General features: G+C 43.9%; 2 protein-coding genes across 5 annotated transcripts; one reads left to right on the top strand and one right to left on the bottom strand.

The window, feature by feature from the left end:
* Positions 1-1294: 1294 nt before the first annotated feature.
* On the top strand, positions 1295-95406 carry LOC147906335 (kinesin-like protein KIN-8B). Of its 3 annotated transcripts, XR_015541417.1 has the most exons (16): positions 1295-1692; positions 1804-1881; positions 1959-2075; positions 51848-51936; positions 52114-52258; positions 52345-52440; positions 71068-71159; positions 71293-71394; positions 71586-71732; positions 74562-74712; positions 74844-74906; positions 75275-75511; positions 93597-93698; positions 93880-93993; positions 94087-95131; positions 95388-95406. XR_015541417.1 is itself a non-coding variant. In XM_087378134.1 (15 exons), the coding sequence occupies exons 1-15, from the start codon at positions 1645-1647 to the stop codon at positions 95047-95049; spliced, it is 2544 nt and encodes an 847-aa protein (XP_087234260.1). In that variant the 5' UTR covers positions 1295-1644; the 3' UTR covers positions 95050-95345. The 3 variants fall into 3 exon arrangements, 2 of the variants coding, with proteins under 2 accessions (XP_087234260.1, XP_087234270.1); XM_087378134.1 differs by lacking the exon at positions 95388-95406 and having other exon boundaries at positions 94087-95345; XM_087378144.1 differs by lacking the exons at positions 1295-1692; positions 1804-1881; positions 95388-95406 and having other exon boundaries at positions 1988-2075; positions 51870-51936; positions 94087-95344.
* Positions 95407-127332: 31926 nt separating this feature from the next.
* Positions 127333-129132, bottom strand: LOC147906336 (protein translation factor SUI1 homolog). Of its 2 annotated transcripts, none has more exons than XM_087384251.1 (5): positions 129003-129132; positions 128652-128731; positions 128206-128411; positions 128066-128119; positions 127333-127570 (listed from the first exon to the last, which is right to left on the bottom strand). In XM_087384251.1, the coding sequence occupies exons 2-5, from the start codon at positions 128686-128688 to the stop codon at positions 127526-127528; spliced, it is 342 nt and encodes a 113-aa protein (XP_087240377.1). In that variant the 5' UTR covers positions 128689-128731; positions 129003-129132; the 3' UTR covers positions 127333-127525. The 2 variants fall into 2 exon arrangements, with proteins under 2 accessions (XP_087240377.1, XP_087240384.1); XM_087384258.1 differs by having other exon boundaries at positions 128652-128719; positions 129003-129082.
* Positions 129133-142300: the final 13168 nt, after the last annotated feature.

Here is a 142300-nt window from a genome sequence, read left to right on the forward strand (position 1 = left end):
TATGATGTACTCGCACGTCACAATCAAGGATGAATCTAGAATCTCATTGGAAGATGAGCCGCGGGTCAACATCCAAGCCTGAAGATGAACGGAATGCTGATGTGCCACTTAGAAATTGAGTCTCCCATCACCATCGTCCTTCCCTCCCACTTGCCCTCGACATACGAGAAAAGCATGAGGTTAGCTTTTCCTCAAAATGAAAGTGGCGAGCGGCGCACTTTCATTTTTAGGAAAAGCCTCCTTCAAGCTTTTCCCTTATACTGCAAAGTCTTAGTGCACATGAAGCTCCCTAGCATGAAAGGATTAGTAAAGCCTCACAATGTGTAACCCTTGATTACATACGTGGGGCCCACTTCCAATGCTACATTAATCCATCCATCACAGCAAGAATTTGGTGTCATTCACGAAAGTGTCAAACTTTGTAGCTCAGCATTGAAGATGTTGATGCTAAGCGTTTAGGTGGTTAGAGAGGGATGCTTGAGAGAGAGCACTTCCATCGAATGTGAGTCGAGCCACTTTTGCCCTATTACATTGGTGGGGAATCTGTTGATACTACACATACATACTTTTTTTTGGAGTGAAAGTATCCCGTACATATAGAGAGATGGGGTTTTTATATTTTTTACTTGGCCAGCACTAGAGCGTTTTTTGAGATCTTACAAAACCATGCGGCATGTTTGACGCCGTTAGATCAATTAATGCATATACTTAGCAACGGGCCCATTATTAGTGGTAACAAAGGTGCTTTTTATTACATCGATGCTCAAATCGCTCGTTTGATTAATTTGTACTCAAATCTTAGGTTGATTGGGCCTATTGCTCCCCTTAACTAATAGTAATACCTGAATTAAACTTATGGGGGGCGCCTGGCGGCACAGGGCGATTACATCCAAGTCATTGATCATCTTCCTCTAGTCGGCTTTCCCTTCGCCTAAGTCTTGGTTTCATGATCTTCCCAGCGCCACACTTGAGGTGGCACGGAATGAAAAAGGTGGGTGCAAGTGCTCTCAAAACAAAACAAAACAAAACACGCAGACAGGCAATCGAACGGAGAGACAAGAGAGTTTTGGTTAAGGCGATGGAGAAGCCCGTCGCTTTCTGTTCCCTTTGAAGCCTCTGTTTCCTGCCGCCATGGCATGTGCACAGTCACAGTGCCCTTTCGTCGACCTCCCCTTCTCTCCCATCCACCAGCCTGTCCTGCCTGCCTTCCCTGGTTCCTGGCGTTACGGAGCACACAACCACACAAATGGAGCTTCCCATCCTTCGCTCCAATCATCCACGTGCTCTTCTCGTATCTCCTTATCGCTCTAGCTCTCGCCTTTGTAGGTCACGTTGTGGAATCAGAATGACGGCCCTCACGGCCCTGTTTGAGCCGCCCCTTCATCCAAATGCAATCCACGATTCGCGAGTCGCGCGCATGGCCTTCGGTTTCCGGGAGCATCCGTCAGCAGCTACAGTCTGACAGCTCCTCCTTGAATTGACGGGCGTCCGACCCAGGCGGGAGTTTCCGAAACCTCCGAATTTCGACGACGAACCTCTGCTAAGTGATGCTTGCTACTCAGCGGATCACAAATTCCGAAATTAGTTTCGCAATGCCCCTCACTTTCCCAAGAAATTCCGCTCATCCGGCAATCTTTTAAGAGGATGCGCACAATACGACCTCCAGAATGTAAACAGGCGACTAAATTACTGGTGCGGTTAACAACAGCGACCCGCAGGATTCTGGAGGTGCTATTTTTCGGCTACCACGTTAGCCCCTACGAGCACGAGTTTTGAAACGGAAATTATGCTTTCATTGTGCAGGTAGCGGTGAGATGTCGCCCTTTAACCCGCGCGGAACGGTCTAGGCGCAAAGAAATCCTTCGCATTGTAGACGAAAAGGTAACGAGGCCAGTTTCAGCTTGTTGCGCATTACAGTCGCAATTCCAGACCATAGAGCTATAATGCGTTATTTCCAGGTGGTGGTGGTCTCAGATGCTGATGCGACCAAGGATATATCGGATCGAGCCCAGAATAGAAACCGGGAGAAAAGTTATGCATTTGATTTTGCCCTTGGTCCGGAATTCAGTAATAAGGTAATCGACTTTTGTCTCCTCCTCCTGTTCTTGTCGATGGGCGCACAAACGACAGAAATTACAAACCTGAGGGATATGGCGGCAGAAAATGCCCAAATCAACAGCTAGAAATCGCTGGCGGATCTATGTTGCAACTCTTTTGTACGTTAAGTCGGCACCGGAAGATTCCATTCCGCCAAAGTTCGCAGTAATTCGCATGCGTGAGCACCAAGTGGTTCACTCAGTACATGGGCTTTGACACGAGCGAGACTTTGGGCGTCACTTTGTGCATATCTAAAAGGACACTAAGAATCGCTAATGTCAGATAATATACTGTCAATGCGCTTTCTTTTAGGATGTGTCCAGTGAGAGCTGAAAAGGCGGCAATGAAATCAAGATCACAGCACGTCAATATCAGCTTATCAGTTAGCATTGAACGAGCCTCCCTTCTCCTTTTCGAGTCCTTGACATTCTCAGATGCTCCAGATGTTGAATCGTGTGTCTTGGATGGTATGTTCTGAAAGGCAGGGGTGAGTCGGTTCTCTCCCATGCACGTCTGTCCTGCATATGGGAAGCAGGCCTGTAATCTCGTCATCATCATGAGTTGACTCTGGAACGAACCTGCACCAAAATTTTATAGGATACACACACGGCCGGATTTGCAGCAGGAAATAGTCTTCGGGTGCTACTCTCTTTCACACACAGGCGGAAGTTGCAGCAGCTTCTACAAAGGTGATTGGAGGAAAACGAGATGAGGCCGTCAACCTTGAGAATAAAATGAGCGGATGGGCGAGCAATTTTTCAACCACAAATGGGATCTTACCACAGCCTCTGTAGTGCTCACTCGCCCAAGACTTGTGGGTATCCTGCCTGAGATGTGGCTCTTGGTAGATTGTAGAAGACTGGGACCAATTGGTTGCACTTTTATTCCCAGCTTTGCCCACTTCATTTTGGCTGGAGCGGTTGGCCCTCCATTACCTCTTCCTTGCTAAGTTCACATTGGGCAAGAATACTCAGCTTGCCAAGTTTAGATGGTCGTGTGTGCCTGCTAATGTTGATTATGCAAGCCAAGCAAATGACCACTCTTAGGAGGCCACAACATGTCTACGCACTCTCTCTTACTCTCACATATTGACCGACGTCATGGGTTGCATGCTGCCCCGCAGCACCAACCACCACCGGAGCCTCTCTCTGGACTTAGTTTCTTAGACATACAAAGAACCACCACAGTGATGCCACATCTCTCGATGGGCTCAGATACTTTTGTACTAGTGTTTGTGTGTGTACTCGCTTAGAGGCTCTACCCTTTTAGATCATTGTCCTTGGTTGTTTTAGTCTCATAGACCCTTTAGGAGAGAACGGGAGGAGGAAGAGGAGGGGGAGGAGAAGAAGAAGAGGAAGAGGAGCAAGAGGGAGGCGAGGGGGAGGTGAAGGCTGGGAGTGGAGAAATGGCAGGAGGAAGCTATTTTGGGCAATGCTTGTAATATCCACTCTTGTAGCAACAGGGAATATAGAGAAGGAGCTACAAGCTTTGTACAAGTAAGAGCTCACAAGGGAGTGGCTCTTTAAGAGTGAAGAAGATGAAGAAGGTTGATTTTAAAAGAGCACAAGGGACTGGCTCTTTAAGGATACGGTCTTTGGTTTTTAGGTTGTGTGTGTTTAAACAGTTGAGGTGCAATAGAGCTTGAACGAGAGAGAGAGAGAGAGAGAGAGAGAGAGAGAGAGAGTAACATGTGTACAAAAGAAAGCGATTAGGAGGGTTGGGAAATTCCCAACCCTCTTAATCGCTTTCTTTTGTACACTGTATATGGTGTGTAGAGAGAGAGAGAGAGAGAGAGAGAGAGAGAGAGAGAGGTGAAAGACAGGGATAGGGGGAGATGCAGAGACGGAGAGAGAGAAAGGGAGGGAAGGAAACACACACTTTTTTTTGTGAGAAGAAATATTTTATTGCTGTGAAATAATTACATTCATAGTTACTTCCAAAGTGGAGTAACTACTACTCAACTGAAAATCTCAGTATAAGCTAGATATACATCATGATCAATCAAACGAGTCTGAAAGCAATCATAGAACGATTGCCGCAGAGATCATTTGAAAAAAACAAAAGATGGAAAAGTAGGATCACCAAAGACTTTATGATTTCTGTCTATCCATAGAGTCCACAGTGCCCAGTAGCGCACCCAAACAAAAAATAAATCAAAACCCTGTCTAGCTGGATGAAAACCAAATAACCAGAAGAACTTGCCAAAAGTAACAGTAGGAAATCTTGCTCGAAGCCCCTGTTGGATGAGAGCGAGGAAATCACAAGTGTGTGGACAGTGCCAGAAGATGTGAAGCACAGATTCGGCAGAATGTAGACATCTGTGGCAAATAGCCGGAGCAATATGTCTATGTGCGAGTAAATGCCCAGATGGAAAAATGCCAAGTAGGACTCGCCAAAGGAAAAGCTGTTGCCGAAGAGGAACTTTATAATGCCAAAGGAGACGCAGCCGCTTTCTCCATCACTTTAGTGGGCGATCCATATGCCAAACAGAATTTGCTCTATCAGAAATCCAAGGCAGAAGTAATAACACTTTATATAGAGAAGGCACTGTGATATGTGAGAGCTTCAAATGACGGGTTGAAGAGGAAGAAGAATGTGGAGTCCAATCCTCAAGCCTATTCTGAAGTTCCAACCGAGGTACCGGCAAGAATGGTTGAAGCATTTCTGAAATTTGATGCCATAAAGGACGATAATGAGCTCCCAAACCATATTTGCTAGCAGCCATCGAAAAAGATAAAAGAGTGCCATCATCTTGAAGTACATCCGCCACATGGGAAACGCCTTTGAAAGATAGAAAGAACGCATGGGTTCTTGTATAGCCAAAGGAGGGTGAAATACTTTGGACCAATAAATATTCTCAGCCCTCAAGGAATTTCCCGACAAAGAATCTCTACCATTCCATTCCAAGTGGGATAAAATATGCTTCCAATTAAGAAGCAAACGAGAGACAAAAGGGCAGCCTTTGATCTTGCCTTGAATAGAGCCAAATAGGAAATCCCACTTTGTAGGCTGCCAATGCCCAAAAGCAGAAGTAAGAGAGCGGATCATGAAAGCCCAAGGCTGATCCCCTTGCATGAACTGCAACATCATTTTCCCCCTGTGAGCAAGTATATGCATTTGAATATTGAGTATGTTCAGACCCCCGTGCATCTTTGGAGAGCAGAGACGATGCATAGAGAGTAATCTGAACCTTTTCTTGCCATTTTTTGAACACCAGAAAATCTCCATGATAGCAGACATAAAGGAAACCAGATCTGCCTTAGTGAACATGATGAGAGGCACATAGAATTGTATGTATGCTATCAAAATGGATTGTGTTATTTGCAAACGAACATGTAATGGCCAAGTTGCAAGCTTCCAATATTCAAGTTTTGCCCTGAACTTTGTAAGCACCCAATCAATTTGTTGAGAACGAGTAAGCCCCCAACCTAGAGGATAGCCAAGACGTCGAATCAGTTGAGAAGTTGGAACAATTTCCCGAGGCCACAAAAGACTATGCCAGTCTTTAGCATGCAATAGCAATAATTTTGATCTCTGGAAATTGACACGAAGACCAGCAGCCAAACCATATGTAGAAAGAGCCTGCATAATCATGGAGAGATCGCTCCGAGTATTTTTTGGGGTAAAGAAGGAATCATCAGCATATGCTTGGGCGATCATGCTACGGCTGCCTGGAATTTCCAATCCATGTAACATGCTAGTATCCAAAAGGTGGTCCACATATTGAAGCATTGGATGAGTGGCTATGGCAAAAAGTAAAGCACTGAGGGGACATCCTTGCCGAACAGAACAACCAAGAGTCCAGGTTGTAGAAATATCCCCTGAAAGTATGTAGGCAGCTTTACTATCTTGATATAACCAATTGATAACTTGCTGCATTTTTGGGCCAAATCCCAAGGCCTGCATAGTTGATGAAATAAAATCCCACTTAACAGTATCAAAAGCTTTGGCAATATCAACTTGCAATCGCAAAACATCCTGCTGCATATATTTGGCATATTCGATTCCAACCTAAGCATTAGCAATGTTATCTGTGATATGCCTACGAGGAACAAAACCATATTGCGTGGGATCCAACCCATCATGTAAATAGCCTTTCAACCAATCAACAATCATTTTGGTAGTAAATTTGTAAATGACCGGCATAAGCGTGATAGGTCTCCAATCAACCAAGGATTCACAAATTTACTTTTTTGGAAGGAGTTTAAGAAGACCTCGCTTCCATGTGTCTGACATTTTCTGATTTTTTCAAAAAAAACTCCTATGTGAGACTATGGCTAACTGGAGGCCCATCACTTTGATGCCTGTTATATATAAACTTATTGCTAAAATGTTGGTTCACCGGATAAAGGATATTCTTCATGATGGTCTTCATCCCAGGCAATATGGTTTTGTTGCAAGAAGGAATATACATGATAATATCTCCAATACTCTCATGCAATGGAATATGCTAAATATTCAGCACAAGATGTTTTGGTCATGCAGGTGAATGTGGCAAAGGCATTTGATACCGTACAGTGGGATTATGTCTCTCAAACCATGTCTAGACTTGGTTTTGGGCCAAAGCTAGTTAATGTCATTTATTGGCTTTACTCAGATTCCACTGCTCAATGCTTTATAGGGAATTATTTGTCTGAGTCTCGGACTCTAGGATGGTCAGTTCAACAGGGATGCCCTCTCAGTGCTTTCCTCTATGCTATTGCTTCTCATCCTTTGCTTCTTTATATGGATCATCTAGTTGATACTGGACAGCTAGTGGGGCTTCAAATTCCTGGCTCACGGCCTTTCATTGCACAGGCTTATGCAGATGATTCTTTCTTCATGCCAAAGAATTGTCCTCTGGAGCTTCGCTTATTCATGGATACCCTTTCTCATTTTGGGTTGGCAGCTGGTCTAAATATTAATTTTCAGAAATCAAAACTCTTGCCTCTCAAGCATTGTGACTAGCATGCTCTCCTTTGGCCAGTTCAGATTATTCATCCTGAGAACATAGTAAGACATTTGGGTTATCCAATTGGCTGGAAAATCAGAAATAAGCAACAAATGTCTCGGGTATTCAACAAAATTCAGGACACATTAGAATATTGGAAGATCTCCACTTGGCCTTTGCATGTTCGGCTTCGAATTGTCCAGTCCATTGTTTTAGCTTATGTCCAGTTTTACCTGCCTTTACTACATTGATCATCTCGAGATCTCTCTTCTTTTATGTCTCAAGCCATGGAGATTTTTTGGAAAACTAAGCTTCATAAAAAAGCTTTAAGGTTGCTCAAAATGGACCTGCTTTGCTCTCCAAGAATGCATGGAGGTTTGAATATTCTAAACATCAAATTTCATGGGTTGGCAAGAAAGGTCACTATGCTCAAGATTTTTTTTCAGCAAGAGCAGCCATGGTCTATTATGTGGGCATTTTTGTGTGGCCAGATGCGCACAAATGCTTATGGGCATTGGCTCGTTGATCCATGGGAAGTAGTACTTGGCAAGTTTCAAGGTAAAATACCTGGTTGTCCATTTTCTACTGCCCTGATTCAAGATTGGAAGCAGGTGCTCTCTTGCATCAAATGGTCTCCCCATCCTGCTTCTATAGCTTCATCTCTTCGACTCGAAAGCCTTCACTGGAGTGCTGTCTTTTACTCTCCTCTTGCTGTACAACAACCAATCAGGGCTTACAATCTCATGAAGTTGGGCATCAAGTTCATTGATGATGTGGTAGATACTCAGGGGCATATTCTCTCTTTTCCGGCAGCTTGTCAACAATACAATCTTGGGATGCATCATAGACCCATATGGAAAGTTATTGCAGATCTCTTACTTCCTTTTGTTCCGATTCCATCATTGGAAGTAAGAGACAGGCTTCAAGACTGGCATCTTCAGTCTTCAAGTCCAGAGTTATCCTCTCAACCTTTGCATTTATTGACTTCCATACAGGCTTATAGATTGATTTTACCTCCTCCATAGATTGCTCATCATGCAAATTCTCTTTGGCATCTAAATAAGTCTTTATCTTGGTGGAAAGGAAAATTGAAACTGATATGGAAGTTGAAAATGCCATTAAAGCAGAGACTCTTTTTTTGGTGATGTATTGTTGGTATTTTTCCAATGAGAGTGAAATTGGCTCAAAGAAGTATTGCCTCTCCTCTTTGTCCAAGATGTCATCATGCTCCTGAGAGTATTCAGCACTTATTGTGGTTTTGTTCATATTCCAGAGACCTTCTGGACAAGATCTCCTATTTTTTCTCTCTCAGATTTCCAGCACACAGGTTCTCGAGGTTTTTCTAGATGTTTGGCAGATTATCAGCTTCTTTGTCCCAGTATTCACTTTTCTTCCATTGGATCAGGTACTGGGCCTTATGGACCCTCTGGCTTCAGCGAAATCATGCATTTCTGAATTCATTTCTTCAGCACCCTTATGAGTTCTTCCGGGCCTCATTGCAGCAATCCTTATATGATGCCTTGCATGAGGACGATTTCGATGTCTCTTGCATTGAGCTTTTCTTTTACTGTTTCTGATGGATAGGGCATTGGCTCTTTTCTCAAGCACTGCCGCCCTGTCGTAAAATGGATGTTTCATAATATAATGTTCTTAGTTTCCACAAAAAAAAAATGTGTGTGTGTGTGTTTCCTTCTTTTTTTCCTTTTTTTTTCCACTACTCAAGCTTTGGAATTGGAGGAACCTTTTACTGAGAGGGAATTGTCAGATGCAATCAAATCCTGTGGTAGATGGAAATCTCCAAGATGGGATGGTCTTACAGTTGAGTTTTTTCTAGAATATTTGCCTCTATTGAAGCATACATTGCTGCATATGGTGAACTCTAAGCTTGACTAGACCATGCTTCCAAGCTGAAGGAAGATGTTGATGCTGCCAAGCTACATTAATGAGCTTCAAGATTGGACCCTTCAATTCAGCCCAGAAGGCTACAAAAAATTCAACCGTCAAACCATCCTAGCCAGGGGATTTATGTTTACCTAAACATTTTAGAGCATCATCCAATTCAATATCTGAAAAAGACACTTCCAGCAGTGAAGCTTTGGCAAAGAAACAATAGGAGAGACAAGATCAATAAATTTGCTCCGAGCCAATTCAACCTGAGGAGTAGAAGAAGATGGCTGAGAAAAAAGAAGCTGAAAATGATCGAGACATTGTTTTTCTAGTTGAGATAAAGTCTGGGTCCAAATACCATCTGATTTTCTGACTCTCATGATAGATTGACTTTGTCTATATGCATGTAAATTCTGAAAAATAGATTTTAAGGAACAGCCCTTATCTAGCATAGGCTTAACTGTAGCCCTTGTAATCCATTTGGAAAGCTTGCGTTTATCATTGGCATCAATTATGGAAGAAGCACAAGACAATGAACTTTGTTCAGAAGCAGAAAGGGACCTTTGATGGCTAATTTGTAACAAGGACTGCTTTTGTGATTTTGCCCACTGGATATGATGCCTGGTTTCTGCCATGTACCATCTTCCATATTCCTTAATGACATTTTGAATGCGATGCACAAAAGAGTTCCAAGCAAAGTCAATATCCTCCCAAGCATGTGATAACAATGGCCTGCAAGCCAATCGAATCATTTGCTGGAATTTTTCATGAGAAAGATATAATCGATTGACCTGTAAGTGTCTGACTGGAGAGAGCTGCATATCATCCAAAGGCATACCAAATGAAAAGTTTAGCCAAAGAGGAGTGTGATCAAACAGTTGTTGAGAATGGTCAGTCCACATTTGACATGTATAATCATCATATTGCTGAGCATGAATAAGATACAATCTATCAAGCTTGGCCCAATATTCTGTAAAAGCATTATGATGATATGTAAAGCCCAAAACTGAAGGGTGAGTTGCTGTCCATAAATTTGCGGTACGAAGTGATGAAATCATAAGTTCCCATTGCTGAATTTCAGAGGGTAGCATATGGGATTTATGAGTGGTATTGTCCTTCCAGTGAGGAGAATTATTGAAAATACCACAAAGTATAGCATTAGTGAACCGAGGATATTGCTTTATGGAATCCCACATTCGAGCTCTACAAGCTGAAGTTTGAGAGGCATACAAGGAACCATCTGTTGGGGTAAAGGGCAGTGTGACCACCCACTTGTACAGTGCCCATGTATACTCATATATATATGATAGAGGAATAAGCTGGAGTAGCTTTTGCTCCACCACTTTTGGTGTCTCCCTATCCCTTTGTGTGTGCTCTCCTCTCCCACAATTGGTATCAGAGCAGGTCGTGGTGTTCGATCTGCGGGGATCTTCGCGAGGGCTTGTGGTGTGTGCGGATCGAGCATTGAAGGAGCTTTGGATAGATGTCTCTCGTGGAGAAGATGGGGCAGCCATAGCTATGCTCATCTACTGATCTGAGCTCCGGGGGCTCGAGGAGAAGAGCCTGAGGAGAGAGTTCAATGCAGCCATCGAGGGAGCCCAGGCTATTGAGGCACCCATGAGCGTGTGTTGCAGGACACTGTTGTAGAGCCGTGAGTAGGAGTGGTTGGAGAAGAGATCGTTTGGGAGCTTCATTGCCTCGTTGATGGAAGCATTGCTTCGTAGATACTTGCTGGAGATCGTTGACATTGGTGTTTCGTAACTCACGAGTGGATATTGTTGGAGCTGCCCGTATGGCGGAGGAGCTGTGGTTGAAGCGTATGTGCTTGGAGCTTTGAGCGATGCACTCTTGAGGCTGAGCCTTCATTGGAGAGCGTTGTTTGGAGAGGGCTGTAGGGAAGCTCTTTGTAGATGCAGCGGTTGCAGATGGCTCGTGAGCCACTGCGAGCTCTTAGATGGAGTAGATAGGAGTCTCTTTCTCTCCATACCCTTCTCCTTCCCGTGAGCAAAGGAAGAGCAGCCAAGTGATAGCAACAACATCCACTTTGGAGAAAAAGAGTGAGTTCTTTGTTTTTAGTCTGGAAATCTGACAGTATTTCAGACAGTAAAAGTGAGCGGAATGCCATTTTCGACAGCAAGTATTTGCAAATCCATAAGGATTTAGGCTCAGTGCCCAACAGAGGAGTCGGAGAACTTTGGAAGGGCTACGTTTTCTCTGTTGATAGCTCGGTCATCCGAGTTTACAGTACAGAGTTATTTACTGTCCAAAATAGGGACAGTTCGTGATCAGTGTGCAGACAGCCATTTTGCAGACTGTATATCTTTTCACCTGTGCAGAATCTGCCACTGCGTTCAATTAGAGAGTTGTAGATCCTTCAAAACACTACAACTTTGCTGTTGGATGCAAGTTGATCCAACTTTTGGATCAAAAGATATTGCTGTTTAAAAACAGTGACAGCACAAGTACAGTGCCATTTTTCTATTTGCAGATGTCACAAGGGTACAACGGATGCATGATATTGTTGCTTACTTGGATGCACAAATGATATAGTGGTACATGCCATTTGGATGCAATTTTGGTTGTCAATTGACACATTTTGGATGCATCATTCCTCACATGTTGTGAGAGGTCTCAAGGTTGAGCAAAAAATACAGCCTTGGTAACATTTGTGAGGTGTCTTGATGCCGAGTTCAGTGACATTGATAGTCACTTTGCATTGATTTGTTGGGTTTATTTACATCTTTTGGACAACTTTGGTCCTTCAGTTTTATACTGACTTTTCATAGGGGAGACTCTGACAGATTTATGACAGGCATTTGGTACGCTTTTATGCATGAAAGTGGATACATGTTTGAACTGGTTTGTGCTCATTGACTTGCAGGATACTTGATGTATGTCCATAGTATTTCTCATGATGTCACTTGGCAGCAAACATTCAAGGAAGCTGCTGTTGCTGTTTTTATGACAAAACAGTCATTTTCAGGACTGAATATCTCTTTCCTGGTGCGGAATTGCACTTTGTGCCGAACTGGAAAGTTGTAGTTCACAGAACATACTACAACTTTGCTTTTGGAAGCAAGTTGATCCGGTATAAGCTGCAGGAGTTACAGCCTCTGCAAAACCACAAAAAGTTGCAGTCTACTGTCTATTTGTGACTAATGTGCAGGAAGCTGTTTTTCAGGTGAGAATATCTGAGAATCCACAAAGGATTTGGCTCTTGAGGTCAGCCGACAACTTGTAGATCTTTCTACCAGCTACAACTTTGCTGCTTATAGCTTTGGCATCCGGTCTTTCAGTGAAAAGATATCGCTGTTTAAAAACAGGGACAGCGTGTTATTTTGCCCAAAGTGGCTGTGAGGTATTGTTGTAGGGATTTCTCTTGCACAACAGTGAATTGGGAGCTCACAGTAAATTATATAAAGTGATTGGGATCTCACTTCAGTCCAAGGGCATTATTGGCATTTTGGCAAGTCACTTTGGCATATTTGGCAAGTGGTGAATGCTTGATTTTGTTGCCAAAGGATTGCGCGCTTGAGGTGATGCATTGGTGATGCAGTAAATGCCATTTCGATGCATTATGGATTTGCACTGGTGGATGCTGCACTGATGTTTATGGATAGTTGAGCTGGGCTCCTATTGCCATTGGGTGAGCAGGCAGGGTGAGCAGGCATTGCTCATTTGGTTCAGTGCATTTCTTACTTGGATTGCCAGGCATTAGCAGGTTACTGGGCTGCATATATTCTTGTTTATGCCTCTTTATGGCTGAGTGCTTTTGAGCATTGGATCAGCCAATTTATTTGGAGACCTGATTGGTCTGGACAACACTATATTTTTTGGTCATTTGGGTTGCCTATTGCACTATATTGCTCTTTGGTTGTGACCTATTGTGCCACAGATATGGCATCTACAGCTGGTAGTGCCCTCTTTGATATTGAGAGGTTGGATGGATCAAACTTTCAGTATTGGAAAGAGCAGATTTATGATGTGTTAGTGCAGAAGAGGCAGCATAAGCCCATTCAATGCAAAGGTGTCAAGCCTAATAGCATTAAATAGAGTGATTGGGATGACATGGATGAGCAAGCATGCTCTATCATTCAGTCATCACTCTCGAAGTCAGTCTACTTGCAGGTACAGGATGGTGTACAGGGTGTAGACTACCATGCATATGAATTTTATACTCGTATATGCCGGATGTATGACCATGATAGTGTTATGTTACAGCATCATGGGCTGAAATGTCCTGATGGGCTGAAATACAGCCTTGATATGCACTCCAAAGGTCGATTAATTGGTAGAAACAGGTCATGTTCAAGGGGGAATTCCAGGAGCAAGTCTAGCTCTCGGACTTGTGTTAGATGTTTCTATTGTGGAAAGTATGGCCACATGAAAAAGTATTGCTGGAAATGGCTGAGAAAATACGAGAAGAAGAGCAAGGTTAAGAATGACAGGAAGAAGGAGAAGAAGCATGTTGAGCTTCAAGGCATGGATGCCAGGGTTTCCACTGACAGTAGCAGTGATGAAGGCATTCTTTTGTCTATGTCTGACACCTCCTTCTTGGCCACTGATGTACCCATTCTCGGCGATTGGATGTTAGATCCATGTGCTTCATGTCATATGACCCCTCATAGGTCATGGTTCAGTGCATACATTGTGGAGAGTGGTTTGATGGGCATTGATCATTCTATGGATGTCTATGGTTATGGGGATATCCACCTTGTTATGCCTAGTGGCTCTATTCTTGTTCTACAGAGGGTTAGACATATACCAGGACTTGCTACGAGCAAGATCAGTACTGGACAGTTGGTTGAGGCAGGTTATCATGTCTCTTTGGGTGATCATGCATGGAAGATTGCTAGAGGCAATCTGGTTATGGCTAGGGGATCACGGGTTGGATTCTCTTATGCATTGCATGTATCAGGTGTCCAGGATAAGATGCTTATGATTAGTAAGCAGCCATCAGCTAGTTTATGGTATGCTAGACTTGGACATATGTCTACTGCAGGTATGGAAGCCCTTACAACATTGAGATACATTCCTGTTATGGATGTCTCTCAAATTTTATGTCATGATTGTGATGATGGTCAGCAGTCAGGATCCTCCTTTGTGAGGAAGACAGTCAGTGAGAGGTATCTTGAGCCATTGCAGTTGGTTCATAGTGCAGTTTGTGGGCCTATGCCTACCGTTTCACTAGGTGGTGCCTCTTACTTTGTGACATTTATTGATGCTGCTACAAAGTACATATGGCTCTATCCGATTCGGCAGAAGCATGATGTATATGATACATTTCAGCGCTTCTTGGGTAATGCTGAAAATCAGTCAAGAAAGAAGCTATTGAGCTTGATGACTGATGGTGATGTAGAGTTTATCTCTTCTAGATTTCAGCATCTATGTGATACACTTGGTATCAGGAGGGTGTTGACCACTCCTCATCTTTCTGCTCACGATGCCTTGGCAGAAGGCATAAATCGGATTCTATTGGACAAGATTGGTAGCATGCTACGGTATGCAGGTCTTACCGAATGCTATTGGGCTGAGGCATGTAAGACAGCTGCATACTTGCTTAACAGGTCACCCAGGAGATCTCTGAATGGTAGAGTGCCATTTGACTTCTTGTTTGCACATTGTAAAGTGCCGATGGGCATAGGATGATGGTGTGGTCATCTTGTTTTTTAGCCTATGGCTGATTGTATTATATGTGTACTATACTCCCTTAAAGGCACACTGCCTTTAAGTGGGAGGTTGTTGGGGTAAAGGGCAGTGTGCCCACCCACTTGTACAGTGCCCATGTATACTCATATATATATGATAGAGGAATAAGCTGGAGTAGCTTTTGCTCCACCACTTTTGGTGTCTCCCTATCCCTTTGTGTGTGCTCTCCTCTCCCACACCATCGGCCACAAAGATCATTATATGCTACACAGGGCTGCAAATCATGTCGGGTTAGAATGCACACCCTTGAGAATTGATCAGAGCCTGCATGAAATATATCATATCCTGAAAAGAACCCATGCTGGCCAGCAAAAGAATGCTGATTATGCTCTTGCAGACACAACATCTGGATGAGTTGTATTTATATAGTGCCAAAGGAGCCTCCATTTATTCGGGTTGCAGAGGCCCTGTATATTGTAACAAACACATTTAAGAGAAGCACGCATGAAAATATGTAAAAGAAATGAGTAGTTCTCAAAAAGAAAAGGAGGCATCAGGCCTCTGCCATTGCTTCAGGGTCTTGCTGACCCTCAGAATCCAATTCCCTGACAAAATCATCTTCTTCACAAAGCGGAATACCCTTTTTGACTGCATTGACCCATGCCTTTGAGATGGGGCTATTAGAAGAGGTAGATGGTTGACTAGGAGAAGGAGCAGAAGCATCCCAATTACGAGATTGGAGAGGTCTTTGTTTGAGAGGCACTGTCTTCTTTGCAGTCTGCCAACCCTCATGAGAAGATGAATTATTTTCCACTTGCTTGCCCTTTCCTTTATCTTTGTTTTGAGCTGAAATGACTTGACTTCTTGTATGAACTGAAGGCTTTGCCCCTTTGGCTTTTGTCTTTTCCACATAAGTCTTTTGACCTCCTTTATTAGATGGCTGGGGAATGGCAGCTGGAGGAACACACACACACACACACACACACAAATTTCTTGGTGGTGGTGTAGTGCGTGCTTTTGTGACTTGGTGCTCTGGAGAAGCTTGGCCGCCCAAATAGCCGAGCTCTCTAGTGGTCACCCCCACACAACCATATATTTATGTAATTACCTCCTTTGTCTCCTTTTCCGAAAAGATCCATATGGTGCATGATTGTTTTTCCAGAGGGATGCTTGCTATGATAGTCATTGAGCCTCCTCTCTCATGGCCCACTTGTGCAGAAACCAAAAGAGAATTTGAAGGGCACCACCTCTAGTCCTCATGACCTCAAATTCTCGCAGTGAGTCACAACCTTTAATGGAGAAAATAATAATTTCCTAGTTGCCAAGCTTTGGGTGTGTGTTCCAATTTTTCTGCCATAAACTGTAGGTTTGTTTGCAGCCCGCTCAATGGTTTGAGGCTTGTGGGCTCTCCCTTAGATGCCAAATAAGGCTTGTGGGCTCTCCATGAATGAAATACAGCAATTTCCCCATCTGATAAGGGGGGGTGGAGAGATGGAGAGAGAGAGAGAGAGAGAGAGAGAGAGAGAGAGAGAGAGAGAGAGAGAGAGAGATGATAGATTGTATTAAAGTCCTTTTGAGACCCTTCAGGATCTATGGGATTGGTGATCACTATCAACAAATAGTGATCTTTTACATCCGGTGAAATAGAATACTCTCGACTGCTATTTACGTAGTCCTTGTTGGGCTAGTTTTTGTGCTAGCCCAAGTACTTGGTTTACAACTTCTTCTAGATAGCTCCCTAGCTTTGTAGCTGGCTGTTGCAATAGATTTTTCAGGCTGCCTCTGTTGTCATCGTATCTTTCTTTGATGTATGCATAGGTCCAACATCTCAGGAGTACATGCTGCTCATTTTCCGTCTGTCTTGTGGGGCGGATTTTGCGTATTCTTTCTTCTCTTGGGACCCTCAGTCTTGTCCACCTTCCCTTCTCCTTTTTGATGTGGTTCTCATTTTGCATATTAGATGCCTTTTGAACATGGATATGTCTTCCCCAAGGTGTTTTTGCATCTCATAGCTATCCATTGGATTTAATGTCCTGTTTATAAAACTGTTTTTTGCACCTAGATCTTGCCATAATTTCTGTATCATCCTCTGGGTCAGTAGTTCTTTGATCTCACATGTATCCTCTAGTGTATCAGCGGCTGTTCTACCCCATAATTCCATCCATTTCATCCCTTTTCGGTACCATGCAATGGTTTGAGCTTCCAATGCCTTGTGAGGTATCCTGCTGGCATCCATCTTCTCGAACTTTGTTGAGATAAGACATGAATTGGCATAATGCTTCTCGCTCGAGAGATATCATGCCTGTCTTAGCCAGTAGGATGGGGTCGGGTGTTTGAGACTTAACCCCTGATTCCCCTATGAGAAATCTTTTATGTAAAGCTGTTCCAGTAGGTCCTAGAGAGTGCGGAGCCCATGCTGGACACCCATAAAGTATCAGTGTTTGTACAAGCATGCTATATAGAAACTTTCTCATTTCCCAATTTTACAGGTGTGCTTTCTTGCACTTCCTTTAAATGTTGTACAAAGCTTTCAAGCCTCCTAGGATCTTCTTCTATTCTTCCATCCATATGGGGTCCCTCCCTCCTTTGTAACGACACCTTGTATTGAGCCCATTCTCGCATTAAAATCTCCTGCCAGGATAATTGCATACTTGTTAGAAAATCTGGCTATGTCCTCCCCCAAATGTATAAAAGGGTCTTCCTGGGATAGATGACTGTTGTGCATGTAGATCGGTGATTGTGGGGGTGTAAATTGGCAGGCTGCTAGCCTGACATTTCCTTCCTTTGCTGCGATTTCTAACCACTTATATTGCTTATGTGGGCCTTCTTTTATGACCTTGGCTGTATTTTGAAATGCCATGCTGATATAGCATACTATCCCACCAAACCCTCTCCCTCCTACTTGTTTTTGCGTTCCATATTGAAGTTTTCAGAAATCCCTTAATTTCTGGGGACTAATTTCCTTCATGTTTCCAAGATTATAAGTATATCTGTCTCCGATATTTCATCTTCCACTTCCAACCTCCCACATTCCATACTTAGATCCTGAGGGTTTCGAATCTCTATTTATGCTTTCCTCCCGCCTTGCTCTTTGCTGCAACAACCCCTTTTCCATGAGATGGCCAAAGTCTATTCGATAAAGCATCATCCAAGTGCAGCTGTCCACATTAGCCATACACTTCTGAGGCATGGTATCTCACATATAAGGCATATAAAAAATGTGCTTGTGTGTGTGGTGCAGATTCCAGAAGTAAATCTGCATGCAGTGGGTCAGAAGCATAAGAATATGGGTGAACAGGTTTCCCAATGCATCCATATGCAGAAAGCACTTACTAGATGGCTGCCTTGATGCATGGCCTGTTAGAAAACAGAGGTGTAGGTTCTTGCTACAGCCAACATTCCCTGCAGGAGCCAAAGATTATGGAAGCGTTTGCCCACAAACCACACAGTGCTATTTCAAATCGCACTCCTTTCCTTAATGTGTACACAAGTGCAGAGAGAGAGAGAGAGAGAGAGAGAGAGATGGACACAGACTTATGAAAGAAAGAAAGTTTATTAAAGTATTCGGAAGACTGATGGGTCTCTGAGACTATCAGAAACCTGATACAAAACAATCTGAAAGGGCGGAGCTACTAAAACAAGCATCAACACCCATACAAACTAAAATGCCACATAATTATAATAACATCAGTGATAACATCATGTCAATATCAATATCCAGATGGTCATCTCCATCCTTACTACTACCACATGTCATCAGAATACAAGACAAGATCCAGTCCAGTATCACAGCTGATAGAAAAGGGTGTGTTCAGTGTGCCATCATCTAGCAGCCAAGGTACTGCCTAGATGGGGACCCCTGACCACTCAAAAACTGTTGTCTATCTCCTCTTAGCACCTTTCACTCTCTGTCAGCCTGCATGCTCTCCTAGAGCTTCAATGGGTGCGTGATGATGAGCTTTTGGACATCCCTTGCTGCTTCTCTTCTTGATGAAGACCTGCAGGCTGAGTGATACACCAATGTTGATCCTGTAAACCCTAAGTGTGTGGTGTACTGCGCGTCACCCTGTAGGTGATTGCCAGGCTGTACTGCATGTACACTGTACAGTGTAGAATGTGTCTTTGGACATCCTTGCTGCTGGATGTGCAGCCCAAAGTAAGGCATCAAAAGATCCAAACATGGAATGAATGGTCTTCCCCCGGAGGGCCTTTATATAGGGCTTGGAAGCCCCTGAAACAGGGGGACCCAGTCAGCAGACCGTACACATCTGTGCCTATTTCTGGCCCTGTTTTGACCCCGACTTGCTGGCTTTACTGTTCCTCCTCTTATCTTCCTCCAAAGCATCTAATGTAAATTATTATTTTTGGGCCGAAGTACCTTTTTTTGACACTTCCTTCCATTCTAGCATCTCCGGTGAGCCCTTCATTTCTTTAAGTTCTTGCAGCTGCGCTGGTCCATTTCAGCTCCCACTCAGCCTTCTCTTTTTCCGATTCTTCTCTCCTTCTCTGTTATACTCCTCTTTCCTCTGCTCCTCTTGTATCTTCCCTCCTTGCTTGTTCATTTCAATGAGGGCTTGTCCACATGCATCTTCTCACCCATCAATGCCACATTTGTGGCTTCTAGGCTGTCGATTTGAGAAAAGAAAGAAAGATCTATTAACTTCTTTGGGAGGCCTGACGGGCCTATGAGACAAAATACACACCAAAAAAGAGTAGCTACTACATCTCCAAGTATGAGAGAGTCGAGGAGTGTACATGGCATCTCAGCTCAAAGTTTATTATAGCACACAACTATATTTCTAGTTCTATCATAGAGTGCCTTCATTACATCAGTTTAAGACTGAGAGTCTTTGGGTTTGGATTTGAAATCCTTAATTAATGCTTGCCCATCTTGATAGACCACTCATTTGCCCGCTTTACGCGTCACCAAGGCAGCCACTTTGCAATCCCTTAATGCCTAGGATGTATTTTGTATTATGGCTTCCTGTTCTTTTACTTCAATATAGAGATGCGGTTATTGAATTTGCTGTCGGCATCACTAGACATCTCTTGCTTCGCTGTACTCACTTAATTGGTAATCATCTCCTTGATGGTGGAGACAAGCATTGGTGCTAGTGGAGATCTACTGCATTTGTTTATGACCTCTTCAATGATTTCCTTCTTTCAATTACTCCCCATATCTTGCACTCTTCTCCTAAGGGCTGCAAGCTGAAGCCTGAGCTCTCTTAATTCTTGCTGCCAGTAGTAAATTTGTCCTATGGGTCTGAGATGATCTTCCGTGTGTGTGCCTTTGCATAGGGGTGGGTGTCCGTAGAGCTGGGATGGCTGATTTCGAAGGCTTGCTTACTGGGGCCGAAGTGGCAAACATCTTTAGCTGTTAGAAGGTCACTGCCTCACCTGTGAGCCCCCGATTTGAGGGGACAAGGGGGCAGGAGACCATAGAGGGTAGGGAAGGTGAAAAGGAAGAAGACCTACCTGTCAGGGAACCCGCGCTGCAGCATCAAGGCGGCACGACATCCTAGGCGCTCCTGGACCTGCGCATGGGCAGAGTTGGCAGCTGCAACAGCAGCCCATAAGCAGGGCTTATGGGCCCTTAAATAGGGCTGGCCTAAGCCGGCCTGACCAGCCAGCAAAGGCCGACCAATCAGGTCGGTTGGTGGGCTGGCAGGTCGGTGTCTTGGGCAGGGAGCTGACTCCCTGGTCGGCCAAAATGAGGGGGCCTAGCCCCTCCTATAAAAGCCCCCCTACCCCCTCATTCCACATCACTTGCACTTACAGCCTTGCACACAGGCAAGCGTACAGGGAGAGGAAGAGGCTCAGCATCATTGACAGCACACGGGCTGTTTGTACACGCTCACTCTTGAGCTTTTGTTGCTTGCGATTGTGGAGGAAGATATCTGAGTTTTGTCGTATCTCTCTTTCAGTTTTCTGAGTGTTGTATGAGCTAGAGAGGAAGTGAGGTGTGAGTGATTTTATCCTCTATTTCCAACATGGTATCAGAGCTACATTCGTAGCTCTAGATTGGAGTACCTCTGCTAGAAGGCGACTCGAATTGACACTCAGGTTTGCTGCGTGGCCAAGTTCTCCGCTGTATATTCAGTTTACTATTCTTTATTACAGCAAGGATGGAGGACAAAGATTCTGCTGTTGCCTCTTCAGCCCCTTCTCTTCCTTCCTCCTCCTCCAGATTCCTCTCATTTACAATCTGGAACTTCGGAGAGTCAGCGAAGCTAGATGGGTCGAACTACCCGATTTGGAAAATGAAGATCCGGAGCCATCTTGTGGCCCGGAAGTTGTGGAAGCTAACGACGGGGGTGGAGGCAAAACTGGAAGACTTGTTGGACAACAAGGGGAGGATTCTCATTCCAATGGATGGTGAAGAGCTTGAGAATTGGGAAGAGAGAGCTGCCCACTCCCTAGCATTAATCATTGGGACCACGGCGGACTCTATTCTTCCACACATCCAAGTTGCCGAGACGTTTGTAGAGGTGTGGGCTATCTTGAAGGATTTGTATGAAACGGACAATACATCTCGGATTCTGATGCTCCAACACTAATTGTACAACCTGGACATGAATGAGGGAGACAATGTTCATGACCATCTAACAAAAGTCAAGATGGTGAGGGACCAACAGCTCGAGGCAGTTGGTCAGAAGGTAGAGTCAAGTCAACTGGCACTGTTGACCTTGCACAAGCTATCTAGAAGCTTTAAGAGTTTCGTGACTACGGTCATTGTAGGATAGAGAACCAAGCCTCTCACCTTCGAGGAGCTTGGGCCTTTACTATTGCAGGAAGAGGCTCGAGAAAAGCTATTTACGCGATCAGACGAGAAGGCTCTCATGGCAAGCGACAAGCCCGGCAAAGGTAAGTTCAAAGACTCCAAGAACAAAAACAAGACCGAGGATGCAGAGAAAAAGAGGCAGATGAAGTGCTTTTACTGTGAGAAGCTTGGTCATTCCGCTAAAGAGTGCCGCAAGAAGAAGGCGGACCTCAAGAAGGAGTCCAAGACCAAGGAGGAGCCAAAGATCGGCAAACATCACGATCGGCGCTCTCTTCATCATCACTGAGTACTGCTCCGCTTATGCAGTCAGTGAGGGACAGGAAGGTTGGTATGTGGACAGTGGAGCTTCAAAGCACATGTCCAACAAGAAGGAATGGTTTAAAACCACGGAAGGTACGCATCCCGATTCCAAGGTCACTATTGGGGATAACCGGTCATGCCCTATGAAGGGTGTCAATAGTATTCCGTTCATTACGACTGCAGGAAATGAGGAGCTGATTTCTGGTGTACTGTATGTACCGAATTTGTGCAAGAACCTATTGTCAGTCAGTCAGATGGACAAGCACAATATGTCCGTATTATTCGACAACAGAAAGGTCACTTTCACATCCAAGGCAAACAGACAGGTGGTGGCTCAAGGTATCGAGGAGCATGGGCTATATCGGCTCAACGCTCTGTTGGTCCACAGGGACCATGGAAGATCTAGATTATGGCACGAGCGGTTCGGTCACGTCAAATATGGCACTCTCTTCGAGATGCAGAAGACAAATATGGTGGATGGACTTCCACCGATTGCAGGCAATGATTGTGTTTGCAGGGCTTGCATGGAAGGCAAGCAACACATGGACAAGTTCCCACAGGAGGCCTCATCACGGGCCAAGAAGTTGCTTGAGTTGGTTCACATCGACATATATGGCCCAATGTTGACAAATTCATTCGCAGGTTTGCAGTATTGTCTCTTACTTGTTGATGATTTTAGTCGCATTGCATGGGTATTCTGCCTGGCCAAGAAATCTCAGGCTTTTGAGAAATTCAAAGTCTGGAAGGCCCAAGTAGAGAAGGAGAGCGGGGAGGTAATCAAGGCCTTCTGCACGGACAGAGGGGGAGAGTTCACTTCTATCGAGTTCAATGGATTCTGTAAGAAGCAAGGGATTAAGAGATAGCTCACGACAGCTCGCACATCTCAGCAGAATGGAGTTGTTGAGAGGAAGCACATGACCGTCATAGAGACATGTTGCGAGGGAGGAATCTCTCAAAAGCCTACTGGGGTGAAGCTGTGAACACTGCCGTTCACATCCTCAACAGAATCAAGACCAAGACTATTGATCGCAAGACTCCATACGAAGCTTATTATGGTAAGAAGCCCATCATTTCTCATTTGAGGGTTTTTGGTTCTAAAGCATTTGTGCATGTATACAAAGATGAGTGAACAAAGCTGGATCTCCATAGCCGGAATTGTATCTTTGTGGGATATAGCGAAGAGTCCAAGGCCTACCGCCTATTCGACCGAGACAAGAAGAAGATCCTTATCAGCAGGGATGTGATCTTTGAAGAGACCGAGCCACAGCCTGCTAAGGAGGTTCCAAAACTTCCAGCGTTACCCTCACCCAAAGTCACCATCCGCAAGTTGGAGCAGACTGAAGACTCCGAGGAGGAGGAGGAGGAGGAGGAGCATGCCATTCTAGAGCAAGCTCCCAAGTCAACTTCATCCAAAGTACCTCCATCTGAGAAGAAGCTATCTCAATGGTATTTGAAGACATCAGCAGACTCACGGGTCATGGACATACCCGAGAGTAGTTCTGGAGCATGGTGGTTTCAAAGAAACATGAAGACTCCCTCCGTGAACTTCGCTTTGGTAGCTCAACTTGCGGAGCCTCGTTCCTTCCAGGAAGCGAAGGATATACCAGAATGGCAAGAAGCCATGAAGGCAGAGATGGGTGCCATTTTGAAAAATGACATCTGGGATTTAGTGCCCCTGTGCCCAAACCAACCAGGCGGAAGGTCATTGGGACTAAATGGGTGTACAAGCTTAAGTTCAAGTCAAATGGGAGCTTGGACAAGTACAAAGCAAGATTGGTGGTAAAAGGCTATGCACACTCAGAAGGACTTGACTTCGATGAGACCTTTGCCCCCACAGATAGGATGGTGACTATTATGACAGTCATTGCCTTGGCTGCTTATTACAGTTGGCCTATTTTTCAGATGGACGTCAAGTCTGCATTTTTGAATGGTAACCTGGAGGAGGAGGTATATGTGGCATAGTCACCAGGATTTCAGATTCCAGGATCCCCATCAAAAGTCTGCAAGCTGAAGAAGGCCATATACGGGCTGAAATAGGCCCTAGAGCTTGGTACCAGCAGATAGATGTTTTCTTTCAGAAGATAGGGCTTGAGCAGAGTCCATCAGAGGCAAATCTCTATCTCGACACAGAGGGGGATTTGTGGTTGGTATTGATTCTATATGTGGATGATCTCATCATTACTGGGGATCATATGAAGAAGATTCCTCAGGTCAAGAGACTTCTTATGGAGGAGTTCGAGATGACTGACTTACTTTCTTGGGATTGAGGTGAAACAGGGAAAGAGCAATATCTTTATTTCACAGGAGAAGTATTGCAGGAAATTGCTCAAACGCTTCAAAGCTGTAGTGACTCCCATGGAAACTAGTCTAAAGCTGAGTGTGCGTGATCCATCTTAGCCAGTTGATTCATCACTATATCGACGCTTGGTGGGGAGTTTGCTTTACCTCACTAATACTTGACCAGACATTTCCTTCGCAATTGGATTGCTCTGTCAGTTCTCCACCACACCCAAGAATGCTCATTGGGATGCAGGTATGAGGGTGCTAAGGTACTTGAAGGGTACCTACACCTACGGCATCACTTATACCAGAGGCATCGAGTTGGGACGTTTTTGTGATAATGATTGGGCAGGTGACATTCATACCTGGAGATCGACCTTTGGATATTGTTTCTTACTCTCATCAGGAGCCGTGTCATGGCTGAGTAAGAAACACCCTAGTGTCGCTCTGCCATCTATAGAGACGGAGTATAGGGCTACCTGTACAGCGGCATGTGAAGCATTGTGGCTTAGGTGGATCTTGGAGGACATGAATGTGGCCCAAGAAGATGCGACTGCAGTTATGTGCAACAACTAGAGTTGCATAGCAATCGCCAACAACCTCGTGTTTCATGCACGGATGAAGCACATCGAGGTCCACTACGACTTTGTTCGAGAACTCATCAACGAAGAAGTCATAGAGTTGATATACTCCCCAACCAATGACAACATCTCAGATGTCTTCACGAAGGCGCTTCCCAGGGAGCAATTGGAGCACCTCATTCGACGCATGGGGATCGGCCCACAGTTGTGACATTGAGAGGGGGTGTTAGAAGGTCACTGCCCCACCTGTGAGTCCCCGATTTAAGGGGACAAGGGGGCAAGAGACCATAGGGGGTAGGGGAGGTGAAAAGGCAAAAGACCTACCTGTCAGGGAACCCGCGCTGCAGCGTGAAGGTGGCGCGACATCCTAGGCGCTCCTGGACCTGCACATGGGCAGAGTTGGCAGCTGCAACAGCAGCCCATAAGCAGGGCTTATGGGCCCTTAAAGAGGGCTGGCCTAACCCGGCCTGACATGGCCGCAAAGGCCGACCAATTAGGTCGGTGCCTTGGGCAGGAGCCGACTCCCTGGTCGGCCAAAATGAGGGGGCCTAGCCCCTCCTATTAAAAGCCCCCCTTCCCCCCTCATTCCTCATCACCCGCACTTACAGCCTTGCACATAGGCAAGCGCACAGGGAGAGGAAGAGGCTCAGCATCATTGAGTGCACTTACAGCTCAAGAGCGAGTGCATAGGAAGATATCTGAGTTTTGTCCTATCTCTCTTTCATTTTTCTGAGTGTTGTATGAGCAGGAAGTGAGGTGTGAGCGATTCTATCCTCTGTTTCCAACATTAGCTTGGGAGACTCCATGGTGGCTTGCATAAATTTGAATGCCCCCTTTGCTAGAACTAACTCCCAAGCTGGGCCAGGAGTTTGAGCCCAACCTGGGTTGGTTTATTTGCAAGCTGAAAGCTTGGAGCAAGGAACAAAGAGCTGCAGGTGAGCTAAATTGAGGGCATGAGAGCTAGCGGCACGACCTAACTTGGGCGTTGGAGTGGCGGGAATATCCTGACTTGCTAACTGACTTCCCACGATGCGACTACTGTTTAAGGTGCGATATGTGAGTTGGTAGCTACTGCTGGACATGTGACTTGACGGGGCTTCTGCTGGGAGTGACTAGATGCTTCTCCTAGCGACACGACTAAGCTGTTGTTGCTGTAGAGCCACTAGGTGAGAAGGAGGAGGCGGGTGTGTGTGAGAGAGAGAGAGAGAGAGAGAGGTACTGGCAAAAATTCGTATGATTTTGTCCGTACAGCCAGGAAAATTCGTATAGTCTGTACAGTCGGGGAAAATCCGTACAGTTTTGTTGTCAGAAAATTCGGGGGGGGGGGGGGGGGGAAATAAAAATAAAATCGTAATGTCAAAAATCCGTACGATTTTGTCCATACAGCAAGTTGTCCGGACAGTTCGTATAGTTTTGTCCGTATAGTTTTGCTGTCAGAAAATTTTGAAATTTTTTTTTCGTATTGTAAAAAATCCATGCGATTTTGTCCGTATAGCTCGGAAAAAGCAGTACAGTTTTGTACCTGCTGTGCTTTCCTTCTTGTAAAGCGTTGTTGCTTCCAAGCGTTTTCCTTAACTCAAATGGCGGATTATTCCTATGAGAAAACCTTTCACAAAGACAAGTCGGTTTCCAACAAGAAACAAAAATAGGTGATGGATTCAGATGATTCCCTTCATGACTCTGCTGAGGCTAAGCTTGTTTATGAGGTTATGCATGAAGGGTTTGAAGACACCCGCAAAGGTTGGAAAGATCCACTTCCCACCATTGGCATTATGGTGGAAGTGGATGATATATTTGATCTAGTTAAGGAGTATGCAAAGCATGCCATTATAATTTTCTTTCTAGGACGGATGCCTGTTGCAGCAGATGTTGGTTGACTCGAACCTTGGGTAGTTGTTATGTCAAAAAAGTTCATTATGCAGTGAGGGGCTTTTTTGAGATCATCATGGCTGATAAGGAGCATCGTCAGGTTTTACTGGAGCACTCTCCTCTCTTCTATGGTCAGCAGATGGTCCATGTTTTGCGCTGGTCTCCCACCCGGGATTATCAGGCATTGATTCGGCATCGTTGCCCTGTTTGGGTAGAAGTTGTGGATTTTCCTCAATGCTTGTCTTCTCTTCTACCTAAAATTGCAGCTTCACTCGGTAAGGTGGTATGTCCATCGCGACCCAATGGAAATTCGAATTGATTCTGCATTTTGTGGGATACGGATCATCCCACTCGAGCTTCATATTCGGTTACTGTGAATAATGTTTCCATGGGGAGTGCCTTTTACAAGCTCAAGTGGGGGATGTTTGCAAGTGCTTGCTTTGAATGCAAGCAATTTGGGCACATGGCTTCACAATGCCCTTCCCGAGCTCCATGGATGCGAGTGCAAGCTGAAATGGTTCAGCCTTTGACTAAGAATGCAAATGCCTCTTCTGTGGTTAAAAACAAAAGGGTCAAATAGTTTTTCTCTGTTCAAGACAAAGGCAAAGCCCCGGCTGTCTCAAATGGTAATGCTTCTTTTCCTGTGCCTTTGTCCTCTCCACCTCAAGGGAAGGGGGAAAAAAATTTGATTGATGGACGGCAAACTCCTCGCAAAGTGATCTCCCCCAGGTGACCTTTGCCTTCTCAGACTTGGAGTGGTGCATCCTCTCATGGGAAAACACCTGCTGAAAACTCTGGTGTTGGCTTGACCTGGGCTGCTGTGACTGCAAATCGGACCTTGTTTCTTGAAGATGAAGTTGCTGTACTTTTATCCTCTCCTCAAGCTGATGCTTCATCCCAGGATAGAGGCCCAGACATTGAGGTGGAAATGCAGACGTAGACAGCCCGTTAGTTGCTGTACAAACCTGTCCCATAACTGTAAATATGCTTGATCATCTGAAGTGTGTTACTCTCAATGTACAGGAAATGTGTGATGGTCGCAAATGGAAACTAGTCTGGATGTATATTAGGCAATTGCAGCCTGATATACTTGCTTTGCAAGAGCATAATTGGCATATGTATGCTGGTCAGATAGGCCATTTTGCTAGTTATGATATCTTCTATGCTTGAGAGCACTCCTTTTCTGGTGTGGCTTTTTTGGTAAAGCACGACGTTCAACCTGTTGTGGCTCTCGATGATCGCCATGGTAGATGGATTATTGTTCAATACCTTGTTCAAGGAAATGTTTTTAATTTGCATCAGTTTATGCCCCCCAATCCTCTCGTGATAGAGCTTTGATCTGGGCTGCCATGCATACTTTTCCATGGTGACAACATGCCTTCATTTGTGGTGACTTTAATAATGCCTCTCAATCGGGTGACAACACCTCAGGCCACACTCATATGTTGGCTTCTGAAACACAGGCATGGTCTGATTTTTTGCTTTAGTTCCGCCTGGTTGATCTCTGGAAGGAATTACAGCCCATGCTTCTGGGCTATACCTATCAGCATAATGTTCAATCTTCTTATTGGGCACGCTTGGACAAATGGTATCAGGTTGATCCATAGCATTGTGATGCCTTTACTTGTCAAATTTGGGTTGATCATGCTTTCACACATTCGGATCATGCTCCTCTTTAGTTGAGGCTTTCCTTACATGAATTCCCCATTGACAGATTGCCTTGCTGAAGGCTTTTGCTGATTAATAATAGTTATCAGGAGCATGCTGACTTTAAAGCCTTGGTCTCTGATGCTATTCAGCCTCTCTCTCGTCAGACACACATTGGTTTGGATTATGCCTGGCAGGCTTTTGTAGCTTGGATGCAAGCAGTTATTCGAGATTATGGCAAATCCTATATGCAAGCCACAAGGGAGACTGTAGCACATGCCAAATTTACTTGTCAGAGTTTGACTGAGCTTGCTCATCTTCGCCCTTTGTCTTCAGAGGAAAGCATGCTCTTATGTCAAGTTCAAATTTCTCTTCAGTCCAATGATCAGAGAAAGCTTGCTAAATGGGAAACCCGATCTAGACAATGGGCTTTTTTGGATAAAGGCTGCTCTTCCAAGCAATTTTTTAAGAGTTTACACTACAAAAGACAGGCTGTCAATATTTGTCGGATCCAGATCCCTGATGGTTCTTGGTCAACATCTCGTTCAGAGCTTGCTGATTTATGTGTGCAGCACTTCTCCACTCATTTTGGGCATGTGGATACTCTTTCTCCTTGAGTCGTGTCTGCACGTTAGCTTCTTTTGCAGCATATTCATCCAATTTTATCTGATGCTTAGGCTTTGGAACTTGAACATCCCTTCACTGAAAGGGAATTGTCTGATGCACTGAGATCCTGTGGCAAATGAAAATCTCCAGGATGGGATGGTCTCACTGTCGAATTCTTTCTTGCATTCTGGGATCTTCTTAAATTCACATTGCTGCAAATGGTAAATATAGCATGGCAAAATCAGCAGATGCCTATGTCATGGAAAAAGGGTCTTCTCAAGCTAATTCCAAAGAAGCAGCTATGTGATTCACTTGGTGATTGGAGCCAATCACACTCATGCCAATCATTTACAAGATCATTGCCAAAATGGTGGTTGATCAGATTAAAGGTTATTTGCATGATGGGTTGCATCCCTCCCAATATGTCTTTGTTCCAGGTTGCCATATCACATATAACATTGCCAATGCTTATATTGGGATTAAATATGCCAAATACACGTAACAGGATGTTCTACTCTTGCAGGTAGATATTGCAAAAGCTTTTGACACAGTTCAATGGGATTTCATCTCGCAAACTATGCGAGCTTTGGGGTTTGGACAAAAAATGCAGTAGGTTAGTTACTGGCTTTATAGAGATAGCAATGCGGCTTGCATTCTTTCTGGGGATATCTCTAATGAGTGGACTCTTCGTTTTTCGGTTCACCAGGGATGCCCTCTCAGTGCTTTACTGTATGCCATTGCTACTCATCCTATGCTGCAATATATTGATCATCTTGTGGCTACAGGATCACTTCATGGCTTGGAATTGGATGCGAATTGCAGCATGGTTGCTCAAGCTTATGTTGATGATTCTTTCTTTACCCGGAAGAATACGCCCCATGATCTTGGTGCCTTGATGCAGGCCCTCTCTGTTTATGGTTTGGCAACTGGTCTTCATGTTAATTTTCAGAAGTCTAAGCTGCTTTCTTTGCATTCCAAAGACTGGCATAGTCTATTATGGCCCGGGGATATCATTCCACCCACTCAGTTTGTTCGTCATCTTGGTTACCCTTGGGGTGGGAACTCACTCGCCGACAACAAACTGATTGGGTTTTGGTTAAGCTTCGAAAAAAGCTTGAGTATTGGAAACTGGCAACCTGGCCTTTGCACATTCGTCTTCGAATAGTGCAGTCCATCCTTGTGGCATACGTTCAATTTTACTTGCTATTGATCATGTTCACTAAGGCAGATCTTACATCTTTCATGTCTGGCTTTATGGAAATCTTCTGGTGATTCAAACATGGCAAAAAAAGTCTCAGGCTACTTTCGATGCATCACATTTGTTCTCCCAAGATGCATGGTGGATTGAACATCACGGATATTCATGTGCATATTCTTGCCCACAGGGGGAAAATGTTGCTGCAATTTTTGCAAGGTGATCAGCCTTGGGCTCTACGATTAGGACTCTGGTCACTCATATCAGTATTTTTGTGTTTGGTCATTGGCAACTCGATCAATGGGATTTCTTTTTTGGCTGCACTGATGGCACTTTGCCTGGCTGCCCTTTTGTCTCCCACTTGCTTCTTGACTGGAAGCATGTTCTTTCTCATCTGGAATGGAATGGAGGGCAATCTTTGCTTGGGAATTCTTTGAGAGCTGAAAGCATTCACTGGTCGAAAGTCTTTCAGCCTTCCTTGGCTTTACAGGAATCTCGACATTCCTACTTTGTCTTGTTTAAAGGCATCACCTCGGTTGCTGATGTTATAGATGATGCTGGTACTGTGCTCCCCTTTTCTCTAGTAGCCACTACATATGGAGTGGGCTCTCATTATCGTCCTTTGTGGCGACAAATTACTTCTATGCTTTCGCCTTTTGTTCCGATTCCTCCTTTGGAACTCCAGGATCGGCTAGAAGATTGGACTTTGACTTCTCCAGGGTCCTCTTCTCGTCCTTTGAGGCTATCTCAGATTACTATACCTGCATTGTATAAAATCCTTTTGCCTCAACCTTGGGTTTTAGAGAGAGGTGATTCTGTTTGGCGAATGCATCGCCCAACCAAGTGGTGGAGGAAAAGATTACAACAACTTTGGGCCTATAAAGTACCGCTCGGTAACAGGTTTTCTTTTGGCGAGTTCTTTTGGGAGTGTTTCCATCTGGACAACTATTAGCTCATCAACACATTGCTCCTGCACTTTGCCACAGATGTTCTGTTTCTTCGGAGACTATGCCTCACTTGTTTTGGCATTGTCCGTGCTCTCATGAGTTTTTTTATCTGCTTTGACAGCGCCTGCGAGTGAGATTCCCATCTGTTTTGTTTGGGAAGTTCTTCTCGCTATTTGGGTTTCATTCATCCAGACCGGAGTTTCATCTTTTCTTAGTTTGGGTTCGCTACTGGGCACTATGGACTCTATGGACGTATAGGAATTGCAAAGTCTTTGGTGATCCTACTTCCTCTCTGTTTGGCTTTTTTAGGCGTTCTTTGTAGCAATCTTTCTTTGATTACTTGCAGACTCGCTGCATCGATCATGAGGTCTTTTTGGCATATACTGAAATTTTCAGTTGATGTAATTATAGCACCTTATAATCAATCAAAGATTTCACTCAAAAAAGAGAGAGAGAGAGAGAGAGAGAGAGAGAGAGAGAGAGAGAGAAAGAAATTTTATTAGAGTCTTCGGAAGACCGATGGGTCTATGAGACTGAAAGAAAACTTGATACAAATCACAGTAAGGGTGGAGCTACTGAAACGAGCATCATCACCCGTGCTGAATCGTAAGTTTGATCATACATAATCAATTACATTTGGATGTAACAATGAAAAGAAAAGGACTGGAGCGGAGCGGAATCCTCCGTATGTCATGTCGCCCTGGCTGGTGCATAGCCGGTGATGGGATGTTGGCACCCGTCAAGGAGTGCCGTGCGTCTCGGTCTCCTAGACGAGGCTCAACGCAAGACGAGAGCCATCGTGACTCTCGTGGGACGTATCCTGGGTCTAAACAATGATGGGAGGTCCCCCAGAGTGATCTGTGTGTGATGTCTCGTGTGTCGTGCTGCGATCGTTGGGTCGGGGTCTCTATCACGTCTGTGGCTAGAGACTGGACGATCAATGTCACTCGATTGGAAGATCTCTATGATCTTGCTCTGAGAGGTGTCTGATGATGTGGCCAAGCCCCATCACCTAAGTAAGTACTCTCTGTGTCGGACCCCCTCTTGAATGAAGGCCGCGAGGCATCTCTGATTTGGGTAGGCGAGGAATTTGGAAAGGAGCCCGGAGCTTTCTGTGAAGAGGCAGTGGTAGTGACCTCGGATCTCGTAGTACATTGGGCATCTGAAAATAAAATGCTCCTCTGACTCAACCTCCTGACGATCGCACAATATGCATAAGCGATGCTCCCTAGGAATCCCCTCTGCTCTGCCGCTCTCTATGCGGAGGCGGTGTGATGATACCCGAAACTGTTTGATGGAGATCTGTAGTGAGTGAGGCATATGAAGCTCAGTGTACCTTGGTGATGTGATGAATCTCTCCTCCGAAATACGAAGACAGTAATATCTGTAGAAACTCAGCTTCACTGGAAGCTCCCTCGGCTCCAACCAAGTCCTAAAGGTGTGTAGCTGGAGGAGATCCTCTCGAATGACCTGGTTGATGTGTGGCCCGATCGGGATGGTGGGTGGGAGTACTAGAGGGGCAACTAAACTGTACTGAAAAGGAGGTATCCTATCGATGTGGAACCCTAGTCTCACAAACCATCTGTGAGTCCGTGCATACCAGCATCGCTCATCTCCCTTTGCTGCCAACCTCATGGAGGAATCGAGAGCCAACCATGGCAACCTTTGTCTCCCTGATGTGCAGTCCCAATATGATCTAACCCGGTTAGATATGTGATGGTATGAAAGGCTGCATCTAGTTGGAGTGGAGAAGCACTGAACTCGGCCTGAATGATGTGATGTGGTACAGACTGTTTCCCCCGGATCATCCGTGAGAGCATGAGGATCTGCAGGCACTCCACCCGTGTCCACTCTATCTCTGACATGTCAGGTTCCCAACAAGGGCTGCCATACATACGGGCTGGTTGGACCAAGGAGTCGAAGAGAAGAGCCTTGGTCCGAGGATCCTGGAAGTGGGAGTGGAAGCATTGTCTCTCTAGCTGAGCCAGTGAGACGTATCCCCTGCTCAGTCTGGCCTGCATCGCTGGTCTCATCGTGAAGATCGGGCCGGAGAAGATGACCCCCAGGTAAGTGTATGAGGATACGATCTCAACTGGTGACCCATCGAAAGTAAAAGTAAACTGCTTCCGTTGCATGTTTGCTCGAGAGGTGTTAAAGATCATGACCTTGGTCTTGCCAAGGTTGACCTCCAAATCATGGGATAAATAAAAAGCCTGCAGTGCATCCAGGTGTCGCTGGAGCCCCTCAGGTGTGGACGACAAGGGTGCCACGTCATCTACATAAAGAAGAATCCTAATGATGATCCCGGCAAGTGAGCAAACGGTCCCTCCGAATGCCCCCTTGAAAGTCTCAAGCTCATCGATGTAGAGGTCAAACAGGGTCGGTGATAAGGGACAACCCTGTTTGATCCCTATGGTACTCATGATCTCATCTGTCCACTTGCGCCTGTCCGAACTCGGCTTGAGACTCTCTCATACAGTGCCATAACTGCCCATATGATCTCCTGATCAAATCCCGGTGTCTGTAGGCGTGTGATGAGATGAGCTCGAGGTACTGTGTCAAAGGCTTTGCGGAAATCCACAAAGCAGCAATATAACCTCTCCTTCCGTGATCTGGCCTCCTCAATGACACTCCTCAGTGTGAGTATGTGATCCATAGTCCCATGGTCTCGCCTAAAACCAGCCCGACCCTCTGCTTTGAGCCCTCTCATGTCTGCGAATAGGTTGACCGACGCATCTAATACAGCTGCATAGATCTTGGACATCACATGTCCAATCATGATAGTCCTGTAGTTACTCGGGTCCATGGGATCCCCTGCCTTGTGGATGGGGGTGATGGTGTTGAGTGTCCAAGTGCGGGGGAAGCCAAGGCAAACGGCATCATTGAATAGCTTTTATAGGATTGGTGTAAGATATTCTTTCTCTAATTTGCGAAGCTCTACTTCAAGCGTGGATACAAGTCACGAGCGATGGCAGACGATTATTCATCCCAGCCAACTCTCAGGGACCTGATGCGTGATATTTTCGTTAATTCCTTCATCCTTATCCCTGAGACCCTCAATTCCCTAGATAGTTCCTGGCCACATGTCTTCATTTTAGGCCCCTTCTTAGATGCATCCTTTTTCACCCCTCTCTTGGAGTTCCTTTAAAACAAATTGCCCCTTGGCAATTTACACATTTAGATGCACCTAGGCCCTAGCCCTATTAGAACTACCTAGTCAATGCCATTACGCCCTCACCTAGGACCTTGGCAGTTACTTCTCTTGACCATTTAATTACGCACATTAACTATTACAAAAGTTGGTCATCTAAGAGAAAATGGCCACCGATCTATCCGAGGTCATGCTATCTCGGCTAGAGCATAACATTCCTTCCCTCTTCAAGCATCAGCGTCCTCGATGATGAAATCTGGGAACGCTCTCCGTAACTGGTATACGGATTCCCAGGTAGCTTCCGATAGAGGCTGACCATGCCATGCAACCAACACCGTGGGTATCTTCCGATTTCGTATTTGCATTGTTCCTCGGTCCAGGATTCTCGTTGGCTTGCGCCTTGCAATATCCTCTATCTCCTGAAACAAAACCACACCTTCGATTAGTGAGTCACCTGTATGCAAAAATTTCTTTAAGCGCGAAACATGAAAAACCGGGTGCACCTTACACCCCTGTGGCAATTCTAATTTATAGGCTACACTGCCTATTCTCTTTAGAATTAACCACGGCCCACAGTATCGAGGTGATAACTTAGCACACTCTCCTGAAGTCAACGACTTCGAGTGCGAAGGAATTCTGAGAAAAACTTTTTCTCCTTCTTCAAATACTCTTATAAACCGATTTTCATCCGCATACACCTTGGCTCTATCCATAGCCTGGCGGATATTAGCTCTCGCAAGTGCTAGCATCTCCCGCATCTGAACTACAAAGTTCGCGGCACTAGGCACTTTCTGAGGTACTCCAACTATAGTCGGATTGGCTGGTCTATAACCATAGTTCAATTCAAACGGACTGAACCCAGTAGATGAATGTTTCCTATCATTGTAGGCAAACTCCAACAATGGCAACCACTTGTCCCATGTATGTTGCCTCAATGACACATATGCCCTCAGCATGTCCTCTAAAGTCTGGTTGACTCTCTCCGTCTGACCATCCGTCTCAGGATGATCCCCACTACTCATTCCCAACTCAGTCCTTAGTGTCTCAAATACCGCTGTCCAAAAGTGACCGGTAAATCTGACATCTCTGTCTGACACTATGGATCTAGGCAATCCATGCAGACGAAATATATGTCTAATGAACAAATCCGCCACTTGCGGGGCACTAACAGACTCTCTAGTCGGAATGAAGTGAGCCATCTTGGTTAGACGATCAACCACCACAAGGATAGAATTATACCCTCCTTGTGTTGCAGGTAGCCCTACAATAAAGTCCATGGAAATGCTCTCCCACTTACTTAGTGGTATTTCCAAGGGCTGTAAAAGTCCGGGTGGCTTCACCCGCTCGGCCTTACTTACCTGACACGAGAAACACCGTGTCACATATTCATGAATATGCTTTTTCATATTTGGCCAAAAGAAATCTCGCTTCACGAGATCATAGGTCTTCTCGACACCTGGATGTCCCGCACACGGGCTATCATGGCATTGTCGAATGACTCTCTGCCTGAGATCATTCTGACCAGGTACTACAACCTTGCCATTTCTAACTAGCATACCATCCCTTATGGTATATCTTGCATAAGTTTGGCCTTTTCTGGATGCCAGGTCATCCTTTTCACTTTCCCCGGGTTTTAACACATGAGCCTTAGGCCATAAGCTCTGGACAAACTCGTCCACTTTTTGAGTTTCTCTGATCTCGATCATTAGAGCACTCTCTAATACCGTGAAACTCAGGTTGTGCATAATGCGAGACAACGCATCAGCTACCTTATTGTCTTTTCCTCTTCGGTACCGAATCGTTAGATTAAACTCCTGCATGAGCTCTGCCCACCTAGCTTGGCGGCTTCTCAAGTCAGGCTGTTTACAGAAATGTTTCAGAGTATCATGATCTACATCCACATAAAACTCTGAACCATACAGATAATGCCTCCATGTTTTCAAAGCATGGATAACAGCATACAACTCTAATTCATGAGTTGGCCAATTCCTTTGAGAGGGAGAAAGCTTCTTGCTTTCAAAGGCTACTGGCCTTCCCTCTTGAAGGAGGACTGCTCCTACCGCAATGCCACTTGCATCGGTTTCTAGGAACAACAGTTTCTGGGGATCAACTATTTTTAACACCGGTCCTGAGACCACAGCTTGTTTTATGGTGTTAAAACTTTCTTGTTGATTCTGTCCCCAAATAAAAGGTACTTTATCTGAGGTCAGATCAGTCAATGGCGATACTATTCCGGAATATCCTTTGATATGCCTTCTATAAAACTGGACAAATCCCAAGAATGATCGCAACGCGGTCAGACTCTGAGGGATTGGCCAAGTTAGTATCGCAGCCACTTTCTTCGGATCCATTTCTACCCCCTGTGGAGTAATTATGAACCCTAAATACTCAAGCCTAACCATACACAGTATAGTTTTCTTTTTATTCACATAAAGACTGGCTTTCCTCAAAGTACGGAACACTATCCTTAAGTGTTCACGATGTTCAGTAACACTTTTACTGAATATCAGGATGTCGTCAATAAAATGTACTACGAACTTTCCGATATACGGACGTAGTAAATCGTTCATAAGCATGACGAAGGTCGCTGGAGCATTGGTAAGTCCGAAGGGCATTACCAAAAACTCATAATGACCAAACCTGCTCCTGAAAGCGGTTTTATGCACATCCTCGGCTCTAATCCGGATTTGATGGTAGCCGCACTTAAGATCTATCTTGCTGAAAATCACGGCTCCATGTAATGCATCTAGCAAATCATCAATCCGAGCCATCGGATACCTGTGCTTAACAGTGATATTATTCAATGCTCTGTAATCTATACAGAGGCGAAACGTATCATCCTTTTTCTTCTTTAATATCACTGGTGAAGCAAAAGGTGAGAAACTTGGTTGAATCTGCCCCAACTTGAGGTATTCTTCCAGTTGCCTACGCACCTCCGCTTCTTCAGTAAAACTCATTCTATAGGGAGGTCTATTTACAGGTTCTGCCCCCGGGATCAGTTCAATCTTATGCTGAACTTTCCGCTCTGGAGGTAACCCATAAGGTAGTTCATCCCTAAAACATTCAGAGAACTCCTCTGTTATAAGATTAGCCAGCTTGGCCATCTGACCACTTTGCGTAACATCAGTGCTAGTCGAAGACTCATCCACCGACTCTACCGATGCTGTGCAAAGGTACAAAAACTCTACTTGAGCCTTTCTGATTTCCATCACGGAAACCAACGGTCCCTGAGGTATATCTTTTTCACCTCGTAAGACATAAAGCACATCATTCATCTTGAATTGATATACGTGCTTTTTCCAATCAATGGCTGGATTCTTCCTAGAATGCCACGCCATTCCCAGGGCTATATCTGCATGAGCAAGCTTGGTCATTTCAAAATCAAGCTTCTCAGCATAGTCCTGAATCCGAAGCTCCAACTGGGTAACCCTTTGGTCCCATACTTCAGTTGAACTTCCATCTGCCATCCTGACTGTATACGCATAGTCAGATGGACTTGTCTTTAATTTCAGCCTCTTCACGAGCTTGGAGTTAATCACATTGTGAGTTGACGCCGAGTCAAACAACACAATGACATCATGACTGGCCACTTGCCCTTTCATTTTAATTAACTCCGTATCATTAAAGGCCGTATACCCCGTTGCTGCGGGCTTAGATAGGATGTTATCAGGTGCACTCGTCACTAACTTAGCAACAGATACACATAACAAACAAGGTACTAATCTCTGAGAAGGTCCCGCCAGTTGCATCTGCATATGTTCCGCATTGGGACTCTCTTGCATTTCCACGTCGCATTCAGATATTATCATACTAGCCGTGCGACGATCTTTATTCAGTGGACAATCCTTCCACTGATGTCGCTGAAGGCAGCCGAAGCACAATCCTTCTTTTCTAGCTTTCTCTTTTTGTTTAGGGGTCAACGAGGACTTTGACCAAGCCCGGGCTGCCATTGGAGTTATTTTCCTTTTCACCCCAACGGTGGTACTTGTCTTTACTGGTCCCTCAACCGGCTTCACCAGCTTGGTTTGGCCACTTGGCTGCGAGACACTTGTCTTTGAAACCCATTTCCTCTGAAATCCCCCTTTTCTCGGGTGCTCATACTGAGTCCCTGCCTGCACAAATCCACCAGATCTGCCTCTGGCATCCTCATAGTTCAGGGCTACTGCTATAGATTCATCTAGTGTAGTCACATATTTAGCCCGAACTTCCATTTTGATCTTGTCGTTCAGTCCATAGATATAGTCCTTTAACTGAACCGACATAGGGAGAGGGTCTGTTATCTTCATGACACATTCCCTGAATTTGTCAGTGTACTCTGCCACTGACAAGCTCCTCTGACGAAGATTTCTATAAGCATCTTAAGCTCGGGATTCTTCATCAGGTGGGAGAAAGTGTTTCTTGAACTCAGCTTTAAACCCTTCCCAGGTGGTTGGAGCAACTTGATCATTCTATTGCTTTATCCACCATCTGTCCGCTGCCTCAATAAACAGGTGTGTGGCCTCGCGGATTTTCTTTAGATCGGATTTAATCTCACAAATGGCGAAGGCTTCTTCCCACTTGTGCAACCAAACCTCGATCACATCAGAGCTGCGCTCGGTCATCCGACCAGCGTACTTCTCCGGTCTATAATTAGCGATATTGGGCACTTTGATCCTTGCGCGCTCTAAGGAATGTATACTGGGCTCTGGCTCTGCTGGAGCTTTGCCCTTATCAATCCTAGACGGTCTAGCCGACAAGGCTTGCACCATCTCCCTAATCCCATTTTGACCAGCATTCACTTGAAGCTGCTGGTTCATAATCTGCTGTAAAGCATCCTCTAATATCGAAATCCTACCAATTAAAGTAGGTGCTGCCTGATGTGACATCTGTTGTGTAGACTGTACTCTAGACTCGCTAGGATTCACTCTTGAATTCTGTCCTTCTGCTTCCATAGGTTCACAGTGGAAGAGGGGTTTTTTTTTTTTTTTCTTTCTTTGTTGTGGGGTTTTTTTTTAAAAAAAAAAAAATGGTGGATTTTCCCCTTATAAAAAAAAAAAAAAAAATACAGAAAAGATAAACGACAATCCCTGCTGTATAGAACGAATTAACTGCAACTCAGAATTTTTTTTTCGAAATAAAATGCTCCCTGGAATCTCCACGTTAAAGGTACCAACGCCCGATGTAACTCCGATGCAAACAAAGCGCTAGCTAGCGGGATATCCTTCTCTTATTGCGGTGAGTATTTCGGACCACACGGTCTCCAGCCTCCGAACTGCTGCTATCCGTCGTCACGGCAACCCTCTAGGTCCAGCCACAATTTCAGAAGTCCCGTCTGACCCGCGAACCACCACGCTATCCAAAGCCCAACAGTTCGTTGTTGGCTGCGGGCGAGTAATTTTTTTTTACGTTAAATTACCCCTGGCTATCGCTTTCCAAATCCTTGTATCGGCGCTCAGAGTATACGCCACACGATGAAGCACCCAACTGCTGTAGCCATGGACAAGTCACTTCTCACGCTACTACTAGTTGCACGAAGTCTCGAATTAAACTACAGTCACGACTTAGTTCTCCCAGTCGCTTGAAATCGCGATCAACTTTGCCCCTTCTCGATTGGTTCTAACCGCAACCCGTATGATCGACAATTCTATCATTCGTCGATTCTCTTCTACCAAGCCACCGCGCAACGCCTCACGGTGATCAGCAAATCACCCACACCGGTCGTCTACTGTCCGTCCACGCACAGCCTTCCGTCAGCTTTCCGTAAAATTCCTAGGTGAGGTTGAGCCCGTTGAACTCTTCCTTGCCTCGGCTCTGATACCAAAATGTAAGATATTCTTTCTCTAATTTGCGAAGCTCTACTTCAAGCGTGGATACAAGTCACGAGCGATGGCAGACGATTATTCCTCCCAGCCAACTCTCAGGGACCTGATGCGTGATATTTTCGTTAATTCCTTCATCCTTATCCCTGAGACCCTCAATTCCCTAGATAGTTCCTGGCCACATGTCTTCATTTTAGGCCCCTTCTTAGATGCATCCTTTTTCACCCCTCTCTTGGAGTTCCTTTAAAACAAATTGCCCCTTGGCAATTTGCACATTTAGATGCACCTAGGCCCTAGCCCTATTAGAACTACCTAGTCAATGCCATTACGCCCTCACCTAGGACCTTGGCAGTTACTTCTCTTGACCATTTAATTACGCACATTAACTATTACAAAAGTTGGTCATCTAAGAGAAAATGCCCACCGATCTATCCGAGGTCATGCTATCTCGGCTAGAGCATAACAATTGGGGCTAACGTGTCGATCCCATATGCGATAAACTGAGTGCATAGCCCCTCGTGATCCTTAGCTCGGCCATTGTGCAATTTCAATGTCCCGTCCTTGACTCCCCCTCTGGTGAACAACGTGCAAGTGGTGGGGCGAGGTGTGTGTATGAGACCTGGAGTGGGCTGGTGTGGGACTTCATAAAGATGGTGTGCATAGGTGTGCCAGACTCTCGTGTCGGTGAGGGGTGATGGAGACCTACGCTCAAGGAATCTCCACCAAAAATCCTTAGAGTTGTTGCTGTACAAGATGTGCAACAGCTCCTCATTTCGACGAAGAAATGCCTGCTTCTTCCGACGTACGAGACGTCGGTACTTGTGTACCGTGTCTGGTGTGTTCGGGAGGTGACATTTAGTTTCAAGTTGGAGCTATCGGTGATAAGCCTTGCACTCCACATCATACCAATTGTTGCAGGGTATAGAACCAAAAGATGGTGGTCTAGTGGACCGTGTGGTGTGGGGAAAGATTTGGAGGGCAGCCTCGTGGAGTGTGCGACTAATCAAGGCAGCACGGTCCTCTATGAGTGGTATGTGATCGATGTAGGTTAGGAGTCTGTTTAGGCATCAAGAGTAGGCCGGTGAGAGGCTGTGATCAAAGTGTATGTCGTGGTAGGTGTCGTGCTTCCTATGTGGTGTGTGTGGTGTGGCTAAGCGTGGGGTGGTGATAGTGAAGAATAGGTATGTGTGATTAGCTCTTGGAGGGAGTGGTGCTACGGTGAAGTCGGTGATACATGAAGTGAAGGTAGGGGATCCCATGATGTAATCTACTACACTAGTGCCCCCCCCCCCGTGTGGGAAGCAAGTAAAACCACCTGAGGAGGGCCATAGGTCAAGCCCGTTGTAGATGATGAGATCATGCATCCTGCCCAGATCAAGGAGCGTGTGTCCATATGGTGTAACAGGTGTCGGTCCGATGAGGTCTTGGTCATACCTGCTCCGTCTAGGTTCATGTCTGGTAGCATGATAGAGTTGCTCGGAAGTCCAGGAGTGGTGCCTGGCGTGTGCTCGTCCTGGCATTGAAGTCCCCAACAAGGAGAACTTCACTTTGGGCTGAAAGGTCTGGGATATCGTGATGTAAGGGTGCATATGGCAATGTCTCACCCTCCTCTCGTGCCACTCTGGCGAAGTGGGATGTGTCTGGCGGGAAGTAGCATATTGCTATGAAAAGGTTACGGGTGTCTGTGCGTCGTATCCGGATCCACATGAATCGGGAGTGTACGTCCTTCTCTCAATGGAGATGGCTCCAGCAAGGGAAGACCTGTACAATACTGCGACCCTGCTTGATCCTCGGACGACTCCTGTATCCCTCGTCTCATCCTTGAAGGCTGACTCCCATGTGTAGCCACTGACTATCGGTAGTGGATGCTCTAGGCTCTGGTGTGTCTCTGTGTAAAAGACTATGTCTCGTCCTGTATAAGACTCCGAGAAGTTCCCTGGGTCTGACCATAAGGTGCCATTACAGTTCCAAATGGTGCAGTCTAGGGTCTCGAAAACCTGAGTCTCATAGGCCCCGTATCCCTAGGGGGTACGGGTGGGAGCACGACAGGTGCCGGTCAACAACCTACCATCTCGGACCACGGCCGATTCCCCTCCTTGCGAGAAACATCCCGCTGCTGTAGAAGAACTCATCGCTCCTCAATCTATAGTGGTGTCAAATCCTCGTCCATGGACAGGGTGGGATGCTCTCGTAGAGCGGCTCGGCGTCGGAGTGTCGCTAGTCGAGCATGTGAATCTTTGAAGCGAATGACTAGGGGCTGCTCTCGGTTGGGATCTCTCCCAACACGCCATGCTCCCTCTATGCCATGGTCGGGGACCCCCATGGTGGTGGTCACAAAGGTGATCGCCTCCTCCATGGGCGCTGTAGTGGTGCTAGTGTTGTCTCGCTCGATCCCTCATATCTGGATGTTGAGGGCCTTCGAAGCCCTCTGCTATTGCTCCTGTATGGCGGCTGAAACGGTTGCCTTTGCGGGCTCCCGTTTCGCCACGTCCATCTAGTCGTCTCTGCTATAGTCGACTGTATCATGGCTATTTGTGCCTCCATCTATGTGACTGGGATCCCTCCAGGCGCTGCTCTGAGGGTCCCGAGCTCCTCTCGAAGTTGTGTGATGTCGTGTCTGAGTCCTTGGATAAGGGTGCCCTGCTCGTGTATAATGCGGGCCTGCTCCTGGGTGTAATGTGTCAGCTCTACTTGACGGGCCCGGATGGTGTGTATCTTAGCCAATAGGGAGTCCCAAGCATCTGGTGGGGGCCTAAGATGTCCTGGTCCAGGTGGGAACTGGATCTCGAGAGGGGTTGGAATGAAGGTGGGCTGTTGAGGTTGTACTAAGGGTGGGGACAGCATGATCTGGGCGGGGGAGTGGTATGTAGGAGTAGCGAGGCTGGTCGAGGTGATGAAGGGTGGCTGACTGAGAGATAGAGGTGATATGAGGGGAAAGTACTATGGAGCCGTGGCCGGTGGGGCCAGTGTTGAGGCTATTGGAGAGGAGACCTGTGATGATGATGCAGGAGAGGGGGAGGAGAGAGGTGGCATAGATGATGAGGTGGATGATGGTGGTGAAATAGTGGTGGTAACCATAGAGGTCGAGGATGTGGGTCGGAGTATGGTCTCGTCATCAGACCTTAGTATCTCAAGGATAGGAGAGTCTCACATTCAGTGAGGATCACCATCAGACAGTTGTGAGTCTCGTCACATCAGTTGAGGATTGAGGCAGGGAGAGCTGCAAGCATACCCAGAGAGCAGAAAATCTACAGACTATGCCTAATGAGGGAGGTTGAGACAGAGGAACACTTTCTATGTGTCTGCTAGAGCGATATCATTGTCTCTTTTAGGAGGGGCTTGGCTTTGGTCCGCTTACACGGCTGATTCATTTTCCCAACCAAGTTTGTGTTGGGCTCTATCTAATTGAGATGCGACGACACATGTATATACTGATGCGACAGACCAGAGAGTAGAGGCAAAGCCATAGGTCACCGAGATCGACCGAGCACAGACACGTGTCACAAGCTTCTATACATTTGAGTCAGCTCTTGGGGAGGCTGAGGGAGAGAAGCTTAACGAGATGAGAGCATCATGGATTAGCAGTGAGAGTCACCGCCACGATGCTACCAAGCGAGAAGCGAGCACTCCACATGGCACGGAGAGTGACCAGAGCACATGATCAAGGTCGGGTCTATTTCAGCCCTCCTCAAAGGAGACCGCCAGAGATGAGCCGTCACCCTTGACATGGCCCATCGGATACAGAGATTGAGGAGACCACACGCTCTGACACCTCGAGAGACAACTCGACAGACACAAATACAAGAGCTCCTCACATCCCATCAGAGAACCACCATGGCAATTGGATATGTGGAGCCTATATGTGTTACTGGAGCGTTAGCTCTGAACACCTGATACTATTTTGCTATTTGCCATTTTGCTCACTAGTTTAGCACTTAGCTTTCAGCAAGGGCCTTAGTGAGCCCTTTGCTTCAGCTCATAGCGGCTTGTATCAGTTACTTTTGATTTTGTACCTTTGTCTCATAGGCTAGCAAGGCCTCGCTACCCCCTCGTTACCTCCCCACTACCCCTCGCTACCCCCCCGCTACCCCTCGCTACCCCCCTGCTATCCCCTCTACTACCCCCGCTACCCCCTTGCTACCCCCTCCGCTACTCCTCTGCTACCCGCTCGTTACCCCCCCCCCCCCGCTACCCCTCTGCCACCCCCTCCGCTACCCCCGCTACCCCTCTACTACCCCCTCCGCTACCCCCTCCGCTACCCCTCCACTACTTCCTCGCTGCTACCCCTCGCTACCCATCTGTACCCCCTCGCTACCCCTCCGCTACCCCCCTGCTACCCCCCGCTCAGCCCCCCCCCCCCCCCCCCAAAACCCTCTCGCTTTTGCTTTTTCTTTTTTTTAAAACCCCGCTCGCAGCTTTGACCTTTTTTCTTTTTTTTTAATGTCTTCTTCTTCTTCTTCTTCTTCTTCTTCTTCAACAGTTGCAATCCCTTCTTTGCCTGCTGCTGGCAGCTGCCTCTCCCATAATGAAGGGAACAGGGGGATGAGGACAGGAGACTAGGCGGGAGACCCTTCGCTCCAAATTTGCATACGCGTGGAGATGGGGAAGGGGAATGGTGACAAGGCGAAAACACAAAAGCAACTCAATCTGGAGGACTTCAACAAACGCAGCAACCGGAGCAGTTTGACAATGGACAGCACCGCGGCCCAGAAGAAAGGGGCCCACCCAAAGCCCATGCCGCCTCAGGAAGTGGTCATGGTAGAAGTGGATCTTGGTGGGGAACTCTTGGTGTCCCCCCAAAGCTTGATACGTATGGAGCTGGAGGAGGTTCAACCGTATGATGCGGTTGACCTCATCTCGTGGGATCACACCTCGAGTGGTGCATTTATGCTAAACTGAAAGGGGGTAAGTTTGTCCATCTGAATGCGGTGGCTACCAAACCATGTGGATACCCATGCGTACCATGCTGTATCAACATCGCTCTCTGCCAGCTGCCTGGAAGACTCCAATGCTAGCCTCGATAATCTCCACTGGGGTAAGGCCCAGACTCTGTGGAGGAATGTCACTGTTTGAATGATGGCATCAATCACTCCAAAGGTGCTCTCAACCCAATCTGATAGACCACCCGAGACATGTACTCTCCCTCTGACGGACTCATATAGACTCATCAGCCCCCTAATCATGATCTCTGGGAGGTGCAACTCTTGTAACCTCTTGATCAAGCAAGAACGTGGGACAATATCAAATGCCTTACAAAAGTCTACGAAGCAAGTGTATACTTTCTGGTGCCTCGACTTTGCCTCCTCAATGATATCACCTTGATGTGGTCCAAGGTGGAGTGCTGTCTCCGAAAACTTCCCTGTCCAAGAGCTCCCTACCCGTGACCCTTTGTGTGGCTGCTGATCTCTCTCTCTAGTACCGACCCATATATCTTAGCCAAAGTGTGGCCAATCATGAGAGTACGGTAATTCCCAATATCCATGGGGTCACCTGCCTTGTGTACCGGTACTATGGTGGCAGTGCTCTAGGTAGCCAGGAAGCCATGGCATACATCATGATTGAATAGCTGCGCTAAGACTAGGGTCAAGACCTCTTGCCCATGTGCAAAGTGCTCAGTGCATAGCCCCTCATGATCTGGTGATCTCCGGTTATGAAGCCGGAGAAGGGCAGCCTATACATTTTGTGCAGTAAATGGGTGGCACATAGTGGGCTTGGGCATAGAGGTCATATCAGGTGGTGTCTGACCTGGGACATCATAGAGGGAGCATGCATTTGTGTGCCAAACATCTAGATTTGTGATAAGGATGGGCGGCTTTCCCTCCGATAGGAGCCCCTAACCCGTAGTAGGATCCCCACACCATTGGTGGGACTATGGATCTATCTCTTTTGTATTGTGTCCATAGCTTTGGACGGAAATATATTATTTTGGTGGTTTCTCTATCTGGCTGGCTCATTGTCTATTGATGAGTCTGCACATCTATTCTATGCACATAAGTTTAAGAAGTTTGTGATTCCACACCCCACACCACACTGTGTGAGCTCCTGGGCAATTCTACCAGTCTTCCGCTGTGCGTACCCTCTGTTGGGTCATTTCTAACATGGAATCAGAGCCCAAGTAGGAGGCTCATAGGTGTGGGAGCCTGAAGGTAGGGACCTTGCCGAAGGATGACCGTGATTCAGAAGCTCTTGGGAATCGACTTCCACGACTGGAGGACATTGCCCTTGCGAGAAGGAGGTGACTCAGGTTTAGTTAGGTGCATTCAGAGTTCTGGTCTACTGAAGATTGAGTGTGGTTGACTTTGCTGTGTGGTTTAGCAGCAGAGATATTGACCTCTACAGCCTCTTCAGCCCCTATTGTCAAGCCTCTTACCAGGACATTTAATGCTTTGCTAGCCTTCGTTTTCTCTTCTTCAAGAGTTTCTGAAATTAATTTCTTCTTAGGAGCCGTTGCTCCCTTTTTAACCACAGCTGTCCATTCAAGCATCTCTTCTTTCCTTTTAGTGAGCTGTTGTGTAATTTCAGCATGTTTGCCATTCATTGTAGCCTCCTTGGCAGCCATGTCCCTCTTGAGGGTTGCATTTTCTCCTTGTGAGGTCCCTTGCATATCTCTCATTTGCTGTAGTTCAGTCCCTAGTGCATGTATCTTGTCATTGAGGCTGGTTCTTTCGGTTGCCCATCGTACTTTCTCTTTCTCTCACTCTTCATGCTTTGCCTTTTCTTTCCTCCATTCCTCCTGTATTTTTCCTCCTCCTTGAATTCATTAAGTGTCTTGTCCACATGAGCCTTCTCAGCCATTAGAGCCACATTTAAGGCTTCCAAACTATCAGTCCTCTCAATAAGTGCAAGGCATATTTTGTTGAGGCAGGCCAATACATCTTTTGTTGTTTTGTGAGCTGTCCCTGACGATGAGAGGGCTGCCACGGCATTATTCAGAGCTTGTTTGCCCCATGTGTCTTCTATGAATCCTTGTGTAGGCATTATGAAATCTCTGTAATTTCAAGAAAGCATCAAGATTTTTTACCCCTTTGTTGATCTATGCTGATGGCTGTTCTGTGTTTGCAGGTACGGTCAGTTGGAGAGGCATGTAGCAGATTCGGGGGAGTGTGTCAAGGGTAGGTCGGTGTTGAGGTAGTCGTGGGAGGCAGTGTGCCTAATCGCGCACTGTTGTGGAGCAAGCGGGGGCAGCCAAGGCCCCCAAGAGAGCCCTAGAGGGCTGTGGGGGCTGCTCCTAGCAGTCAAGGGGGCTGCAGGGTTGTCGCCCAGCCCAAGGCAGCTCCACGCCAAGGCGCAGCAGCACCAACAACATGGTGGGGCTGCAGCGCACAACCAGCAGCAGGGGGGCGCACAAAAGACGCGCAACCAGCAGCAGGGGGGGCACAAATTTCATGCCATGCGGGAGCAGGGAGGTGTGCTCCACGCGGGAGGGGGGCACCAGCAGCCAGTTGATCGAGGCGAGAGAGAGAGAGAGAGAGAGAGAGAGAGAGAGAGAGAGAGAGAGAGTTTATTAAAGTCTTCGGAAAACCGATGGGTCTATGAGACTATGAAAAACTTGGTACAAACGAGCTATGGTTGTGGAGCTACTAAACGAGCATCCACACCAATGCAAAATGCAAAAAATGCAGAATGGCACTAAGTCCTAAGTACAGCAGTCATGTTGATGGTCAACAATATATCAATCTCAGCATCATCATCATTAGCAGCAGGACATCAGGGTGGATGAGGCAATGGAGGCATGAAGTCGCCAATAGAGTGCTGTTGGCCTCTCAAAGGTGCAGTCTTGGCACGTCTCTTGGTCGTGGCTCCGCGTCTAACCAGAGCTACTGTGACCCCCGTCGGTCAGGCTCTGACTCTAAACAAGGAGGGGATGTCCCCAAGTGTGATCTGTGTGTCAACCCTCTGTCTAAGCTGTGAGGTCATAGGCTCTGGGCCACAGTCATGTCGAGGCCTCATCTCCTGGGGGTCCATGTGATCTGGTTGGAAGAACTCCGTGATAGAGCTTTGAGAGGGATCAACCGAGGAAGAAGTATGCTCCTGTCTCTGTGCTCGGAGTATCCTCTTGCGGTGTCTACGTACCTCATGAAGGAAACCTGCCAAACACCGCTGGTCTAGGTAGGAGAGGAAACGAGCCCAAATCCCATAGTTATCTTTGAAGAGGCAGTAGAAATGCCCTCGGATCTCATAGTAAATAGGACACCTGAAGATGAAATGCTCCTCTGTCTCAACCTCGTGCATGTCACACAGTGTGCATATGCGCCTCTCCTTGGGTAGTCGCTCTGCTCTGCCGCTCTTGATACGAAGTCTATGTGAAGAGACCTGGAACTGCCCAAGAGAGATCCTCAGCGAGTGGGGTAGGTGAATCTACATGTATCGTGGTGGGTCAATGAAACCCTCCGCTGTGATATGTAAGAAGTGATCTCTGTAGAAGCTAAGCTTCACTGGGAGTTCACTCGGTCCCAACTAGGTCCAAAATGTGTGTTGCTGTAGTAGGTCAAGGTGTCTATGGAGCCCCTCTGAGAGAGAGAGAGAGAAAGAAAAAAAAAGATATATTAACGTCCATGGGAGACCTCAAAGTGCACAGAAAAGCGAACTCATACAAGCCTCAGTGGGCTGAAGCAAAGGGTAAGCTACGACTCTTGCTGAGTATTAGTCTATGCTAACAGAATCATAATCATAATCATAGACAAAAAAAAGTCAACTACGGCTGTAGAGTGGGCCATATCAATCAATCTATCCAGGCGTTGGGATGAAACCGAAGCCTGGGTGATGGCTCTCTGGTGGGCTGCAAAGATGTCTTGTATCTGCGTCTGTTGAGCTGTCTCGCGCTGCGGTGGGGGACGTGGTCTCCTCGCTCTCTGGACTCTCTGGGCTAATAGGTCGGACCTCAATAGAGTGTACTCTGGGGCTTCTCTGTCGCACATGTGGCTTCTGCGCCCCTCTCTCAGTGGTTCTGTGCTGGCTGCTCATCTAGATTGCTCTTATATCGGCTAGCTCCTCTTCCTCCACTCCACTGTGCCCGGGGGCTGACTCAAATGTATAGAAGTCTGTGACGTGCCGCTGTGCCTGATCACCCTCTATGTCCTGTAGTGGTCTGACCATCCCCTTTTGCTCTCTGATTTGTAGAGAGAGAGAGAAAGAAAGAAAGAAAGAAATTTTATTAAAGGTCCACGGAAGGCCATACATGGCCTATGGGACACAAAATCATCCGAAAGGAAAATACATCATCAACGATGCGCCAACTAGGTGGCCTCATCGTAATACCGCTAAGATGCCAAAAATGGCTACAAAAATCCTGGATACAAAATGAAATGAAATAGAGTACCAAAAATGCCTAGATACAAAATGTAAAATATGAAATATGAGGAACATCGTCTTCCCTAAGGGGTCTGTGATCCAAAGAAATGATGGAAGTCATGGCCATCGACCATGCCTCCTGCCATGAGTGTGAAGATCTGGGCAAGTGTCAAATGGGCTGCTGGCGGTGCCAAGTCTCCATGGAGCAATCTCCTCCAAAAATCTGCCATCATCCTCCGTCGTCTAGAAATAAAGCGACGGGTACGGCCTCTGTGTAAGATCATCCTGCGGTGCTGCCGGATCATGTCATATGTACATCCTCGGGGTGGAACCATCGGTGCTCTCTGGCAAGATGGGCTATCTCTGTGCTCATGGTCCTGCGCCTCGTCCTGCTCCTCATGAATAACTAGGTCTCTGGCAGGGATGCGACGGTGCTCTCTGAGGAATCTCTCTCTGTATCTGGTGATCTCGTTGATGAACAACGCTAAGCAATACTGATCCTCATACTCCATAATCCGAGAGAGAGGTCCAAATCCGTGCCCAAATAAACAGTGAAATCTGCCACGGATCTCATAATATAAAGGGCATCTGCAAACAAAGTGCTCCTCAGTCTCCACCTCCCCCATAGTGCAACAAGGGCATATCCTAGTCTCTCGCCTGGGTCTATGTCCGGTAGCTGTACGACGCATCCTGCCGGCCTCAACGTCTAATCTGTGGGAAGATACCCTGAGCTGGCCCAAGGCAATTCTGAGTGAGTGCGACATATGAATGCCGATATATCCTGGGGATATGATGAAGCCATCCTCTGAAATCTTGAGAAAATGGTCACGATATGTGGCCATCTTCGTAGGAAGCTCCGTGGGATGAACCCAAGTGCGAAACGTGTGTAGCTGCAACAAATCTGCCCTGATAACCTGGCTGAGCTCATGTCGAGTGAGAGGGAGGCGAGGGGCATCTATGCTGTATCGAAATGGTGGCAGCCTATCCATATCCAAGCCCAGCGAGGTGAGCCATTTGGAGAGTGTGTGGTACCAACAAAAAGTATGACCTCTCTCCGCTAACATCTGCGAGGATGTCAGTGCTAGCCACGGTAATCGTGCTCTGCCTGCTGCTGAGTCTCCGAGCGCCCTGATCCTATGCAAGTATGTAACTGACTGAAATGCTGCATCTAGCGCTAGGGGTGTAGCTCCGAACTCTGCGAACGTAATCTGATGCGGTACTGTGGGCTTCGCTCTGATCAATCTGGAGAACATGATGATCTGTAACCTCTCTACTCGTCTCCAATCTGCAACACTGAGATCTCCTGCCCAAAAGGGGCTAGCATACATGACTGCAGGTCTCACCAGCGTATCGAAAAGTAAGGACTTCGTGTCGGGATGCTGAAAATGTGACTGTGCACACTGCCTCTCGAGAAGAGCCAAGGCGGCATGCCCTCTACTGATCCTATCTCGTGCTGCATGCGTCATGGTGAAGACTGGACCTCTAAATGTGGCACCCAAATATGTATACTCCCTGACTAGCTCCACCTCCTGCCCATCAAATGTGAAAGAGAACTCGCCTCTCCTATAAACCTGGTATGACGTGTTGAAGACCATGACTTTGGTCTTCCCAAGGTTTACAGACAACCCTCTGTCCTGACAAAAGCTGTGGAGTGCATGGAGATGTGCCTGTAAACCCTGCTGGGAGGAAGAAATAAGAACCACGTCATCTGCATAGAGGAGAATCGGTATCGTGGATCCTGCCAGTAAAGAACCTGTACCACCCATCGTCTGTATGTACATCTCTAACTCATCGATATAGAGACCGAAGAGTGTCGGAGACAAAGGACACCCCTGCTTCACCCCTATCGTACTGCGTACTTTCCCCGACAGCCCCGCCCGTGTCCTGACTCTACCTGTGACTCTCTCATACAAGGCCATGATCGCCCATTGAATCTCCCCATTGAATCCCAAGTCACGAAGTCGCTGGAAGAGTCTGAAACGCGGCACAGTGTCAAATGCCTTTCTGAAGTCCACGAAGCAACAATAGAGCCGTTGCTTACGTGACTTCGCCTCCTCAATCAAAGCCCTGAGTGTGAAGATATGATCTAGAGTCGAGTGCTCTGCACGAAATCCTGCCTGCCCTCTAGCTCTCATGCCTGTCGCCTCGGCATGGTCATTTATATGTCCTTCTAGAATGGTCACATAAATCTTGGCCATGACATGGCCAATCATAATGGTCCTGTAGTTCGACGCCTCCAAAGGATCCCCCGACTTGTGTATACTATAGTATTTTTCTAGCCAACTAGGTGGAAGACCTGTACAAATGGACTCGTTAAAAAGACGGGAGAGGACTGTAGCTAAGGCATCAATCCCATGGATTACATACTCCGTTTGCAATCCATCATGGTCCTTAGCTCTCCCAGTCTTCAAACGATGAGCTGCTGCTCGGACACTATTGGATGAGAATAAGGCAGAGGAGGTGGGTCTAGGCACATGGGATAAGTCGATCTGTGCCTGGTCTGGAATATCATATAAAGTGGAAGTATAGGCAAGCCAAACCTGCGGGTCTGTAAGAGGAGTTTGAGATTTCAAGCGAAGGAATTTCTTCCAGAATTCCTTGGAATCACAACTGAAAAGTAAACTTCTCAGCTCCTCCTCATTCCGGGCTAGAAAGAGAGAGAGAGAGAGAAAGAGAGAGCACAGCATGAGGGAGGCGGGGGGGGGGGAGAGAGAGAGAGAGAGAGAGCTTCACATTTGCATTTTCTTTCACATTTTGGGAGGGACATAGATTGGAGATTTTCATTAGTATGTACTTGTCTTCAATTCTTTGTAGTCCTGACTATATTTTTTCTCAAAGGATGTGTACAACCGCACAGCAGCATCGATAATAAGAGGTGTTGTACAAGGTTTAAATGCTACAATTTTTGCTTATGGGGCAACCGGGAGGTATGTGAACCCTTACATTCACTATGAAGCATTTTCTTGAATCTTCTTTTTGGGGTCATTCTGAAATTGCTATCATTATTTTCTTCAAACATGCGGTAGGCAATTTATTTCTAGGCCATTGCCTTGATTTCAAAATATAAGCAGTCCTATTTATCATTTGTGATTGTGATCTCCAAGTGGAAAGACATATACAATGGCGGGAACGTCAGATGATCCGGGTCTTATGGTTCTCACTTTGCAAGACATCTTCCATCTGGTTTCCAAGGAAGAAATGGAGCATGATTTTGAGGTTACATGCTCGTACTTGGAAGTTTACAACGAGGTACATATACTGTGAATTGTCAAGAGTTTGAGTTTTCAAAATTGTTGAAGTTATTCCATCTTATTTATCATTAATCTGCTTTGCAGGTTATATATGATTTATTGGAGAAATCATCAGGACATTTAGAGTTACGAGAAGATCCTGACCAAGGGATCATTTTGCCAGGCTTGAAACGTATTCAAGTAAGCTCTGACAATTTACCTTAATGTTTAGACACACATTACTGTATCATTATGAAGCTGAAGACGATTGTGCTTTTATCATCTCATCTACTATATTTTTATGGAGCTGCAAGAGATTGTTGTTTGATGGCTTCTATATACATTTCACAGATTACTAAGTTGCTTATAATCAGACATTTTCAACATATGACTCTTATTGTGCAATGTTTATGGAGTGTCACTCATGCATTCTAATACATGCTGCAGCTTAGGTATTCAACAGTACTGCTTGCTGTTTTATAATTGATCAAGGGACTTCAAGTGTAATTTGCGTCATTGTTGTTATTACATGTTCTTCATAAGGAACATGCGGTGTCAGGCAGCTGTGCTTTGGCCTGCAACCTCAATGACACCTTTTTAGGACTTGTATGAAACACAAGGAGGCATCCATCCAGCTGATTCTATGACATTCGTCTCATTTTCGATGTAACAGGTACACAGCTGTGTTGTTACGACCACTATCATGCTTCATGATTAACAGTAGATGTTAAAATTGTAGCAGGGAGTAGTAAACTTATGTGTCCATACTCAAATACTACGATTCACTCTGGAGGCAACCTCAACACACAATAAGAGAATCTGTATGATTATTGTGAGACAAAAATCTAAGTCTTTATATTTCAGCTACAAAGTAGCACATCACCAAAAGCAAAATGGTAAGGTTGCCATTCTTTAGTGGAAATATTAAATGGGGAGGATGATAATATTGCCCTAGAAATTGTTGGATATAGTGAATGCTGAACACATAAACAATCGTATCGAACAAGTGTGTGTTATGGAGAGAGAGATCAACAGGAGGAGGATAATCCTAATACTGACCCTAGGGAGAAAAACCTCTTATTTAGAGGGGAAAGTTCCCCAAGGGTAGGTTCACACCATAGTAATTATAATCTAACAGATCCCCCTTGTAGTGTGAACATGTGCATAGAAATGGACCAATCACCAGAAGGAAATAAGCTCAAACCTTTGCGGAAAGCTTCAAACTTTACTCTGGGAGTGCCTTGGTGAAAAGATCTGCTACGTTTTGGTGTGTAGGACAATAGATCGAGCTGATCTCTCCTATGGGCAATCTCTCTCTAGCATAATGATAATGTACCTGGGTTTCAAGTGGGCATGAAACACAGGATCCCAATGCCTACTGCAATAGCACGCTGAGTGTTGGTGAGAATAGGAGTACGTGGTTGCATAAAGCCATGAAGGTCGGCCATCAATCTCCTGAGCCATACACACCAGCTGTAGCTGTGAAGTCTGCTCTGTACTCAGTTACACATGAAGAATTGGCTACAGTGGGTTGTTTCTTGCTCAACCAAGATATGCATGAGCTACCAAGACAGAAACACTTCCCATTGGGGGACTATCTAGTATCATAGTTATTAGTCCAATCTATCATTGAATGCAATAGCATGCTGAGTGTCAGTGAGAATAGGAGTACGTGGTTGCATAAAGCCATGAAGGTCGGCCATCAATCTCCTGAGCTATACACACCAGCTGTAGCTGTCAAGTCTCCCATGTACTCAGTTTCACATGAAGAAGTGGCTACAGTGGGCGTTTCTTGCTCAACCAAGATATGCATGAACTACCAAGAAAGAAACAGCTCCCACTGGTGGACTATCTAGTATCATAGCCATTAGTCCAATGTAAATCATTGAATGCAAGAAACTGAAAGTCACACCCCCTAGCATAGAACAATCCAAGATGCTGGGTGCCTTTCAAGTATCTGAAAATGCGTTTTTCTGAATTCTAGTGAATGGGCTTCGAACTATGCAGATAGCTGCTCACTTGTGACTTCTCACACTGAATGTTAAGACGTCTGTTGCATAGGTGAATCAGGCTGCCAACAGCCTGTGGCTGTAAAGAGTGGCACTACTGCAATACATGGAGAGCTTTTTTTTTTGCAAAGAAAGGAACCTTCTATTAATGCTTGAAAGACTCCACACCAAACAGCAGCTCCGAAGGTGCTGAGTATGGGAAAAACTGGAAAAGGATGAAAGAAGAAAAAACCGGCCTGTTCCAGAGAAACCCAACTCACTGCTAGGGGATCTCTGGTACAAGGGGCCTAACAGCCAGGTGGGGGGACTATACAACCAGCAAATCCCTCACGGAGTGAATATGTAAAAAAATCCTGCAGGCCAAGCCTTGTAGAAACGAGCACGCCTAGCAACAGTTGCCCTAGAGCTTGGGGTCCCACGCTCCTAGGTGGAGTGGAGGGTGTAGATGATATCCTGCTAGATGACAACCAAGGTAGCGGAGGGTGGAACTGGATGCTCACCCATCACCAGACTGCAGCAAGCAACCCAAATGTTCCACACCGTGATATTGGCTACTACCTCCCATGCGCTGTCCTCCGGAGGAGAATGAGGAGCGAGGCTATCAGGAGGGACCGCCTGATGGAGCTCTATCCTCTGAATGCTTTGACCCTATATCCGGTATGCTAGGGAGACCTCATCAATCTGGAACGCGTGCCCTCCCTCAGTCAACTAGGCCACCATCCCAGCCATCCTTGCCAGGACACTTCTGGGTCGGGAGAGCCTTGAGGGCTTCCCAAAGCTCCTCATCCGTGAAAGGCTCCTCTAGAATCTTGCACAAATCCCGCGAGACTACCGCTGGAACGTGGTCCCAAACTAAGTCACGGGCCACAAGACAAGCTGGAGTCATCCTGTCCGTTTGAAAGAGCTGTCACAGGACCATATCCTCGAGTGGCCGGCAACACTCTATCGTCGATGTCCTGCCTCTAGTGTCTCATCCAACTCTCATGTCCTGATGAGGATGATGATGATGATGTGACTCATTTGTAGTTCGATCACCAACATGACTATGTTGGCTTAGAACTATCATTCTGCATTATTTTTACATTGTGCATTGGTGTGGATGCTCGTTTAGTAGCTCCACCCTCACAGCTTGATTGTACCAGGGTTTCACAGTCTCATAGACCCATGGGTCTTCCAAAGAATTTAATAAACGTTCTTTCTTTATTTCTTTCTACAATGCATGTGGCTGGAGCTTATCACTACTGCTCTAGATTGCTGCTATTGCCCAACTAGTTTAATGTCTTGGGGAGGTAGGGGCAGCTGTTGTCAAATCTCTACTATGGACTGTTGCACCTCCGCTCGTAGCAAGGCATATTCGGGAGTTCATGACGGGGCTGTTCTACTATTGGGGAATGATCTGACATCGTTGTCCTAGCTAAGATACATGTGGCTCCTCCTTTGTGCATTTCATCATCCCCAACATAAAATCTATTAGAATGCTCGAGTAAGCCGTCATGCTACCTATGGTTGAAAGAGTGGGACTTTGGAGAACTCTACCTCTCGCCATGGACCTCCACCAATAATCACGAAGATAAGTTGCTCCCAGATACAATGCTCTTAGGAGGCATCTTGGGTATAGCGCTCTAAGGGGGGGCATCTCTGCTTGTCCTCCTCAAACTCTAGATTGTTGACGTCTCCTCCAACAATCCATAATTCTATGTTCAGGGAGGTACTCTTTGAGTTGTCTTCAAAAAGATGGCCTCTGTTACACAAATAATGTTCAAAATCCCAATCTTGGATTCTCCCATCCTCCAGCCAATCTAGACCATTTGTTCACCGATGAGCTCACCCCGATCAAAAACGTCAGTGGCCTAGGATTAGGAAATTGAGGTGCATATCCCCCCACTCTTCTACTGCTAGGGACTGATCTCCATCCCTCTCCTGGGAGAAGGCGATGCCATCATCTACTAATGTGAAAAAATGTGCTCTAAATCATGAGAATGTTAGTAGAACGACCCACCAAATCTCGTTGCAACTCGTGGCAAAGGATGAGCTAGTGCGGCTGCTGTTGACGTGCTCGATTATGAAGGCCTTGCACATGCCAACTCACCATGGTCCAGTTCATGTGGAGGAGGTTGGGGTTAGGGGCAAACAAGGCCCTCCTATGAGTGGAAACTTGTGTGACGATTGTGGAATTTGTGACTTCGGTGGGGGTTTGGATGGGGAGTAGTCCATATATGTGCGAAGGCACGCCAAAGGCATGAATGGCTAGGAAGGACCGAGGGACCACTTCATTAGGAAGGAGGTCTCCACTCCTAGTCGGCTGGTTTATTGGTGTAGCACCTAGTGTGACATGTTGAAGCTAAATCTCCGGCCCAAGGAGATCACAGCTACTGCAAGGCGTAGGCCATGTCTACCTCGCAAGAAGGCCGGCTGAAAATTGGCCGTGGCAGATCCACAACCCCCTTTCTTGGTAACCTAGCCACTTGTACATCATGTGGAACCTCTGCTCCCGCATCATAAGATCAAAGGGAAGGGGGCTCCACTTCTCCTCTCTTGTGGATGCAAAGGTGAAACCCCAAAAGGGATGGGAGGGGCTACCAATGGCTCCAATGGAGCCCCCCTTTCGGGGCTGCAGGATCATGATTGACATCTCCATTGCCAGGTGGTAATCATTCATGATATTGAGATAGTTCTAGGGCCCAAGCCTCTAGAACTTGCTCGGAGGGGCTGTCCTGGATGGGGATTCGGTCTCGGTGTCTAAGAGAAAGGGGAGGATGCCTCTGTTGGCTCCATAGAAGCTATGTTCTGAATCACGAAGGGGCTAGGCTGGGAGTGAGAGAAAGAGGTTAAAGCTGTGCCCATGCGAAAGATTTAGGCACAGAGGGGTACTGGGAGACTGGGTAGGCTGGGCTGTCAGAGGGAGTAGGAGACTTTGCTGAAGTAGTGGGGGGTTGAGGGGGGAGGTCTGCGGGTGGAGGCATTGGGGAGACAGAATGGTGAGGGTGATCACGGATTCCGCTATGGCGGCAGGGGGGGGGTTCCCCTTTATTGCAAGTGAGGTGAATGAGAGAGCCCCGTGATCCTTATGTTAAAGGCTTCTTGCACATGGGCTTTAGTGTTTGGCCTCTTCTTCTCACCGGAGTCGTCATATGACATCATAGTTGACAAGCATGAGCGGCAAGGACATTTCAAGCAAGAAACTTCAGGGGCCACTGTTGGTACCATATGGCTTATCCTTTGCTGCTAGGATTGGGGGATCAAGTTTAGCCTTGGAAGTGGTTCTTTAGTGAAGCTAGCCTTTATGGGCTTAGTTTGCATTTTAATCATTTATATGACAAGAAGCAGATAAGGATTCACCAATTAAGAAGAAAGAGGACGTGACCTTAAAAGACACAATGAACAGATATCCTATGAATGAATGGATATGCTAAAATACACAATGAACAGATACGCTATGATGAAAGGATGCATTACATGCAGCAATAATACAAAAGGTACCTCCTTGCAGAATATACCAATATGCAAAGTTTAGGGGCACAAGCAAAAAGTTAGGGTTGAGAGATTAGGGCTTGCATGTGCAAAGAACCATAAAATTGCAGTAAGAGTGCTGCTGCTGGCTCCCATGGCTAATGCTCCACATCAGTGTGCAAAGCTTAAGATGTGTTTTAGAATTTTGAAATTTGGTTTGTTTGCGGTCAGAAAAATTTCTGCACTTACACATGTGTATGCTGAACAATTGTACATTGTACGAGATTGCAGTAAAAAGTGCTGCTGCCTGCTTCCATGTCTAACTCACACATGTGTGCAAAGTTCAAGATGGTGTTTTTAATTCTTTAAAATTTGGCTGCAACTAAGTATGTGTGCTCCATGAGTTTGGTTTGTAACAGCGTTTTTTTGCCTTCTTTTCATGTCCTAATATGCACACAACAATTTCAGGAGTACTTGCATATCTCACATGGAAAAATTACAGCAAGAAGTAAAATACAACTTATCTGCTAGCTCGTTGGGCTTGCCTAACCCTGGTTAGGAAGACTTCGCTTCGGCCAAGATGGTTAACCACGGTTAACCAAAGAACCAAACTTCTAACTTCGGTCAGAGAGTGTTGACTTTGGTCAATGGGACTTGGCTTACGCCAAGAGGGTTAACTTAAGTTAACCAAGATGTCCCAACCTCGGTTGGAGAGACTTGTCCATAATTAAGGCGCTTCAATTGATGGTCTAGCCCCTTAACTACGACCAAGAGGGTTGACCTCGATCGACCAAAGAATTTGTTATATTTTATGTGCACATGTTTGCTTGGTGGGGACGCCCACAAAGACAAGGATTAGTCTAGAATTGATTTGCATGCAAAAGCGCTAACGAGATTAATGGGTGCCATGGTTACGTGCGCTTTGATTAATTGTTAAAGGTGTTAAGCGAGGTTTAACGTCCAAGCAATAGGAGCCTAGTAAGCATTCGGGAGACCCCATAATTTGTCCTTTGAGACATGTAATAGGAGTTAGTCTAGGATTTGGACAAGTGGCATGTTACCAAGAAAGAATGAGTTTGTGAGCTCTTTGTAAAATGATTCATGATTCATGTATGATTTTCTGTAAGCAGCCCGTGAGCTGAACTCTTGTATTCAGTTTTCATTGAATGAATAAAGACCTTCGGGGGGGTCCAGCCCGACTATTGTCCTGGGTCCTAGTGCTGTGTGAAAGCAGAGAGAGATAGAGGGTGTGACTTGAACACAAAGACATTCTGAACAGCCAGCTTGCCAGAAAAAATCGAGGCTGTTTTAGAGAGAGAGAGGTTTTGCTTGTTTTACATTGGTACCAGAGGCATGGATTTGTTGCCTTCTGAGGTGGTAGTGATTCTAAGCTCTGAAGCGATACATAGAAGCGCCAAACTAATTGGCCATCGGTTCTTTACCGATGGATTTTGATGGTGCAATGTGTCGTTGCTTTGTCTAGGTGAGGTAAAGAATCAAGATTTGCTGTAGATGTCACGCTGGTCGAGGGTATATCTTTTTGCCTGTGCAATTTAACCGAATTCGTACGGGACGTTACGCCTTAGTTGTGGGAGCTCATTGTTTCGGTGCTTCCTGGGCATAAAGTCACGTCGCGTGGGCAACAAAGGGAATCTTCAAGCGGCAGATGAAATGTTTGGGGTAGTCGAGGGTGAATTCGCTCACACGAATAGGTCCGGGAAATTCATAGAGAAGGCCATTGTAGTGTACGATCTTAACAGAACTGGCGGCCTGAATCGATTTTTTTTGAGAGCAACTATACCGTGATGCAAACCACGGGAAGAATCGATGCCTCCAGCCCCAATAAGCAAAGTGAACGATAACCTTGCAGATTGACTCAGTTGATGCCCGACGCCGCACGATCGTTGCTCTCGATCTGACCAACCAATTGATGACGTGAGCACCTCCGTCGTGTGGCCGGTGATGTTGGTTCAGCAAGGCGTCATGAAGGCGTAGAGAAGCGTATACGTAGGCGCGACTCGTGAGGCCTTCCGTTTCATTTCGGAGACACTGACACAGGCGAGATGACGTGGCGTACACGTGGCAGACATGTAGTACACATGTGAAGGCTGACGTGGCCACATGTGCATGCTGGCGTGGCACACGGGTGGACATGGCAGTCGAACCAAATCATATTGGTCCAGTTAACCAGACTGTAGTTTGGTTCACTTACTCCGGTTAGAGGCTTAGTTACAGACCAACTAGTCTGTTCACCTAACCAGACTAGAGAAAGTCACTCTGGTTAGTCTAACGAACTATTTAGCCAGTAAATTACCCCAGCCAGTTACTAGGGGGAAAAAAAAAAGAAAAAGAAAGAAAAAGGACAATTGCAGAGACAGTTTTGGCCACCAGTTTCTACCTATCTGCCAGCTATTTTCTTGTCAAAAAATCAACAGAATACACAACAAAATTAAAGATTTGTCGAAAGGGAAATGCATGCCTTTGAACAGACAAAAAGGGGAAAACAAAAGCATTCTTAGTGCTTTTTGCAGCAGCCAGAAAAGGGGTTTATACTTTTGGTTTATGCTTTAAGTTGACAGCCTGTTACTGGGGCACAAGTTGTGAATGCATTACGCCTCTTGTTGAGGTGTTTCCATTCTGAAAAAGACAGGTTGAGTGCGTTGGTTGCATATACTCTGTGAAAGAGTTGGCAAATCTTAGATAAGTTGCAGTGATGGCTTCACAGCAGGATGCCATACCCTCCCGTGAGGAGAGTGCTAGGAATGATCAAGCTATGCAAGAGCAGAGTCAAAAGATTGAGGCAAGATGCATACATTACTGGCACAGATCATGGAAGCCAGAAGGGATCTATTGTATCGTAGGCTCGTAAATCCTCATGCAGAGGAAGAGCAGCTGAGAGCTGAGAGTTTCCATTGGGGCAACTCAGAGGGTGACAGCCAAAAAGAGATCCCTGGACGCAGTTCCTGTTCTTCCTGTAGATGATGTTTCCAGGAAGAGCAAGAAACCTCGAAAGGAAGACAACAAAAAGAGGAAAGCACGTAGTCAAGAAGGGAGTACGCCTTCCAGAGTGGCCTTGGTTGGGCTGTCAAAAATGCATGTATCTTCGCATACCATGCCCGGGGTGCCTGCTTCAAGCCATAAAGGGCTTTTCTGAGCCGGCAAACCATATTTTCAAATCCTAATTGTTCAAAACCAGGTGGCTGAGTGACATAGACCTCTTCCGGAAGATCAGCATGAAGGAAGTTAGTCTTGATGTCTAGTTGATCAACCTCCCAATGCTGCTGAGATGCCATAGCAATAACACACCTAATAGTAGTAATGCGTGAGGTGGGAGCGAAGGTCTCCTCAAGTCAATGCCGTGCTGCTGTGCATATCCCTTTGCAACCAAGCGGGCTTTGAGGCGGTCAACGCTGCCATCAGCTTTCCTTTTCACCTTGTAGATCCACTTTGTGCCAATGGCATGCTTGCCTGCTGGCAAGTAACACAACTCCCAAGTGTTATTGGCATGAATGGATTCAAGCTCAGCCTTCATGGCATCCATCCATTCCTTGCTGTCAAAGGCATCCTTGTGACATAAAGGTTCCTCATTGCAAGCAGTAGCAACAAAAGCTACAGACAAATAGTTGCCATGCATCTGTTTATGTGAACCTCTAGTGCGGGCTGGCAAAGGCTCAGCTTGTTTGCTTTCCCTGAGTGCGTCCAAAAGCTGTCTCGGGACTGATTTTTGCTGTTTAATGACAGCACTCTCCTTTGCAACTGCCTGCTCAATAGCATGATCATCAACTAAAGGCATATCAGGCTGAGTAGGAACTATTGGAGGAGGATCTGCACTGGTAGAAGTGTATTGCACAACACTCTGCAATGGCTGCTTTGGATCTACGGGCAACTGAGAGAGGCAACAATGTATCAAAGACATCTGAGGAATGAGCAGCAGGCTGTTTTTTGCATTCCAGCCAAGGTAAAGGCACATTTTCAGCGAATACAACATCCCTATTGACAATGACCTTGCCCGTTGATACTATCTCTATCCCTTGCTCTCTGCGGTATAACCAATGAATATGCATTTTACAGCTTTGTCTTCAAGCTTGTGCCTCAGCTGAGATGGCACATGAGCATAAGCCAATGACCCGAAAACCCGCATATGAGAAATTTCAGGTTTGCGACTGTGCCATGCCTCATAAGGTGCGATAGTCTTCAATGCCTTTGTGGGTGCCCGATTGAGCACATAGTTGGAGCACATGACATCATCCAACCAAAACTTATTTGGCAAAGACTTTCCTTTGAGCATGCACCTGCCCATTTCCATCTCTGACCGATTTTTCCTCTCTGCCAACCCATTCTGATGTGGAGTATAAGGCATTGTACATTGATGAATAATACCCCGAGCTGCCAAACAATCAGAGAATTCAGGAGACATGTACTCTCCCCCCCTATCAGTGCATAGAGTAAGGAGCTTGTTCCCTGAGTCAATGTCTGAAGCATGGGAACACATCAGATTTGGCCTTCATGCCAGTTCCTGGTATGCACCAACTGTCCCATCCTTTGGAAATGAGAAACGGTGCATTTTGCCCAACAAGCATCCCTCACAAACATGTTTAACCGGTGCATGCATGGGTGGGAGAGCAACCACCATGTTTTGTGAATGCATTTTAACCAAGCTTCTGTAGTTGAGGTGACCCAACCTTGCATGCCATAAGTGGGAATCTGAAATTACAGATTCAGCCACCAAATTTGCCTCTATAGGAAGCTATTTGTCATAAACATCAAGATGATATAGCCCAGAAGAAAGTGACCTAGTAAGTACTATGATGTCATCATACCGGTTGTCATACACGACACATTGATAACCATCAAAGAGAACCCGAAAGCCATTCAAGGATATGGCTGCAATGGAGATGAGGCTCTTTTTGATACCTAGGACAAACAAAGCATCCATGAGCGTGATCGTATCACGTGAAACTGAAGTGACCTCTACCTGGCCGCTCCCTTTCATGGGATATGATGCCTTGTTGGCACGTGTCACTATGGCACCATGTGGAGCAGCCCCCGATGTCTAAAAGAGAGATCTACAAGAAGTGATGTGCTTAGAAGCACCACTGTCGAAGCACCAATCTGACTTAGAATCTAAGACAGACAAGGTTGTAGCATACTTCTCTGAATGGTATTGGCATGTCATTGCGAAAGCCCACTCATGGTGAGCAATGTTTGTTGCCTCATGACCATGATTTGGGGCGAAAACAGTAGTAGTGACAACAAGTCCCTTTTGCTGCTTTTTCTTTTCAGAAGCGATGCGCTTGCGACATTCAGAAATGTCATGTCTTGGCTTCCGGCAGTAATTACAACGTTTGCTGTTTTTCTTCTTTGCATCAGACAAGGTAGAATTAGATGAGTGTCCAGTAGTAGATGAGCCTCCAGAAGGCTTGGGTTTGCTGTAATTTTGCCCATTCTTTCCCTTATTTTTGTGATTAGCGACAAAAGCCTGATTTGCAATTTGAGAAGCAGCACGATTTGTGCGACTCTGCTCTTCCTGCAGGAGGGGAAACAAGCTGGTCGGAAGTATAAGTGTTGGGATTGCCCATGGCAACCAACCTCAATGTAGTAGCAAACCCCTGGTAGGACTCAGGAAGTCCATTGAGTGTCGTGGACACTACCCGAGCATCTGAAATAATTTCATCCACATTAATGAGCTGCTCTTGAAAATCCTTGATTTTTGTGATGTATGCATCCATGCTGTCCCCCCCTTCTATTTTCACAGTCTCCAATTGCCTACGTAAAAAAGCAACACGTGCCTCATTGCGAACCTGGTAAAGGTGAGCCAAGATGTCCCATGCAGCCTTTGATGTTTTGCAAGACCGAATGTGAGGAATGATGTCTCTTGACTGAAAAAGCAATGATAGAATGTGCTGGGGCATCTCTACCATCCCATCTGGCCTGTCCCGGTGTAGGAGATGTGGCTGGAGTAGTAGTAGATCCAGAGGTGGCTGTAACAGCTGTACCAGCGGTGGTAGTAGATCCAGAAGTGGCTGTAGCAGCTGCACCAGCTGTAGTAGTAGCAAAAGTGGATGCCATAGAGCAAGGTCAAAGATCCGATCCTGAGACAATACCCCAAATTTTTTTGGCAACTACCAAATGTTTCTCCATGTATGACCACATGGGATAATTGGGTTCGTCGAGCTTGTCCTCAGCTGAGCACATACCCATCCAATCGTTGCTTCCCATGGCAAAAATAAATCCCTGAAGGAAAAATGTGTGATCAAGAGTAGCCTCAAGGCTTTCATTGCAAAATGAGCTGGCTGTCCAAAAATGACAGCAAATGTCAGGCAGTGACAAACCAAAAATTGATTGCTCAAACAATGAGCTAAATGCACATGCTGTTCCCAAAAATATGACCTGCAAAACAATACCTGTCTGGTCAAAGGACCCTAGCTGTCTTGCAAAAATATCAGCCCAAAACAAGGGGCAAATGTATGCAAATGTATCCAATGATCAATTGAGCTGTAAATGTTCCAGATGGAGTTTGCATGCCTCAAATCTGACAAGACAACAAGCCCAAATCAAGGGGCAAATGCATAATATACCCAAATTGAGGTGAATAAAGAAAATGTCACTGCAATGGACAGCAAATCTAGCAAAAGCCCCAAAATCTGAGAGAGCAAATATGCCAAAAAGAGGGCAAATTGGGAAAAGCTCCAAATTGTGCTGCAAGTTGCAAATGTGATTCCAATTCCAAGACAATGTCAATGTTCCTGCATGTCAATGTCTACCAAATGCCTAAAATTGGTTGTACCAAGCCTATGTCACTGCAAATTTCAACAAAATTGACAGAACCCCCAATTTTTGGAAGGGCAAAGATATCAAATTTGGGGCAAATGACCAAAAGCCCCAAATTTTGCTGAAAGAAAGCAAGTGTGACAAAATAACTTACAAATCTAAAAATATCCCGCAATCTGTCTGCAATAGATCCAAAATCCCCAGTGTTGGAGTGGAAATGAAGTCAAAATAGGGCTAATACTGCAAAAGTCCCAAAAAGTGACCAAAAGGAGCAAATGTCACTGCAAAATCTGCAAATGTGACACAAAAGCCCCAATCTCTAGAGCAAAATCACCTCAATGTCACTACAATGTGTGCAAACGTGACATGAAAAGCTTCAAATCCAACTATACTAGGCAGATTTGAGTCAAGAGGGAGAGAATCCCAGCCAAATGGTGCTAGAGCAGGTTGGAGCACCTGGAGGAAGGCCTGAATGACTGAAAAGAGTCCAGATTTGAGCAAAAAACCTCGAGAAACTATTAAAAAATGCTCGAAATCAACTTCTGACAAGTCATACGGATTCCTGGCAGCATCGCGTACCTGCCCGTATAGGTCCGTATGGCCTTACGGACGTTCGTACGGACAAATTTTCCCCTCGGCTGAAATGGTGCAAGACAAGGTTGAAATTGGACCTCAAAAATTTCAAAAAACGTTGAAATTGGACCTGAAAAATTCAAAAAACAGTCGTCGGACTGTTTATCTGCTAAAAAGACAGGTTTATGGCGATGAAATGAGGCACCGGACTGAGATGGAGCAAAATGGCAGGTAGGAGCAATGGGAGAACATGAGGGAAGGCAGGTAGGAGCAAGAAAACCTGCTTTGATACCACTGTTGAGTGCAAGAAGCAAAGGAATAGGAGTGGAGTGCGGGAAGCAAACAACAAGTTGGAGCAAAACGTAATACTGCTCAAATGGATAAGAGGAAAATACAAAGTGTGGCCTATATGGCCCCCAAGTCAACCATATGGTTGAGCAGATAAGTCAACTCATAGCATTGACCTGACCTACAAGGCTCATACTGATACGCTGTGATACCAAATGAAACGCTCTATTTCTAATTCTCTCTCTTGGATTTCGTCAATTCACAGGCAAGGCGAATTCACAGGCGCTGGCATCGTATTTTTCCTCCTAGCCTATCTCATGGATGGCATGCACACAAAGATACATAATTTCTATTTCTTCATGCCTATCCACAAGCCCTCAGTTCCCTAGATGGTTCCCCCTGCCACATGTCGTCATTTTAGACCTTTAGCTTGGTACATCATTTACCCCTCTCTTGGGGCACAATTAAAACATTTGCCCCATGGCATTTTTACACATTTAGGTGCACCTAGGCCTAAGCACTCAGAACCACCTAGTCAATGCCAATACACCCTCACCTAGGACCTTGACAGTTACTTCCCTTGACCATTTTATTTACGCACATAAAATATTACAGAAGTTGGTCATCTAAGAGAAAATGCCCACCGATCTTTCCGAGGTCATGCTATCTCGGCTAGAGCATAACATTCCTTCTCTCTTCAAGCATCAGCGTCCTCGATGATGAAATCTGGAAACACTCTCCGTAACTGGTATACGGATTCCCAGGTAGCTTCTGATAGAGGTAGACCATGCCATGCAACCAACACCGTGGGTATCTTCCGATTGTGCACTTACATTGTTCCTCGGTCCAGGATTCTTGTTGGTTTGCATCTTGCATTATCCTCTATCTCCTGAAACAAAACAACACCTTCGATTAGTGAGTCACCTGTATGCAAAAATTTATTTAAACGAGAAACATGAAACACTGGGTGCACCTTACACCCTTGTGGTAATTCTAATTTATAGGTTACCTTGCCTATTCTTTTTAGAATTAACCATGGCCCACAATATCGAGGTGATAACTTAGCACACTCTCCTGCAGTCAAAGACTTAGAGTGCGAAGGAACTCTGAGAAAAACTTTTTCTTCTTCCTTAAATTCTCTATTGGATCGGTTTTCATCCGCATACGCCTTAGCTCTATCCATAGCTCGGCAGATGTTAGCTTTTGCAAGTGCTAGCATCTCCCGCATCTGAACCACAAAGTTCGCGGCACTAGGCACTTTCTGAGGTATTCCAACTATAGTTGGATTCGTTGGTCTATAACCATAGTTCAGCTCAAACGGACTGAACCCTATAGAGGAATGTTTTCTATCATTGTAGGCAATCTATAAGCATCCCAAGCTTGGGACTCTTTGTCAGGTGGAAGAAAGTGTTTCTTAAATTCAGCCTTAAACCCTTTCCAGGTGGTAGGGGCAACCTAATCTTTTTGTTGCTATATCCACCACCTATCCGTTGCCTCAATAAACAGGTGAGTGGTCTCGCAGATTTTCTTTAGATCAGGTCTGATTTCACAAATGGTGAAGGCTTCTTCCCACTTGTGTAACCAAACCTCGATCACATTAGAACTGTGCTCGGTCATCCGACGAGCGTACTTCTCTGGTCTATAGTTGGCAATATTAGGTACCTTGACCTTCGCACGCTCTGATGAGTGTATACTGGGCTCTGGCTTTGTTGGAGCTTTGCCCTTTTCATTTCTAGATGGTCTAGCCGATAAGGCTTGCACCATTTCTCTAATTTCATTTTGACCAGCGTTCACTTGAAGCTGCTGGTTCATGATCTGTTGTAAGGCATCTTCTAGTACAGAAAGCCTACCCACCAAAGTAGGTGTTGTGTGATGGGACACTCGTTGTGTAGACCGTGCTCTAGATTCACCAGGATTCACCCTGGAATCTTGTCCCTCTGCCTCCATTCTTTCAAAAGGGAAAATAGATTATTATTATTATTATTATTATTATTATTTCACTTCTTTCCGCATGCCAAAACTCCAAAAGTATCACACTTCAAATTTCCTTTTGCTGTACAGGAGTAAATCGACTGTAAACTGGAAACTAAAATTTATATCACAGGAAAAAATAATGCTCCCTGGAAGCTCTGCGTAATTCGAGTTCCTGTTAATCTATTTCTCCCAAGCCCTGTCGCTTCAAAGCATAGACAACGTCCATTGCGGTGACAGCCTTTCTGCGGGCATGCTTGGTGTAGGTAACAGCATCACGGATGACGTTTTCGAGGAAGATCTTGAGGACACCACGAGTTTCTTCGTAGATGAGGCCATTGATACGCTTGACACCGCCAACACCTCGCTCATGGGCTATTTGCGTGACCACATCCCATCATCGCTTATCGTGTCGAAGGCCTCCCCGTTCACGAGCCACTGTACCCTGGCCCTACTCCGATTTACTGTCTTGAGGAGCTACTAGATGCCTCGTCAACCACGGATCGTCATCGAGCCACCATATAGTCGTAACGCTACCCATACGTCGCCCCTCGCCACGCCTTCTCTCCTAGGTCTCTCAGACGTAGTCCCACGCAACGGAATCAGCCTGGTCTTCTATCACCTGCCTATGGGAACCTTGCCCTGCTACAGCTTACAAGCCTGCAGGGTGTACCCGCTCCTGCTCTCCTGTAGCGAATCCATCAACGGTTGAGCCGCTCCATCAACGGAAGCCCGCACGAACAGAGCCACCTAAAACACACGTCGTTCACCTCACACACCCAATACGTCGTGCGCCTTCTTGATACGTAACTCGTATGAGTCCCCTCGTCCAGCCTGAACGCTAACCTGGCTCTGATACCAAATGAAACGCTCTATTTCTAATTCTCTCTCTTGGATTTCGTCAATTCACAAGCAAGGCAAATTCACAGGCGCTGGCATCGTATTTTTCCTCCCAGCCTATCTCATGGATGGCATGCACACAAAGATACGTAATTTCTATTTCTTCATGCCTATCCACAAGCCCTCAGTTCCCTAGATGGTTCCCCCTGCCACATGTCATCATTTTAGACCTTTAGCTTGGTTTACGCCTCTCTTGGGGCACAATTAAAACATTTGCCCCATGGCATTTTTACACATTTAGGTGCACCTAGGCGTGAGCACTCAGAACCACCTAGTCGATGCCAATACACCCTCACCTAGGACCTTGGCAGTTACTTCCCTTGACCATTTTATTTACGCACATAAAATATTACAGAAGTCGGTCATCTAAGAGAAAAATGCCCATCGATCTTACCGAGGTCATGCTATCTCGGCTAGAGCATAACACATACCAGGGCTAAGTGCTAACAAATTAATGAGTTCTTCATTTATTTAATTATGTTCAAAAAGTTATATTTATTTGGTCAAAGTATTGACTTCGGTCAAAGGTACTTAACCTCGGTTAAGTAAGCCTAGCCCCGATTAGGAAGACTTCACTTCTGGCCAAGATGGTTAACCACAGTTAACCGAAGAACCAAAGCGCTCTGAGTCTTCTTCAGGGTTGAGGTGGCACTTTCAGCCTCCTCCAACTTGGATTTTTGTTAGCTTGTTTTGAGCTGATTTTTTTTCTCATGCATGGCATGATGTACTCTCGCATTTGAGCTTGCTCTTGCGGTTTTCATTCATACTTAATGAAGTAACCTTTTTGAAAAAAAGAAAGAACCAAAGCGTTGACTTCGGTCAGAGTGTGTTTACTTCGGTCAACGAGACTCGGCTTATGCTAAGAGGGTTAACTTTAGTTAACCAAGATGTGCCAACCTCGGTTGGAGAGACTTGGGACTGATGGTCAAGCCCCTTAATTACGACCAAGAGGGTTGACCTCGGTCGACCAAAGAATTTGTTATATGTTATGTGCAGATGTTTGCTTGGTGGGGACGGCCACAAAGACTAGGATTAGTCTAGAATTGATTTGCATGCAAAAGTGCTAACGAGATTAATGGGTGCCATGGCTATGTGCGCTTTTTAAGCGGGCTTTAACGCCCAAGCAACATGAGCATAGCAAGCATTCGGGAGATCACTCACGTGACCAAGTGCTACGAAGACCCCGGAATTTGCCCTTTGAGGCATGTAATAGGAGTTAGTCTAGGATTTGGACAAGTGGCATGTTGCAAAGAAAGAATGAGCTTGTGAGCTCTTTGTAAAATGATTCACGTATGATTTTCTGTAAGCAGCCTGTGAGCTGAACTCTTGTGTCCAGTTTTCATTGAATGAATAAAGACCTTCGGGGGGGTCCAGCCCAACTGTTGTCCTGGGCCCTAGTGCTGTGTGAGAGAGATAGATAGAGGGTGTGACTTGAAAGCAAAGACTTTCTTCACAGCCAGCTTGCCAGAAGGAAATCGAGGCTGTTTTAGAGAGAGAGAGGTTTAGCTTGTTTTACACAGCTCTTGTTGCTTTATTGTTTTGCTTTTTTCTCCAAATCAGAAGATTTCTGTTCTTGGAATAGATGATTTTTGTATATTGCGAATGAGTTTGAAATTGTTTATTTCCATTTAGATGGTATCTAAAATTTGATACAATAAAGTGGTTCCATGTTGGACTTATAAGCCATGATATCATATTTTATCCCAATTCAAACTTTCAACCAGCTGAAAGAAAATGACACTTTCACGAAGAGAAAAAGGTGTTTCTTTTGTGGGATCATTCGTCATTCATTTTACATCCACGTACCTTAGATTTTGATCTTTCAAAAACCTTTAAACTCTTGGAAATGGCTCAATAAAGTTTATACTTAACAAGTTTCGAAGAGGAGTTGTTTAGATCTACATGCAATAGAATCTTGAGTATTGTCTCTAGCTAGAAACCTGACACATGTGGTAGCCATATTATCTTGCCAATACTGGGCCTTGCATTCTAGGAATGCTAGTTAAACTATGCTCAGTGCCTGTGTGCATGAAACCTCAATAATCAAGGTATGGACTGTCCACATGACACGATTACCTTGTACATAAACCCAAAACTCAAGATAGAGCCTTGAGATTTCCTATAACTGGCATCTCATCTCCCGGTGCTCCCTTGTCACCACATCCTTTGTGATTTGGAAACTATCCATCAAGGTTGGCGTGTCCTTGGTTCAAGATCACTCCATTATTAATTTCACCTTTGAGGCGTGATAGTTCGTGGCAAGGTACATAGCAAAGGAAATGATTCCTCACCTGCAATTATAAGATCCATCTTTTTCAAAGAGGGTGTTCCATAGAAATTTGACCCTAGTCACAGCTGTGACATGCATGGCATAAGCAAGTAAGACATCAGAGTAACCTTAAGTTGGTTGAGACTTAAGGTTCAGGTAGTATAGCCTTGTAAAAGCTTGTTATAGATGTTTGGTTGCAATTTCTCACAGCTCATATAGCCAGTCTATGTAAGTTAGAGCTAGTAAAGTCAATGTAGAGACACTTCAATGTCTAAAAATCATTAGGAGAGTGTCCAAACTCACTCTGATTATTTTGAAGGGCATTTTTCCTCGCATTTTTATGCTGGTTCTTCCATGTTTGAGGCCCTGTCGAAGTTAAGCCTTTCTCATCAAACCAGACCCTTACACAAAAATTTAATACCAAGTTTGCCTTCATGTACAATAAATTAGTTGCATACTCCGTAAACAAATGTAAATTGCATGTTCAGCTTCAAAAGGCAGTAGAGAATAGTAGTCAACTGTGCCTTAAAACATAATCATACACCATAGGTAACTAAGGTATCAATGCTATACACTTCTTTGTTATGTTTTGGGCAGGTCAATTCTGCTGACAAGATCTTAGAACTTCTGCATGTTGGGAATAATAGACGGAAAACAGAAAAGACAGATGCAAATCCCACCTCATCACGGTTCGTTTATTGTGAGATTCATTGCTAGTTAGTTCAACTGCAAGGAGTACAACCAAAGCTCTCAATGAAAGACATGCTCCTTTTTTTCTGCAGATTTTTTCGTCAATTCTAATTGTTATTGTGTAATCTACAGTTCTCATGCTGTTCTTGAAATTATTGTCAAAAAATACTACCGAAATCACCTTGGATCTCAAATTTTGCAAGGGAAAGTGGCATTGGTTGACCTTGCAGGCAGGTTAGTATGGCCTTGACATTGGTTTGAAAAGCAACGTAGCCTCAACTATGCAAGAGGAGTGATGTGGGCTTGAAGTTGATTGGTTTTCTTTGTTAAGTTGAAAAACTTATGAAATACTTACCAAACACTGTAGTTTATCAATTTTCGGCAGGGTATTTAAACCAATGATGTCGTGGGATTATCATGTGCAGTGAAAGAGCTTCTGAGGCAAACAGTGCTGGACAGAAATTACGAGATGGTGCCAGTATCAACAAGTCCTTATTAGCCTTGGCAAACTGCATAAATGCTTTAGGCAAGCAACAGAAAAAGGGCTTTGCCTATGTTCCCTACCGCAACAGGTATGCTTGAAGTGGTTCATTGGAGGAATAGCCTGCTCAAGCAAACTTGGCCTAGAGTTGTTCGCTTTTTAATAGATGCTTTGAAAGAATTTGCATCATGTAAATGGAAATCCTCAATATGAATTATGGTTTATCATCTGAACCTGGTACAGAGTCTCAATTTGCGTCGGTATTATTTCACCTAGTCTCAGTGTGGAATCATTGGGATGATGCCCGGAACTAGTCATAGCAATCCGAATGGCGTGTGACAGGTTGATCTGTGGGCATCCCTGTGCCTGGATAAATCCATTCTCAGTCAGTTTGAAGGACTGGTCTTTTAAAAAATGCCCATTTGATGGCATGTGGCTGCATTGGGACACTCAAGTTCAGTGTCTGCCAGAGGTTGTCTCTGATAATACGGTGGATCTCTTGCTGCATCAGACATAGTGAGGGTGCATCTAGGATGTATTCCAACGGAGGGGGGTAATCAATAAGTATGCCTCGAGATTGACATCATCTAGTGACCCATGCATACCAGCAAATCTCATCTGCATCCACAAGCTGCATAGACAATGAGAGGACCCTCCACAGCAATCTCTGCCTGTATGCATAGGTCAGGCCATACTGCCTTACCCCATCAAGTTAATCGATGATCTGAAATAAGATATCTGTTTGCAAGGGATTCGCCTGCAAACTCTACAAGTGTGATATCATGCGGGCTGCATTTCTTCCTTTGAATCATGGCTGAGAGGTACTCGGTAGGCACACTTATGTCTCATAGACCCTTTGGTGTTTTGTAGACATTAATGAACTTTCTTTCTTTCTTTCTCCCATTGTACTTTGCCTGGAGCAGTCATGCTAGTATATTCCCCAGCGGGGGTGAGGATTTCAAACGATCTCTATGATAAGGAGGAGGTGCACCAAGCCATGTTTGAGATTTGGACAATCAAGGATAGTCTTTCATACGAGGAGTGCACGTAATGGATAGGGGATGCCATTCAGAGGAGCAATGTAGAGCTTCAGGCGCATGCACTTACCTGCCAACAGGCCCTTAGTGATGGTGAGAAAGATCTCTGAGAAGGGATCAATGCATTGAGAGGTTTAGGAAGCAGGAGCCAGATTCACCATGGCTAGCAGAACGATATGAGTGTGCTAGATTGGAGCTCCAGGCAGTGGAAGCTAGACATGCCAAGTGATGTGGACTGAGATAAACATGGACACCACTCCAACGATGGGCGAGATTCACTCAGACCCACAGGAGATGGCCACCTCCTTCTTTAGACATCTATTTCAGGTAGAGGAGGACACTCCTCCGGTGGTGGCGGTGAGAGAGAGGTGTGGGGGCACATCCTCCGGTAGTCTCTCCACACATGATGCGACAGTTGGAGGCTCTTTTCACAGACATGAGGCCCTGAAAGCCCTTCTAGTGCAGAAATGTGCGAGAAAGGATGGTTTGGATCTGATCCAAATCCCTTTGTGCTTGGCCTTTTAGGATCTCTTTTGACTCAAGATAGCCACCTTTGTCTCATTCCTGGGATGGATCTGCTTGATCCGCAAGGGATTAGATAGGACAGATATTTGCCAAGAGTGTGGAAGCTTGGAGAATTAGGAAGTGCAGGGTGCTTGTCTTCTAAATTGCTCGTCCACTTCTCCCCCCACGTTCAACAAATAATTTCCATTAATTTTGGAAACTAACCTAAGTATTTCCTAATCAGATCATTCTAATAACCCAAATCTCATTGAGGCTCCCTATTATTTTGAGTATTTGCCAATGCAGTAATTAAGGATTCACAACAACGCATAAGGATGGATTTCTAGTCGGTCAATGGTGGCAGGAGTGAACTATCATAATTCCACCTCATGATGCCACAAACCTGTCATTCCCCACCTTGACCATCTGCTAAGAGTCAACAAAGAGCCTAATCTTTCTGTGCACTGAACATCAATGTGAGCATAAATTACACATGAGACTTTGGAGTAGGCCTAAATGATAGCCATGACAAAGGGTCTGAAAACGCCTGATGTGTTGCTAGGCATCTTGCTCTGATTATAATTACCGATTATTGTGGAAAATTACCTTTCTAGCTGCCTACATCTCTTGTGTAAACTCAAACATATACATACTCGGCTTAAAGTATTTTACAGTAAAAAGTTAATAATTCTATTCAAAACAAACTATACAAGAGGTGCGAGAGTGAGAACTCTATCCCTAGCCTCTACAATATGAACAAAGAGCCATGCGGGTGGTCTGGAATGCCATGTCATTCTATATGGAGTAAGACAAAAGAACAAGGAACAGTGCAATCCTAATGAACGAGCAGCTGCAGATGTCCCAGTGAATCTTTCCCACTGACACTGAATGATGAAAATGATATCTGCCCAAATGGAAGCCAGTATATCAGCTCCACATACCTTCTATGCACCCGTAACAGATCAAGAAATCTGATGGTATTGTTTCGCCTTAAATCCAATAGACCTTTATAATGTTCATTCTCATGGCAGGGGTATGGAGGGACTTAATTTCTGAAATGCCCAGAGAGGTAGGTATGGGACTCTTTCTGTGCCTTCTTGAACAAGTAATTATTGAGAAATCTGTTTGTTATTGCTGTTGCTTGCTTCTCAATAGAATTTTCCCTTCTGACATGCTTTGACAGATTTTTATGAAGGAGATTATAGATATATTATATGCATACACATTCTAGAGCTCTTCAATTAAATTGTCAAGAAGGATGGTATAACGTCAAGCATGCTTTTCATGTGGTTTGTGGATTCTAAGAGTCATGTTTGGTGTCTTTCCTTGCTGGTTCTTGATTATGGGTCAATCAGCATGATGAAATGAATGATTTGCAGCAAGTTGACAAGGATCTTAAAGGATGGCTTAAGTGGCAACTCCCGAACAGTCATGGTTGCTACGGTATCATCTGGTGATGATCAATATCATCATACAGTCAACACACTTAAATATGCAGATAGAGCAAAGGAAATAAAGACCCATGTTCAGGTGCTGGTCTTGTTTTCCCAGTCAACAAGTTTTCTGTAGCTGGTGGAAACTTTTCTTATATTGTATGAGCTACGTCTATGCATAATTTTGTTTACTGCAGCTGCTCTCATGTGTTTCTTTCATGTCAGCAGAAAAACATTGGTACTGTAGATTCCCATATTGCAGATTATCGGCGGATGATTAATAATCTTCAGGTGATCTTTCCATGCACTTCTTTTTTCAATTGAGATAATGGCTTTGAGAAGTAGATTCATGCTTGATAGCCAATCAGGGAAGTCTGGAGGGCTAGAAATGAACTGAGTTTGATGGGAATAATTTCTTTGTAAGCTTTTGAAAGCTTTCGCATTTGGTCAAACTGTGGTTCAGACAACTAATTATGTAAATTGCTTGAAATAATGGTATTGAAGCAAGTCAATTTGTCATACTCACGTTACTCAACAGTGTTCTATGCCGGTTTGGCTAGAATTGAAAGATATTTTTTTTGTAAATTGTATCCTATTGACATATCATATCAGTGATGCTATTGCATTCCCCTTACATCAAAACCTTCTCCTATCTGCAGGTTGAAGTTGGTTGCTTGAGGAAGGAATTGGCCGAAAAGGAGTTTCAGTTGAATGGTCTATCCACAGGGAAAATGCAAGATGATGAACTTTTATGGTTAGATATTCTTAGTCGTGATATCAAAGAAAATGTGGACGAGAGAATCAATTTGCAAAAAGCTCTATTTGAGCTTGAAGATAAAAATCTACATAACCACAGTGAGCTACAACACCTGGATGATCTGATTGCAAAGCATCAGGTGATCGCTATTTGGACTTTTGCCACCTTGCATGGCTGTGGCAGTGTATCTTTACTTTTACATTTTATGTTTCATTTCGTTTACAAGAAGCTGGTTGTAGAACATCTGTTAAAGGTTTTGTCTTGTAATATAGTGTGCCTTGCATAAATATTCGGTTTAACAAAATACCCACATAAGGCAGCAAGGCCTCTCCACGATCTCATACTAGAGTCATACATACATGGGACAGTCTCGCTAGCTACGCCTATCAAGATGGTGAGTATCATCCAGGCATAATGACTTTCTAAGGCACTTGACCATCTACTATGCATATTATAGTTTTGCTTAAGGGCGACTTTCAACTAACTCTCATAGATCATGTATGGAGGAGCTGCTCGGTGAGCTCCCCCCCTCTCCCTGCGGCGGCCTGTTTGCTCTCCCGCTGCCCGCCCTGCCTCCTTGCCTCGCCCTTGCCCTCGCTCCGCCTTGCCCCTCCTCCCTCTCCGCTCTGCCCTGCCTCCCCTGCTCGACCTCCGCCCTCAGCCCTGCCTTCTCCCCCGCCTCCCCTTGCTTCCATCTCCCCCGCTCCACCTCCGCCCTCCTCCCTGCTTTCTCCCCCGCTCCACCTCCACCCCCCCGCCCGCTGCCTTCCCCGCTTCACCCCCCCCTTGCTGCTCCCCCCCCCCCCTCCTTCCACCTCCTCGCCTCCCCTCCTTGCCACCTCGCACCTCTTCCCGCCCTTTTGCCCTCCCGCCAGCGCGCCCCCCCCCCCGGGCGCCATTCCGCCTCCTCCCACTTTCTTCTCCTCTTCTCTCGCCTCTCCTGCCTCCTTCCATTTCTTCATTTCTTCCTCCTTCTCCTCCCCTTGCTCCCTCCTTCCTCCCCTGCCCTCTCCTTCTCTCTCCTCCGCCTCTCCGCTTCGTCCCTTTTTCATTTGCCTCCCTGCAGTGGGAGCATTCGTGTTTGTTATGGTCAAAGAAAATCTTGGTGGTGACCTTTGGTCTAGGCAGAGGGGCTCTATGGCAGCACCCTCAACTCCCACAGCTGTTAAGGTTCTTCTTTCCCTAGCGGACAAGCAACAGGTACAGCAGGCAGTCCAGTCCCTCCAGGATAAGGCGCTTGTGGGTAGAATTGTGGGCCTCACGCCTACACGAAGACAGGTGCGAGAGTGGATTCAGGTGAGCTTGACATTAGAGGGCAACCACATCCAAGAGGTCACCATCTATGGACGAGGTGTTTTCTTCATCCAGTTGAGCTGCCCTGACACCGCCTCGACACTTGTGGAGTAGAGCCCCATTCTCCTTGGCCCGCACCTTGTCTACCTCTTTCCTTGGTATCATGGGTTTACAGTGGAGGACATGGATACGACACACCATGTTCCACGGTTTTCGGTTACACTCCGCTTCCCAGGGCTCCCCAAGGAGTATCGAGCCATCCTCCCTTCCATTGGTCGGGCATTTGACACAGTGCTCGAGTCCCTGCCAAAGACGGCCACCTCCATCCTCGTCCTAGCAGATGATGGAGTCCCCAGGATCAGACTGGTGGTGGAGAGCGCGGAGTCCCTCCCAGAGCTGATCCTTCTCGAGACCCTGGAAGGGGGCACACTTCGGTAGAGGGTGGAGATCTCTGGGCTACCAGGCCAGTGTCTTCGTTGCAGACAGATGGGTCACCTCGCTAGAGATTGCCCCCGTGGCCACCCTCGTGCGCCTCCCCCCCTCCTCCACAGAGTAGGCAGAGTCAGCAGGCCCGAGTTCAGCGCCCTCTCAGGCAAGAGCAGTAGGAGTCTCAGACTCCATGGGTTATCCCCTTAGAAGGGAATCTGACATAGGTTAAAAAGAAAAAGAAACCAAGCAAGTAGGCACGCAAACGCTGCAGACAGAGTGCCAACCGCAGAGAGAGGGACAGGGTTGACCGAGAGGCCTCGAAAGAGAAACAACAGGAGTCACCTCCCCCAGCAGCAGAGGCCATTGTCCATCCAGTCGATCCCCTAGCTTCGGAAGTTTAGCCTCGGCACCCACCCTTGCAGCAGCAGAGAGCCCCAGGACCTCCAGATGCGGCGATGGCAGAAGCCGCAGACGCTAGCCCGACGAGGGCCGTGAAGGAGCCGATCCAGAGTCCCGACGAGCCTGATCAGCAGGGGGGCCTGTGGTCGCCCTTTTCCCTCCTCCTTCCCCTAGACCCCTCCCCTTTCTCCTCTTTACTTCCCCCTCCCTCCCCAGGGTTCCCCCACCCCCTCCCCCCCCCTCAGCCCCCCCTTCTATGGTCACCCTCATTACTTGCCCCTCGCCCTCTATCCCCCGTGTCCCTACCTCTCACTCTCCCGTCGCCCCCCTCCGCTTCAGTAGCAGCCTCTTCCACTTCGACACCCTTGCCATCAGGCAAGGGAACGACGACGCCCCCTTTTGATTCCTCATCGCAACAGCAGGTCTGCTCAGAGAAGGATACTGAGGGACGAGGCTCGTCTTCCCGGCCAGCAGCTCCCAACTTCTAGCCTGGGCGTCCCTTACAGCGGGACTTCACTATCTAGAGATTCCGGACTCATACCCTCTACCATTGGAGGTCACGCTCATGGTCCTTCCGTCCTGAAAGGGGGGTTTGATGAGTGCAGTGGGATCTCAGACACACCCCGTTTGGAGATTTTCGTTTGCCTCCACAGCGTTGGAGAAGTGGTCCCCGGAGGTGTTTGATGCTATTTTGGGTAATCAGATTATGCTCATGATGGACGAGTGGATGGGACCATAGGGTCTAGATCTTTGGTACGCCCATGGTGCGGAGGTGAACTTTCAGCTGAGCTTCACACGCGAGGAGCCGGTGTGTGGTTTGGCGACATGAGTTATCAGATTGCCGATGGAGACAAAGGTGGAGCAGGCACACTTATGGCCCCTCCAGACGTGCGCCGAGTTGTTTGGGGTGGAAGCCTCCTTCATGATGAAGTGGGCATGGAAGGTCGGTATTGAGCCGGTATCCACCCTAGAACGACGCTGCATAGACACTGACTACTCGCCCTCCAAACCCCCGGCAAAATCACACAAGGCAGTCTTTCTAGGACAGGCACCCACTCACAGGAGACCTTGTTCCCGACTCCCTCATCCTCATGAGTTGGACCGTAGTGAGCTACAAAGCACACGGGCTCCACGACCGTGTTTGTAGTCAGCTGCAGTACCTGATGCTTCTGTAGGAGTTGCAGAGGGCAGTGGCAGGGCGAGTAGTGGATATCCTTATGATTCAGGAGCACATGTTTTCAGCAGAAGACATTAGACGACGCCATCACCTTCTCCCAAGGGAGAGGTCCAGAGGAGTGGTCTCCCACAGTAGGACGGAGCGGAGGGGTTTGCATCTCAGTCTCACAGACTTTGGCTTCAGAGGTCTACGATTAGGGTGAGCTCATTCCAGGACGGGCAGTTTGGATGGGAGTTCGGACGGGAGAGTCCAGGATTGGAATCCTGAACGTGTATGCCCCAGCGTGTAGATAGCATCGCCCGGCCTTTTGGAGGAGGCTGTCAGAGTGTCTTTTTTGGATGTTGGCTCGTGGATTGTTGGAGGGGACTTCAACAACCTGGAGTTTGGGAAAGACAAGCAGGGCAGCGCCTCGTTCTCAGAGATGCCAGCAGCAGAGCGTAGTACGTGGGAGCAGTTTATTTTCATGATCAGTGGCAAAGACCCGTGGAGAGAGCTAGAGTTCAGCAGGACTCCTGGCAGCCTTCTCTTGTCCTTTGGATAGAGGAGACACGATGGATTTCTCGAGAGATTAGACCGCTTCTATGTTGGGGACTGGGCATTACACAGAGGCAGTTCTACCGGGATTCTGGCAGGTACCATGATGTCTGACCACTCTCCAGTGGTACTTCACTTGGATCAGCCCCGCCGAGGTCTCCCCCAGAAGGGGGTTTGCATTCCAGAGGACCTCTTGTAGGACGAGGAGATTTAGCAGGTTATGGTAGAGATCTGGGAGCACTTAGAGATGGCACCAAGTGAGGGCTGGGCTATGCGGATGGCCGATGCGATTTAGAGGAGCAATGTGGAGCTGCAGGCTCACGCCCTTAGGCAGAGGAGGACCCTTCAGGAGCGAGAGCGGGCTTTGAGGAGAGACCTCGCCTCCATCGAGAGGCTCGGGGAGCAGGACTTAGTATCTCAGTGGCTTAGTGACAGATTGGAGAGTGCTCGTCTCGAGCTTCAGGACACAGAGCTGCGGCGGGCTGAGTTCTCCTACCATTCCTCCCGGGCCCGATGGGTACAGCAGGGGGACAGGATGACGAAGCAGCAGTTCTTTCAGAACACTGGGCCCCGATCGACCGGCACACAGCTACAGCGTCTTCGGGACTCGCAGGGCATCATGCACACTGACCCGCAGGAGATTCTTGACATGACCACTGAATTTTATAGCCCGCTCTTTTAGACAGAGAGGATGACCCCAGCTGGTCTTGTGGCCCGAGAGCTAGTTTGGGATCATGTTTCGACAGTAGTCTCGCGGGACTTATGTAGCAGACTTGAGGAGCCTTTCATAGATGAGGAGCTCTGGGAAGCCCTCAAGGCTCTCCCGACCCAGAAGTGCCCGGGGGAGGATGGCTTGACTCCGGCCTTCTTTCGGAACTTTTGGGAGATTATCTCTACCCCTTTCCATTTAGCTTGCCAGGAGATTTTCGACATAGGTCTTCTCCCTCAGTCCTTGTGTAGGGGGTGGATCTGTTTGATCCCGAAAGGGGGAGATAGGTTAGATATTCGATAGTGGAGGCCGATCACTCTGCTTGATACTGCATACAAGATCCTCGCCAAGGTCTTGAGTTTGCGGTTATGGCCTCATCTTATCGACATCATCCATGACACACAGACTGGGTTTGTCCAGGAGCGCAGCATCCTGGACAACATCTTCACGTTCTGGGAGGCAGTGGATTGGTCCAGGGAGGAGTCACAGCCACTGGCCATCCTTCTCTTGGACTTTGAGAAGGCCTACGACAGGGTGGGGTGGTCTTTCCTGGAGGGCACTATGAATTGATTGGGTTTCTTAGACAGATGGGTCAGAGGAGTTTCAGCGTTATACGCAGGGAGCTCTAGTCAGATGATTATCGCCAGGGCTGCCTACTAGCTCCCTTCCTCTTCCTGTTTGTAGCGGAGGCTCTGGGCTACTATTTGAGATCACAGGTGGTGGGTCTCATAGGGTTGAGGCTCCCAATCAGGCAGGAGGAGGAGCTCCTTGACTCGGAGTTTGCAGATGACACAGCCTTGTATGTTGAGGGCACCATAGCGAGTTTAGAGAGAGTCAGAGGCGCCTTGGCTATCTATTGTGAGGCCTTGGGGACACCGATCAACTGGACGAAATCCATAGGCTTCTTCACGGGCTTTGAGGAGACACAGGAGATCCGTGAGTGGGGGAGTGACTTTGGTTTCAAATGGATACTGTGGGGCCAGACAGTGAGATACCTCGGATGCCACGTGGGTATTGACTTACAAAGAGGGCTTCTGAGGAACACCCCACGTATTGGGGGACAGTGGCAGCCTTCACATAGATGGATCTTTTTAGAGGCCCCCCTTACGGGGAAGGGCTCCCCCTCATGAGGAGTCTTCACAAGGTTTGGCAGAGACTAGCAGGGGGTCTCATCTGTGCTCCGCCTAGATGCAGAGAGGAGTTCGAGCGTCAGTCCCTTATGTGGCACCGAGAGGTCAGAGATCAAGAGGGACGTATGCTTGGGCAACGGACTCATATTGGTTGGGCACAGTGGGATAGTGGTCCAGCAGGGTCTTTTGGTCGTTGGAGTAGACTACCTATGGAGGCAGAGGCGAGGCTTGACGCCCTAGCACATCTGAGAGGGGTAGGGTAGTAGATGGACAAGATCGACCTAGCCATTCTTGAGTCCTGGTGGGAAGGACTTTACATTTGGAGAGAGCAGCAGATGGCTAGGGCATTTTTCCCGTACTGGTGTTCCCTTGAGGATTTTGATGCAGCGCGGCAGCACCCACCCCAGCTTCTTCCGTGTAGGACCTGGAGGCCTACTGCAGCCCCTCATTGGGAGTGACCCTGAGATGGATGGGAGTCTTGATGGGATACACTGGCAGATGATCAGAGTCGTAGGACGCTTGGGGAAGGAGTGGCACATCGATCCTCCCAGTATCTCGGAGCAGGACGCCTCGGGCTATGGGAGGGTAGACCCCTGAGGGAGGTCCATTGGGACCCGGGGGAGTGGTTTTGGCCCTCCAGGGGTGGCCTAGCTGAGATGATAGATGAGGTGCCTTTCTTTTCCTACACCACAGGGATTGGCAGGAGACTTCAGATGGACTCGTCGAGATGGACTCCCTCGAGGGAGAGACACTGGGAGCCCTGAGAGTGCCCCGGGATGTTCGCTCCAGGTTTTGGATGCGGTTGTGGTCGAGCTTGCGGCCGAGGAAGATTTCTTACTTCTTTTGGTTGGCAACCCACGGAGGCTTGCCCATCGGCCCGTGGTTGGAGCAGATGCGAGTGGAGGGACAGTGCCATTGTTGCTCAGATGGTGTCCTGGAGACTGTCCCACACTGCGTATGGAGCTGTCGTAGCACATCGAGGATCTGGATGAGAGCCCTCAGGATCATGACACACATGCAGCGTCTTCACAGAGACTATACCTGGGGGATGGTGGCTTGGTTGACAGAGGGAGGACATGCGTTCCAGATTGATGAGATCTCCCCAACCTAGTGGACACAGGGTTAGAGCATTCAGAGGATTGCCCCCTAACGCCCTAGCTTGTCCTTCACCTAGGGAAGATAGTGTTTGGGAGGTGGTAGCCAGCATCACGGCTTGGAACATTTGGGTGGCTGCAGTCTTGTGATGGGAGAGCACCCGGTTTCACCCTCGGCTACCTTGGTTGCCATTTGGCAGGATATCATTTACACTCTACGGTCCACCTAGGAGTGTGGGACTCCAGGCTTCAGGGTGACTATTGAGAGGCATGCTCGTTTATGCAAGGCTTGGCCTGCAGGTGTTTTCTACATCTTCTCTCCGCGAGGGATTCGCTGGCTGTATAGTCCCCCTACTTGGCTGTAGCCCCAATTCCCGAGATCCCCTAGGCAATGAGCTGGGCTTCTCTGGAACAGGCCGGTTTTTCTTTCAGCCTTTTCCTGTTTTTCATACTCAGCACCTTCGGGGCTGTTGTCTTGTATGAAATCTTTCAAACATTAATAGAAGGTTCCTTTCTTTGAAAAAAAAGAAAAAAACTCTCATATATTATGGATGGTAGATACAGATAGAGAATACAAAAATATTTTCGTGTCGTCATTATATGGTCATTTTTTATAACATTTCAAAATGATATTCATTTCGTAGCCTGGTTCTTTCTCCCAAAGAGAAAAACATTCTATTAATGCTTGAGAGAAAACCAACCATTTAAATCAGCTATCCATGTGGCGTTGAATCGTGATCATGGAAGAACGTAAAGTGTTGTGTGTTGTCCAGCCCAACTCACTACCTAGGGAATCTCAGAAACAAGGTGGGGGCTATACAACTAATGCCTCAATATCCATGAATTAAGCAACTGATAGCAAATTTCTCTTGATTTGTGGAACATACAGCACATTAGATAGTTTCTTAACATCTCCATTTACAAAAACAAATGAAACCATACCTGTACCCTCAGCAAGACATTTTGCATTATTACCAATCGTCACGGTGATGGGTTCCTGTAGAGGCTGCATGGAACAATATAAACAACCATGCCCTTTGCACGATCCAAGGGACTAGATCGAGAACAGGAAGGGAGGCATGTTAACTATATTAGTTGGCAATGTCATTTAATGGATAGTGGTAAGTCCATAGAGCTAGGATTGTACCTTGGAGCTAAATAGGCCCAAGATGATTGTAAAAGAATGAGGAAAGAGAGTAGTATAAAGAGAATAGGGTTGGCCCTTCCTTCAAAAGGTGGCAAGTATAAAAGGCCAAATGGTTGATTTTGGTCTTCAATTGTTGGTTGCACATATTGGAATACAAGCTCTCTTTCTCCTCTATGGAGTTGTCTCTTGTGCTCTCATAGTGCCTTTCGTGAATGCCATGTTCTCTTCTCCTCTTCCTTTCTTCTCCCCCTCTCCCTTCTCCATTCCCCTCTCCTCTCCGTCGATCGCAACAAGCCGGGAGTCGCTAGAGTGACACTAGTTGACGGCATTTGCATGCATTGCTCTCAACCCAAAGTACCTTGGAGGCGTGCTCCATCGACGTACCTACAAAATCCTCACGACATGTGAGTCACCGCCAGACTACACATTGAGTTCGAGCCACAATTTGGATGGCCGCCTATCAAATCCTCTATGCTGCTAGGCAACTCCACATATAGTGCGGTATCGTCTCGAGGCTCCTCTATGCACAATGGTGGCTCATTGCTAATCTTTTGTGGATGGAGGCTAGTCCACAAGTGAAACTAGAATTAATGACTTCCTAGGGCATGTGCTGCTTTACCTAGTGTTACTCTCTCGAAGGGATGTAGGCAGCCACATTTAGCTATGGATGTTGGCTAATGTGCATAGTGTATAAGAAGAAGGGCACCTATGTAATCCTCTTTGAGTGTCCTACTTTAGAAGGCTGAAACCGCTCAATCGGATCCAATTGTACCTCTTGTATGAGACTGCCCTCCCACAACCAAAGCTGCCAATGGGATTGGACTTGGCCCAAGGTGATTGGTATTGGGTCAATGGTCCATCCCTTGACAAGATGATCCACAACCTTGATCCGCTAGCACTTGAGCAATATAGGGTCCCATCCAACAACCCTAGGTCTTACTCTACCTCTGGCTGAAGTACAACCCCTAGCCCCACTTTGTAGTTCATGGGATAGGAAGCATGGAGTGCTCAATGCTTGAAAAGGATTCTTTGAGGCATCCCTGTCCTAGGGCTCTACACAAACCATCCCTCCAAGGCTCGAGGATAGTGGCATCTATCTCCAACACCCTTGTACCCGCTTCTCTCAGGGTCAAGAGAGGCCCCTAGTCTAAGATCTCCTGGATCTAGCCAGTCACCATAACAAAACCGAATGATTTGGTCTAGTTGATCCTAGTTCCGGACGCCTCAGTAGTGCCCTCCATAAATAGGGCCATATCATTTGCAAACTTAGAGCCAAGTTACTCTTCTTGTTGGATTAGGGGGTGCATCCATGTGATGCCCATTGCTTAAGAATGGAGAAAATACACTGGAGACTCTATCACAAAGAGGAAGCCTTGGTGCACTGAGCGTGAAAGAGAAAAGGCCTCCTTGTATGACCTCCTATAAGCATCTGATTAGGACTCCTTGTATACAGGGCAGAGACACCCCGAATCCATGGGTTGGAGGAACCCATCCTCTGAGTGGTGCCCTCCAAAAAACCCACTCCATCTTGTCATAGGCGTTCTTGAAGGACTGTGATAGGCTGAGACTCCTCACAAGCCCAGTCCATTGCCTCCTAGAAAGTGAAGATGTTGTCCAAGATTCTGCAATTGCAAACTCAAGACCTTAGCTAAGGCCTTATAGGCAATGCCAAAAAGGGTGATAAGGCACGAGTGTCGGATATTTGGACGGTCTCCCTCTTTCATGATCAAACAAATCCAGCCCCATTTGAGCAACTAGGAAAGCTATCTTGAGTTGAGGATCTCTTGGAAGGCCAACCGTAGGGGAGCATGAATGACCTCCCAAAAGCACTTGAAGAAAGACGGTGTCAGATCGTCCTCGCTTGAGCACTTTTGTGGGGGTGGGAGGGCTTTGAGGGCCTCCAAGAGCTCCTCATATATGAAAGGGGCCTCCAAATTTCCTAATAAGAACTTGAGGGGACGACAACTCCATCTGAGAAAGCTAGTAGTAGAAAGAGGTGGTCATGTCTAGTATCTCATGGGGCCTAAGGGAATCTGACCTCCATCTTGTAACCATTGTGGTTGAGTCCTTGCTGAGCACGAACAACTGGTCTGGAAGAATTGCATGGTCATTGTATTGCCTTGCTGAACCCATCTCACCCTAAAAGAGTGATAAGAGAACTCTACCTCGTGGATCTCTGTGGCCTTGAGGTCAAGCTGTGGGCTGTTATATCTATCTGCAATCCACTACAAGCTAGGGTCCTGCTCCCTCAATCTCAATATGGAGGCTAGGTCCTGTCTCAGTGCTCTCTCCCACCCTTGTAGAGATTGTCGTTGCTGAAGTGCCTAGATTTGTAGCTCCTACTACACTAAATAGCACCTACTACCGATCTGGCCCAACCATCTGCTAAGGAATCATCGTTCTACTGTCAAATCCTTATTGGATCGCCTCTTATAATAACACATCATGAATCTATACCCCATTTGAAGGGAGTCCTTGATAGGGCTTCTAAAAGTCGAGCACAATCGAGGAGTGATTTGACATCATCATGCCTACTAAGATGTCGTGGCTCTATCCCCCACATAAACTATATCTAGTTTCTTGGGTAGATCATTGTGATGCCATTGGCGGAAGTAGCAGTGAAGGCTATCTAGCTAGAGAACCTTTTCCTCTAGCTGGGGGCTTGGGGCGCTAACTGCAAAGATGAACTACTCCCATGCGTTGTACTCGGTCGAAGGCATCATCGAGAATGAGGCTCCCTCCTACTTGTCCTCATAGTCTAGGTTGTTGAAGTCTCCTCCAACAATCCAAGAGTCCACGTTTGGGAGGCTCTTGGTAAACCGTCTCTATAAAGGTGCGTAAAGCTAAGGACATGTGGGCGCCTACACAAGGATCCCGATCTTGGAGTCTCCCATCCTCAGGCCTATCCACAAGCTCACCCTATCGAACACCTTTGGTTAGGTGTGGGCTGCTATAATACATGCATTCCAGCTGGACCGTAGCTGGAGATCTTACCTTTGGCTCTCTTTTTGGAGGAGACGGTGCTTGGCCTAGTATCCGAATTGAAAATGTATGCTCCTGTATCATAAGAATGGCAACTGGCCATCCCAAGAAGGTTTGCTGCAACTCCTAACAACGTATCACCTATTGTGGTTATTGACATGCACAATTGTGCAAGCACTGCATGTTGCAACTCACCATGATTCACCTCATCGGGAGGGTGGGGTAGGCAAACAAGGCCTTCCTATGAGTGGAAGCTGTGTAACAATCTCAGATTTTTGGGACTTTGGTTTGGACGAGGAGCAATCTGTGTCCATGCGATGGCACGCCAAAGGCATGACTGGCTCAATGCCCACCTTTAGGGCCATCTACATCAAGAAGGAGGTGTCACTCCTAGCTTGTTGGCTTGCTGGTTTCAGTACCTAGTGTGTAACCTATCGGAGCTGCTCATTAGGCCCAACCGGATCACAGTTGTTAACTACATTAGTTAGCAATGTCGTTTGATGAATAGTGTTAAATCCATAGAGCTAGGATTGTGCCTTGGAGTGTTCCCTCATAGTGCCTTTCGTGAATGCCATGTTCTCTTCTCCTCTTCCTTTCTTCTCCCTCTCTCGCTTCTTCATTCCCCTCTCCTCTTCCTCTTCTTCTTATGGATTCATGATCGCAACTAGCCGGGAGTCGCTAGAGTGACACTAGTGACAGTATTTGCATGCATTGCTCTCAACTGAGAGTAGCTTGGAGGATCGCTGCATCGGAGTTCCTGCAAGATCCCCACAACACGTTAGTCTACGTTGGACTACACATTTTTGACGCCACTGCTGGGGAGTTCCAAGTGTGCTTTTGCATTGTCTTTGCTTATCTCGTTATCTACCCATTGCCCAATGCTGAGTATTGTAGAGAAAAGTTGTTGGTTTTTTGTGTGTAGGAAGGTGTGAGTGGAAGAGGGTGTTGGAAGGCATTTGTAGTGATTTTGAAGTAATTTTGGTATTTGGTAGTGATCAAAGTTTGTAGAAAGATAGTTTAAGTGATTGCTAAGGTGTGTGTGATGGCAAATCCCAACCAAAACACTAAGAAATGATGCTAGGAGTGATTTTCGGAGTGGTTTGAAAAGAGATTGCAAATAGGTAGCGTTGGTAAGCTCCAAAAGCTTGCAAATCTCCAAAATTTCCGACGGGCAACAGATTTTGGGAGAGACATGGTGCATTAATCATAACCCAGCGCATGTGGGGCTCTAACGCAGCATATGCGGGGTTATAACACAGTGTACGCTGCATTGGCCGTTGACCATGTTGCATTAGCCGTTGACCACGTAGCATTAACGGTTGACCATGCTGCATTAGCTATTGACCACGTAGCATTAACCGTTGACCATGCTCAACCGACTCTTTGACATCCACTGACAACCTGACACCTAACAAGATCTTCAGCTGGCATAATTAATGTTCCAAAATAGGGGTCAACCCTTAACCCAGTGCACATGGGACTAGCAACCCAACGCATGCTGCGTTAGTAACCTACTTGCTTTAATAACCTTGCGCATGCTGGGTTACAAAAGTTATCACTGAATTATTAACCCAATGCATGCTGAATTAATAACGCTGTGTACGTTGTATCATAACCCAACGCATGGCAGGTTAGTGCATTAGGTTTGACCACGTTGGGTTAGCTTTGGCCATGCTGCATTAGCTCCAAAAAATTGAAGGATGGCCAATTGCAAATTTAGACAAAATTGAAGGTTGGCCAGCTACCACAAGGGGCTGCTGCCCCTTGACCCCGCGTTGAAGCGGAATCAACCTAGAATTGGGGCCGCCTTGACTGTGCAAAGTGCACTGGTTTGTCATAATGGACTTCCCCAACCAACCGGACGGCTATGACATCATATTGGGTAGACCTTTCATGCGTACTAATTGGTCCACGACTGGAGCTTAAATAAAATATATCTATGTAAGGACGAGCAAGTCACGAGGGTGGATCTCCAAACTTGGAAGGCTCATCCTATGTCGGGGAATCTTTTCGCAGTTGAATCTGACACCACCAATAGGTCAACATCGGTAAATGTATTCAAAGCTTATGAGGAAGAGGACAACATGAAGAGTCTTGAAGATTCTTGGTGTGCTTCTTTACCAGAGTTAGAAGACACAATAAATTGGATACATACATTGGCCGCACTAGATCTGCCAATTGCTAAAGGAACACAATTTATGCACCTTGACAATGATAAACCTACCGCCATTTTACCTTTTTACACTATAAGAGCGGTACTACTAATCAAATTGAACCTGCAATTGATAATGCGATTGATACAAAGGAGATAAATATTACTCCATCTCAACTTGGGGCAGAGCTAACATCAGCAAGTGCAACATGCCGAATACAAGCCTTGGCAGATGGTCGAGCAAGCAACAATCTCATCTCTTGGGAAACATTAAAACATCTCGGCCGGGTACTCCTTCAAATCTGTGATTCTGAAATTCAATCCATAGGAGGCTTCTCAATTAAGATTGTTGGTTCTTTAATGTTGAATGTTTCCATGGACAATCATGTTGTGCCTTGCAAGTTTTTACAAGTCCTGCAGATACCTTAGCGGAAGCCACAATTCTTGGTAGAAGTTGGATCCAAAACACTTACAAAGGGTTGTTTGGTGATAAATAAACTCACCAAGATCCTACCAAACAGACCAATATTCAAGCATCGGCATCAATGTCGACTTTCATCTCTCGACCTCTGCAAGCACCTCACAAAAAAAAAAAACAAAGAAGAAGAGCAACCAAGCAAGTGTTGGTCCGAAAGGATCTACTAGAGGCCCAAGGGTACTTTAAAGGTGAATCATATATTTGGGTTCCAACGAAACCTCGATATTAAAAAGCCACCCCATCATGTAATCAACAAATCTCGACATCGAAGAATGAAACGACGCCATCCAACAAGGAAGCTACAATAACGTTGGGTCCTCGCAAGACTACTAGAGGCCTAGGGATATTACCTTGGAAACACTTATATTTGGGTACCCAAGGTACTACGTGTAACAAGACCCCTCTATCATCTTCAAGCGACAATGTGCTTAATAAAGAGCATAAGAAGGAATGGATGCCAAAGCCTCTAAAATTGTCATCATCAACAAATGATAGACAACCGTCAAATTCAAGCCTACTAATTATGAAAAATCAAGGCAAAGATTGGAGAGCAGAACCACAAGAACCTACCTTGAAAAAGGTAGAACCGCAAGAATCTGCTCGCAAGGACAAGGAAAAAGCACCAATACAGGAGGATCACACACAAAGAACATCCTCTACCTCCTATTGAGTAGTTACACAAGAACTTGTCTCAAAAAGAGAGAGAATAACACAAGACACCGTTAAATTCACTGCATCGTCTTCAAGGCAAACGACAATTACACAAGAATCTGTATTAAAAAAAGAGATACTAACACAAGAACTTGCCAGGACAAGAATAGAATCTACTTTGGGAGCTACACAAGAACCTTCCTTAGTGAAATTGGCATTGCACTTCATGGCAACTACACAAGAACCTGTCACATCAACCACACCTAACATAGTGGAAGTCACACAAGAAGCTTCCAATGTGAATGAGGAATTAGCCTTACTGACATCTTTCTTAGAAGCAACTTGGAATCAACAAAAACAAAAGATCTCTGAGACATTGCGGTCCTACTCACATTTGCTACGGAGTACATATGTCACTTTATTATGGTAATACAATGAAGTTTGAACATGTGAGAGGTTGTAATTGACAAAGGCACAAGAAGGTTGGGATCAAGAAGACATTACGATGACAACACTCACATGTGGATCCCTAAGTGTCATAAACATAGCAGCCCACCTTTCTCTTTCTTGCCTCAAGGACAATGTCATCCCTCTTTAGCCACAACAATCAGAGGAAGGACCCTAAAAGGTTTGAGTCTACAACACCAGCAATGAAGAATACACTGGCAATAGCTATACAAGAACCTACTCCTAAAATGGGAGTAGTAACACAAGAACATACTGCAAGGTCCACAAAGGGCAAGGCAACGATAATTCAAGGCCTTGGTGGGTTTTCCCACAAGGAAATACAAGACCACTCCTTCAGTGCGGCATTTAGTTCAACTCCATTGCAGTCGTCCCACAAGAACCTACTCCTAAAAATGAAGTAGATCCACAAGAACTGCTATAGCAGAAGATACGAGAGACTTTAACGAAATGTTGCTACCATGGAAAGAAAATTCTCACCAACAAGGATATGCAACCCTAGCTACTTCATCAAGGTCTAGATCCAATCGAAGAACATATTAAGCCTTGGTGTCCCAAGGCACTCCTCCACATCTAGAACAACAAGTTGTCCTACGCCAACAGTTCCAACGGATGAGTTTGATTGCAGGGCGAATCTAATGACATCAAAATGGGTCTGGATGAGTTTCTTGTGATCCTCAAAGCTTTTATCCACCTTCATTTACTGACCCTATCATGCCTTAGCTAATTCTAAGTCTTCCTTCTCTTTCTCATTCTTATTCTTTTGTCCTTTCACTGCTTAACCTTAGTACCCACTTAACCATGTGAGCCTCCCAATGTAACATCAATTTTAATTTAGATGACTCTTCTAGAATTTAAGGTGCTATAAACTTCTTTAGCCATAGTCCTCATTTTAGGAGTTTGTATGGCGTATTATCAAAATTCTTTGGATTTGATGACTCAGAGAATTAGAGCTCTAGATCATGCCACAACCTTATTGGGCTAAAAAACTTTCAAGCAAAATCCTCAATAAAATTAATTTATAAATGGATCTCAAAGAACTTCAATGCCGAGAAGCAAGACAAAATGTCATGCATAATTCCAAACGTTCAAACATGGCATGTCCAAGACACAGTGTGAAGAGAATCCCATAAATGTTCCACTCCAAGCAAATATGGGACTTAAGAAGGAGCATGGTAAATATACTATTCTTACTTTGCTAACACTAACACAACTAGGATCTTCCATCAATCCCTATTTAACCTATTTCCTAATAACTTACACCTTAGATTTTTCTTTTTCTTCCTCTTTCTTTGAAAGATCATAAGTACTCGACTCCAATCCATCCACCCGACGTTATGACAACAATTCCACAACCAAGGATCCACTAAAGCCCTCTGAAGCAATGCAGCCAGGGGAGGTTCACACAAGGGCAAGGAATGATTTGAAATGACGACCCTCCAACAACCATACCCTTTGCACGATCCAAGAGATTGGATTGAGAACATGAAGGGGGGCATGTTAAATACGTTAGTTAGCAATGTCATTTAATGGATAGTGGTAAGTCCATAGAGCTAGAATTGTTCCTTGGAGCCAAATGGGCCCAAGTTTATTGTAAAGAATGAGGAAAGACAGTGGTATAAAGAGAAAAGGGTTTGCCCTCCCTTCAAAAGGTGGCATGTATAAAGGCCAAATGGTTGACTTTGGTCTTCAATTGTTGGGTGCACACATTGGAATAGAGACTCTCCTCCTCCATGGAGTTGTCTCTTGTTCCCTCATAGTGCCTTTCGTGAATGTTATGTTCTCTTCTCCTCTTCCTTTCTTCTCCCCCTCTTCTCTCCCTCTTCTTTTCCTTAAGGATTCATGATCGCAATAAGCTGAGAGTCGCTAGAGTGACACTAGTGGGCATCATTTGCATGCATTGCTCTCAACCCAGAGTAGCTTGTAGGCGTGCAAGATCCCCACAATACGTGAGTCACCGCCGGACTAGACAATTGCGACTGCGAAATCCAAACCTCGTTGTTCTCTCGAGAAAGAGAACCAAAAGGTGGCAGTATGACACTGGGTGATTCAAAGCTTTTCCCCCCCTCTTGCCCGACCACTCCTTTGTCATTTAGAATATGTGATCCTACATCATAAAATCGAAGAGGGGGTCCACTGCTCCTCTCGTGGAGCTGGAAAATTAAAACCCTGGAATGGATTAGAAGTACTCCCAACTGCTACAATAGAATCTCCTTCACAAGGTTGCAAGATCAAGACTGACATTCCTGTGTGATTGGGTAATTATTTGGGATATCAAGATAGTTTCGAGGCCCTAACCGCTAGAACTCTTTGGGAAGGGTTGCTTTGGGGAGACTTCGAATTTGGAGATTGAGAGGGGGGGGAGTCTCCCACTATGGGAGCCATGCCCAAGCCTAGAGAAGGGGAGGGAGGTGGAAGTCAAGAGCTGCAGGGGAGGAGGGAATCACTGGAGGGCGGGTGGTGAGGGTGATCACTGGCTACATTGAAGGGACAACCGGAGCTGGGAGGGGAAGGGATGGGTGGGTGGTGGGAGAAGAAGGGGATGGGAGCCTCGGCAGGAGAGCGGGGGTGAGCTGGATGGACAACGTCTCACCTTTTTTCGGGGTCAATCCTGTACACTGGGGAATGCCTCAATGGGCTGGCTTACCCAAGCCCTGGCAGCCATGCAAGACCTTTCTTCCACCTGAGGATGAAGTGTGAGAGATGATAGCTAGCATCACAGCCTGGTGCATTTGGGTTGCTCGTTATAGCGTTGTGATGGGTGGACAGCAGGTGTGCTCTAGGTGGGCACCTTGCCATCCTTATGGGTGCAAGGATGGGTAGAATCTGAGCGTTTGTAAGACCTAGCCCTTTGGCACTCTTTACTTCTTCACATTTTTGAGATCTCTCTATTGGTGGTATTGCTCTCCTAACTGGCTCCTTGCTGCTGTTGTATGGTTCTCATAGCGAGTGAGCTGCAAACCCTGTGGAACAGTCTGCAAGGAGCTAGCCTGAACAGTGACAAGGACCCTGCAGAAGGCGAGGGGTGCTTGCTCATGGATATGGCAACTCAATGCATTATTCAGTAAAATGCAGTTGAGTAAGAACCTCTTTCCTTTATCCTGTTTCAAGATATTCCAAGGTTCAGAGGCAATCTGGTAAAGCAGCATGCCTGGTGAGCTTAAGAAGAAGGTCTACCCACATTCAAAGCCAATGACTCTACATATAATGGTGCATTTGTTGAATATACACCCACAATGCAGCCCTTGACAGTGGTGTGCAAATCAGTAACCATTTTATCCGAATCCTTGTATATTAAACCTAATGTTTAGTAGATGCCACAGGCTGCCTTATCATCCATATAGGGTTTGGTTGAAAGACGGAGAGGCAGTCCCAAACCCAATCTGTCTTGTGCATTTTTCACTTAATGTCGCTCTTAATAAGAAATATAATTCTGAATGACTGAACAGTTATCATATTGGATTCTTTTGCTGATTATAGTTAAGCATTTTGTTGAACAAGATAGTTCATGATATGCACCTTCCAGCTAGTGCAGTTTATTAGGGAAGGCTCTAACAATTTTGCTTCTTTGTTTCCTTCCTCAGCTGGATGAGGATACCAACATGGTCGAGGAACTTGCTGAAAGGAGGAAATTGATTCTTGACAATATAAGAGACAATGATGAGGTTGGAGCACACTACCGAAAGGTATACATTTGTGCTGGATGGCCTTTGATTCACTTGCACACATAAGCAACATGATTTTTGGCTTTGTTCCCTTGCGTTGCAAACTCGTAATTTCTTCATTTCAAAAACAGCTACATTACATAGTGCTTATTGGAGGGTGCAAAATAGTTTTTTTCTCATTGGATATTCGATCTGGAAGCAGGATATTGAGCAGAATGAAGCACAACGCAAAGGCTTGCAAGATGTAATTGATAAAGCTGTCTGCAGTAATGGAAACACAACATATTTGAGGATCCTAAGCCAGTATAGGCTGCTGGTAAGCTAGCAGATTAGGTGGAACTGATTAATCTATGGTAAGTTAAGATGATGCTCAATTGAGACTAGGAAATGCTCTTCTATGATTTTGCAGGGAATGACAAACACTGAACTTCAGTTTCAAATGGCAGTAAGGGATCAAATTATTGATAATCAAAGAGAAATTCTAAGCAACTTATGGGCTGTGCTGAAAGGCTCTGGATTGCAGCAGCAACAAATACTTGAGTTGGCATCAAGGCAAGGCATCACCATAGAAGGTTGGGGAATGCCTTCTCCAGTATCTTGCCAAACCCATAGAGAAGGGACCTCTTTGTTACGAGAGTTACCTAAACTAAGTTCTCGTGGGACATGTAAAACATTAGGCCTATCAACTTTGACATCGTTGACATCATCAAGGTCTCACAAATGCACCAATAACAGCACATGTATACCCAGTAGCAAAAATCTTGGTATCCAGATCGCTTCAAAATGTGAACATCAAAGCTTTTATTCAGGTGGAATGAAAAAAAATGAAGTATCTAGCAGTTTGTTCCACATTACCAATGCGAGATTTTATCTTCCCAGTTGGCCACATCTCGGAGCTGCCAATTCCCAGGATGTAACCTTTGGTGGCATTCCCTCTAAACAGCATATGCCACTCCAGGACCAGGAATTGCCTCCAAAGGCAGTTTGTAAAAGTTGCTTGGAGATGAATAAAAATGCAGGTATATATCCAATGCGTTCAGAAGCCTTGTCTGCTGAAGCAACTTCAGATTTACAAGTGAGCAGTTGTACACGTGAGAAGAGGCAAAGTTTTCATTCAGATGACTCTCAGTGTTACTGCTTGAATAACAGTAGCATTTGTGAAACAGAGACAAATTTTGCCAATTTTAATGAGATGAGAAAAATGGACTGCTGTGAGAATATATGCAATCGAGGTGATTCCTGTGCATTCCAAAAGCTCCTTGTGGAGGACGATGGAATGGTAAGGATGCATACTCAGCAAAGCAACACAAGGGGACTTATAACACATTACTGCGGTTATGGGAAATCTTGCTGTGGGTCTGGGAAACCCTGATGACTGGCTTGCGATTTCAATTATGACACTGTTTGCTATTTTTAACCTTATTCCTCTGTTGAAAGTTTGCCAGCTTCAAAAGGTGGGGGTTTTTTCCCGAATTCTCTTCCACACTGGTATTTTGAATTTCATGTGACTGTCCTTCATCTGCAGTCTCGTTTTCAGGCTAGACATGCTTCTTGAGCTCATGATCTTCTAATTTATGGGTGCTCGTGACACTATTCTGATGAACATTTTTGCTGAGGTTCTGGTTGAAGATGAATTCATAGTTACAGCAAGTCAAGCAGTTCAACTTTGTCTGTGAGCATGACATCTTGAACCTGCTGTATGTTGTCCAGGTTCTCTGAATATAGTGAAGTACTGCATCAATAGGCTGTCAGACCATCAATCAAAAGACCAGCATTTTGGTTGATCAGTTTCCCTGTCCACGACCATGTGAGATATGTCTCTCTCAAATCCTGTATTCTGTGTTTGAAATTGCTCAAACTTTGCAACCTCACCATTGTCGAGGCATGGACAAGCCCGGGTACAGCCACACTACAGAAACACCATGTATAGAACATCAACTATTTGTACCTCAAAATGCTTGGAATGTTAGGACCACCCACAGTGGCAAGGAACTGCAGAGAAAGCCATAGCGGAGTGTCCTTCCTTTACACACGATCTACACACAAAAGGTTAACATAGAAACAAATGCAACTACCCACAAATCTTACAACTACTGATCCTTCTATCTCTGTTTCTGCATCCCCCTGCGGGTGTCTTTGAAGCCCTTTTCATCTGTTGCTCCCCCTTGTATTTTGTTCATCCATCCGCTTACCGCCCTCTCTTCACTTCTGGATAATTTCTGCTAATATTTTTTTTCCTTTGTGTTTTGCCTGTCTCTTCTCTTTCCACTTTCTGCCTAACTCATCATTCTTTCATCTTTCCTTTCTGTCTTAGCCGATTTCTACCTTGGCATCTTGTTACCTCTTGTTTTATGCAATTTAGAACTGCACAAACATATTTTCCTGAAAAATCGCAGCTTCATTACTCTCATTTTCCTTCTTTTCGTTTCCCTGTTAGTCCAATATTATTATCCTCTCCCTTCTCTTGTTCCTTCATTTTTTCCTTGCTCGTATGCCTTCTATACTGAGTGTTTTGGTTTGGTTGTTCATGCAGTTCTGGTTTACAGTCTCCCCTGGAACTTCTTTCCTACCAGACCCTTTCCAACATCTCTTCCTTCTCCTTTTGTTCCTTTATCCTTCGCCTAGATTTTTCTTTTCTCTTCATGCAAAGTTCTGTTCCCTTACAGGAGATGGATCCCATGACTTTGTTCTTGGGAGGCTTTTGTTTAAATCAAGAAGAGGACTTCGCAGCAGCTTAAACTGAATCAATTTAGGGGGAATTAATTTACTTTTTAAAAATGTTTTGAATGGCGATCCTTCAGCAAAACCCCTTGTCTTGTACCCGATGGGTGCGGTCAGAAATTCCAAGAATGGTAGCAACAATTACGGGAAATTTTTTGCTTGGTCCTGGGTCTGTCTACCTTTTTCTGCTTTGATAATCTGTAGTGACATCATTTCTTGCATCAGACTTTTTGTGAATCAGCTATTGGTAAACCTATAATATTGGGCGTCATAGTAGTATAATGCCTTCTCTATCATTCTTTTGGCCATCTTGGTTGGACTCTCTTAAACCACCGAGTTGAGGCAACAGGTGATTACTTGTGTGGAGGCTTGTGGCATTCAAGTCTGAAGCAGTTCAGTTCTCTTGGTAACAGGGGCTTATTTCCCCCAAAGGCGAATCTGGAGGCTTCTTGAAGTTGGCTGAGCTAATATTTAGAGCTTTGAATTAGATAAATTTATCCAAAAAAACACGGGGGCTAATATTTACCTTGAAAGTGGTACCATAGGCTAAATTTGTAACTTTACATGAGGGAAGATTTACCTAATGACCTATAGTTCCATAACTACGTTCCCCTTCTTTTATTTCCCCCTGCTAGGTAGCTGAGGAGTTGGTGTCTTGTAGGGAATACTAGACGGAGAAGGGAAGTAATCGACCCCTAGTGCAGGAGAAGTGAGTCTCTTGGTGGCCAAGGAGCGAATACTTTCTACCAAATTCTAAAGGGTAGCGTCCATCACTAGCAATATGAACTGGAAACCCCTCACCTATTTCAATGCCTTTCCTAGAGCTGCCATTAGCAAGTTCATAGCATATTGGGCAACAATGTTACTCGAGGAATCTCCTCCATCTACATGTCAAGGCTTGGATCTCTCTTGTTTCCACACAATCAATGCACATTCTAGAGTATTCACCTTATAGCTATCACTGTTACTCCTTGGGATTGATTTGCTACCTATCCATATGATTCAAGATCCTAGATACTGATAGCGCATACGAAAATAGGGAGGCCTGCTAGGTTGCACTAGTCTCCACAAATTGCACAGGTCAATCACTATGCACAAAGTCCTCCATGCTTTTCCTCCCTCATGAAAGAAGCTCTCCCAGCTTGAGCAATATGAGATGAGTCCTAAATCCTACTCCAAGTGGCCATACAATGTCATGCAAAATGATGAAGAGAGATTGAGAGGTATAAGTCTGAGAGCCAATCTATGGCCTTTGTACATTTGGGTCACCAAATCTACTAGGTTGCAAGACTAGCAATTGTCTCCCAAGCCAAGTCTATGAAGGAAGGATGATATCTAAAAGTGGAGTAGAGGCATCACATCCAGGTGAGTGGCCCACGGGATCCCAAAAGATGCTATTATGTGTGCATCTGCCCCCACATTGAAGATTTGTAGTCCAAGCACCATGTGATAAACAGATCATCTCTCTTACATATGTGATAAACAGATCATCTCTCTTACATTGTGCCAAGCAAGAAGTAAAGCCATGATGGATCCTCTAGGGCCTCTTGTGGCCCCATAAGCAATGTTGTATGGACTCAAATCTCTATAAGGCAACGAGGCATTGGGGATTTTCTTCAAAGACCTAACAGTTCATTGGCAAACCGCCATGCTAGAATAGCGAGAAGAACATGGGAATGACTCGTATGGAAACTCTAGTGGTGTCTCCAAAAGTACGTCTAGAGAGGAGTGGTAATGTCAAAACACTTTAAATGTTGTCCTAGTGAGTGATCTATCTGTAGATTTGGAAGTTGTGATCTTTGTATGGACTCATCTTATAAGGCATTGAGGGCATTGGGGATCTGCTCCAAAAAGCTCTCTCAAGATTCATAGTAGATTGCCATGCTAGAATAGCTAGAAGAACATGGAAATCTGGCTCATTGGGAGATTCTAGAGGGGTCTAGGGGAGAGTTGTGGAATATCAAAACTCCTCAAAGTGTGTTCTTCTAGTGGGCGACACTCCTTATAATGATCTCTTGACACTCTTGACAATGTACTTCAAGGAAGGATATTGTTCTCCATGGGTTCTCTACATTAGTCTCTGTGCACTCTCTGCTCGGTAAATGTTGAAGGGGGCATACCTCATACAACTCAAGTCATCATGAATTGCCTATAACTAGAGAAGGATGGGATGGATATATCAAATGGCCTCACTATACCCTACAACCTTCTTGGTGTGAAGAAGGGCTTTTTGGATAGATTCCTATGTTGGTAGTTCCAATCACCTTGGACTACATAAAGAATCATATCTCCTCCCTTGGCCCAAAGAATGCAAATAACATGTAAGGGAGCTCTTGTGCTAGACCATCGACTTTTGGCTTAAGTGGACTTTCAATCTTTCTTGATCAAGATGAAGATTTTTGCTCCTACATCGTTTTCATCTTTCAAGATTCTTATGCCATTTTCTCACTATTTGCCAAGCTATGTTATGGACTTGCATTTTAGAAAGTTTTGATGCTAGATAGCACGTAATCTTGATATGCTATTGGTAAAATTACTCATCATTTGCTAGGTGAGGCTTTGCTTGCATTGGAGAAAGCTCTAACCCTTGCATAGCGAAGATATTGAGTCTTTGTTTTTACCAAGACAAAGTCCATGGTTGCCATCATATGCAAGAACCAAACTCTCTTAGAAGCACAATTTCAACCTCCATTGTGCAAAAGACGTCCATGTGTCAAGAATGTGCACTATGTAATTGAGAGTGCTAAACGTGGAAAAAAAAATCATACACATCAAGGCATAAGTGGGTCCATTCATGCGTATAGTACAAATTCATTCTTTCCAATAAATGGTAGGGTCCCCTCCCTCTTCTTCACACAACCTCCTCCCTCTTCTTCACATTTGTACTCCTTTTTTATGGTAACAAAGCATCTCAACCTTTGGACTACAAGGAGGGGTCTTCGGTTGTGAAAGTAATTTTACATCTACAATTCCGCATTAGTGCCTTCATGTTATGCAATCAGCCATATGATATGTCCATTGAAGAAATAAGAGAAAGGAAAGAGAGCCAAAATAAGTAAGAGAACTCCAAGTGTGAGACGAACACGTTGATATAGGGAATTAAAGGAACAAGAGAAAGGAAAGAGAACCAAAATAAGTAAATACATGGATTATGCATTTATAAGTGTGTGTGTGTCTAGAGAGAAGAAGAAGAAGAATGTATTACCGTCCTCTGGGGGCCGAAATATCGACCCATGGGACCCATAAAAGTCACGATACAAGTGTCTCCTTCCTTTTATGGAAGGGGGGGAGAACAATTATTTTGAAATACATTGAGTAATACAACATTCACGATATTTAAGAACCTTGGCAATATAGTTACCCAGAGTGGCCATAGGGCTATGTGAGAGCAAGCTTGCTAGGGTGTCGTGTTCCTCTGTAATATTGTTAAAGTCCCTCCTTATGCAGGCATACCGTGTGCATGTAAGGAGGACGTGTGCTTCTGTCTCTACTTGTTCTTGGTCACACAGCTTGCAAAATTTTTTTTCCCTTGAGACATCTCCCCAAGCACCTTTCTCTATCTCCAGAGTGTGTGATCGGGTGCGGATGAGTGCAATGCTTCTCCTTGCAATTGCAGGTATGGGCATAGTTATGTATTTTTGTGCATTATCTTCCTCCTTGGAGTAGGTGTCCCAATAAATGGGATTGACATGCGTACAATAGTACTCATACTTAGCCCTTTTTTCAGCTGATTGCCATTTTTGCTACAATATTCCCAACAAAGCTTTATGAAATGCCTTCTCATCCATTTCCCCGGATGACATCTCCAGGTAGGATGTTACTCTCCATCTTTGGAACCATCTCTGAATGTCTTGCCACTAACTAGATGATAGCGTCTTGCTTTTGTTTGTCTTTTGCTGCCTTTTACTTGCTTCCCATGCTTTCATTGGTAATCTCTGCGACCCCATGGACTTAACCTTCTTTATGTATTTGAAAACCCTTCGTAGTGCTCTCAGTTCAATGGGCCTTATACTAGTCTCAATAAGCATGATTGAGTATGGTGTAGTAATTTTAACTCCCAGATGCCGTCTTAGAAATGATTTTTGTATTTTTTCAATATCATTCCATTTTGATGCTGACATGGTACCTCCCCATACTTCTACTGCATATAGGACTGTTTGTACCACATAAGCATCAAATGAAATCCGTCTGATGCTCCATCTCTTAGTGTCACTATTTCTGCAATCATTTTCAAAATGATAATATTTTCTCCACCCGGCATCAATCCTTCTGTGGACACAATCATTCCATCTATGATTTGCTGGCACATCTATTCCCAGGTATTTGAATGTGTTTACTCTCTCGATTTCCTGCTCATTGTACATAATACTTGGGGTGTTTGTAGGCTGCTTTGTTTTTACTATCATCATTTTAGTTTTGGTGACATTTACCATGATGCCGCTCTCTGCACAAAACTTGTGTAGAATGTGCATCATCCGCTGCATATTTTCTGCTGTGTATGAGAAAAAGACATCATCTGCATATAACAACAGTAGTACGGTGCATGCACAGATTTGGGGGCTCTCTAGTTGCTACTCTTGCATCATTTCTTTGACCAACTCCTCCAATCTGTCAATACATAGTCCAAATAATGTTGGTGACAGAGGGCAACCCTGTTTAACCCCCATATTACTATGGAATGTAGTTGACAATCCGTTTCTACCTTTGAGTTGGCAAGTTACTCTCTCATATAATCTGAAGACTGCTATTTTCAAGTGATTTGGCACTCTTAAGGAGCCCATTCTTTCGCACAAATTGTTTCTAGGCACTGTGTCAAATGCCTTCTTAAAATCTATGAAACAGCAATAGAGAGGCTTTCCTTATAGCCGGCTCTCTTCCATTAGAACCCGTAATGTGACCAAGTGATCCACAGTGCTATGGTTTCTTTGAAAACTAGCTTGTCCAATGGCCCTCTTTCCATTCAGTTCTGCCCATAGACTAAGTTCTGTCTCAACGATTGTGCTAAAGAGCTTGGCCATGGTGGATCCCACCATAATGGTTCTATAGTTAGAAAGCTGGTTATGATCCCCACCTTTATATATTGGTTTCACCCAATTTTCTTGCCACTCTGGGGGGAAACCATTAGCAATTGCATCATTAAGCAAAGAAACTAGGCAAATTTGTGTGTAGTCACCTGCCCATTTTAGTAGCTCAGCCTTTATATGCAATGTGTCATCTGCTTTTCCATTGGCCATTTTCTTTAGGCCCTCATTCACATTGTCCACAGAGAAAATATGTGGGCCATTGTAGTGAGCTATGTCTGTGGACATAGGTAAGGCATGTGGGTGGTGTAGAGTTGCTTGGCATATTGGAGCATTTCTTCATCTGTGAAATCTCCCATGATTTCTTTTGATCTCCCTTTAGTTTGCCTCAACGTTCCTCTCGGGTTCTTAGCAAACTCAATGGCACCTTTCCACTCTTTGTCTAGTTGATATTTCCTCTTTTTTCTCTGAGTGAGTGCATGGAAGTGTTTTTCAGCCTCTTTACGTTGCATGTCATTTGGCATCTGTTTAATTTTCAGCTTGGCTTTTATGCATTCATCATCAAACCATTTGTTTTGTGGTAAGCCCTTCGTGCATACTCTCTTGATCTTTTTTTGACCCATGACTGTATGTACAGCTGAGAGTAAAGTCTCTTTCATCTCGCTCCAGTTTAGCCTTGCAAACCTCCTTAATAAGAGCATCGGTAGTGTCCGCATACTTCTCCCTCTTGTCTATGTCCATACGAAAAGACCAATTCTTTGCTACATGGACTGGAGTTTCTGCCAAATGGGGTATGTGCATTTTGAGATAAAGGGGAGTATGATCTGATTCTGGATACTTTGGGCCAATTATATAATCATGTACCAAATTTACTGCATCAAGTGAAATTAAAGCATAGTCTACCACACTTGATCTTCCACTAGCTGGAAAGCATGTGGGAACTCTTGTATGTGGAAAGAGGTCTGATCCATTCAGCACAATCATATGAAGCCCATTCACTAGGCTTGTCAATGCCTCTCCATGTGCATTTACTTCCTTGTCCTCCGAGTGTCTGTGCCACTTGGGGTCTATCTCAATTTCTTTGTCTTTGTCATATTCATGCCCTGTAAGTGATTGAAACTGGGTGTCCCCAATGCGTGCATTCATGTCTCCTAGAATCAATACTCTCCCCTTGGCATTGAATTCCACCAAATTTGAGCACAAGTCTCCGTATGGATCTGATGCATCTCTATCATAGCGTTGATAGTACGTCGACCCTAAGTGCGGTATGTAGCACCCAACTATGTAAAGTGGTAGGGGCTCTACTTTCACCATGATCCAGATGAACCGTTTATGAGGGTCATCTTTGCATATGCTTATATTATCTCGTAAGTTTTCTTTGTATAGGCATGCAACTCCTGATTGCCCTCTTGTACTAGTGTGTGTTTGGCATATTGAATGTGTTACGTATCCATTGATTGGAGGTAGTCTGTGCGTATCCCTCTCCCATGTATCTGCAAGAAAGACTACATCTGCATCCTCAAGCACATCATTAAGGCCTGCCCCCTTCTGAGAGGGGAAACCTCTGCAATTCCAAAACATTACTTTGATTTCCTTCTGGGTCCCATGAGCCATGTATCCCTAGAGGGTGGTGTCCTCTTTTGCCTCTTGTCTCTTCTTGCGTGCTTCGTAGGATTGGCATCTTTCGGCTTGTTGCTTGGGCGTTCTATCTTCAGTGATGAAGTAAGAGGTTCCTCGTAGGTATATCCTGCTGTTATCTAATATAATTGTTCTTTTCCTTGCATCCATCATTGTGCATACAATTGCCCGGTGGTAGTCTTTCTCTTCCTTTTTCTTGCCAACCCTGTGTGCTCCAAAAATAGTCACATCCTACATAGCAAAATGCTCCTGAAAGAAATCTGTAATTTCCTTGGCTAGTGACAGGGGTGTTTCTGTATCCTTTTCTGTCATACCTCGTATGACTATATTTTGTGCTCTTTTCTCCCTTTCAATGCATTCTTTTGCATCTATCCCTTGCTCAATATGCACCTCTTTGTTACTAATTTCCTGATTACTTCCTTGCCCCTCTATACTTCCACCCTTGGCTATCTCAGCCCAAGTAACAGAATGCATCCCTCTCTATACTCTCTGTTGCAGGTTACCAATCATCTCAGCTTGCGTGCTCATAACTTGATCTAATCAAGCATTTTTATGCTCTAAACCTTGGCATTTTAGTGCTAGACTCCTTAACTCTCGTTGCTGTTGCATCATTGCTGCCTGAATGGATGCTAGAAAATTCCAAAAGTTTCCTTGTGATGGCATAAAAGGCGTTGCATTTCCATCTAAAGTGGTAAGTGCCAATTCTTCCAAAGGAGGTGGCAACATTAATGATTTTTGAGGAGTTTCTTTTACTTCTTTTGATGCTTTCTGCACCTCAGTTTGTTGACGTACCATCGTTTCTTCAGTTCCTGCTCTTGGTATTGCCTTGATTGGTGTAGAGTGTGAGGAGAGCCCACTTCTAAGAGCTCTCCTATTGAGCTTTGCTTCAGCCAGGTCTAATTGTGTCAACCAATGATTTATGCTCTCATATAAACTGGGTGATGTAGTCTGTTGAACAACAATAGAAGAAAGCCCTTCGTCAAGTCTCACCAAAGCTCTGATGGTGCCTTTGGTAGATATGTCTCAAACAGGAGAGCAAAGAGATCGTGCGACACGCGACAGAAAAAGAAGCAACAGTTATTGCAACTTGGCTAAAGAGTAGTGGGGACAAAGGGATCCTTACGATCAACTGGGTTGGGGTTTTACCCCCCTTTCGAAGCTGATGGTGCCCTCAGATTTTGAAGAAAAACTGAGGAACTGTCTTAAAACTGTGACGTGACTGCCGCGCGCGGCAGACAACAGGAGCTATAGTTTAGGTGAACAAGCCGGAAGGCTGGGGGCATGAAGGGATCCTTACGGTCAACCGAGTTAGTGTTTCACCCCCCATCCGGAGCTGCTGGTGCAGTCCAAATCGCCATACGAGTTAAGCTAAGGGAGCTAGCTGAAACAGGGGGGAGGGGAGGGAGGGGGGGGGAAGGAGGAGGAGTGCACATAGGGAGCTCAGCACGAGAGAGAGAGAGAGAAAGAGAGAGAGAGAGAGAGAGAGAGAGAGAGAGAGAGAGAGAGAGAGAGAGAGAGATGATATGAGTGTATTAAAGTCCTCTTGAGACCCTTCAGGATCTATGGGACTGATGATCACTATCAATTAAATAGTATTGGACACCTGAAAGATTCAACATTGATTTCTTGATGTACTTGCAAGTTTTTTGGCATATAATACAATGATTACTTGCTATAATATTTTAAGAGCTTCATGTGCCTTGTTTTTGGGGTATTTTTGTCTCTACACACACACACACACACACCCCTCTCTCTCTCTCTCTCTATATATATATATATATTATATATTATATATTATATTATATATATAATATTATATCTATATTTTATATAAGATACTATATTATATATTATACAATATATGATATATAATATGTTCCATCATAAGTATAAATATAAATATATTTATAAATAAATAAATAAATATGTATATATATAAATATAGTTATAAATATATATCTATATATGCATATATATTTTTTATAATTGTATATTTTTATATATTATAATATATTAAATAATATAATACATCATCTCTCTCTCTAAATATAAATATAGAAATAAATAAATAAATAATATATTTATATTTATGTATAGATATATACTTTTATATAAATATAAATAAACAAACAAACAAACAAATAAATATATATATATCGTGCCTCCCCCCCCCTCTCTGTCTCTCTCTCTCTCTCTTACTTTTATACATATAAATAAAATAAATGTATATATAAAAATAAATTTGTTAAAAATAAATAAATATTTATGTTTATTTGTTTAAATAAATAAATAAATATACAAATAAGTATAAATAAATAAACAAATAAATATATTTGTTTAAATAAATAAATAAATGTTTATATATATTTATCCCCCCCCCCCCTCTCTCTCTCTCTCTCTCTCTCTCTCTCTCTCTCTCTCTCTCTCTCTCTCTCTCTCTCTCTCTCTCTCTCTCTCTCTTTGATTGGGTGACGTCAGTGGGGGCAACATGTGGTGCACGATCGAATGCAGCGCCGTGACAGAATATAGGTAACACGTGGTGGGCGATGGGTGGGTCGACAGTTTGGTACGTGTGGGTGGGCTGTCTAGAGCAATGCGACACATGGCGACAGCTAGAGCAAGCGTAAAGTGCGGTGCCGCATAGCGGCCATCGTCAACACAGAGGCGTCAATTTTGACAGTGTAGTGGCAGTCCATCGCACCTTTATGTTTTGCCATTGCCTGCGTGTCTAGCCTCTGCCACATGGCGATCGGGCGATCCAAATCTGTCCCTCTGCCATTCTGCATAGTCTACCTTGGCTCGACACATGGCACTGTTCACGTATCTACTGACACATGGCACCTTCGCAATAATCTGGCACGTGTCCATCGTCCGCAGTCTGGCCCTCATTCATTGTGTGCTCTCTGTACTTGCCCGTGCTACCTCTCCTCTCTAGACTCTCGTGCTGTGCCTCCTCTCCTCTCTCTACTGGTCCCTCCTCTACACTCGCCCTTCTTTCTCTCTTGCCTCATTTACGTAGCAGCCTCCCGCGGCTTGCACTAATCTTGAGGCTGTTCGTATAGTCTTCGTGTCAAGTCATGGAAGTGTTAGATCGTTTGCACAGACCGCCATGTATGCACATCATCATAAAATTACTGGCATGTCCTCGAGCATTGTCGCGTCGCCCCACAATGTGCTGCCATGTGTTTGCGTTGGCTGCTTGCCAATCGTCTGCCATGCGCACCGCAGAATCGACGATCAAGGTATAGTCAACCATATCCATTAGATCTAGATTGATCTAATGGTTGAAAGCTGGCCATCAAGAATAGAATGGAAACCGTCAGATCTTGCAAGATCAACGACTCTGGCCCTTTCCTCTCATCCTTCTCTCTCCTTGAACTTCTTGTTTCATCCCCAAGCCTTTAAATCCTCTCCACGTGTTAGGTATGGCATTTCTCTATTTAAGAAATAGTATAGATATAGAAGCCGCCCCATACAATCTGTAGTAGGAATAGTCATCTGGGCATGATGACTCAACATCTGAATATGACCCCCTAGCATGAGAAATCAATTAATTAGTCTGTGGTGCCTCCGCATGGGGGGAGGGGGGGGGTGTACAAGGAGGAGATTGCGATAATTAAGCTAAGGCAATGGGATGATTTGATTGAGGCAACGGTGGCTTCTTTGAGAAGCCTCTAAATCGTGAATGTTCTGCAGAAGCCCTTATATAGAGTAACAAGCAAGGGGCTGTGAAGCCTCCCAATACAAGGAATAAGAAGGCAACGAAGGGGGAGAGAGGAGTGAGATTAGGAAGGAAGAGGGAGGGAAGAAGGAGGAGAAGTGGGGAGGAGGAGGTCCAGTGGGGAGGGGGAAGGAGGAAGCAGGAAGAATGGGAGGAAGCAAGAGGAGCAGGGGAAGGATGAGGAAGCAAGGGAGAGGGCATCGGGAGGAGAGAGCAGGAAAGCTTGAGAGGGAGGATTAATGCTGCACGACGGGGCACCGATAATGAGAAAGATGGGAGTAATATTTTGTGTGGGGCATAGGTTCATGAGAAAGTTGGGGAGGGGGAGGGCGAGAGAAATTAATGCGATTAGGGAGATGCCGAAATGACATTGGGTGAGTCATCCGTCGTCTCAAGAAACGAGTAAGGAGGCATTGGGCCAAAATAGGGCTTGAGTTGATAGCCATTAACTAGCTTCTTGAATTGCTAGCCCTACAACGTGCCTATAAAAAACGTGCCATCATAATAGCACTTAATGAGCCAATATGGCCCGATGCACCACAATTTCAATTTCCTGTGGTAGTGAAGGCCATGCTTGAGTAGGAAGAGTAGAATTGCATCTTTTCCTTAAACAACCAAATCTTGGAGTGCCATTCCACCTACTTTCGGTGGTATTGCACCATCTAGAGTCTCAATTGAATCTACGTAGTTATGCTTTGATTTCTCACAACACTTCTTGTCCAATGTAGGCAAAGTAGAATGTTTTCCTTCTAAATTGTATCTACGGTCCCATGAGTGAGGCCTTAGTGCTATACACAAGTGCATCCTTTGGAATTCCTAGGAATTTTTGTTTTGTATTACTACACAAGATTTTTTGTTTTGTATTAATTCACACCATGTAGCCTCGTAATTTCTTCTATGTAACACTTTTTTGCTTTCTCACAACTTGTCTTGTCCAAGCAGAATGATGTTTTATTTTCTAAGTGTTTTTTGTAGAAGCTTTGCACTATGATTATGGTGTTCTTGTTGAAAGTGAGGTGGAGCAAGCACAAGCTCAAGGAAGGGATGTTAACTATAAAAGTGCATGTCTGAGAAAAGAATTTTGACTGAGAATGCAACAAATACTCTAAAAGTGGAGATAGTGGAATGCAATGGAATACTTTCTTTGAAGACCAATCCCTCATCCTTGATCGGTTTAAGAGTAACACTACTTCTTTCATGCTTTTGTATGGAGCACATCTTCTCCTCCTTCAAGACAAGTAGTAGAACGTCAAAGTCTACCACTTGAGATAGAATACATTGTGATCATCATCATACGTGCATGGGGTGCACAATGATCCCACCATAGATGAGAAGATCTCATTAAAATGTGGGAAAGTTCCATACAAGATTTGAAGGTTGGATCCATGATTGCAACTCTTGCTCAAGAGGACCCTTTCTTCGTAATACAATAGTGTAGTGTTACTCATCTTTTTTGCATTACTATCTCTTGTCATCCCCATCTTCCTTTCCAACATGGTATTTGCAGCCACTAGTGTAGTAGGGAGAGTTTCTTCATCTTGTCAAGGCACAAGCCCTCCTCTTGATTCATCATCTTCATGTGTTATGCCATCTTGTAGAGCTTCTTCTTCTCTTCATTTTGAGATAGAAATCTCTTGATCTTGCTTTATGGTGGAGCTTGAGTAATTATCTCCACTATGTTTTTGAGAGGCCTCTTTTTGTGTTTGATGTTTTTTGAGATATTTGTAAAGGAAAGAGAATGCATGTATATTTGAGGCATATTATGAAAATGCATGCTTGAACTAGTTGCAACTCTGGGGGGTCCAACGGTCACCTCCTCAAATGATATTGGACTTCATAGAAAAAGATCCAAAAATGTTTTTGATTGATGATCAAAGCTCTACTAAATTGGATAAGGATCTTGTATTTCATGCTTGGACAAAGCACCTTGAGGTGCAACATCACTTCGTATGTGAAAAGTTATGGAGCAATGAAATTGAGTTTATCTACTATTTCACAGAAGACGAGGTGGTTGATATCCTAACCAAGTCGCTCGCTAGAATTAAGCAAGATAAATTTTCAAACTTGATGGGTGTGAAGCCTCACCCATTAGTCATCAAACAGGAGTGTCAAAACAAGTGATGAAATATGGACTTAGCTTACTAAATCACACGGGGTGGGTAATTTTGGCTTAGGATTAATCAAAGGTAAAAAATATAAGTAGGTAGCTGTTAGGTCCTAGATGTTATGTCATAGATAGGAGTTATAAATTTTTAAGGGGCCACCTGATGTGGAAAGAACCCACATACTTCCATCATGGATGAAGGGGATAGTCACCACATGTCACCATTCCATTGGTCTATCTCTTATGTGGCAAGATGTCACACAAACATTCACTCACAATCTCTAATTTGGTTCTAAGATAGCTAAGGCTTTCTTAAAATTACTAGTTTGTGATATGGATCCATCATTAACTTCATGAATTCACATGGGCTCACATGGTTCATGATTGTAATCAGCTTTGCCATTCAATTTTAAGTCAACTCTATCCCTTGGCTTGCTATGGTTTAGAGATGAGATTGTGCAACCATGGTGGATGCTTTGTGATGTCCAACATTACAACGTGCTATTATAAGTTGTTAGATAGTTCTATGCATGGTTAGATCAATAGTTGGCTCATGGGTCTCACCATAATAATCTAGGTGTTCTAGTTAACTAATTATTGAAGATTCCTCTATGGATCCACTTGTGATGGAGGCCCTACCAAGTGGCCATGATGATGATCCAAGTCACACTAATGTAATAGTAAATCATCCATAATGTCATGAAGTTGCAAGTAAGAGAACTCTACAAATTAGATCATTTACCTGACATTGGAGATTTTCACCTTAGTAGGAGTCATTCCCTTGATTATAGGGGTTCTCACATACTTACCTTGTCTGGTGGCCAAAACTACCTCTAAATTGCACTGTCATATCTAGTTTCTCTCTTCAGATGAAATGAAGCTTTATTCAGTCTACATCCTTACTAGATGGATTTGGTAAATGGCAAGAGGATCCTTTAGAATCTACCAAAGTTAGATTGCTACAATCTAGGGCTTGGTGAGATAGGTGGTAGCTAACAGTGGAGGAGGTTCCTAATCACCTTGAGGTGCCTATATCAACAAAATTTTAGCTTAGTATAAGGTTCCAAAAAGAGCCTTGACTCCTTGCTATAGTGGATGGTTCATATTGGTGTATACACTCTTCTTCTTCCTTCAGCTAGTTGATGCCATTGTGATCTCCTAGCTTGTATTGAGGGATTGCCCCCTCCTCTCTTTCTAGAGTAGTGTAAGTGTCTTTTTTGGTCCAATCAAGGTCTATTCTATTTTTTTGAGCTTGAGGATCTCCCTTAAGTAATGCAGTCAGGTGCACAACATTAGTATCAAAGCTTGAGTTTTGGAAAGGAGAGTCCAGATTACTTAGCATTCTTGTATTGTCCAATCCTTCTACCCCTTTCTCTAAAGTTATCCCTCTCTTTCAATATAATCTCACATCCTTTTGAAGCCCAAAATTCCTCCAAAGAAAATTGAAGTTTCTATCCATTAAGAGCTTGATGAACGAAGGATGCCTACTCCCACTGATGTTTCTCAGCTTAGAAGCTTTCTAGGCTTGGCCAATTGCCATAGAAAGCACATCAAGGATTTTGTAGAGATCCTTTATCCACTACTCTACCTCACCAAGGCAGACACCCCTTTGTTGGGGCCCTACTCAAAGGAAAAGTTGACTTCTCCTCCAGTGCTCAGACTTCCTGACTTCAACAAAGTGTTTAAGATTGAAGCAGATGCAAACACTTATGGCATTAGAGCTATGCTTTCTCAAGAAGGACATCTAGTTGGTTATTTTAGCTCAGTCCTCTAAAATGTTACATCGAACTACCCCACTTATGACAAGGAATTGTATGCTTTTCTTCAAGCCCTCAAGAATTAGAGATATTATCTCTTGGGCTAGGAAGTGGATGTTCACATTGATCATTATCTATGGTACTTGAATATTTAGTGCTTTAAAAAATACTATATAAAGCACTTCAAATCCCTAAAATCCTCATTTCTATGGCACGAGTTAAATAAACTGCTAGAACATTGGACGTCGTTTAGACGCTAACCGCTCTCCTCCTCACAACTCCATGGCCTCCGAACACAGTGTGAGCCCTAGTGGTCAATAGGGCAATGATTAGTAGGGATATGAAGGTGGTTCTCATCATCAAGAGTCCCAGCAACGTGAGTCCCCACCCTCCGACTCTCATAGGGGATCCCAGGGATCTCAGTATGATGAGGGATCCCAACATGATCAGGGGTCCTCTCAATCCTTCCACACAACTAACTGTGGAAGTAGAGATGTCTCCCAAGAGGGACAAAATAGTCCAATCAATTGTGATCAACTACCCCTCCCTCGTCTGTGGAGTCTTGGTATGAAGCATCTATACCAACAAGGGAAGCAAGAGAGGCAAAGCGAGGAGATGGAAAGATTAAAGGAGCCACAACAAGAGGAAGTATTTGGTGGGCTCGTAGATATCATGAACCTTGGCCCCAATCCTCTAACCAAGCAGACTGCACAGAAGACCACCATCAACCCTCTGTGCCTCAAGATTATCACATATGAGGAGCCCCTAGTATGAGATGAGCAAGAGCGTCAGCCTGATTCATAGCCTTAGCAAAAGGGAAAGGGAACAAGGACAATGTAGCCCCTTAGGCATGAGAGGGCCACCTTGACAGACCCACCAAACACAGGAAGAGGAGTCTGAAGAGGAGGTTGCAAGGGAGGAGAGGTGAAAGAAGTTCAAAGCAGACAAGTGGCCATGGAGGCATGTCCAGAGGCCGGTGCAAGGTCCCCCAAAGATTAAGAAGCATAAGAAATCAGGCATGAAGGCACTTCAAGAGATCCACAAGTTCCAGACCACTGTGGACAATCTCATTCCCCGTGCACCCTTCCAGGGTGTTGTACATGAAATAGCACAGCATTACAAGGATGATGTGCATTTCACTTCAGGCACTATGGGAGCAATTCAGGAGGTGATGGAGCAGATGGCAGTTGGTCTTTTTGAAGACACGAACTTATGCACTATCCACACCAAAAGAGTAACAGTGATGGACAAGGGCCTTGCACTCGCCAAGCGCATCCGCTCCGATCCCTCCCTTAGGCCCTAGATGTTGTTTTGGTTCACTTGGTGTAATTTGAATCATATTGTAAATCTCAGCTCTTTGATGCTAATGAATAAAATAAATTTGAATGTTCTATTACTGTTCCCATGTTATTTTACATGTTATGTTATGCTTTCCATCAGTTTATGCAAGTTCAATGTGAATTTGAGTGGTCAAATGATGTTTTTTCGACGTGGCACAGAAGGGAAAAGTGTTCAGCATCGCGCGGGGAGCCCTGAAAGGTCAAAACCTGCTATGGTGTGTATGGAGCATGTTTGACTTGGGGTTTTGGTCTTTCTAGGCTCCCCGCGTGATGCTGAACACTTTCCCCTTCTGTGCTAGGATGAGATTCTTGCTAGATTGCTCAGAAATGACCATTATAGCACAAAAAGTTATCTGATAGCATGCTTTTGAATAGAATAGAATGAAAATATTAATGCCAACAACAATTAAAGTTACAAAATACAATGACAGTATAAAATAAATTTTGTAAAAAGAACACAAAATGGGACACTGTAGAAAAATTATATATGTATTCATATAAAATAAGAGTTCTATACAATCAAGCTTCACAGCCTTTCTCTCTTCTCTAAAACATTAAGAATATTGGGCTTTGAATTCCCAAATAGATTTCTAGCTCTAAACCTAGTTGATAGAGCATCAATGCTATTGTTGTTGTTGGCCATGGACATGGCTGCTGTCATCAATGCCATACCTTAAAAATTGGTTCCAAAAGCATTAAGGGTAGCCATACGGTTCACCAAAATGACCTTGTCAACATTCTGATTGATGTCAGCATGACCATGCCTTACACTTCAGGAGGTCATCAGTGCCTTATCATAAAAACTTTTTTTGGATAACCACAAAGCGCCCTTTTGCTTGGCCAAGGTAATGTGCAAATGAGTGATCTTGGCCAAAGCTATTATGAAGAAGGCATTGCCGAGATGAGAAGAGGTCTACCTCAAATGCCTCTTGCAATAGTCCAACATTACATTAGATTGCCGATAAAGCAATATTATACCAAGAGAGAAGAAATTCAAAGCTCATAGTTTCTTACCTCACTATGGAGTCGTCATGCTCAATCCCTTCCTCTTTGTCAATGAGGATGGATCCAGAGGCCTCCTGCTATTCGGAGTGAGATGTGGAGGCTTCTTCTGGAACATCAGATAGGTTGTAGTAGATCAATTTCTCTGCATCTTTGATTTTGGCCAGTGTGAAAGCAAGAACGTCTCTTGTAGAATCATTTGCTCCCAAAAACCCAGGTTCTTGCATAGTCGTGTCCAACTCGTATCCACACAAGACACCAAGGGCTTCGTTCTCCTGGAGACCAAACATGATGTCATGGAGAAAGAGGTATTGTTCTCCATCAACAAGAAGGCAAGCAAGAAAGCATATCACTATTGTAGGGTCAACAGAGGTGGCGCCCAAAGTAGATGGAATTTGAGAAGTAGATTGGGGTTCAAGAGGTCTCTGGAGCACTTCTAGGGACAATGCAGCTTCTTGCTCCTTAGCTTCTTTATCAATGGGCTCTTCATTGTAGATGTTGGGCTCTTTTATAGAAATATGAGGATCGGCAAGGGCAAGGCTAGGGTCAAGGCTTGAGGTCGAGTCCTCCTCTTCCATTTGTCCCTCTTGGAGAAGGAAAATAAAGGTAATTTCCTAGGATAGGAATCTATTTCCTATGTTTTCGATGACTGCACATGCTAGGAGGTCATCAGTGTCCACCTCCTTAAACCCTAGGGGTGTGAGCTGGGCTCAAAAGCAATCTAAACACTTCACAAACCTGGGTTCTTTATTGAACACAAGTACTTCAAATAATCAATTGGGACCCATCTTTTTATAGACTCATCAAGTTGATATGCAAAACTCGCAATGTGGTCTTGCATATACTTGATGAGGTCTTCAAAATCATCTCGGGCTCCCAAGTAGGTGCCTAGGACATCTATGCTCTTATCAAAGGCTGAAGATAACTCCTCCTGTCTATCAACTAATGGAGTACGGGAGATGAAATTGTGGAAGGCGGACCTAGCAGAATCCATGGTAGTTTGGTAGTTAGGAGAACTATGGCTATGATAGTGAAACTTTGAAACTAAAGTAACTTTATATTCTATATATACCCAAATGTTCAAAATATAAATAATAAAATGAATTATATATTTTTTGGGCAAAACTTGACATTGACATGAAACAAAACCATTCAAAACATCAAAATTAATTGCACCACTATGAATTGAAAAATGTCAAAATCCACAATTGTTCCACCCCACATTGTTTCAATATTGTAGGAGGGATAAAAGTGGCACTATGCATGCACTTCTCTGCATGCTTTCCTACCTTTTCACCATTTAAGGCAAAGTGAAAGGACTCAGACATGCCATCCTCCATGACCAATAGGTGTTCCTGCATGTCCCTAAGAGTCCATTGTGATGTGACGGGGTCACATTCTTGACATCTCGATGAGAATCAATACATAAACTTACCCTTGCATTATCATCATCGTTAAAGTCAAGGGGGAACCAATTGCCACCTATTTTCTTCCAGCACCTATATTGGAAAGCGAAATATAACATTTGGCAGACAGGGATGTGGTACTTGACAATCACATTGTCCTTACATACATGGCATTGAAACAGATCACCCTTTTGTTCACCTAACCTACTTCCCCAATTCACCCCAAGCAATTCCTCAAGGGCATTCTCATGTAGGCACTTGCTTGACAACATGGGTTTTGTTCTGTGCATCTGGATATTCTAAAAACAAGAAGCAAAAACGTGCAGAGGCATAAACCAAGACAACCTTACCCATTTAGAGCCAAGGGGGGGAAGGTATAGAGGGTGTAGTTGAAGGTGGAGAGCAGCTCCAAGAGTGTTGTAGCTAAGAATGGAGGGAGAAAGAGAATAGGGGGATGAGCAGTTGCTCCAGGAGGTGTTGTAGTTAGGAATGGAGGGAGAGAGAGAAGAGGGGGTACTGTAACTAGGAATGGAGGCTACAAGAGGTACTATAGCTAGGAATGGCAGGAGAAAGAGCAGAGGGGGATGAGTAGCTACTACAGAGGACGTGTTGTAGCTAGGAATAGAGGGAGAATGAGCAGATGCTACAGGAGGTGTTGGAGAGGGAGAAAGACACTGGAGAGCAGGAGGGGGCAGAGAAGCTGCCAAATGAGTTCCCACATTTGAAAAATGGAGGGAGAATGGAGCTAGACTAAAGAAGAGGAGGGGGCAGGCTTGCAACAAGCTAAGAGGGGGGAAAATTTCACCCAGAAGGGCCCACCGCCTCTTGAATGACTTGTAGGATTATTTGGGGGAGGTGCATATGGGAGGAGGGTCAAGCATGGGTTGAGGGGGGGGGATGGTTTGAGTGGTCCCCAATGTAAGAGGAGTAGCCAATAGGGGCTATTTGCAGGTCTTCCCACCCTCCATTTCAACTTGGCATTGCCCTACAAAAAGGAGCACTCCCATTGGTACACCTCAAATACCTCACTAATCCCTTGAATTTAGGAAACACTAATTGGGGCCCTTTGGAGACCCCAATTCTCCCCTAACGTGCACAACTTTCTTTTTTTTGGGCCAAAAAAAAAGTTTGTTTATATTATGATAATCTGAATGTACACCCTGTTCTTCTGTCATGATGCTATGTGGATGTTGCCAAGTCACTAGAAGCAGCTTTTTTTGGTATACCTTTTGTATTTGAGGAACTTATGTGTACAAAACATATACGGCTTTCTTGAATCTTGATCTATGTGGGCTAGTAAATCCAACAAAAGACTTAACACTAGCTAGATGGTAGAGCAGTAAGCTCTCTCCTATTGTCCATAAATTGAGGGTGGGAAGAATGGATAGAGTTGCTAAGGTTAATCAAAGGAGATTGGGGTTCTATTCTTAGCATGAGGAGGGAAAATGTGAGCCTACCTCTATTAAAGTGGATTGAATCAACTTGTTGGGGGTCTTTTGGGAAGTTGAGTATGAATTTAGATGTTAATAAGACATATATATTTTACTTTGTTTTTGTTTATGCCCAAGCTTTTGGATGTCTTGGATTTTTGAAGGGGATGATATTTGTACTATTCGAAGTCAATACGATTGATTGATAAATGGAATGGAAACTATTTTTAGCTCTATGGGAAGAGGTTAGACACAAAGGAGAATCAGTAGGTGTTGTTTGGATTACAAAGTTCACTTGGAACCATAGATGGGTTACAAAGAACAACAAAGCGGCCAAGCAAGGGGTCTCTACTTAGTACATATATGCAATGCCACATGCATGCAAGAACTTTTAAGAAAATTCTTACATATCATAAGCCCCATAAGATTATCCCTGAATACATGTATGATAAAACTCATAAAATGATCCTAAATGTCTTCTAGATGTCTCCTAAGGATATGGCATATGCCAAGCCCCCAAGAAACCCTTCTTATAGCACTCACAGGATGCATATGCACCAAGTAATTGAAACCACCTTGAGGTCAATCTGAACATCTAATGTATTTCTTTAAACTTCTATTAGAGTAGGTCTCAAGATTGATATTGCTATCTTCTCTTGGTGGTGGTGGTTGTTTGATCACATGTTTGCCTTTTTGAAGCTTGATTTTGGAGTAGGAGTAAGGAAATATTTTTGGTTCAAAGAGTACCTTCATTATTCAAATTTCAAAGTAATGAGAGGGAGAAAATTACTTGAATTTGGGGATCATCTACCTTCTCATCTCAAGAATTTAGGGATCTACCTTCTCATCTTGAGAATTTGGGGATCTACCTTCTTATCTCGAGAATTTCCTAGTATTGTCTAGGATAAGGCCATAGTAGACTTAATGTTTTTTTTTAAAGTAAGGAAAGAGTTTTTAGTATATCTAGTGCAAGGAAAAGAGATGCCTTCGAATCCTAGACTAAGGTGCTATGGCTTCATTGCAAGGATAAAAGATACCATTGCAAATTTACTCCACATTCTATTGAGATTGAATGTAGAGTAGATGGTGGTGCTTCATCATCAGTACAAGTTACTATTTTTGTGATAAATTTGGATTTAGGAGCTTTTGTTATCATTGAAAAGTTGAGATCAAGCTCTACAACTTTGTCGAAGAAGCTAGGTTGAAATTGGTAAGAGAGAGGGTCAAAAAGTGGGAATATGATAGGCGACCTATTTTTGTTGTGGAACGATCTAGGGAAGTTGATGTTTTTGAGGAGCAAAGGAACTTTGTGAGCATTTGGGATTGGAAGAGGGGTGCTACTCCCACTTTGTGCCATGCTAGAGTCTTCCTTGTGTATGAGAGTCCCCTTTGATCATTGTTCTTGTTTGCAGAAGCAAAAATTAAAATTGTAGATTGTAAAAGTTTTGAGTGTTGCAAGGAGTGCCGATGAAATATATGAGTTGTTGACCCTTTTCTAGTGTTTAATGTATTTTTATGTGCTAGAGTCCTATCATAAAGGTCATCCATGGTCCTCTAAATTCTCTCATCATTGTTTTGTAGCCCTCAATGAGCAGTTCCCTCTGGAATTTTTGGTGATTGAGGAGAAGTACTCACATGACATACGTAGCTATTCTTGCAAGAGGGAGATGTCCCAAGATTTTCTTAAGTTTCTTGGGTTGCTTAATGAGGATGCTTCTCAATTCATCAAAGACCTACAGTTCACAGCGCTGCTACTTAAAGGCAAAGATAGACCCAGCGTTCTTTTACAAATCCTAGGCTATTGCCTATAAGGTGAAGCAAGGATATGGTTTCAGAGTTTTGTTCAAGGTGTTTCAAGAACCCAGAATAGGGATGTTGAGTATCAGGAGGTAAGAGCTACATTTTTGGTCCATTATGCATGTGAAAGGGATCCTGCTCAAATTTGGAAGGAGTTGTGTAACCACCAGTAAGTGCCCAATCAAGAAGTGGATGACCATTAGAACCAATTTACTGAGCTATGGCAGGAATGGAATGCTTCTTTGCATCCTGAAGTACCACCCGAAGTACTGAAGATCGAGAGATTTGTTGTTGTGCTTGTGTTGGATCTTACATTGAAGTTGGAATTGAAGAATCCTCATCGGTTTAATGAAGCTCTTGAAATTGCACATGCTAAGAAGTGGAAAATGCATCCTTTGGGTTTGATCAGTGTGTCTAGTTTACAAGGCAAGTGATCTTATGGATCAAAGATTGTAAAGCCTTCTTTGGATGTGTCTGTGTTGCCTCATATGCCAAGTAGTGGATTTCTTTCTGATGTATCACCTCCACAGGCTAGTAATTTCAATGATGCAATTGGACACAATGTATTGAAATCAAAGGAGACTATTGATGTGATGGGATGTGACCAAGAGTTTTTGCCATGGCCAATGATAGGTGATACAGTCGTTTATAGAAGTTGGTGGTGGAGTGCTTGATGACACTTTAGGCTCTCAAATCACAGATGAGGAAATATATTTCGTAGAAGCCAATGAAGTGGAGCTAGAGCTATTTGAAGGGGGTGATGAAGAAGAAGCAAAGAGCTCTTATAGATATAAGTATCAATTAGAAGAGGATCCAAGACTGTTGAAGAAGAACTGAGCATGCATGCTAAACATGGGGTGGATGTTCATTGTTCAGGTTGAAGAAGAGGACAAGCAAGTGATTTATACTTCCAACCATTACAGATGCTGAGCATGATGGAGAAGTAGGTGCTTGGGATGAATTTATGTAGCTAGTACATGAGGTAGAGATAGTTATGGCTGATTTACGAGAAGAAAATCCCATAGATGCTGAAGGTCAACAAACAAGGTAGGCATGAACCATATCAACCCCATATCGATGAAGAGGTAGTGCCAGTGGTAACAAAATGAGGATGATAATGAGGATCACAAGTTGTGAGGATAATGAGGATGATAATGAAGACTAGGGGAATAGTGAGGCCTTGTCACTCTTCGATGTTGACGTGTTTGATAGAGAGCCTATTGTAGGTTTTCTTGTGCATGTGAATGAGTAAAATCATTTTTACATGTATGCATGTGAATGTATTTATAATTCTTGCACTTGAATATGTGAGTGAATGAATGCTTTTAAAAAATGACAATGTTGAGAAAAATCATTCTTACAATGATTTATAATTTTGTAGGAGCATATACATAGTTCAATTGAGACTCTAGATTCTAACCAATTTACATTTTGAGTACAAGGTTTTAATAATTACCTTATAAGTAGTACATCATTTGTATAAGTTGATAGTAAACACCTTAGTAAATATATTATGAAATAAATACCATGGTAATTGTAATATGAAAAAATATTTTCATGAATTCAAATGTTTTTATTACAAAGAAATAGATCCATTAGCTGGAGATAAAAAATGACACACTTTGATTTTCTAGCTCCTTGATCCGAGCTATAGATTACACATTATGGCCATGACGATCCCTCCCCATGGCCATAAGTTGAGATTTGTAGCTCGGATGGAGGAGTTGTAAAATGAAAAAGTGTGTTTCTTTTAATATCTATGCAATGGTACTATCTAGTATTTGGAAACAATAGTTTTATTTGTGTAAATAAGGGTCTATTCGTATGAATAAGGGTTTATTCATATGAATAAAGTTTTTTTATAAATAAAATAGGATAAAGATTGTAAATCTTTTAAAATAGAAAGATACACTTTATTAAAACTATTGATCGAATTAATGCAACTTAGTGCAAGTATGTTATCTTGGTCGTTTATTGATAGATGCTTGGGTAAGAGTTTTTATATAGGCACCCTATTGGAGCCACTCAATCATCACTTTTGTTTTAGAGATCTTGTCTTTTGAGAACTCCTTTTCCTTTTGGAAAAGATTCATGTGTTACTATGTGTGGTAATTGACAATAATGGCATTATTGGATCATGAATAATTCAATTAATTGTTTTCACATTAGAGAATCATTTTCCCAAAGTGTGGGTGAAACTCAAATTAAAAATGGAGCACCACTCAGGTGAAAAGGTAATTTCTTAGTGCTAATCAATCCTTTCCAGACACCAAGAATGCAAAACACTAGAATGGTGGAATCTTCAATGAAGGGTCCATTTTTTGGTCTTTATTATTATATTGACAGAGAAATTTCACCACCTCTCTTTCCACACACACACGTGTGTGCATAAAATTGGTTTTCATAACATTGAGAAAGGAATTACCCCTATGTGTACACATACACACACACACACACACACACACGTATTTAAATCATAAAATTTTAGATATGCATATCTATGTTATGTTTTAATATAGTATATTTTTAACTTCAATCCAAGCTTCTTTTCTAATTCTTGTTCTTGAACATGAGAGCAATTAGGGGTTACAAGAAATAAACACCACGGATGATGAGACACAAGATAAGTCCATTAGGACTAAATCCCCTCTACTATCATCCAAAGCATTCATAGCAAGGGGAGAGAGTGTTGAACAAGAATACTAATAGACAAGGAGGCCTTGATTTAATTTAAAAAATTCAAGCTCAACAAGTAATAAAAGAGGTAGTGGTGGATAACAGAAAATGCAATTGTCACAGATAGTTTAGATGATGCAATGTGGAGATGCAACACGAGGCCTTAGAGATGGTGTTCAAGAAGCCCAAACTATTTTTTGCAAAATCTACAAATCCTCTCCCTTTTAAGAGGACAATCTCCAAGATAGGAGTGGAGGATTAACTACAAAACTTGATCTCTCATTAAAAAGCATGCCAAGAATGGTAAGTATATGCACGACTTTCTTGAATCTTGATCTATGTGGGCTAGTAGATACAATGAAAGACTTAACAATAGCTAGATGGTTGAGCAATAAGCTCTCTCCTATTGTCTGTAAATTGAGGGTCGGAAGAATGGATAGAGTTGCGAAGGTTCATCAAAGGAGATTGGGGTTCTATTCTTAGCATGAGGAGGGCAAAGGTGAGCCTACCTTTATTAAAGTGGATTGAAGAAACTTGTTGGGGGTCCTTTGGGTAGTTGGGTATGAATTTAGATGTTAATAAGACAAATATATTTTACTTTGTTTCTGTATATGTCAAGAATTTTGTTCACGGGAGTAGGGATATTAGATGTCTTGGATTTTCGAAGGTGTTGATATTTGAACCATTCAGAGTCAATATGATTGATTGGATAAATAGAATGGAAACCATTTTTAGCTCTATGGGAAGAGGTTAGAGAAAACGGAGAATTAGTAGATTTTGTCTAGATTACAAAGTTCACTTAGAACAATAGATGGGTTAGGAAGAACAACAAAGAGGCTAAGCAAGGGGTCTCTACTTAGTACATATATGCAATGCCACATGCATGCAAGAACTTTTAAGAAAACTCTTACACATCATAAGCCCCATAAGATTATCCATGAATACATGTATGATAAAACTCATGAAATGACCCTAAATGTTGTCTAGATGTCTCCTAAGGATATGGCATATGCCTAAGCCCCCAAGAAACCCTTCTTATAGCACTCACAGGATGCATGATTGGGTGTAACTTGCGTGGCCATGCATCTTTAATGATGGCCATGCATCTTTGATGGGGTGTTGATCCAAGCGTGAGGAGCCCATGAGGAGTAGGCATCTCACATGAACCCTTTGGATGGGGATGAGATCAGAAGGTGGAGAAAGGGCATCTCACATGGGCCCTTAGATTGAATGGGATGATCCAATGGATCACAAAGCCCAACCATTAGCACCATTGGATTTGAGACAAATGCATTCTCACCATCAAAATGTATGTGACACATTCCACGTCTCTTTAATATTTGTAAAACCCTCCCATTAATTGCATTTTACAATGCCTCTTTTAACTTGAGGATTAGGAGATTCACCATTTTCTGAATCACGTCCTCATGAGGCCCTTTTTGAGCCCAAACTTCCCCTAATGAAATTTCCTAAATTTGGGGATCTACCTTCTCATCTCGAGAATTTCCTAGTATTGTCTAAAATAAGGCAATTGAGTAGACTTTAAAAAAACAAAAAAGTAAGGAAAGAGGTTTTAGTATTTCTAGGGAAAGGAAAACAGATGCCTTCGAATCCTAGACTAAGGTACTCTGTCTTCATTGCAAGGATAGAGGATACCATTAGAAATTTACTCCACATTCTGTGGAGATTGAATGTAGAGTAGATATCTAGGTGGTGCTTCATCATTAGTACAAGGTTTACTTTAGAGATGGGTGGCTAGGAAAAGGAATCAACCCACCAATGATACATTCAAAATCATTATGAGGAGACAATTTCAAGAAGAGATTCTTCTCCTAAAGCTTCAAGGTGGGTCTTTTCTAAACTCCCAAATGGAAAATCATAAATTTATCTCTCAACATTCCTAGTCAATGCTCTCAACTACTAAGGGGAGGTGAAAAGTACCAAAAGAATATGCCAAAGTATGAGGGAGAAGGTTCTAAGTGTCTTAAAAGGATGGAACTAGATGGACTTTGAACCTTGATGAACTTGAGCAAGTTGTCAATCTGATCATAGAAGGAAAGAGACTCCTAGGGAGGATGGTCTACCTTATGTCATAAGGAACTTTGAGAGACATTAGATCCATAGCTTTTGAAGCTTTTAACGAAAGTAAATGAACGAACCAATTATAAAGAGGTTGCACAATACACACTAGCAAATTCACAATAGATGGTGAAGTTGATATGTACAAAACGCTAAGGACTATGCACAGGAGTACAAAACACAAATTATGATGAGACATTTCCTTCTATAGCAAAAATGACTACATTCAGGACAATGATTGCCATAGCTCCTTACTATAATCTACCAATCCACAAAATGGCTATAAAGAATTCCTTCTTGAATGACATTTATGAGGAGATTTATATTGATCAATTAAAAGGCAATGCTGTTTCACAACCTCCTAAAGTATCTATCTGATTTGAAGCAAAGCCTCTACACAATGGAATGTTAGAATCGATGCTTTTCTACGTTTCCTTTGTTTTGGGAAAACTTCAGAAAATCCTCCTTCTTATAATCTTATAACCTCCCAATGCATTTTAATTATCATCCTTTATTGGATGATCTTCTTCACACAAGTTCATGTGAGTTTCAATGGCATACTAGCATGAAGTTTTTTCATGGAGGATATGGGTAGCTCGAATGCTAGAATTGATGCTTTTCTACATTAGCTTTGTCTTGGGAAAGCTTTAGCAAAATTTCCTTCTTATATTCTTATAACCTACCAAAGCATTGTCATTATCATCCTTTATTGGATGATCTTCTTCGTATAAGTTCATGTGAAGAACGTCTTGTGAGTTTCAAGGGCATACTAACATGAAGATTTTACATGAAGGATATGGGTAGCTTTCATTATTTTCTTGCCATTGAAATATGGAGATCAAATCATCAAGTTATGCTTACTCAGACAAAGTTTGCCAAAAAGATACTGCAACAATTTAGGAATTTGGATTCCTATGCCTATGATAATGAGGAAACCATGTACCATGGCTTGCTCTTTGGCATTTGGATTCATGCGAGCATGAAAAAACCATTCATCGTGGCTGGTCATATGCGCAATAGCGTCGAACTCTACTAGCCATTCGAGAAGATCAATTTTCTCATGCTCAAAATTACCTTACAATGACATAAGTTCTTATTTTGTTGACCATTTTGGTCTTCATGATTGGGTAGAGTTTTTACTCTATTTAGATTGCCATCCATTTAGTTTTTGTTTTTGTTTAGGCATTCTAAAATCATTCCAAACTACATGTCTTCTCAAAAACCATTAAAATGCCTAACAATTTAAAGACTACTCCCTTCTTAATCTTCTAGGCTATCTTAGTGTGATTATGAAAGACCTTGAGGCTAGGCAAAAGGTTTCAAGACAAGATATAACTGCTAAAACATCCTCTCTTCTATTTCTAGGTGTAAGCATGATGTCATCTCCGAACTATTCATTAACCAACCGCGTTCCATATGAACTCTACCACCATCCCTAGATCCACCAAGGATTCAAGTGGAAAGTCCCAATCCAACCTCTCAAATGACTTGTCAAATTCCACTTTTATAAAGCATGTATCATACCTTGTCTTCTTAGTATACTCACGACCCTCCCACATACTAATGAGAACTACTAGTGTTTGTCTTCCCTTGATGAATCCTTTCCTCTTTGGCTTAATCCAATAACACTTTTGGCTACTAATTCTGAAAGCTGATGCCTTAGCCAAAATTTAGCATTGTAAGGGGTTTTAAAGTTGTTCCTTCTTGAGGCCTCCTTGGTGTAAGTTTAATGATGCTACCATTAAGGTGTAATGAGAGAGAGACAACTAAAATCCTTTTTCCTAACACACATATATTGGCGGCTCAACCCCAAGAGTTTTTCCTTCAATACTTAATTTCTATTAAGGTAAGAGGTGATTACAGTTGGAACTTCCCAAAGTTTGCCATTATTCTTTAAGACTAAAATAGCAAATTCAAAATTGCCCTTGCCAGAAAAGATCCACTTCTTGAAAAGATCTAAGAGCACGTATTATCTTCTTGTAAGGTATGAAGCAAGTCACTTAGAGAAGGACAACATACTACCATAATTGTGGTTACTTGATAACCTGTTGTTTCCCATCAAGTAACCAGAACTAGTATAAAGCTAGTATTAAGGGGAGCTAGTACATAGGTACGATTGGCAACTAGGTGAAAGGCAACTAGGTGGCAAACCATGTTTTGATTATCAATTTCATAGAGGGCAAAAGGTTACAAAATTTATGTGGGAAATCGACGTTTTACGATTGCAAATAGTTTAGGGTTTAGGATTTGGATGAAGCAAGGGCTTGATGACTAAGTGCGTAAACCTAGATGAATCTAGGAGAATTCCTAAACTCATCCTCTAGAAACACAACATAGTGCAGTTTCACTCTCATGATAGTTACTCATAAGGTTGAAAACCATAAGCTCCATCACACATAGCAAGGACTAGCTTCTATGACATCCCCACTAACATCATCAACACCCAAAAGTGGGTGTAGACCATAGTATAACAAGATGAATTGCATTCATGTGGCCTGCCATGAGAGAGAAGAAGAAGAAGAGAGAGAGAGAAGAAAGAGAAGAGAGCGAAAGAGGAAGAACAAGGTGAATAGTATTCAATGGGCCTACCAAAAGTGAGAGAGAGAGAGAGAGAGAGAGAGAGAGAGAGAGAGAGAGAGAGAGAGAGATGGAAGAGGAGAGAGGGAAAGAATGCCTGTCCAAAAAAATGGAAGAGGAGAGAGGGAATGAATGCACGTCCAAAAATCACACCCAAATTTGTAAGAGATGCTCTAAATTAACCACACCAACCAATCACTAAATTTGCAAAAAAAACACATCTCAAAAATGCTAGAAATTATTTTTGGCATCTCAAAGTTGAACCTTCACTAAGGCTACCTAACAGCAAACCAACAATATGCTCTCACACATACAAATAGGCTTGCCGGCTAGGAAGTTAAAATTATTTAAGATCACAATTATACATAGCAATATCACAATTAATCTACGTTGCCAAGAGATCATAGCTAACTCTAAGAGAGAGTAAATAACTTTGTAATTTGTAAAAAGGTACTTCAAAGATTATTCATCACATACTCCAAATATAGTTAGCATTCAACATAGAATCAACCTCCCATAACATCATGTTTCTAATGGTCTCCCCCTTATAACAAACTAGGTATCTTTGCCAAACTAACCTCGAGAAAGCTGCAAGCTATCTTTATTGCATTTAGAAAACCCTAGCAATAAACATTAAAGGCATCTATTACGGGCACAGCAGCATCCATATTCACAAGTATAGTGGAAGTCAATGCACTTTTGTTAGCTTGTGCTAAGTGAATACTAGCTTGGACATGATTCTCTCAGCTGATTGCTCATTTACAGCTAAACATTCGGCTTGCAAATTTTGAGGTCTACAATAATGTTGACTTCCACACCATACCTTGTGGGATTCTCATACAAAAACTAGTCAGCAAATATACACACACGGCACACCATACATTGCAGGATTCTCATACAAAATTGGCCAGCAAAAACTTCCGTCTTAGATAAAGAATGGCTATGCAAAATATGCATTCCATATAACATAGTATTTGCCCTCATTGAAGAGCAAGCATAAGGAGTTCAAAGTTAATTTCTCCATAAACAGCTATGTGATTATAAAAACCAATTTTAGTATGATAATCATGGACCCACTTCTGGCGATGAATAATAATGTCACAAACAACCTCTGAGTAAAAACGATCAATCTAGCATTTGACTCCAAAGCAGGCACAACTAGCTTTATGCAATTGGCCAAAGCAACAATTGCAATTGACGAGTGAAATCTTATGATACAAAATTGGCCTTTGGGAGTTGTCCAAAATCCATTGCCAATGGGGTGACTCTGAAGGGTGTTAGAGATATCGCAAGCATTGTAGAATTCGTACCCAGAAGCTAAGAATTTCAGGAAGTATGTTAACGATGAAATGTGGCATCATTGGTCTTCTCACAAATATTTTTAAACAAACAAACAGTACAAATAAAAAGCGAAAGATCAAGGTGCCAGTGAGCAAATATGGACTGATAAAGTGACAGTTTACATATTTGAGGATATCTGCACACATGGCAAGCGCAGTAAGACTCTAGAGCTTCCATCCCTGAGGAGAGTCGTGTCCATGAATTGTGGATCTATAAAAGAAAACCATTTCAATGGTCACGGCTAACACGTCTCATCAGTAGAGTCACAGCCCTCAAAAAGGGATCTCTCATCCTAATCGCTACCGCATAGGGTTAACAACAAGCAGGAGATATTACTCTGCAAAATGGAAACCTGTGCATTTGTAAGCCACATGGCAATAAAGAAAATTAGAACATAAGGATACTGACTTAATGTGATTCTTGACAGTCACATCATATGTAGGGTGCACGATTTTATTATAGATAGATATGAACTTAGCCATTCAATTATTGATTCACAGTTCCAAGATCAAAGAAGATAAATGAACTACCACGAACCCGTTGCAAACATTAAACATAAAAACAGGTTTTGCCACTACTTTTAATACAAAACTTTAACTAAACAGCACAATTCATCCTGTGCAGTGCACATTATATAAGCCTCTTTGCGCAACTTCAAAGATCAAATTAGAAGAACGATCATGCTCTCTCTACTAAAGCTCAGTCAACATGACATTAGCATGAGGGAAGAACACTCCACTGCAATGTTAAGGCTAAGCAGTGAGGGATTGCTGCTAACCGAGGCTTACCAAAACACTGCCAAAATGCAATGGGATAGTTCACATTATCAAATAAGGGCTACCTGGCCAGCCAAAGGCAATTTGCTATTCAAAAGAGACTGCTCCTAGCAATGCAAAAAAATGTCGCGTATTGGAATAGGCCAGATTATCAAATTACAGGAAGTGCGACATGCTTGTTAGGAAAGGAAAAGCATATCAGATCCTTGACACTTAATACGACAATGATTCTTGCTACATGACCTTAATACACTGGGTTACTTTAGAAGTTCTCATAATACACCGACTCATATGCATTGAGTCTTAAACTCTAATATATTTTTTATCCCAGGTGACATAGGCACCTGGGACTGTCCAGATGGTTTTACAGAATAAAGCAGCTTGCTGCAAAAACCATTAAAGAAACTATATGCTTATCCCTAAAAGACTCCTTTCAACTGGCAATGGATACTCTTGAATATTTCAAAATCCGTGAATTTTGATATGGTCTTTCTTGACAACCCCGGCCTGCAGATTTGTGACAAAAAAGCAGCATCAGTTAAACAGTTTTCAGTAGGCCTTCATCCAAAAGCATTATTCATCAGTAAATAAGTTCCATACGTCAAACTGACCGAAAAATCTGCAGCAGACACCAGGCCCACAACTTCCTGGAACGTAAGATACTATAACATCACATTTTCCCTCCCCACTCAACACAATAACAAAAAGCATTAAAGATATCAAACTCCAGAAACGAAGAAAATTCAGACTTTCGAGATTGAACCCAAAGGTTCTTCCTCACTGAGAACAAATCTTAAATAAACATTAGAAAAAACAAGTCCTCTTTTCAAAACAATCCACCACAAACAGAAGATTGGAGAATTTCAGACTGCTACTATTAAGACCAAAGATTGGTCATTCTCACTGAGGACAGTCTGAGATCCCAACTCCACAAAAAGAGTAATACTTCAGATGCCGAACAAAAAATGGCACCCAAGCTGCAGCTACAGATGATGAACAAACCTGTACAAGAAACTGAGACACATTCTTTCGCTGATCACCCTGCAGCTGAATCACCTGCAATATGAAACAAAATGGAAAAGACTGTCGTTGGGTCTTGATAATTCCAGCAACAAGCCTAGAAAGAAAGACTGGATACACACCTGACCCAGCTCAGGGTCTTGAACTAAGCTCCCATTGCAGCAGAACTCTTTCTTGAAATCCTTAAGTATTTTGTTGTAGTTGAACTCCTTTCTGAGACCTTGCACAGTAGTCAGGCTCTTCCTGCCGTTCCTCTGTTGGATGCGCACATGAACGTACTCTTTCGACCCTGCACCTGAGTCCTCAGCATTGGCTTCCGCAAACGGATCTGAAGTACATCCAATGATAGACACCTAAGATTACAAAACCATTCAAAAGCATGACATGACAATAATCTACTCCAGCACACATTACGTTGCAATAGATAAACAAACCTCATCTCTAAGCCTAATCATTGAACCTGCAGAAAACCACTCGTGAGGGAATAACCAACTACAAACGGCAGTAAAATCGGAGCGATTGACATGCAAACGCTAAGCGTCCAAATCAATGTCGGGAAAGAACTTACCGAAGGCGCCAGGAATCTGAATATCTAAATCAGACATGAGAATCTTGAGTAAGCGAGGAGATCTCGGACTGTCCTTTGTTCTGAAAATTGCGCAGTCAGATCCGTAAGAGCGTGCCAAATCACCAAAACAAAAGGGAAGGAGAACAAATCAACAGACAGGTTGAGAATTCAGAAAGAAATTCCATAAACCCAAGAGAAGCTAAAATCGACGGAAGCGAATCAAGATGGAGAGACTGTCGGATATCGAGAAAATCCGAAGAAGGCGAGATAAAAGCAAAATCCGATTTCGGAGTTGGAAAGATGAAGATGCCAAAAATGGGAAAGGAAACCCTAACAGGCAACAAGACACACCTGAGCAGCGAGACGAAGCTGGCGCTTGGCGAATATGGAAGAATGCTTACATCGAGTCCAATGGCAACAGACACCGCTTTATAGTGCCCCTCCCCATCTTCCCTTTTTCAGCAAATTCTTATTTCTCGCACCAAATTGAAAAAAGATTTCAACAAAATGTATTTTTTTACTTGGCAAAAAGAGAAAACAATGGATCCTCTCTCCTTATCACTAGAGCCCCTTTAGAGGTAGTGCTATAATACTTTGTGAATTTCCTCGGGGAATATTTAAAAAAGGTTAATCCACTTGTGCATCTCAAACTGCCTTTTAAGGCGATCGCTTTTACTTTCAACGCTACATTTGCCTTTTAATAGCCCAATGCACTTGTTGCATCCAAAAGTGCTCACTTTACCACTGTACTAGGAGGCACACTCTACACACTTGTTAAGGGAGGGGTCCCCTCCCCTTTCAGATATCTCTATAAGAATTTAGAACCCTTTCCTTCACAACAGAAGAGTATAGAGCCCTTTCACTCTACTTCCTTCACAACATCTTCATGTAGCATAGTGCTAAGACTTAGTGAGTGGGTCATATATGCCTTGAGTCAGAGTCCCGTTCTTATATTCCTTATCGATGAGTTTGATGCATCCCTCAAGGACTTAGCCACATGTCATGAAATTACCGTCTTCTATTCCTTATCTATGAGTTTGAGGTGTCACTCAAGGGCTCAGCCACATGTCGTGCATTTAGCGTCTTTGCTATACCTTTCATGTGTAGCCTCTTTGCTATATATTCCACGTTACTGTTTCAACAACTCGCCTCTTACGTTCACACCACCAACCACTCACGCAAAAAGAGGACTCAGGCCATCCTATGGGCTAAATTATCTTCTGCTTGCAGTGTCCATTGCTTCGATCATCTTCAAAGATGGGGCTTGCTCATCTATAGCCTCCAACCTTAGACATCGTGCTTAAGCTCTGTCTCTGTTTCATATTCATTGTAAAGGAGCATTAACATATATACTAGACGCACTCTCTCGATTAGTGCTGTGTGAAGGAATGCATACAAATTTTCAGGCTTTCGTCTGACCTTAGCGTAATTGGGGTACTCCATTTTTCACCTAAGAAATCAATTTAACTTATGTGGGTTAAAACCCTTTTAATCTACTTCTTTCACAATGTAGCCTAGTGCTAAGACCTAATGAGGGGAAATGGATAGTTCACGTCCCCCTTTACATTAAAATTTTGAAGATTTCCCATGACCTTGGCTCTATTGGGGTACTCCACCTTTTTACTTAAGATATCTATTGAATTTCTCAACTGAAAAATGAATGCCTTTTCAATTTAGTTTCTCCTTAGGTTGAGCTGTATGTATGGAATAATTTGTTGAAATTAAGGGCCTTTAGAATAGGTCCCCCCCAATTCAAGTGCTTAATTGGTGGAAAAGGTAGGAGGGGAGGGTAGGAAATGCAATGGGAGGTAATGAGGACATCCCTCTTTTTATGAGGGCATGGTCCCCTTCACTCTGAGCCCCCATCCTCTCTTATTTATTCGGTTAAGAATTTTTAACTCTTATACTCTACTTCTTTTACAACAAGACCTTAGTAGTAAACATTGGAGGTCTTCAATTCAAGTCCCCCTTTGCATGAAATTTTGAACCTATACCTTTGATCTTAACTTCATTGGGTCCACCTTTTCACCTAAGAAAGCAATTGAATTTCCCGATTGAAAAACAAAGGTCTTTTCAAATACCTTTCTCCTTAGGTTTCTGCATGCAATAGTTTGTTGGGATTAAGGGCAAGTAGATGGAAAGTATAAATGAGTAAATTAATGGAGGAATTAGGTGAGAGCCAATAGGGGCATAACTCAATAGATTAAAGGGGGGAAGGGGTCGCTAATTTTGGGGGGTAAGGGTTACTAATTTTGAAGGGGCTGAAGGGTTAATAATTTTGAATCTTTTACTATATGCTAGATGCTTTACATTGTGGGACATGCCCTTCCCACCACTCTTTATTTACATAGCTTTGGTACACATAATGCAATTTACATTCTCAACAACGCCTCTTATGGTACCCTTCATAAGATGATGGTGAAGAACAAATTGAAAATTTTTATAAGAGCAAAAGCTGAAAAGCATGATGCTTTTTATGAGCATATAACCAAGAAAAAATGAAAAATTGGAGCAACTTCTCTGTTTTTAGTAGACTTTAGATTGATCTCTGAAGCATGAAAAACTATCAAAGCTCTATGCCTTTGTAAAGTTATATGCACCTACTTATGTGCCTAGATGAAGACGTGATGCACCTCTATATGCTGGATACAATAGTGAAAGAATGAAGTTCTAGCGAGATGGATGCTACTCATATGTCAAAGAAGATGGGTTTCAAATCCCTTGAGAGCAACTCAAATTTTGAAAGGAATCTCCAAAACCTATCTAGTTCACTCTATTTTTTATACTTATAATAAAACCTCGATGATACATCTCAATAAGATTAATTTTATTCTTAAGATCAAAAGCATAACTTATTATTGTCTGCAAAGAGTTGGATGCTAACATGAGTCCAATAAGAAAGGATTAAATGTCTCAATGGAACTTTATTTTGAGTAATCTAATTCCTACATGAGGATCTATTGAAGAAGTAAGAAATTTTCACAATGATGGGTCGTCTCTTATGCAATATGAATTCTTTTACTACATTTATGCATAGAGAATTTCATACCAAACCATTGTCCTCCTATTTTATAGGCTCAATGCTAAGTGTGCATACTCAAGAGAACCATAGCCTCTAGGAGTTACTCCCACACGGAGAACCATAGCGTGCATGCTTAGGAGAACCATATCCTCTAGGACTTACTACCACACCTAGAAGCATAGCGAGCATGCTCAGGCGAACCATATCCTCTAGAACCATAGCCTTTGGGACTTACCTACCACAGCACTCGATCACTAGCCTTTTCTAGTCTTTAAAGGTATTCTCAAAATCTGGATATGTTTTGTGTGAGAGAATTATGCCCCTGATGGTGCTAGCTATCATACTGCTCATAATTGTGGTAGGTAGTGCTACATACTACTACTAAGAGTGATAGGTAGTGCTACTTAGGAACCCATTATAAACAACCATATCAATACTATAACCATCAATAGTGCTAGCAAGGAAGCTAAGATTGATACCATATGCTAGTTCTTTCTCACGGCTTTTGTAGGATGAGCAAGGTATGCAAGGTTCTAAGGATTTTTGTCACCTACAGATATATCGATGTTGTCATTGTTGTAGTATAAGTGTAGCAGCTTAGGACCTCGGGTCATATTCTATTGAGAGATGTAGGCTCAAGTGTGGGAAGAAAACATCGTGCAGGCTTATGTGAAAGGAACATTGGTTGGGGTAATGAGGGCTTTTGCCTCCAGTGGGGGTTTTTAAGGTTGAGAAAGAGTTTCTCGGTTCAGAAGTAGGTTTCAAGGTTCAAAAGGAGGTCCCAATGTTTAGAAGGGGTTTTAGGGTTCAGAAGGAGGTTCAAGGTTAGAAGGGGGATCCATGGTTCATAGTAGTGTACATGGTGGAGAACTCATCTCCCTCATATGTCTTGTAGGTCAAGGGTTGAGGAACTACTCTAAGAGGATAAGGGTTTAGGGGAAGCATAGGAGTGGAAAAGAAAGAAGGTGTAAGAGCATGGGAGTGGGGGAGAGAGAGGAGAAGGGAGGAGGAGAGGGAGAGAAGGAGTTGCAAAGTGGAGGAGAGGGGAGGAGTTACAAGGTGGAGGAGAGGAGAGAAGGAGTTGCAAGGTGGAGGAGAGGGGAGTAGGAGACAAGGTTAGGACATCTTGTTGGACGTGGAGTGCATGGGAACATGGACACTTGGAGACAATTTCATAAAATACCAAAATAGAACTCATCACAATGCCCCAAAGAGTCTGGGCTTCATTCCATCAGAGCTTCTCTCTATACATGTAGGAATTGTAAGACTCTCTACATGTAGAACTTGCATGTATGATGTACATGCTGAAGCTGCATGTAGGAGTTGCATGTAAGAGTTGCATGTAGGAATTGCATGTAGAACTTGCATGTAGGAATCATATGTAGAACTTACATGTAGAACATGCATATAGGAGTTGCATGTAGGACTTGCATATAGAACATGCATGTAGAACATGCATGTTGGATTCCTAAAAGAAATTAGTCCTAGCCTTATGCCATACAATGATAAAATATGAAGAGGGGAGAGGAGAAGAGTGGAGATGAGGAGAGAGGGCACAGCTAGAGAGCACACCACAAATGACTAAATGTACACTAGATTTAGTTGAAAATGTTGAATATATACAAACTCATTTAGGGCTAACCCTTTCCTTTATAGCACTCTATATGTGTTAGTGCTATGCACATGTAATGACATGATGTTGAGCATGGTCTCTCAACACCTTCCCTCAAGATCAACATCATGAAGTAGGCCTTCCCTCAAGATGATGATTCTGGGGAATTGAAGAAGGACTGAACATTACATTCCATCACACCCCTTTAATAGGAATATCCTTCCTCTATGTCAAACCAAGAGCTTTTCAAAAAGCTCTTTACTGAGTGGTTTGGTAAAGATGTCTGCAACATTCTCTTTGCTATTACAATGCTGCAGTGTGATGTCACCAGTAACACTCTTTCTCTGATGAAGTGCTCTATGACATCAATGTGCTTTGTCCTAGAGTGATATACCAGATTGTTGGCCAATGCTTGAGCTGATTGATTATCATAGTATATTGTTGTTGACTTTGATTCATCAAAGTAATTTGTTTTTGACAATAGTCTTCTAAGCCATATAGCCTCACATGCACCTGTAGTGAGTGCTCTATATTCTGCTTCAATCGAAGACAAAGAAATAGTTGGCTGTTTGTTTGACAACCATGATATAGCACCTTGACCAAGGAAAAATGCATATCCCTGTGTGGATCTCCTGGTCTCATGATCTCTGGCATAGTCACTGTTACACTATCCCTAAAACCTTAGATGACTTCCTTTGTATTCTATTCCAAACTGTCTTGTACCTTTGATGTATCTCAAGACTCTTTTGGCTGCATTCGAGTGAGATTGTTTTGGATTTTCCATAAACTGTGCTAGTGAACTTACTGCATAACAAATATGTGGCCATGTGATAGTTAGATATATAAGAGATCTAATGAGATTCCTGTAGTACTTGTCATTGCCTGTAGGCTTTTCTAAATCTTTTGTAAGTTTCAAACTCTATTCCATGGGAGTGGCTGCAATCTTGCAATCTACCATATGAAACTTCTTCAAGAGATTGTCAACATATTTGAGCTGACTCACGAAGGTGCTGTCTAAATCTTTGCAGAACTCAATTCCAAGACAATAGTGCATAAGTCCAAGATCTTTCATGTCGAACTCTACAGATAAGTCTTGTTACAACTTTTTGATGAAGCTATCCTTGCTTCTTATCACAATCAGATCATCTACGTATAAAAGTGCAATAGTAATGTCTTCCCCTTGAACTTTGTAGTAGAGAGTATGATCTGTATTGGATTTCATGTATCCCAGATCAGCAAAATACTTGTCGATTATATTGTACCAACTTCTAGGTGCTTGCTTTAAGCCATAGAGACCTTTCTTGAGATGGAAAACCTGATTCTCCTTTCCTGGTTCAACATAACCTACTGGTTGTTGCATGTAGACTTCCTCGTCTAGGTAACCATTGAGAAATGCATTCTTGACATCGAGCTAGTACACATTCCATTTGCTGAGTGTCGCTAGTGATATCAAGAACCGTATGGAATCCATCTTTGCTACAGGAGCATGAGTCTCATTGTAATCCTAACCATATTGATGTGCAAATCCTTTTGCAACTAGTCTAGCTTTGTATCTTTAAATGCTTCCATATGGATTGTACTTAACTTTGTATACCCATTTGTTTGCTATGGCCTTCTTTCCCGGTAGAAGGTTGCATAATTCCCAAGATTATTCTTGTACAAAGCATCCATTTCTTTATTCATAGCAGTTTGCCATTCTAGCTTGTCAACTGCATCTTCGAAGTACACTGGCTCTTTTGTAGCCATGATGGTAGTCATAAGAGCATAGTTGATGGTTTCAACCTGAATTGCTTTGCCTTTCTGAGCATACATCAATCTTGATGGAGGTCTGCTTTCTCTAGTAGACTGTCGGAGTTGTTGTGATTCATCTCGGGATGTTTCTGGCAATTCTTGCTCTTCTTCATCAACCTTTTATGTAGATGACTGTGTAATCGATGAATTTATATCCTGTGTATTTGAGGATTTCAATTCTGATTCCTCATCAAAGATTACATCTTTGGAGATAATGACCTTGCGGTTGATGGGACCATACAACTTGTATGCTTTTTTTTATTGGGCAAAATCTTTGTAATATATTATATCCACAAAGATTGTAACTTCTCCCCATGGGAGCTGGCTTTTCTATCTTGTATGCTTTTCTTTCTTCACTATAGCCAACCATGATGCATTTACATGACTTCACATCCAATTTCCTGCGATGATCATCATGTATGTGGGCATATGCTATGGAACCAAATATGCAAAGATGCCCAATACGTGGCTTGTGTCCAGTGAATGCTTCATAAGGTGTCATACCCTGTATCAGTTTGGTAGGAAGTCCATTAAGCAAGTAGTTTGCAGTGGCTATTTCTTCTGCCCAATATCGATTCGGAAGATGCTTCTCACTAAGCATTGCTCTAGCACTATCTGCTAAAGTACCATTCTTCCTTTCAGCTCTTGCATTCTGCTGAGGAGTATCTGCACAAGTGAATTGTCTTTGAATGCCGTGACTTTTGCAAAAGTTCATGAATGTTGAAGACATGTATTCACCTCCTCTATCTGATCTCATGACTTTGATCTTTCTACCTGTTTGGTTTTCTAACATGGCTTTGAATTCTTTAAATCTGGAAAAGACTTCAGATTTCTCTTTCAGAAAATAGACCCAACAATATCTATTGTAGTCATCGATAAAAGTCAAGCAGTAAAGCTAACCATTGATGCTGCGGGTTTGGGCATAACCCCATACATCTGTATGTATCAAATCAAGAATACCTCTTACTCGAGAAGTGCTTCTGCCAAAGTTGGTTTGCTTTTGTTTGCCGAAGCAACATGCTTCGCAAACTTTTCCAAGAAATTGTAGCTTGGGAATCCCAATTGCTACATTCTGATTCCTAAGATCTATCAAGCTCTTGAAATTGACATGTCTATATCTCTTATGCCATTTTGCAAATAGTGGCATTTGTTGCAGTTGAGATGACATGGCATGCAAATCTAGTACTGTAGCTAGCATTGTGAACAAGCGTTCTTCCTTGACTCCTTTTCCTACTATAGCTGAAATCCTCTGGATTTGTGTCTGATAGTGCATTCATCTCCGTCAAAGATGACTTGGTAATTGTGTTCCATCGTTTGACCTACTGATAAGAGGTTCTGGTTGAGCTTCGGAACGTAGAGTACATCTTTCACCAATCCTTTCGTACTAGCAAAATTGTTCATAGGGATAATGCATGTCCCTTGCCTGTAGATGACATTCTTTTGACCTTCTAATGGTTTCATCTCTGTGAACCATTCCTAATGCTTTGTCATATGAGATGATGCACCGATGTCGATGTACCAAGGATCTTGACCTGCTTGGTCGACTTGATAATTGAAATCCTCTTTTGTATTGAAATCAGTTTCTAGATACACTGTATGAGTCTTTTGCATTTCTTTGTTTGCAAGAAACATCTATATGTAACCCTATCACGTGAGTTCAACACAAGGATATTTTTAATTTCTAAAATTCACAAAAATTAATTTACATAAGGGAGTATTCAAAATAATCTTTGAAAAAATTTATAGATTTGTATAGAAAAAGGATACATTTTATTAATGAAAGTTTTTACTGATAACGGATTTTACAAATCTACCTTGAACGCACATGATATAGAGGGTTTATACATAGTGACCCCCCGAGAGAAACATATTCCCATGTTCATTTGCATAATGACTATGACTAGAATGTCCATCATGATGATTTCCTCTTCTACAAAAATTCCCTCGATTGCTACTAGATTGACCGCCTTGGTCGTAATGCTTCTTGTGGCAATCTCTTTCATAGTGTCCAAACTTATGACAGTAGTTACACTGAATGTTTGATACATTGGTGGATGCATTCCCTCATCCTTGGAATCTTCCTCTATTGGAACGATTACCTCTTTGCTGTGATTCTGATGTTGCTGAGGATGATGCTGTTGGCTGACTCTGACTTTGTTGATGATGGCCACTTTGCTGGAATGATCTACCTCTGCCTCTAAGAAGATGACTCTTTGATAGAGTATGCTCGTAGTCTAAGCATCGATGCGGCCATTAGGATTGAAATAAATAGCGGTCAATGTGTCTAGGGACCTCCAAAATGTATTCCAAGGTTTTGCAAAGATAGAATGTTGTCATAGGATGCAGTCAATGTCGCCTCGCATTATTGCATCATGTTGTTGAAGCCTCAGATTAGTGTGCCTTGGATGTTCTATTCTACTCTAGAGTATGGCTCGATCATTGGACAATTAATGGTGTGATCCTCACCCAAAGTGTGTATGTTGTCCTCCCATCTATGCCATCGTGGAACTGCATAGAACTTGGGATGGGTTCTGAGGCATGGAGGTGCGCGAAGGTATTCATTCAATAATTCTATGTCAAAGAGCTTGGGGTGATGCTAGTCAGGTTGGGGATCCAACTTGCAAATCCAAGCTTCACTAATCTGATGCTAGTGAAGGTTGACGGGGAAGTTGTTCAAGGTCCATCTGCCTTGAGTTTTCATATTTGTATATTTGTTCTAGAAATCCTTGATGGGGCTACTTGGGAGTGGTATTACATCATAATCATACCCATCATTGGAATTTGGCATGCAAGTGCAGAATTAAGCAAATGGATTGAGAAACTTGGTCATCCTTAGGGGTAGGATTAGCAAGTTAGGAAAGAAATAATAAGAGGAAACAAAACCAGTATCTTAACTGTAACAAGAGGCTAAGTCTCAAAATATGGACCCCAGTTGAGTGCTTGTTACATTCCGACGATGATCCTATTATCAGGACAGTCAAAACCACACTGAGAGTACATAATTCAAGGAAGGAGAGTAAGATAAGTAGAAAAGATTTCTCATTTCAAAATTTTGATGGAAAGAAAGAAGCACGCACTGTCTTGTCTTGGATCAATCAGCTAGATGATTATTTTTTAGGGGAGAAATTCTCTGAAAAAGATAAGATTAAATGTGCTGCAAATCATTTAGTAGAGAGTGATGCACTTTGGTGGAACATCACTAAGCACAGTAGAAGGCGACCAAAATCTTAGAAGTCTTTTCAAAAGCTCATTAAGAGAGATTTTCTTCCCTCACATTTCAAAGCAAAAGCTAGACAATAGTGGGATACTTTCAGGTAGTTCAATAAGGAAACGATATCCACATATACTGATAGATTTCGGCAAACGTTGATCCAATTACACTCCTTGGAGAAAGTTAATGAGCGAGATCAACGCAGGAAGTATGTGGCGGGTCCAAAATCTAAGTTGAGAGCCGAGATTAACATGTTTCATCCTCGCTCATTGAACTTTGCGATTTCTCTTGCAATGAATTATGAGAGGAAGAATGGGATCCCAAAGGAAGGGAAAGATTTGGAACGGCATGTACCCTTCCATACGAAAAAGAGATTTGATAAAAAGCCTTTCTTTAAATCTAAAAATGGTTTTGTTCCACAGAAGACAAATTATTCTTCGAAGCCGAATGGTGGAAATTTTTCAAAGAAAGAAATAAGGTGTTTCAAGTGCAACAAGGTGGGACACATAGCCACATTGAGTGTCCTTAAAGAAAGAAGACCCCGACGGCGAAAGTGCACATGATTGACGAGCGATGAAGCAGCCAAGCAAGAGGGAGTTAAGTATAAATGTCATGCTCTTTTAAAGATGAAAGGTTTCATTAATGGCAAAGAAGTTGTTATTTTGCATGACGATGGTAGTACACATGATTTCATTTCGGAAAGAGCAAAGCTAAACCTAGAGTCTTTCCCATCTAACTACAAGGTCAAAGCTGCTTTTACCAAAACAAAGTACAATTGCACTAGAGAAGTCAAGAATCTTGAAATTTCAATTAAACCCTACAAGGATAGACGAGACTTTCTAGTGGCACCCCTATAGGGAGTGGACATTATCTTAGGAATGCCATGGAGGCATCAATATAATCCTAAGATAGATTACGATTCACATCAGATGTGGATTGAGAAGGACAGACAAGAAATATGTCTGAAAACTTCAATGAAACCTAAGATCAGCAGTCCTTTACTCAACCACACACAAGCCAAAAGAGCAATTAGGAAACATGAGAAGACATATCTGATTTTGGTGAATACGGTAATGACTACTTAGCCAAACATTAAGCCTACACACCAAAAGTTTCTCTCTCAGTTTTTTGATTGTTTCTTAGAGGACTTACCGCCTAGACTACCTGTTCTCGACTTGAAGATCATAGGAAAGAAATCCTACCGGGCAATACTCCACCTTGCAAAGCTCCTTATAGAATCAATCAACTAGAACAAAAGGAAATTCAAAAGCAAGTGGAGGAACTGATAGAGAGAGGATTGATAAGACCTAGCAGTTCTCCTCATGGAGCACCTGTCTTATTAGTGAAAAAGAAAAATGGAACCTATTGAATGTGCATAGACTATTGTGCACTAAACAAAATCACAGTGAAGAACAAATATCCAATCCCTAGGATTGATGATCTTTTGGACAAATTGAAAGGAGCCAAGGTCTTCAATAAGATACATCTCAAATCCGGCTATCATCAAGTACGTATGGTAGAAGAGGATATATACAAGACTGCCTTTTCAACTCAAACGGGACATTATGAGTTTCTAGTTATGCCTTTTGGGCTAACTAATGCTCCTACTACTTTTAGTAGAATGATGAACCGAATCTCTTAAACACCAAGATTGTGTCGTAGTATTTTTTGATGATATTTTGGTGTTTAGCAAAGATGTTGAGGAGCATAAGGAACATCTGAAGCTAGTCTTTTCACTCTTGAAAGAAAACCAATTGTATATAAATCTTGAAAAGAGCAATTTCTTTCAAGATCAGATAAAGTATTTGGGTCACAGTGTATCTGCCAATGGGATTCGAGTAGATCCAAAGAAGATTGAGTGCATAGTCACATGGCCTAAGCCCTGAGATATACATGAATTAATATCATTCTTGGGATTGTGTAGCTTTTACAGAAAGTTTGTCAATAATTTCGCATACATTGCACAACCATTGACAGACCTTCTTAGAAAAGCTAAGCATTTCTTATGGATCGAGTGTCAAGATAAATCTTTTACAGCTTTGAAAGAAGCTCTCACACAAGCTCCTGTGTTGCAACTACCCAATTTCTCTAGACCATTCTTTGTAGTTGTAACTGATGCTAGTGGATATGGAATTGGAGCCGTACTTATGCAAGATGGACATCCAATAGCATATGAGAGTCGAAAATTAAAACCAATGGAATGCAATTATAGTACATATGATAAAGAATTAACCGCTGTTGTGCATGCCTTACGAATGTGGAAACATTATTTGATGGGATCTGAGTTTCTTATCAAAACCGATCAGCAAAGTATCAAGCATTTGTTGACTCAGCCACTGAGAAACACACTACTATGTCATGAGCAGTTCAACTTTTTCATGTTCAGTCGAGTAGTCATGGAGATCGTATGTAATATTTCCAATAGCGTGTTGAGTATGCTACAAGGACCACGAGTAGAACAAATCCCTATATCCATGACTAGGGACGGCGGAGCTGGTGGGCAAGGAACCACCCTATAAAAACTTAATCACAAAATATATGAAGGCCTAGGGACAATGCGAGATGGAGACCCTTCATTATGACAATGTGTATAAGGTGGACTCAGACACAATGGTTACCATAATCCTGGTTAGCCTATAGTAAGGTGTAGGCTAAAGCATAGAAAATTGTTCTAGTATATGTCAACCATAATCACAGACGCCCATAGCTTGGTTATGGTAAGGTGGGAAACCAGAGGGCTATGACAATGCTTGCATAAGTGGGGCCTAAATGGTTTGGGTCTAGGGTCTTGTCTCTAGGTTCAAACATTGGTGAGAGGGTGCAAGGGAAGCATATTGGAAGGGTTCCTTGGGGGGGCACATGGCACCACTAGGTGGTCCAACATGGCAAACATGGGGCATGGGGGAGGGTTCCAGAATGATGGAGCTCCATTGGAATAGAATCCCATGGGATGAAACTGCATAGGAGGTTGACAATAAGACAGGAGCTTATAGCAAGAGGAGGAAAAGTGTCTAGGAGGTCAAAAATTCAAGCCCTCTATTGTAGCAGATGCTTCATTGGTATCAAAGCATGGCAAAAAACCTGAGGAGTAATGTGCATTACTTATAAGATGAGGAGTTGAAGCACAATTGCATTCTTTGGTCCAAGTTGACAATTATGCACAGATGAGTAGAAATACCCAGCCAACAAATGGGAATTGAGGGACTATTGTCCACATGTTAAGCCATAGTAGAGACAATTCGGTCTACTTGAGGATGTAAGAAAAGATCTAAAAAAGATTTAGATGACAATGCGGGATGAAGGACTAGATGCTTGCAAATGCATCATAGTTATTAGTCTACTTGAGTCTATCAGATTTGACAGTGCTGTCGGTATCAATTACTACAAAGATGTGATCATAGGCTTCTGGGAATCACATCCCAAGGTAGATTTTAAAGTATAAGGGGATGAACCATTTAGAGAGGTGCTTGACTATAAGTCACTACCTACTGGTACCCATTGTTGTTCGGGCTCTCTTTGTAGTTTGCTACATGTGAAAAATTATGCAAAAGCAAGCACGTATACACAGCAAGGGTAGTGGCACACAAAGGCTTCAAACCGGTCACTTGAAGTTGTGAAGGAGGCTCACATACTGCAAACCACCTACTGGATATAAAGCCCATAGAAGAAGCTATAATAACAAAAGGGTTGCAAAAATTAGTTTGGCTTCTATGTAAGCAGACCTATAGCAAAGATGGCCAGTTGAGCATGAAGGAAACCACTAGCAAATGTATAAGTTGCTGTGCAGTCACAAAAGGCTTGTCGGATGGCAAGGAGGAGGCAAAATAACAAAGAACATCGACTTGCATTCAAAGAGAAGAAACCCATTATCTTATAAGGTCTAACGACCTTTAAGAAAGCCATATCAGCGGCCCTCTTTATACCCCTCTTTCTCCTATCTTCTAAACTTTTCAAGGCCCCTCTTTCTTTAAAAAGCCTCTCTTCTCTTAGACCTCTTCCTTTTAAATTTTTCT

This window comes from Dipteris shenzhenensis, chromosome 1 (genome assembly GCF_047967505.1).
Source record: "Dipteris shenzhenensis isolate YYH24624 ecotype China chromosome 1, Dip_SZ_1.0, whole genome shotgun sequence".
In the NCBI taxonomy this organism is placed as follows: domain Eukaryota; kingdom Viridiplantae; phylum Streptophyta; class Polypodiopsida; order Gleicheniales; family Dipteridaceae; genus Dipteris; species Dipteris shenzhenensis.

What these genes read in the sequence shown, in the direction of transcription:
- LOC147906335 (XM_087378134.1), top strand. Translation starts at nt 1,645, where the DNA reads ATGCGCACAATACGACCTCCAGAATGTAAACAGGCGACTAAATTACTG. An exon ending in TTCGCATTGTAGACGAAAAG is followed by an intron (nt 1,882 to 1,958) that starts GTAACGAGGCCA and finishes CGTTATTTCCAG; the next exon opens with GTGGTGGTGGTCTCAGATGC. An exon ending in GCAAATCCCACCTCATCACG is followed by an intron (nt 71,160 to 71,292) that starts GTTCGTTTATTG and finishes TGTAATCTACAG; the next exon opens with TTCTCATGCTGTTCTTGAAA.
- LOC147906336 (XM_087384251.1), bottom strand. Translation starts at nt 128,688, where the DNA reads ATGTCTGATTTAGATATTCAGATTCCTGGCGCCTTCG. An exon ending in TCAGATTCCTGGCGCCTTCG is followed by an intron (nt 128,412 to 128,651) that starts GTAAGTTCTTTC and finishes GATGTACTTCAG; the next exon opens with ATCCGTTTGCGGAAGCCAAT. An exon ending in AAGACCCTGAGCTGGGTCAG is followed by an intron (nt 128,120 to 128,205) that starts GTGTGTATCCAG and finishes TTCATATTGCAG; the next exon opens with GTGATTCAGCTGCAGGGTGA.